Raw genomic sequence first — 102758 nt, 5'->3', positions numbered from 1 at the left:
CGCTGCTTTGTTAGGAGATTTTACGTTAGGGCACCTCCGCTAGTCTTTTCTCCTCCGTGGTTAGATACAATTAGATATTTCAGTTTGATAAAAATGAATCATGAAATTCTGTTAGTAATGGGTATGATCTATCACTATTAATCGATAATGACAAAACTTTAAAATCGCTTAAATTAAAAATTAGATAGAGAAATAAAATCGCAATTTTTTATCGACATACGAGACGAACTACTTAACTGTAGAGATACCAAAACAAAAGCTGGTCAGTTCAGTGCTCGACATAAAATTACAGTCACAGGACGTGCGCGGGAACAGAGCGTGTAGCCAACGCGAATAACATAATTGTAGTCGAATAATAGACCAGTGCATTATAACGAAATCACGCGACAACATTGCAACAAGTGCAACATCCTGCATTTGAACTAAATTATCTAACAAACGAGCACCTACTCTAAAATGCTGGCACAATATCTCTTTTATTTCTTTTTAATAAAATTCTCTTTTGCCCAAATTAACGGGGAGTTCTGGTGGTTAAACGATAAACTGGCTAGCTTTCAGAGTGTGCGACCACCGCCACCTAAGTTTGAAAATTTGAGTGAATTTGATACAGATGAAAGTGCAAGAATTGTGTTTAGAGATAACAAACCAGACAGTGAAGTAGAATCTTCAGAAAGTATAAGTATTAGTAATGGTGAACCGGAAAGAGTTTCTAAAGAAATAGTTAATCACAACATTATAAAGTGGCCAGAAGAAGAAAAGAAAGTTTATTTTACTAACGTAAACAGTAACAGTATTACAGAATCTGGAGAGGAACGAACTGATTCCCCAGAGATTGGTGACAAATTCACGTTTCGATTTCCTGATGGCGATAATTTTATATGGAAAGATTTATTTAATACTACAACTGTTTCACCCACTACTATGAGTGCAAACAATACTGAAAATATAAATAATGGAAGCATTTTGTACAATGATAAAATATCATTCAATATGAATTACCGAGAGAAACAGTCTGAAAGTATTTGCACATTTATAAAAAGAGCTGAATGTAGCCAGCGTAACGGAGTGGTCTTAGATATCAAGTAGGTTCGCCAATCAATATAAATATAATTCTCGAAGTTTTCATTTCTCAATAAAATTTCATTTTTTTATATTTTTTAATTTTCAGAGCAGCAAGCAAAACCAACAATAACCAGTACAAAATATGTTGTGTGCTTCCGTTAGAAAATAAAAACCAGGAACAATCGAAAATAATATTCCCGGACACCGCAAGAAAAATAAAGCGACCCAAAAGATCGAACAAGGAAAATTATGCTCAAAAGCAAAGAGACATTTTGCTTCAACGTAGATATGCACAACAAAGCCACAAATCAAAGCCTACACAGACAAAGATTTCTACTCCTGACTACGATTACGACGACCCATATTGGAATGTAAAAAATTTGAAGCACCAAAACAATCAGAAACAAGAACCGAACACAAGATATGATTATATAGATGATTATGTAGACGATTATGTAGTAGAAGTACCAAAACCAGGGCTCACTGGATTGTATTCGGATCATGGACAAAGTCGTCCTGATTGGACTTTCTTCAATAAAAATAAAGGTTCATATGGAAGCGACGACGATTACGATGATAATGATAGTGGCCAGTTCGGATACTCTACTATTGATCCTAGACTCGGTAAGTCTTCTAACTAGACTTGAAAAAAATCTAACAGACCACACATCTAAACAATTAATGACTTTGTTACAGGCAGTGACAAGAAATCAAAACGCGGGAAGCCATTAAAATTATCGACCGCATCAGACGAATCGAACTACAAAGCAGAAAGTCAAACTATTAGCTATCAGTCTAACCCAGACTTCAATGTTTTACAAGATTTTAAACTCCTTAATTTAATGAGAAACAAAAGTAAGCCGCGACCTTTTGTAGCGAGAACAACAACAACGGAAAGCTTTGCAGAGGATGATAGCAAGGAATCATTAGTTAATGGACCCTTTGAAGCGAGTTCTGAAATTAATAATAGTGATTTTGAAGACCTTCAAGTATTTAATGGTTGTGGAAAGACATCAAAGACTTTGAATTCAAAAAATAAAGGTGAGCATTTTTAACAACTTTATTATATTAAATCTAGGTATTTAATATAATAAAGTTGTCTTCATTTATCTTTGTTTAATCAACTTCTATGAAATGAAATTGCCGTCTGCATTAATAACTTTGGATTGTTAAAATATCTTCGGACATATTTAACGAGGTCGAAATTAGGAATGCATTTATAAATGTGTGTGTGGTTTTGTAAGTATTTAGGGACGATAATTTCTTGGACTTTCTTAACACTACATTAATTTATCGGAACTTAACTTTCATCCTCTATCTTACTAGGCAAGCAGATAGGTGACACAGAGAACGGGTCGCACCCCTGGCTGGCTCTAGTGGTGCCGACACATAAGCTGAACGTTGTGCAATGCTACGCCACGCTCATCCATCCCCGAGCTGCCGTCACTGCTGCAGATTGCGTGCATAGGTGAGCTTGTCCACTCAAGTTTCCTTTTAAGATATCATCGTCTCCTAGTGAAGCAGTCAGCTGTCATTGAATATCTCTGGCAGTCGTTACGCGTTGTCAGAAGCCAGTAAGTTTGATAACCAGTCTTACCAAGGGATTTACCCGGGTAACTGGGTTGAGGAGGTCAAACTAAGTATGATTTCTCAATCCTATATCAGTATAGGTAAGGTTCCTCTATCACATATAAATTCGCCTTCGTAAAATCCACGCTTACGTTATACAAATAATTCGTGGAAGTTTGATATCTCTGTCAAAGAGATCAAAGTCCAAAGACCTTTCGGTATTTAGTAGGAATTTGGATTTATACCTTTGTAGCCGCACGTTGTACTTAAGTATATAGATAATCGTTTTTCCTTATTAGGTAAAAATATAAATTGATGCTATACGTAGGCTTACAAAGGTACCTAGTTATTTATTACGAAATGATGTTTAGTCATGCCCCTGTACTAATTATAGCAATCGCTATAATTATAGTCAGGGGTCATGAGTAACCCTTGTATTGACGTTACCAGGAGCTCCCCCGGGGACGTGACACTAATCGTCGGACTTTGGAACCTCAATGAGAGATCGCGGTCAAGAAGCCGAGTCATTTCCTACCGCTTGCATCCCCAATATAAGCATGGGGGGTTGAACAACAACTTGGCGATTTTGGTGAGTCACTTTTGCTGTCGGGGTCTCTGATTTAGTCAAAATGACGTCCTAAAATCGTTGCCAGTAAATTATATTATAAGCCAAACTCTGTGTGAGTCGTTTCGATTACCACCACTCATCTGGCTATCGTTTGCTTCTTGATTGTCGAGTAGAAAGGCGGTTGGCAACGGTATAGGGTTGTAAACTGACGGTCACATACGATAAGTGACCGTCAATTACTATTAAATGACCGGTCACATTGGACATTTATTGTCAGACTGGTCAGATATATTAAATAAGTATTTTTTACTTGGTACAATTATTATTTTCGTCTCAAGCAAATTAAAAACATTATGAATGTGAAATAATACCTATAATTGCCTTTCTAAACCAACATAGTGCATAGATACCCTTTTAAAAAGATAGACTCTCAACTACGTATTTATTTTTATTGATGTATACTGACAAATCATTAATCATAGAGTGTCGGCGAAATCTTTTTTTTTTATCGACGTTAAAAATCATCAAATGACCCCTCCTGCTGTGGGTTAGCAGCGGTAAGGGAGTGTCAGACTCTTACTGACTAAAAACCGTCATGTTCCGTCGTAGGCCTTTTATGTACCAGAGCCGCGGTAACTCTTTCGAACAACCCGCAGCCCCGGCAGGCCTTGGCCCAACTGGGCCCCTCTGGGGTTGCTGACATCTCTTTGAGGAGCGCGTGTCGACACGGGTCTGTCGTCTAAGTAGACAGAGGGACGATGAGCCACCGGAACTCACCGCCCACAGACCCACGCCTACGGTGGCCGGGAGTCATCTCGCGACACCCGGCGCCCGTGGTGTCTACCTGGTCCAGCACGGCGGCTGGGATGAGAGGTGCGAACTCTCTGGCGTTCCGCCTCCTCCTTCTCGAGCATGATTGCTTCGCAGAAGGAGGCGACGGCATCCCATTCCCTCTCGCCCCGGACCATGGCCTGGATCAGGGCCGGACGAGAGAGGTCGCCGCCGCCTAAAGCCTCGACGAGGACCCAGCGGTGCCCCCCATGCGGGCACACCTGGACTGTGTGGTCCACCGTGTCCTCGGGGCTGTCCGCACAGTGGTGACACCCGGGTGCCTCCTCACGACCGATTCGGTACAGGTACCTCCCGAAACAACCGTGTCCGGTGAGGACCTGCGTCATGCGGTATGTGAGGGCGCCATGACTCCTCCCGAGCCACTCCTCAAAGAGTGGACTTACCGCCACGATGGTGGCGTGCCCTGCACTGGGTTGCGACAGTCGCTCCCTCCAGGCCACCATGAGATCGCGCCGGAGCTCCGCCCGCTGCGCGACAACTTGCCGCGGCAGCGGAGTTTCCCCCCGGCGCAGTGTCTCCTCGCGCCAGTCGTACAGGCGCAAGAAGACTCTCGCCTCGAGATCCCACGGTGGCAGTCCAGCAAGTAGGCCAGCTGCTTCGCGGGAGATCGTACGGTACCCCCGGATTAGCCTAATGGCTATCACCTTTTAGGGCACGTTCAGGTAGTGTACAGCACGCGGCCGTACCGAACGTGCCCATACCGGGGCCCCGTAAAGGGCCATGGACCGCATGACCCCCGCGTAGAGTTTACGGCAGGGCGCGTTTGGGCCTCCCAGATTGGGCAGGAGCCGTTTGAAGGCAGCACCTGCCTTCTCCAGTTGTGGGCCCAAACGTCGGAAATGCTCAACGAAGTTCCACCGGCTGTCGAGGACGAGTCCTAGGTACTTCATCGCCCTCTCGACGCCGATGTGAAGTGTGTGTGCCCCCTCCCCCCCCACCGTGACTTGGGAGCCTGAAGGTGGCGCGTTCCGAAGCCCATGAATGCACATGGCCTCGGATTTGTGCAAGGTCACCTCCAGGCCCAGCAGCTAGATCCTCTCGATGATCGTCGCAACCCCGCGCGTTATTATCTCGGCCGCCTCCTGGTGCGACCTCCCTTGTGCCAGAACCAACACCTGACGCCGCTAGGGAGGTCGGCGCGCAGCACCTAGTCGTAGCCGATGTTCCACAAGAGCGGCCCAGAACCGACCCCTGCGGAACACCGCACGACATCTCCCGCCGGGCGAAATCTTATCTTAAAGATCGATAAATGACATTTGGTTACCTTCGATGATTCTAAAACTTCCGTAGTTTTATAAAATAAAGAAAGAAAAAACGTTTATTTCTAATAAATTCTATTTTTAAACAAAAAAAACGATTCTGACGTTGCTGACAATAAATGACAATAAGTGACCGGTCAAATTGGATAAATGTCCAATATGCTCGGTCAGATTAATCGGTCACATATAACGTGACGGTCACTTTACATCTCTACAACGGTATTACTGCTGGTTCCTAAAATATTAAAGGTTAACTGTAAAATTCTACTGTACTACTATTGTTATAGCTAAACTAATGTCACGTTCATCCCCCATCTCCCTTAAAACCACTGGTCACTGTTTTGACTTTGAAAACTTCATCCATTCAATACTCTTTTTGTTAATTCACAAAACAAACTTAATTTTAGCTTACTTACACGTATTTATTTTCAGCACTGGAAGCGACCGTTTAGACTTGGGACCAATATTCATCCGGCGTGTTTAGCTGATCCGCGATTGGGAGATGAATGCCTGTTCATTGGATGGGGAGGATTTGATCAAGGTTGGTAATACCGATTGTTTTTTTTTCGTGTGATAATAATCGCCCCTTTGAATAATAAAAAATGACCAAGCACTGAAGATCAATTTAGTGAGAGCGAGTTTTCCATGTAGGCGTATCGTGTTGTATGGGTTTAAGAGGTCAGAACACATCTGAAAAATGCTGAAAAACACAGCTGCATCCGGTATCCGACCCCAATATATGTAGTTGTGAACAGGCTAAACAAATGAAATGATGATCAAGTTAAATATTGTGATACACGATAATGAGAACTATCATTTATCTTAGCCATGCGTCCCAAGTCTCGGTGGCAGCGTGCATCACTTCATACGTGCAACGGACGACTCTCGCTCAATGGGATCAACGTGCCGAAAGAAGCATTGTGCGCATCTGTGCAGGCTCGCAGTACTGTGGTAAGTCACAACACATACCAAGCATTTGCATGTCCAAAAAAGTAATAAACCCTTAAGTAGTTAAGTAACCAATGACTGTGTTTCGGATGGCACGTTAAACTGTAGGTCCCGGCTGTCATTGAACATCCTTGGCAGTCGGAAGCCAGTGAGTCTGACACCAGTCTAACCAAGGGGTATTAGGTTGCCCGGGTAACTGGGTTGAGGGGGTCAGATAGGGCAGTCGCTCCTTGTAAAGCACTGGTACTCAGCTACATTCGGTTAGACTGGAAGCCGACCCCAACATAGTTGCGGAAAATGCTCGGAGGATGATGACCTCCCAAGCAATTGAATGAATAGCACAGGAATTTCATAGCTATTCGTTTCCCAGACTGGTATAGGCGGTTCGTTGATCTGCAACATGCACGGACGTCAAGCAGCAGTGGCGGTCGCCGTGTCTCGAGACAGTACGCTCGTTCTACTGCCCATACATGAGTGGGCCATGCGGGCCATTGCAGTATTAAAGGACTAATATAAGGTAAAGGAAAATAAAACAATACCGGACTTTTAAACATTTATTATCTTTAAATGTTCACAGTTTACATAATACATGAGCCCAGCCATATAACGATAACTTAACAATTTCACAAGACTGGTCAATAAGATGACGCGGCACTAAACTTGTATAGGAACTAAAGTAAAAAACATTACACAAACACATTGGGAATGTCGAGATCCACGATAATGTAACAACAGTTCAGCATAGATGTTAATATCTCTTTATGTTGTACTTCTATTCTTTGGTGCCGATTATATGAAATGAGAATTGTTCATGTCGCCTACGATTCCGTATCTCCGGAAACTTATAACTTATGTCTTTACGTAGATTATAAACATAATTTAACAAGTCTTACCATTTACAGCCCGTCGGTTACGCTGCGGACATTCCGCCACACTTTGTCATTGACACTAATTCGGCTAAAATAGTGTTCAAGGAATGTTCGCAGCTACTTTAAAACTAAAATAATATAAATTGCTTCTGAATAACATAATAATACTCGGGGCGTTATGAAGTAAAAAAATTAAAAATATACATATCGATGTGTTAGATCGATGTTTCTATGCACTGCAGTTGTAATATAACGATAATAAAATAAATTCGACTATTGTAACTAATTCAATTTTACAACCACAAGCAGACTACAATTTGTCTTAAGATGTGAGTTTTTTTTTATGAAAAAATAAATACTATGTTTTAGACAAGATCACGGTTACATCACAAGTTGGGAGCTCACGCGATCACGAGCGGCTCGTCGTCTGAGAACCCGTGGATCGGAGGCACGTCGTCGTCATCTGAAGCAGATAATGGGTATTTTTAGCACTTTTATATAGATGTAAGTTTGATTTAAATAATAAAGTTTTATATTCACTATATAAATAGTATTTGTTTTAAATATTATGAGATTTTGACAGACTGCATACTTAAGTAATTTAATTAATAATTTTTCGATTTCGAAGACGCGGTTGACGTCATTTGTCTCATTATGGAATTAAAAAGGGTGACACCAATATCATCTGTCGAACATTTAGTAGAATTTATTTACACTAATGCATATTTCATATAAATAACTTAAAACGAATGCACACGAAGTGTCGGCGTTGTGTTACGCTGCGAGGTGTCGCGTAGCCATCCTAGGAACCTCAGATAGACGACACTCGTCGGCAAAAAACTCTTCCTTGAGGAAGGTCTCGATGTGATGAGTCGGAACTCGCACCATGAACGAATTGGAGTTCTTAATGGGGCCTCAAGGTGACAACTATAGTCTGTTTTTTAATCTCGTAGACTAAACTGACATTACGAGTGTTGTCCGTTTATTGCAATTCTTAAATAGTGATGTGGCACAACCGAAACTTAAGCGGTAATAAAATCAAGTATCGTTTTTTTAGAATAAATATCCTGAAATAATGTGCTTATCCTTGATGGTTAAGCATTGCATTGCGTGATCAGATGTCCCTGGTAGTTTGTAGCACGTCGTGCAGCCGTGTGGTACGTACGTGAATTTTAAATATAAAACTTTGAATTAAAATTAAATTCGTCTACCATAGATAAAAAGTTACGATTCAACAAACCGGTATCATAAGTATAACACTGTACAAAAGAGCTGGCAACATTATTTGTAAATTTGACATTTGCAAGTGTCAATTTAGTCTACGAGATTAAAAAACAGAGTATAGAAGTATGTGTACATACCGTGGTCGCCAATAATGGCCTGTCCGCGGCGGCTGTCGTAGCGCGGCGTGTGCGCCGTGAAGCGCAGGAACGAGCGCGCCAGGCGCCGGTGCCGCAGCAGCACGTGCAGCAGGGCTCCGCCCAGCACTGCACACGCTAGCAGGGCTCCGCCCCAGCCCCACCACATCGCGCGCAGCGGGGACGGACCCTCCAGCTCCGACGCTGCACATATTGGGGAAATAGGTTTATCATTAGCTGCGTATAATCATCGGCAAGGATATTGAGCCCTGACCTTCACCTGCGCAGAAGTGATTTATTGGTTTATTGCCTTAAGTGTACAGTGCGCAAAGCGATCCCCACTCTTCCGCCGAGCTCATTATCCGTGCCGATAACTGTAATGATTGATCGAGCAGCCTCGCGAGGCAAATCCTCGGTCGGTCAAGACGTGCCTCGCCAGAGGCAAACGCACGCGCTGACTCGCCCGAGGATGCCGCGGTCCGAGCCGAGCGTTGTCGGTTTTTGTCGATGCTCAATGGCGCCTCAGTACGTTTACAGCGCTCACTCAAGACGGTAGTGTTTTGCCTCAAGTTAAACTGATGCTCACGATGGCTCGGCCTTGCCGGGTGAGGCAGCCTCGAATTAGAAAACTTATAGACCGAGGCCGCTTCGCGCGGCATGCGTGCTACAGCAAATGTAAAAAGCCGCTCGCTTGGTCAGTACGCGGCTATTTACACAAACAATGTAGTAGCTGATCATTTATCAGCTACTATACCTGGAAGCCGCCCCAAATTTAGTTGGAAAAAGGCTCGGAAGATGATGATGAAATGGCCTAGAAAAGTTGGCTCTTGTACAATAACAAAAAAGCATGCGAGAAAAACAATCAAAGAATTCATTTCCTTTCCAGCTACCTACACACTTTTACCTACACATTTTTATAAGTTAAATATGAATGAGTCATAGTCACCCGAAATAAAAAAGACAGTCACACTGCTACAACTAATAGTAAGTAGCACAATGCACAACTTAGTTTTTCAAAACCTGATCTACTTTCTTTTTGAACATTAATGCTGCTTACCTTCCATAGTCAAAGTATGCACTTCACTAAGATCGCTGTAGTACCCCTCCGGGGTGACAGTCCTGACGCCGACGTACAGCGGCCCCGTCACCCCCTCGGGCGACGCCATGAGGCAGGGTGACATCTCCGCCTTCATCGTGCGCATATCTTCAGTGGGGTGAAGCAAGTCTTCTGGGATCTCCTTCTCAGAGACTATCACTTCGTATTCGTTCCTGGCGGATTAAATAATAATTTTAAAATAAATTAGTAGTAATTTTTGGGCTAGAAAATGTTGAAATAACACTCAAAGACAAATAATGGCGTGAAGACTTTCATTGACTCCTACGTCCTATGGGTTACACAACTGCTCCCGCTGTCACAACCAATTCCTTAAACCTATCTTACGTTCCCCGGGTTGCAATATATAATGACTCTTTTAGACAACCTTGGCAACATCAAAAAGCCACCGATTATTGACGTAAATGATTTAAATCCTATTCGATATTTATATGGATTTTTATATTCGATTTTATTCGATTCGATATTTGTATAGTATAAGATTTCGATATTGATATTTGAAATTGCTATTTTCCAGGAGCAAACCATAGATAATATAAAGGCAAGGGTATTTGTTTCATATTATTACAATTATTTATTTTCGTTTTCATGTTAACGCATTGGGCTTAAATGAAAAAAATATGATAAAAAAACTATATAAAATGAAGCATATTTATGTACTAACTTGTGCGGTGCCCCGGCGTCCCAGCTGACCATGACGTGTCCGTTGGGCGACAGCCACGCCAGCACGCCGCTGGGCGGCTGCAGGCGCTGACCTCGCACCTGGGTACACTGCAGCGCTGCGTCTTCTACATTCACCTGTCACCACAAATATTTACATAAGTTCGTGCCAAACTTAATAGCAGCCAAATAAAACTATATACTTCTACGGATTCCCAACGTTTCGGATCCTTTACAGCATCCAAGATTCGCTCTGCTGAAAAAGTACACAACTTTTTCGAAGATGGTTACGAATTGCTATTCAATTTGACAAGAACGACATACATGAAGATCTATATTATTCAGGTGTCATATTGTTTATTAAGCCGTAAGTTCTCCGAAAAATGAAAACACAAGGAAATCTGGTAATTACAACGAGATACCTACATGCAGAATTAAAAGACGGTTATTCAAGATCCTTTGATTTGATACAATAAAGGAAAAATAAATGCGTGCCAATAATTCTAATTTTTCCCATAACTTAGACAGATTTATTCAGACACGAAACACGACGAGACACGAATGAAACCCCTAAGAACAGTAAGTACATAATAAAGAAACACACAACTCACATGGACACAAATATTGTATCGTCCACCGACGGGTACATTGACAATGACGTGTGAATAGCTTGACGACTTCGACGGCACCAATTCGTAGTGGCTCTCCTTGTTATTCGTCAGTTCGGTTATGTCGAGCTAGAAAGAGAATAAATATTCTCTGTTAGATGACGATATGAATTTCATTCTGGGGATACGTGATTAATTAGGGGTATATATTGATAGTACGTAAGGATAGTGAGGAGTATAATATAATGAATTATATAGGGGAGTTCATATGGCAGTGCACAGGGAGAGTACATAAGGGACAAGGGAGTATATAAGGGGGTTAATAGAGGTAGATAGATATACTTTATTAGGTACACCAATTTTACATTTTTGATCTTAACCTAGTAGGCGGTCTTATCGCTAAGAGCGATCTCTTCCAGACAACCTTAGGATGGATTGAAACGAGAAGGAAAAGATTACACGGTAGGCAGTTAGGCAAAGTGTACATCGTATAAGGAAGTATTGAGAGTTAGAACATAACGTAGGACATAAGAAGACATGACAGGGTAGTACATAAGAGGAGTATAATATAAAGAGCTGTAGTTAAGGGAGAACACATAAGGCCATAGTATAAATGTGTAACGTGACAAATAAATTGAGTTATTGTTATGCCTGCAGGGCCCACAACAGTAGATCGTCCACTATTTAGAACTTCAAAGAAATAATATTTAAATCTTACCAAATACGTGGCTGCTTTACTCAGAGCGTTGCAGTTGGCGTCCCATAGGATCTTCATTTCAGCTTTGTCCTCGTCATATTCAACGCGCAAGTTCTTCACTGGAGCCCTGAAATAACATAACGTTAGTTTTTACAACGGACACAAACACATGTTTAATAATCTCATGTGGCAGTATGTAACAATTTGGCTCTATGTATTATAAAAAATAAATGTTTTGCAGACGTACAGTAGACTGCACATCAGTGGTAACTGTCATGCACCTTAACTCGATAGTAATAAGTACGATATTCCTATAAAACTGTTACCATTGACCTGAAGTTGACTTGGCTGTACTTTTTAGGAAAAAACCAGTATGTGTACTTTTGAAAAAAAATCTTCAAACATTATGTGAAACTATGCTATAATTTCTTGAGATTAAAAATGGTCGAAAATCGTAATTATTTTCCTTTTTTTGCGTTCACCGTTCATGTTATAGACATTTTTAATGTAAATCTATTATCTGTACTCACTTATCATTCTCCCTGGTAATGATCTCGACGAACTTGGCGAGCGGTCCGCCTCGCAGCCCCACGGTGAACACGTAGCTCTCACACGCGTGCAAGCCTTCTATTAGCACACTCGTGTTCTTTGTTATAATGCGGGTGTCTGTACAAGAGAAATATTTCGTTTATAGTCTATCTAAAGAGATGGAATTACTGCGGCCCTGGTAAATAATATTATGATTTCACATAAAAAAGAGTAATTAAGGATAAATAACATGTTCTATAGCCTAAGCAATTTTTATTAAGACAAAAAAAAACTTTAAAATTTATAGATATAATATACCCTCATTTTAACCGACATCAATCCCTAATTCGTGCTTACAAATATGTCAACTTTATAGAATCTCCAAAAACTAGCATTTAAACTACTGAGACTATCGCTGTAACCACCTTTAAACTATAAATAGTCACTACACTAAGCTACAAACATCTAAAAATTGTTTTTTTTTTTCTTCATTTTCACGTCACCACTACATATTCAACACAGTTCACCTCGAGAAAAATGAGACAATTATTACATATAATTCAAGTTTCCAAATATCACAAACACAAAAGAACTTACCATTCGACATTTCCCCAGGATTAGTTCTATGTATCATATTAGTGTAATGCACTTCGTATTCTAACTCCTTATTTTTGTACCGATCACCAGCGGGCGGTCCCCATACAACTTGTACAGACGTTTTCTTCTCTTTGGACAAAATGGCGGTAAAGTTAAGCGTCTCGTCTTTGGTTCCCGCCGTTCGTAACGGGATGGTGAATGGATCGCCAAATACGTTGTTCTTGTAAGCCTTTATGTCGATGTATGTTAATACGCCAGGGGGTAGGTTGGTAACTGAAAGAAAAAGTGAAGTTATTTAAGTTTATAAGCAAGTTTGATATTTTTTTTATACCATGTCTGTTCGATATTACATAATTAAAGTTTCTGCTAAAAAACGCTTTTTAACAACTGATCGATTAAAATAATGTTTAGTTTAAATAAATCTGTGCTTATTTTCAAATGTGGCATGTATTCAAAAAAACAGTCTTTCATTATTTGACGAAATTCAACTTCAAGTTACTCAATTTCCTACTATCTTTATTGTCATTATTTTTACTGACATACCATCCTCTTTCTTTAGCAAAATTTTAATTTAAAAAAACACAACTTACGCGTAATATTAGTAGCTTTAGTAGTAACAGGTTCGCGAATAGCATATTCGGGGGGCAATCTCATCCTCACGATGTACCCATCGACATTGCGTATCTGATGCCACTCGAGCCTGACCGCGCTGGCATTCAGTGTCGTCATACTGGCATTCACTAGGTCATCCACATCGTTAGCCGGGTCAAACGTTATGTTCATGACTTGAGATGATTTCGATGTGAAAGCGCCGTTTGAAGCTGTCACCTGTGAACGTGAAATGGTAAGTTTTTATAAATATTTTTTCTTCTAAAGGGCTTTTCTCTAATAGGGTTTAGTAATCTGTGAAAAAGGTACGAAATGAATATGAAGTAGTAGAGAGCTAGTATGACGGTATGGAGCCTCATGCAATTTTCTAACACAGCACAAATTGACAGCAAAACTGGTCAAATACATAGTGTTTATTCAGTTATACATATAAATAGTAAGTTATATGTATAAACTGATGATTAAGAATAGGAAGCGTAGTCGCTTATTACCTATATTAATCTTATAACTGGTTGTTTCTTGCGGTTTCATCCGCGTCCCGGGGAACTTCTTCCCGTACCCGAATAAAATGAAGACAATACCAGGGAATAGTTTACACTATTCCCTGGTATCCCAGTAGTGAAAGTATTTTTGAAATCGGTTCAGTAGTTTCTGCACTGGAGTCTTTTAAGTTTAGAGACTTACCCAGAAGGAATAGTTATTGAAGGGTTCGAAGAATCCAGTGACATCGACGGACAAGGTCTTATTACCGTTGGCCGGTATGATCTTGTCGACTGGGGGGAGTGGTGGGGCGTAGTACAGAGTGTAGTAGCGAATGTTTCCGCGCGGTTGTTCCGGACGGTCCCACACTATGTTGATGCGGCGACCGATTAGCTGTCTCACACTTAGACGAATGGGTGGGGACGGTTCTAGAGAAAAATATTACAGTTTGAATGTAAGTAAATATAACAAGTGGTTATAAGTGTTATGAGAGGTAAGTGGTTAAAGAAATTACTGAGGAGTACTGGAAAAATATTAAAAAAGAAAATGTTACAGATATTTTGTATAACACCATCAGCTGGCCAGCTTATAAGGCTGGTTAAGACTTGGAAGTATTATTTCTCAAGTATTCTCTTTAAAAATCATTTTTTATCTTAAAATAACACAACTACTAGAAAGATGTTGTAACTTACCTCCTTCCCCAGTGGTAGTGTTAACATATTTCAAAGAGGGATAAGTTTTATTCGACTTGCTGTCTCTTATGTAGAAGGTAACGTTGTAATTCGTGTATGGCTCCAAATCCGTAAACCTATCAACAAAAATAAAAACAATATTACCAAAAGTTCAGTTCATGGGTAACTTTGCCTCACTAAGATAGACAAGTGCAGTACAGTATTTGAGTAGGTACTTATCTAAAAATATAGTCCTGATATGACATTATACACAACAAACGTAACTTTTACAACTCAGTTTAAAAATTAAATATTTTAAAAATATATGTTAATTAAACATTACAACAATTCTTAAATTAATAAAATCAATATCATCGTTACAACAAAAAAACTTTAACATCTGTTGAACACTTGTCTTATAAAATTGTGGCTGCGAAACGAACCTTATTTCAACTTCATAATCTGAATATTTTTTAGACAAGTGTTCAACAGATTAAAGTTTTTGTGGTATGTATTTAAAACAGTAGTTTAGGTAGTTGTTTGATATGTACTTGTATAAAAAATCCTTTAGTGAATTGCCTAGTCAAATGGAGTATAGTAATAAGTATTATCTTACCTATAAATACTGTCGTTAGTCCAAGTCTTGTTGGACCAGACTCCATCGCTGACTTTAGCTATGGACGGCAAGAAGCTATAGAGTACCGTCTTCTGTTGAGCCATCCAGCATGATATGAGGAAACTCGTCGAGTTTATCGAAGACTGGTCTACGCCGATGCTTAGGAACTAGAAGACAAAGTTAATAATAATAATATTAGAAGTTATTCAATTAGGTATATTAACTAGAACACAAAGTTAATAATAAAGTTAATAATAATGGAACGCAATGGAATATCAGTCATACCAAAACTATCCCCATCATAATATCCAGCACGGGAGTTATCCCAAAGACCTTGCACAATAGCCTAAATACATTAAAAATTAGTCCATCTACGTATCTACTACTGCAAAAAGCAGTAATCCTGAATACATGTAGATTAACAAGAAAATTTCTAAACTCATAATTTTTTAAAGCACTTGGCTTCGGCCCGTGCCATCAAATAACCACACATAGATGTGAGATATTGTAATAATAACGAGGAATAATAATAATAATATTAGAAGTTAATAAACCAGGTATATTGCAAAATAGTTTGTAACACAAAGATGCTGTTATATTTTATTTAGCAAGGCGATTTCTGTAAGACGACGTACCCTGAAGTATATTTGCAACACACATCTACTTAAAGCAAATCATCACAGTCGATTTTGAACCATATCCCAAGCACATAAGGCACATTTCCGTAACACAAGTTTGACTCACTCGACTCACTTGATACATGTGGGTGTTTTCAGTAGCCGCGTTGGTGCAGTTGAGCTCATCAGTACCATCGTAACAGTCTTGTCGGCCATTGCAGACGCCTAACAGTGATACGCAGTTCGTACCATCGTCACACATGAGGTAGCTTCGAGGACATTCGACTGTTGGTTTGTGACTCTGTAAAAAGGTTTGTAGTATTCAGAGATATTTAACAGCGCGTTAAAAAGGGGCAAAACATTTTTACCCCCTTCATGTTTGCATGCCAAAATGGTAGAATGTACTAGGATTCTTCAACATTTCTGTAACCACCTTATTGTAAATACCTACATTCTGAACAAATAAATAAATACTATCTACATATATACATTAGAGAAAAGAAAGTTAGAAGAACCGAAAGTTAGAGGTAGCTTAGACCCGGGAGAAGGACATAAGAGTTTTTGTCACCATCCGGGACGCGGGTCAAACCGCGGGCAGAAGCTAGTTATTATTATATTAACAAGGGGCATATTTTTTTAAAAAGTTATTGTTTATGATTAGTGGCTATTTACCGAGGTCCCAGGACAGTTCATCTCATCGCTCTTGTCCTCGCAGTCGAAGTGTCCGTCGCAGATCTGTTCGGTACGCACGCAGGCGCTGCCGTCGCGGCACGGCGTCTCCACCAGCCCGCAGCGCGGGGGGATGGCGCCGCGAGCCGGGCAGTCCCGCTCGTCAGACCCGTCCAGGCAGTCTACTGCGCCGTCGCAGGCCCATTGCAGTGGTATGCAAAGACCTAAAGGACGTATTTTAGTTGAGAAGTTGGTACTTAAGGATGTTTTTGTAATGTGTTTGTATTTTTTTTTTAATGAGTAATAATAGTCTTATAGCTATAGAAGTAGATTGATATAAAGAAGTTAATGACATTCACAGTTTATGACTTTTAGCATGTAAGTAGGACCACTGGAACACCTATAATGAGACTGACCCCGGGTCTCGGAGATATTTAACGGTTACTTAAGCCTAAAGAAATCCTTCACTAAGGAGTGACTTTAATCATCATAAAATGTCGCTGGGTTAGACATCATTAACACATGGATAGTATTACTTACCAGGGGCACAAGTGAAATCGTTCTTCCCACACTTTCTGGTAATAGGCGTATGATGTTCGGGCGTGACCGGTCTGAGTTCGGGCATTCCACACCCGATCTCATCGGACCGGTCGTCTTCTCCGCAATCGTTGACGCCGTCGCATCTCCACCAGTCGGGCAAACACTGGCCATTGTCACATTTGAACATCCAATCCAAACAGGCCCCGTTGCTAGGGAAATTAGGCTTATCTGTGCCGGGAATAGGGAGCAATTTCGAATGATTGGTGTTGGTGCAATTTTTCTCATCTGAATGGTGATCATCGCCACAGTCGTTCTCGCCGTCGCATACCTAAGAAGGAAAATGCTTTTAAAATTTTACAAATATTTTTACTTTTAACTTGCAGGACTACTGGAATAACATGAGTACCAGATACCAAAAAATTCATAAACAAAAGACTGCAACTTACCCAAGACTTGAAGATACATTTGCCACTGGGACACCTAAACATGGTCGGCGCACAAGTGGAGTCCTTACAATGTTCCTCGCTCTCATCTTCTCCGTTGTCACAATCTTTCTCCCCGTCACAGACCCAGGAGTTGGGGATGCAAGGGTGAGCGTCGTGAGTACTATCGTTGGTGCAAGCGAAACCGTTGCCGGAACAACTTTCTATAATGTCTGGACGCTTTGTTTGAACCTGTCGAATTTTGATTTTGCTTTACATTTTTTTGAAGGGGTGTGCCAATCATGAAGCGTAGTGTGAACACTAATAATGCGAATGATAGTATTGTCCAGGTCATGTTTTAACGTCGCGTCAGGTCGGTCGCTCTTCGTAAAAATATTGCAATGAAATGAAATTAAACATGATAAGAAATGAAATGAAAAATGATAAGCAATGAAATAATGAATTCGTTTATTATATGCAAGTTTGACATTACATATCGTCATCACATAACGACTGTACGCGTTCCAGAAACAGAAATACCTTTTTTGTAGATACAAAAAAAATACCGATTAAAAACACTGAAACGCGCCACACAGTACATATGTCATAACTTACTACTAGCGAACATGAAAATGAATTATATCAACATAAAATAATATGCTTATTACTAAAAAATAAATGCACAAGTGAAAATACAGAGACCTAAAAACTACAATAATCAAAGTACCTATAAAAAGACTTAAGTACTGCTAAGTTATCTTAATTTCACATATACCAAAATTAAATTTAAATTTTCACCAAAAAACTTACAATCATATCCAAAAAGTTTGTCAGAAGTGGGATTCGAACCCACGCCCTCAGAGAGGACCAGAACAACTCGCACTCACGTTCAATGAGCAAGGTGTACCTTGAGTCTGGCGCCTTAGACCGCTCGGCCATCCTGACATGTACGTTATTCGGCGAAATTACGATACACTAGCTCTCTGTTGATTTTTTTTTTAATAACACGACTGAACAGAGAATTGAACAGTATTTTTAAATGCACTATGTTGGATAAATAACATAACGTTCAAAAGATATTTAGAACAAAATTATAAATCCACTGTTTATTTTAGTACAAGCATGAAGAGTGTGATAATGATGATTATAATGATTGACTTATTTAGAAATTCTACTTAAGTTTTTTGCCAACTTTTTGTCGTCGTTTGTTTTGAACAACGTACAAGACACTGCGACAAAACCATTATTCTATAGCTGGTAGCAAAGGTATGCGAAGGCTTTGAGCCTCATGCGCGTCCCTGTGCTCGGAATTTGACTGCGAGCCGTCATTAAGTTTGGCGACAGCCAAACTCTTGTTGACAAAAGCACTTACCGTGCAATTCCTCTCATCGGATCCGTCTCTACAATCGTCGTCTCCGTCGCAAACCCATCGCTTCTCGATACAATGTCCGTTGTCGCATTGGAACTTATTCTCTGTGCAGTTACGGGGCCCACAATCTGAAAGACATTTGACGTTTATTCATAAAATTGCTCGCTTCAGTAGTTTCACTTACTTTTACAGGGAATTATTCCAGAAAAAAAATATATATGTACTAGCTTGTAGACTTCCTGTTAAATAGGCTATCTAACATTATAAGAATTTTAGTAATCGGGCCACTTGTGCCAACTCTTGAGCCTTAAAATAAGTATAGGTAATATTGCGGGGGTTAATATGGGTATGATTATAGATAATGTTAGAGTATACCTATTTAATTGGTATTTTATGTTTTATCATAAAAAATGTATCTACGTCACGTACCTGAATTACAGGCTTGATATTAGAGTGTAGCGTAGCGTGACTTATTATGTACTAGTGTCAATATACTTAGAATTGTGATTTTTTTATTGCACCGTGAGTTACTTAAAACATTTCTGGTATCGTTAATTTTTTTAGATCCACTTTAGCAGTTCTTAATTTAAAAGACATACTATTCGGACTCACCACACAAGATGTCATAAGGAAAAATATACTATGCTGAAAACCGGTTAATCCAAGCCAAACGCGAGATAATAGCTTACAAAAAAGTTATCATAGAGGTCAAACTGAGAACCTCCTTTTATATAAAAAAAGAAACAAAAAGCAATACGAACCTTTTTCGTCGCTCTTGTCAGCGCAATCTATATCGTCGTCGCATCTCCAATGAGGTAGGTAGCACCGCGAGTTGTCGCACATAATCATGGGAGGTACGCACATACAGCCGACCTCATCGGACGTATCACCACAGTCGTTGTTGCCGTCGCATCGGGAAAATGATGATACGCATTTACCGTTCTTGCACATGAATTGGTCCTGAAGAATTTAAATAAAATTCATCATCATCTGGCTAGCCTTTTCCTAAATATGTTGGTTTAGATTTCCAGTCTAAGGCGGCTTAACCTTATAATCAAACAGGTGTTACATAACCATAAAAAACTATACTACTAAAAAGTTAGATACAATTTAGCTTGGTCGACGTTAAATTGCTTAGATAAAGGAACATGACCATCAACGGTAGGTACTGGTTTTTCTCATGCATCAAGTTAAAAATTCTTTATTTTTGAAGTCATTCTGCAATTAGAATGTCAATTTTGTATGGGGGTTTATTTTGTAAACTTAATAAGTTATAAAATTGTTTTGATAAAATGAATTACCTTCTGCCGGCTATTCTTACATTAAAGTGTTGCCATAATCAAAATAAGTAAATATATTGACAACTCTAATCGATTTTTTTTTCTTATACGATTACAAATTAATATAAATGTAAGGTCAATGGAAAAGCAAATCGCGGGTTTTTTTTTAAATAATAAAGCGAGATAATACTACTATGTGTGTGAAATAATTAGCAGTCGTAGTCGTATAATTTTCTTTCAAAACTTTTTAAAGCAATTTCACTTTGTTGGCTAACGATACATATGAATAATTGCATAGCTTTTTTTTTATCTTGCTTCGGTTTGATATAAATCGAACCTCTTTAATAAATTAATGTTTATAGAACTAAATCGTCGAGTGTATTTATTCGAGTAATCGATTTTCATTTAAAATCTAGTGGCAACATTGGTATTAGTATCTGTCAAAAAGTCCAATGTCAATAAATTGCGAATCTTCTTCGAATCTTGCGAATCTTGCAATCTCTTTGAATTCTATTGTTTTGTTATAGCCCTCCTTTTTTTGTATTTGTAACTGTTTTCCCAGGAAATATAAAGGCAGGACTTATTTATTTAAGTCTCTATCCCATCAGATATGCTAATTAATCTGCTCTGCAAACTATGACCTATAAACTTACCTCTATACACGACGAAAATTTATATTTTGAGGTTAAGTTTTCAAAAAAAACTTGGAAATGCGGGTTTTGATTCCAAAATGGCAATTGTAGATGGTTATTTGGTTGATATACACACTAGCTTCCGCCCGCGGAGTTCGGTTATATCGCGTTTCCAAGAGAATTCTTCAAAAGTCCGGGATAAAAACTATCCTATGTGTGAGAAAGATCTCAAGGTCAACTCTATCTCTGTACCAAATTTTATTTAAATCAGTTCAGTGGTTTAGACGTGAAAGCGTAACAAACAGAGTTACTTTTGCATTTATAATATTAGTAGGGATCTAAAACAACTTTGGAATTGACGTAACTCTGTACCGTGGTCCATATTGTCGTGGTCATTCTCCTTTCGATGTAGTTTGCAGATCACGAAAAATAATGTCTTATTTAGCTTGCAACTGAGCTCAGTTGGGTTAATTGACATTTTTATTTAATTTTAGTTTTGATAAAATATTTGTTAAGTTGGTAAATCAAATTTAAGCCGACCCCAACATGGTTGGAAAAACGGCTCGGAGGATGAGGATTGTAAATCAAATATGTATAAGGTAAATGTTACTAAAAATACTTTCTATTTTTATTATTCGCATTTTCTTTTGTTTACAAATGATAAATCACGTTAATCCTTATTTAGATATCAGTTTACTAGACCACGTAATCGCCTTACGTATGACGTGGGACATTGATAGCAAAGATAACACATTCATAACAAAGGCATACTCATAAAGTATGTAAATTAACTGAAATAATAGAAAGTTGGGAGAACTCTTAAATAAGCAAATCTCCTCGAACACTATACAACAACTACCTACAGTTAAGAGCAATCAATTGCTACTGGCCTTATGGTATTTCATTGTTTTTTAAGAGGATCTTTTGCTAAAGTTTTTTTTTTCAGATAAAATGATAAAAAAATATAATATTAAGGTGATACACTACTTACCAGTCCACAAGTAGACACTGCAGTTTCCGGGCAGGTCATGTTAGCGTACGGCTCGGTGTTGTTACTGCACATACATTTCCCATGATTCATGACCAAGCCATCAGGACACAGGCAGCTGAACGTATTGCCCGGCCCTCCCAAACATATCGCATCGCAACTCGTATTCTTATACGAGCACGCATTACTGCCGTGCTGAACAAAATGTGCGAACACTTTCAAGTCCATTAAACCGACGAATGAGTCATTAATCGTCATTACATTCGATCCAGAATCTTTGTCGGCCACAAATATCGATTTAACCTTCCAATCGTCCCAATACATCTTGTCTTTCAATACTGCGACGGCGAAGGGATGCGTCACTCTGCCATCATTCCACATGATTCTCCTGAAGTATCTGCCGTTTAAGTCTGAGCTGGCGATGTAATCCTCCATGGCGTCCACCCAGTATATTCTCTCGGCCATTTGATCGATCGTTATCCCATTAGGCCACTTAACGATTGGTTTACCGAACAATTTCTTCACGTCCGTACCGTCAAGATTTGACCTCGATACTGAGGGATTGTTCCTGTCCCAGTCGGTCCAGAACAGGTAACCTGCTTTAGGATGTACTGCAATACCTCGTGGTCTCGATAGAACAGTCGAGTCTAGAATCGTGACCCTCATTCTGATATCTCCTGTCATATCAGTTCTGACCGCTTCAATCTTTCTCCTCAATCCATCAACGAAGAATAGAACGTTAGAAATCCAATCAAACGCCATACCTTCTATGCTTGCCAGGTCTCTGTCAACAATCACTTCTTCAGCTGTCCCATTGTTAAAGCATTGACGACTGATCTTGTCTAATTCTATGTCAGCCCAATATATGCAGTTGTTCTTCATGTCAAATTCGATGGCTACTATATTCCTTTCATTTACTACGGGGTAAATTGTGGTATTATCGAACAAATCTATGCGGGCGATCTTAGTGCCCAAAGCTACCAATAAGAACTCAGTTGGCTCTTCAATAGGGCAAGGAATCATATCTGGAACATAAGATAAGTACCCGGAGACCGTGCACACATCGCCGTCAATTTTCCTATAACCCTTAGTGCGCTTGTAGAAGTGTCCCGGTTGGCAATCAGCGGGAATGGCGTAGGGGTCATATTTGGATGATTTATTATGAATGCATTCGTTGCCGGCTAGCATGAATCCGAAATCACATTCAAAATCTCGGCGACTACATTCGCAAGTCTCTTTCTTGAAGGGTCTGTCGTAATCTATTCCATTGTAACAGTTAGTATGGGCTACGCGTCGCTGGAATGTATTCCTAGTGCCGAGTACACAAGACACTGAAGAGTTGGGAGGCGACGGCGACCAGTACTTGTAGTCTTCGTCACCACAGTTACGAGCAAAAGTGTTTCTCAGGTCTATCGTGATTATAATCCACTGATGCTGCTCATTCGCCGACCCAAACATAGTAAACGTTGTGGTATTCTCTCCAGGCTCGGTCATCAGCCCGTAGATCCGCAGGTCATCGGCATTGAACCTACAAATTATCATTGTTAGTAACGGCAAATAAATTAATTAAATAATGATAACATAAAATGCAACAAATGACTCACTGATAAGAGTTCCATTCGATGCCTTCGTTTGTGGAATATAATATCTTTCTGGTTTCGCCGCGAGATTTGAAATACTTGACGGCTACGAGGACGCCGCCGTGGTCTCCGTAGTTGAAGAAGTAATAGTCTTTGAGTATCCTCTTCCACGTGAGGCCGGCGTCCCTACTGATGTACACTCCGGGAATGCCTTTGAGAGATTTGCCAACAACGCCGGTTGCCATTATGATGCCTGGAGCCGATTTCGAGCTCATAATACTTGCTGACCTAGAATAGAAAATGTTTTATGACACCTTCCGTTCTATTCCACTCTAAAGGAGGGACTTTAGTACTATCAAAGATAAAACAATGATCTAACACCAATACCCCACAAATCTAACACCATGCTAAAAAAACAAAAACGTCGTTCATTTAAACTAGTTCTACGGTGCTCTACTGACACACTAATAAACATTAAACTGACATATTTTATTGTTATTGACAAATGGGTGAAGAAAATCTTAATGAATTCAACATAATATCACAACAATATAAATCATATATAAAAATGATGTTTAAATACGAGTAACTTAATATAATATCCGTGCAGTGCAAAATAAAATAAAAGCAATGTTAAAGTAGTATAATTCACTCGTATTTTCATGAGAGTTTACCTCACACCATTCGCAACCACATTTCCTGGTGGGCTGCAAGTAATTTAAACTTTATCAGCATTTATTATTAAAAAACACAACTATTAATTGGTTAATTTGATACTTCATGACCATCAAATTAATCCATTCCCCATACAATTCGTTTAACACAATTATGTTTATCAATTTCTATAGTGACCTTGTAACAGTATCAATTAGTCATGTATGTTTTATTTTTTAGTTAATCTGGGTTTTGTTAGCAACAAAGTACATTACTAACAGTTGAATTTCAATTTTGTTATGACTAATACAACACTGTCTGATAGATTAAAAAGCCAAGTGTTTTCAAATAAGTAGTTAAGTCTTTGTAATGTAGGTATTATTCGATTTATCATTGTTTATGCATTAAACAATAAACTTATAGGGCCTTACTACAAAAACTTTAAACCCTGTTTTACACTTGTCTAATAAAATTTTGGCTGCAAAATGAACCATATGTCAACGTCATAATTTGACATTTTTTTAGACAAGGCATAAACTGACGTTTAAAAGTTTTTGTGGTAAGACGGAAAGTAACTAAACAGTTGTTTATGTGTTATTTTCCTATTAAACTAATTTGCTATGCAGCTATATAAAGTAATTTGTGGTATTTAACAAAGCAATCGAACTGTGTAGATAATGAATCATCCAGTCCAATGTCCTAACAGGGCATAGTTTTAAACTAAACACATCTTTCCAAGAAATATGAGAGACTACAAAAGTTTGTGTTGTCAACTCGTGACCATATGTGTGTATTATAAATAAATCATGATTAGTATGAATAACGTAGGTTAAGGAAATATCTTCCATAATGAAACCTCTTTCGAAATTAGAATTTAACGTACGTTGATATTTTTTCTTATACAATAATAAAACGGTCCGTGGGTGCATTCGTGCATATATTTCACAAGCATTATCATCATCTCTGTAGCCGTCCACTGCTGAAAATAGGACTCCCTCAGTGAGAGCCAATAATCTCGTTTTGGGCAGCTCGCATACATTCAATCCCCGCCACTTTCATCACAGACTAAACTCGGAACAATTTAACTGTGCCCGGGGAAGAACCCGAAACATGCAGCCAATTATCCTGGCACTATGCGGTCAATCGACAAACACTAGAGTCCGGTTTCTGAACCATGAACATTTTTGTTTATAAAATTATAATCAATCATGGACAAGCATTTGACTGCATCAATAACAAAAGAGTAGGTGTATAAATAACTTCTTCCTATATAAAATAGTTCAACAAACTATGCAGTAAACAGATATGTTATATCGTCAGAAGGGGCATGTCAATTGAATTATCGACCGGCATAGAGTTCAAGGTGACTTTGCTGCTAAGAAGATAAAGGTATAATACGATATGTTGTTTATAATTTCTTTTGTATATTTTGACCGACGATAAAAGTTAATTGTTTCCGTAGAGAGATCATACTGTAAACAAATGTCTTGGGACTTGGTCCCAGATTACAAAATTATTGGCTGTTATGAGTGGAAATTTTGAAGTTTGATCATAGAAGATAATTTTAGCATCTCATAGCAAAACGAGTTTGGTTTTGAGCTTAAACGTCGAATCTAAGAAAAAACTATCGAAGAAATCATTCAGAACGTTAATAAGGAGGACCAATATAACAAAATATGATGCAATATTTATCAAATAAGATAGACAGTACAAATACAATCAGTTATGTACCTACCTCACATTAACAAAAAACTGTTAGAATTAACTAGGAATGGTTGACTAATGCTTGCGATAACGAATGATAACTCCACAGTTATTAGAAGTGTTTCTATAGGAAAACCCATGATATTGTAGATGTAACTCACTAACACTAATTTACTTTCCTAAATAAAAACCTGTTCATTCTATAAAGATAAAAACGATTGATGACCGATTGTTTTCGGTCGTAACTAATAATATTGAGCAACAATAAAATTAATTAACAATAATAATTAAGAAAAACTTAAATTAGTTACGGACAAAGCAATCGTCAATCAAAAATTGACCCAGGAAAATTCATTATCATCAACATTTATCGAATATGCACTGTATATCACAAGGTTAAGGTTTATTTTTGACCAGTAGCTTTAGTAAATTATAAAGTATGTATAGTATAAAATGCGCTGTCTTACCTTGTAACCGGGTACAGCTGACTGAACTTCTGACATAAATGAAGACTGCATGAGTTCCCGATATGACAGTTCAATGGTTTACCTGAAAACAAAAGAAACACTCTTTAAGTACCCAAGTACCTACAGCGTCAATATAAACGCCCGCTTTTTTTTAAATAACTACTTTGAAAAACGAAAGTGTCTTTTATATTTATATACCAGGCCTTTTGCTTAAAATAACTATTTCGAATATTCTGGAAACTGACAGGCAGTTTGAGAGAAAACATGAAGACTGCATTGGAGAAACGATGATGATTTTTCTGAGGTAAAATCAATAAGGTGGAGACTAGACATATTTTTCTTGTAGCAAAACCAATATTAAGTCGATTTATACAGCGATATGTATACTTTCAGGGACACATTTCCTAACAAGAAACAATAAGCAATTAGCCTGGCAATTTTCAAATAATCCTATTAACACATTAAATGCTTCACTGTTACTCTGTTTTCCTCATTGCCTCAGACTTGAGCGTACCTAAACATGGCTTTACTTATTATGATGTAGATAGAAACACTCGTGAAGCATTACGGAATTTTCTCGAAATAAGGTTTAACCTTATTATTTCTAACCAAAAACGTTCGCACTAATTTTAACATTAAAATATCTAGAATACTTAAATAGGTATATGAAATCATAAGGAAATAAGGAAACAATAATTAATTAGTGACCTTTGCAAATGAACAGGAAATACAATTAGAATTCGTTACCAAGGCAAAGGCATTTTAACTAATGTATGTATGTACAAACTAATGCATTTTCAATGCACTTGACATCATTATTTCTTTAATTCATATTATGATTGGTTCATGTTTAATAACCACCACTATCAGAAATGCATTTGTGAGAGTGTTTAACACAGCCAGCCTGCATGAAGTTCTAACACTTTTTCAACAAGGCCGTTTGTACTTATGTAACATGTAGGTACTTGATATAGCAGACCGATTTAAGTACTTTGACGAATAATGTCGTGGTGTCTAAGTAAATGTAGTAAAGTAGATTATATTATCTGTTAGATAATCTACACTTTCACTAACCTTAAAATATACGCAATAGTTTTTTACTTATTCTGCATACAAATTTAGCATATTTCATCACGTAGTTCCATCAATCGGAATGTTTTTTTTTTTCGATTCTCTTCCACAGTAAATATTGCTGCATTATACTAGCTTTGATTGTAATTTGCTGCTTCAGTGCATGAGACAAAAACAAAAATCTAGCAAACCATAAAGTTCAAAGAATGTTATTCAATCACGGAAGCAGAATGATTTTACAGGCCTTGAGGGTCAATAAAAGAGATCTTCCAATAAGAGAAAGAGTATAACTATATTAGATACCACATACCATTCTCATCTTCAGTGGGCGGATTGATAGGTGACCACGTGACTCCATGGTCGAAAGTTATCAACGAGATCAGATGTTCCGGCCCAAGTGTTGAAACGGGCGCCTTTGAATCAACCCTCGACGCTATGTAAATGCCTTTCAACCCTTCAACGCGGTACAAATCCGTAAATGGGTCTTCTGTCACGTCCCTGAAAATAACATGATATTAAAACAAAGCAAGTACCTGTATTACGTAGTGAAATGTTGTTGATTGGTTCGTACATAAAAATATGTCACCTCAAACCGACATTCCTGAGATGGATATAAATAAATTCAGCCAACAAATTACTCTTTGTGCAGGCAGTCAAGGTCTTTTTAATGATAATATCTCAATGTCGTTCCCTTCAATTTTAACTCTCACGTACATAAATAAACATTGATGGAAAGTTTCAAAATATTTTCTGATACTTTAACTTGATGACTTTTTAGTAGCTTCATACTCTTAAGTAAATTCTGAACCACTTTAATGGTGACTCTATGTGTTGTCTACCCAGTGGCTAATATTATTAAAATAAAAGAATAATGTTCTATTTTTAAAATATCACTACTTACTCTAGCCAGCTATCCTTCCAATTAGCATCAGGGAAGTAGCACAATATCTGCTCCAAGCTCAATACAAAGTTGTACTGTGTGAAATTGTTGCTTATCTCTGACACATACAGGTTAGCCAGAGAATCAGTGTGCATGACAGAGACGAATATACGTTTGTCAGTAACGTCTGCGATGTGGAACCTTTTCAGGTCTAACTCTGTTTGGAACTCGGCCTTGTAGAATGGTCCTCTTTGGTGTGAAATGTAAAGATGTAGGGTGTTTCTCTGGAAAAGTAAAAAAAAAACCATTTTTTAAATATATTTGAACTGCTTACATATATTATAAAAAGAGGTAGAACATAATCATCCTTTCGTTATACATTCTAAAAAAATTGATGGTTGAGTATATAGAATGAGCATTTTGTTTTACGTGCCCTTACGAAATCAAGGTATAAAGGAATAAATACTAAAAAATACGCAAAGTTACGGAGAATCCTTATAAAATTGAACTGCGTCGTTGAGGTACTTCTCAATCCCAATTATGCTGGGGTCAGAATATCAGTGTTTTACATAAACAGATTGTCTTTTTGCAGGCTTTGTGAGAAGTAATAGTCATTACCACTCATGCAAGTAACAAAGAACATTATGCCCTGACCTCACATAATATTTTTACTTCTGTCATAACATAGGCAATAAAAAACTAGATTTACATCATTGTTGCTTTGTTTATGTCTAATAATATTAACGGACAATAACAAAGCTCAGTATAAAATGTTCGTTAAAACCAAATCAGCATTTATACAATACTAGCATCGGCTAGAATAAATCGTTATTCTTTTGTTTTTAAAGTGTCAAGTCTGAATAATAAGTTAATGTACAAAAACAGTCTAGATGTTAATTCTAGCTATTTTCAACCGGTTGCTATTAAATATGGCCTCGTAACGCTTATGCATATGGCAAATGGTTTTTTTACGAAACTCTAATCACCAATAAGATAGTCTACTCTAACCACAACACATGCAAATAAATGAATTAATTGAGCATCGATGATTTCAACAAGAGTTTTTATTCGTGCATATTTCATGAAAAAGTATTGCTTGAAACTAGCATGAACTGTTTTAGTGCAGCGTTGAGGTTCACTTTATACGATTTTGATGTTTGTAGAATGCACCTTTAATCTCGTTTAGTTGATTAAGCAGTATAATAAATTATCTATAAGTAATACGGTTTGGTTATACTTATTTGAAGTGCGGACGTATTAAAATAGATGTTCATTATTGGTAGCAAAATAAATAGTCTCTAAGCAATGCTGTAATCTGCAACAATGTAGTAGATTAGAAAGAGAAAATTAATCTAGCAGCATTTGGCAACGAACGAAGGTAATTCTTTAGAACTAAGTATCAAAGCTATTACAATTTAGCCAAAAGATCAAGTAAATAAGTTTAATATTCCATTATTTTATTATTGCTGTTTATATTCTTCTTTCTCAGTTTCGTTGCAAAACATTTAAGGAGTGTGTTTGTACCTCTAAACTTTTGCGCTAAAATAGCTGAAATTATTGAAGTGATTTCTTCTATGGAGATTCGGGATGGATGAGGCCACAAAGTGAGACCCTGGTCAGTTGTTATAAGCACATAGGCCTATCGAGACAGGTGATTTTTTTTTGTGAAGTAAGCGTGTTAAAAAAGCCGGTTTTTCGACCTTTTCGACACCAACAACTAATTAAAGTGCCTTATCTCATGTCAGGTTACTTAGTGCACAGAGGCACCTAACAAAAAAGCTTTGAACCAAACAGTGCCGTTTGTCACAATGTCGAAACAACCGTTTTCTATACCAATAAGAGACCGTTGTTTACGTGACCTTAAATACACTCACTTCGAATTACTAAAACAATAACAGACTTGAAGCTCTCATATCGGTCTCAAGTAAACAGAACCTTCTACAAATTAATAGTTTTGTTTGTTCCATTTCTACTTGATATGTGCTCTTTACGGGTTTAGCTATCCATTTGGAATGACTAAGAGCCACTTGAGATAGGATTTAAAGCTCAGCCTACACTCAAGTTGTGCAGATAAAAAATAAGTCGTTAGCAGAAGAGTCAACACTTGATAACAATTTTGGAGACCAGAATTTAATGGATACTTTAATTTGGAGTGTAAGAAACTGGTGTGCTTTTACTAATGATAAGGGATATTTTGCGACATGAACAATAACATCCGTACAATATGTTTAATCGCACATTAACCATATACCTACGCAGTATCAGGGTCTAGGTAGTTTTTATCTGAAAAGGGCATGTTGACACCAATGAAGGCCATCGTAGTGTGACCAGTTTATTTTGATATTTTGGTCCAATAAAATAGTAAGTATCCCTTTCTCGTTTTGAAGTTTATATAGACTTTACGTGTGTTTAAAAAATCCTTTCATTATTTCTAGACACACGCTATGTAAGTACATATGCGTGCTTCACAGCATTTTAGTTTACACCGCAATGTGATCATGAAAAACACGCAATTATCCTAGACAAAATGTATAAATTACAACGATGGAACATATAATTACGTAAAACTAAAGTTCAAGAACAATATTTGCATATTCACATTATTGTAATTACCTCTGCATATCTAACAACAGCAGTGACCTACTTTGGCAACGAATACCTCTCTACTAATAACCTCCATGGTTGCATTTTTTAATTTTCGTATTTCGATTAACGCATACTTGGTTAATTTAGGTATTCCTATATGAAAACGTACTAAGTTTAAAGTATAAAAATAATACATTAATGTTTTTGTAAGTCATAAATTCCATCCTACTTTTCTTTAAACAAAAGTGCATCTCATTCTGACGTCAAAAGTGCGACACTACACGTGCAGTCTCGAAAGGTGTCATCGCCAAAAACACCCACTTAGATACATGTATAAAGTATAATAAAGTCTACACTGTACATTTATATAAATATAGACTGATAACGATCATTCACCTACGAATAAAATATGATTATGAAGCCTGTTAAACACCTGTAAAAAATAACATCACGTTTAGGAAAATCCCAATCATTTCAAAATAACACCTATTAGTTTACTTTTTCCTTCACAAGGAAAATCAATGTTACCTTGACTATCCAATCATTTGAAATCTTAAAAGTTGTTACCACAAAAAATAGGTACCTAAGTAATTTATGAACCACCATTTTGATTCAAGTTAGTTTAAAATTGCAGGTCATTATTATGTCGGTATTTTTAACCGCGTCAATCGATTCCATTTTTGTATTGGATTTTAGTGCTAAAATTGTAACACTGTTGACCTATTTACCTAGCTTCCAATTTAAACCTAGTGTCGCAGACAGAAGACTGTTCTTATAAAACTTTCTATTATTACGACTACGATGGCGTAGAGCACTTAATCTGTATTTCTTTAAGAAGAATGATTAAAATGAGTGTGATTAATATTATTTTGTCGTAGTTAATTATGCAGAATTAAGGTACAATTGTAATTTGCAGGGAACTTTCTATTGAATTTACTGAAGAGCAAACGTAGTAGTCAGGCGAGTAGTTTCATCTTCTACGTGAACAAGAAGTTTTTAATATTGTTCTGGCAAATGTAATTAATGTTAGTACATACATTGCACGCCTTATTTAAAATAAAAAATAGATCGTCTAAGATTGCGCTGACGAACGTTGAACCCGACGCCAACACGTTTCAAAACAAACATCAGTGTCGTATGTCAATAAAACGTAATGTGATAAATGTATATCTTGTTCCATACTCATAATAAAGCCGTAAGTAGTCCTAGTGCATACATTATCGTATCAACAGAGGTGATTTGGGTAATTCATACCAACGCTGCAGACTATCAAGGAGTCGCCTGAAGGCCCAAGAAGGACAATTTGCCGTATTATTCGCTTGACAAGGCACTTCCTCGCGCCGTGAACATTGTACAACATTATCTATACCAGTAGGTACACAGCTGGAGGGGTGAGCTAACAAGACGGTAGACCACAATATCACTGGATTACACTTAATTGATGACTCAATTGAATCCATGATGTAAACCAAGTTAGCAGTATGGCGCGTTTACTCATAATTTTGTGAAAACGGCAATTTACTGAAAACTTTGTTGTTACGAGTATATAGTTCTATTGACCTTTAAAAGTTCATCCGTAAACTGTAACAACCTTATCATGTTGTAAACTTATGATTGTTTAAACTAACCGACATCACTGTGCGTTCAGTAAAACTATAACACGGAAGGTTATTGATTATAATCTCTGAGCATTTTTATATTGACTTTGCGCAAAATTATTATATAGTCAGAAAAGCAATGGACGCTTTTAAAGGACGCTAATATGTACAAGCACAAAACTATTCATAACTATTTAGTATTGATCGAAGTCAATAGTCGAGGAATAATGTCTGCATTCATGTTGACTTAAATGATACAATGCCTTATCAAATAATTCAAATGTCGATGCAGCAATTAGATACAGAACAGAACTAATGAGTAAGCAGTTGACAGATCTTATTGAGCTAAGCAATATGCTTCCACTATGCGTCATATTGATGAATCACACATTACGGTCGTTTAATGCCTAAAGTCCGACTTCATATTGGAAACACGGCTACTCATAAAATAATGTCTAGCTCCCAACTTGTTTTGTTATAACAACAAACATTTGCGAATGTGTGCAAAACAATCGATACAGTGATGTCGTTGTACATAAATTATACAGTCACATGTTACTTTCGCATGAGTAAGCGACTGATGATAACAAAATAATCGGATACAATGACAGTGTGGCCAGAACATTAAAGAAAAAAAATATGTTTACTAACAAAGAGTTCCTATATGTAGTCAGTTGATAGAGAAATTGGTTGTTGTGCCACTAACGGTTCACGTTTGGATAGGTCGCAGGAGCAAGTTTATCGGTTATTATACCTTGTTTATTAAATGTTTCCTGTGTCGGGTAGAGAGCAAGCTTTTGTTGGGGCTTCGAATATAATATTAAATATTTAGTTCTCTCAGCGTGCAGTGAAAGACGTCACGGTCTAGATTTTAATTATAAATGCAATAAAGTGAGCTCTTTGGAGAGATTCTGCACGAAATTAATTTCAGACAACATTTTCTGTAATCTAAGACAGCTGTTCCCAAATGGGGTTCCGCGGAACCCTGAGGTTCCGTGACAGGCCCTCAGGGGTTCCGTGGAAAATTCAAGATTTCCATATGGTAAATCGTTTCACTTTTGACAATATTGCATGAAATATTGCATTCCAAAATTCCATTTAGGCACCATGTGACAAGTGGCGGGGGAAGGCAACGGCAGCAGATAATTTAATTCCGTTTTTTACAAATTGTAGATTAACTTAATACCTCCAGGTCTTCGGCAATCGACAAAAGTAGGTAGCGAGTCGGACAAAAATCACCGCATTTTTTGGACTTATTTCATCGCCAGGATTATACGTTTTCAAACATTTGACAGGACGTGAAATGACACGGCATACGAGTATTTCCAGTGGCTATTTTTACCATGAATCAAAGTGTGACATTATTTCAAATTTTTGCACCTCCGCGAATCCGAAAATTTCGCGCTCGCTTCGCTCGCGACTCCATGTTACGTGTGATGCTTTTAGTGTTCGTTTAATTGCTCAAGTATCCATCACCGAAAAATTACGCGCTCTTCCATCGAGGATTCCTTTGATGTTAATTTTTTATTACTCTGGTTCAAAAGCAATAGCGCTTTCTTCGCTAGTTGCTTATTCATTTGCATTTGCTTTTTTGTGTGGATATTGTACTTTTTGAGACCTTATTAAGTAAATTAAGGTCTTAAGTGGTTTTGTTTATTTTGTGCAGGTACTTAAACTAAAAAAAAATTCGCGCTCGCTTCGCTCGCGATACCGGGTACCACTGAATGTCTTTCAGTGCTAGCGGGTGCTTGGAACTTCTTCTTTTAGTTAAAAAAAATCACGCTCGCTCGCCTCGCACCTGTACAAACCCAATCTATTTCTTTTTGGGTTTACTTTGTCAGTCTTCAAACTGAAAACTATTCACATAATACACAAAGTCAAGGGCGGCTGAATTGTTTTCTGGCCCGTGTGGCAGATAGCCATGCTACGCCTGAGTATAATGAATATGTCTCTTACCATGTAACCATTTGGTGCGCTACCACGCGCCACGAGCCGTACCTAAGTGTATTTACGTCTTTAGTTTACTTCTTACTTAAGCTAAGGTTCCGCCGAAAAATGGTTAGACGAAAAGGGTTCCGAAGACAAAAGAATTCGGGAACCGCTGATCTAAGAGACAGGAATGACTTCAACACCTTTAATTTTAGACACGAGGGAAGGACACAGACACAGGTCATTGTATTTTGTAAAACAAAAATAGTCAGACACCTTTACTTGCTCTGCTTCCTCGCATTTTCGCGTACACTATATTATCAGTTGATAACTAGAGCAAATATTATAAGCAAATAAATTACTTTGCCTTAACAATGCTTTGACCGAGCGAATGACTTGTGGTGTGTGTGATTGATTGATGCATGTACGTACATAATTATTATTTTCACTCAAGTCATGCATACTATAGTAGGCCTGTTGTGTTTGTTTTACAAAACACACGGTTATTTATAGCCAGATTCACGACCTCCGGGGAAATACCGGTTTAACATAAGCAGAAGCAACTTGTGGCATTATTCTGAAGTCCTAATAACAGATATTTTAACTTGCAATAGCATATGTGAGACATTGCTAAGAACCCCTATTTTTTTTCTTGAAATAGTCATAAGAAACTCAAGTGGCGACTCTTTTTTTTAACCATAAAAAATGAAGTGACAAAACTTACATCTTTGGATTGCTTCGTGGCGAACATGTAGTCTCCTTTGATCTGGAAATCTTTGGCTTCTTCGAACAGCACCTCAGCGTTGACCAGGTCAGTCGGGTCGCTGGCACTGAACACGGTACTCGTGCCGTCTGGCTTCCATCGCTCCATGTAGAATATCTTCGGGAAACCAGGCCCCGAAGACCAGAAGAAGGTCTTCACGTAGCTTTGGATCATCTTGAATGTCTTACCGCCGTCTAGTGTCAGGTACAGCTAAGGAAACATCAAATCACCTATTACTACAAGATCTTTTCAATAAACTTAAGCCACTTAAGGCAAGATTTATAGCCAGACATCGAAATAACTACACGCATACATGCATTCAACCATTAAAGATTGTCCTAACAGCATGACGGTCAAACTGGCGGTGTATAACCGTATGATTGGTGATATCCCTTCGGGCAAGTCCCCAGTTATTGTACCACTCGCAGCCAGACACAACTGCCTCACTCTGAATATTCCGATCACGAATTAATTAAAAAATATCGCTAACAATTCAATTGGTATACGAGCTGTAGGTTTAAATTATTTGCTATCGCTATTTCCGATTCGATATTAATTTGCTGGAAATTGTATAATCAAACTAGTAGTTGTAAATTAAATATATTGCTGTTTGTTATCAAATCTAACTACTGATTATATTATTCACAAAGTTAAAGTCATGAAAACATTATTTTACAATGACGAAGTAGAAGTACACTTACTTTTCTATTGATGTCGACTTTGTCCAAAATGACGTATTTGTCAGGAAACTCTTCATCAAAAGAGAGCTCGCTGGGATGGAAGACCAGATCAGATCGATGGATATTGCGTCCATTGTCGCTCGTGTAGAACAACTTCTTATTCGTCGAGTCAACGAATACGCACTGCGAACAAAAATGCAACATGAATTTACCTGCACTTTCTTTAGTTTATTTAATGTTCAGATTGTCAAAAGAAAGTATAATAGCTAGTGTTTTTTATTTGTGTCTACAACGACTATAATAATCTTGTGACGTACTGTAAACATCAGCTAAAACAACATTTTTAAGCGATTCCAAAGTTTTTCTCTATTGTCCAACATGACCTACTCCATTATATTTTTTCAGTTTATCTCCGGAAGTAGGTGGCTGGGGGTAACTTATGTAATTAAAAATACTCTATCGAGGAAACCGGCATGACGTCATGATGACTAACCGGATCTTTTTATTATAGTAAAGCGATACTTTTCATAAATGAACTAACACCGTAATATGATTAAACTAATTTGATTAGGAATGATAAAAAATTGTGTCAAATCAAGATAAACCCTAAAATGAAGGTCGAATAATAATTCGAAGGTTACATTCATGAAGAAAATTTATTGCTATCGGGATATTATGCCCGGGTAGATCTATAAGATCAAGCTAGCATTCTATAACTGTTTTAGATAACGCTAAGCACGATTAAACTAGCATAAGACAAAAAACCTGCTTGTTTCGCCCGCACACGTACCATAACTGTAAATTTCATATGGGTGGAGAGAGAAAAAAGTAACGACTTCCAAAATATGGTGCACAGTTAGTAATCGCCATAATTTAAGGAAAAAAAATACTGTAATAGTGATAATGTATATTCAAGAATTTACACATCAACTTTAATTTAATGTGGCGTGTTGGTAAATTACTGTTTTATTACTAGGGGTGAATGACCCCTAGTTCTGTCACCTTTACTAGGCCAGTATTGGCCGCTTATTATTGTCATCTCGAAGTATTGACTACTGTAAGTTGTTATATTTTGCGGTTTCAGCGGACTAGATATTGCACATAATGCAGGTACAAATAAAAATTATAGTCTTTCTTTTTGGCATTATTCTGCTGTTTTTTTTTCATTCCAATTTTTATTGGGGCCACCCGGTGCAGCGTGATGAGTTCTATACTGTTTTATATGACAAGTAACATTATTTAGTAGTCTTTCCGATACTTATTTAAGCAGACATAAGTTTCCTTATTTTACTTGTCTTTGTTTGTTTATAAACACTTCGTACTGATTGGTATAACTCGATATCTACGCAGGTAAAGTTCATTGAACTCGGAACGTGATACGAATGCGAACATCATTCCTTTAAAGGATAAACCTTCCTGTTGAGATTACAAGCTTATGGGACTCCTTTCTAATATCGTAACATGTTACTTTAACCCTAGTATAGAGCACGGCCTAACACGGCTGCTGCCTGGGCAAAACTTTTTTTTCACACGGAGAGTTATCGTCTTTTAACCATAATAATCTTAACGCTGTTAAGCGATTTTAGACCTTTTTTTATTAGTCCTTCACGGATATTTTTTACATTTTTGTAGATGGGCAATCCTGAATAAGTCGCCACATTATTGTATCTACTTGTGCACCTAGCATGCACAATTTACTGTATGGTGTTCCTCTTAACTAAATTATTTTGATAGTCACACACAGGCCTCCTCTCACATGACACAATCCTCCAGTATTTTTTATTATCATCAACAATAGATATGCATGGTTCATCTGGCGATTTTTCTGTTATCAACAAAAATACATGTGGAAATCCCTAATGTTAATTGACACTGGTATTATTGCCCATTGATAGCAAGTAACTAAACTCTTTAACCATTCACTACTCCTATATCATTTTAATTTGTTATCTTTATCATTGTTTGTTGTGAACACATTTGAACTGGCAATGTTCTTGTACTCAGAAAATAATTAATTATGGTGAGGTAACTAATACTTTTTTAAAATTAATTTCTCTTTGTTTCTGAAACACAATGGGCTTATCAAATTAAGAACATATTTTATTTTATTAATTTGTTAAGCATTCAATGATTAAAGAATTGGTTTTTAAGGAAGGAAAATTATACAAATTGTGTTTAGCTGTACTGTAGCCTACGTTGGATGTTTTTGTTTAAATTGTACGGCATGGATAAATTTTAATAAATCTGGGACAATCGCCTGCACTATGCAGTGTTAGGGTAATTAAACTTAAAGACATTCACAGACGAACTTCTGAAAGACTAGAATGTTATTGTGTAGAACCAGCTGTACTTGTCTTAACTTAACAATTGGATGTTGGCTGATATGTAGTACAGGGAAACATAATATAAGACACAATAAAATTAAGATACCTATGATATGGAAGATTTCATGAGATTTTTACATACCTATACTTTTATCATCAGTATGATATTTTATGTAAACAAATAAAGATAACTTGATATTAGGGCCTGCACTGATTATGTCAATCTATAATTCTAAAACAATTCTAATTATAAGAAATGGCTAGCCACATAATAGTCTATCTATACTTCAAACAAGTTATTTTTAATCTTAGGGGAAATCCCCAATGAATAAATTACTAGGCAAGCTGTTTTTTATGCTGATTACTTCCTGCAGAATCTATCTACCTTCAAGGCATCCCTTTTTCTTCACTAGCTAGAAAGACATCCTAACTCCTTTCATATCCGTATTGAACTTTTTTCAAGTACCCTTCAAACAAGTAAAGTAATACTCACAAACTCTGGATATTTAGGGTGATTGAAGAATTTATCCAGCTGTGCATATCCACTGTCAGGTCCAGGGCCCAATCTGAACTCCTCTGTCTTATTGGTAAAGTTCTTGCCATAGTCATAGGAAATGAAGAGAGCTGATGGTGACAAAACTCCTTTGTTCCTTGGACTGGAGTCTCTGGCCAGGCAGATGATGACATTAGACCCCTCACCAACCCAATGGACCATCAACTGCTGGTGACTGTCATTGAGGTGTGTAGTCTGTAAAACAAATGAGGTCTTAATTGCTAAAGCCAAATTCCACATTTAAATGAAAAAAAGTGAAAGTGGGTTGTTGCTGCTCAGTGCTCATAAAAATATCACTGAATTACATTGTGGTAACAATAGAAAGTGTTATTTTTCAAACTTATAATGGGAATATATTATTTTCTGAATCCAATGTTATTATTACAAAAATAACTTCAAAACATAGACATGTTATTTTATTTACTTTGAAAACATATTAATACATCACTAAAGTGTCCCCTAATCAATTTTATCAGACTGTTATTACCTTCATAATTTGATAATAGAAAATAGTAAGCATACCTCCACTAGACAATCAAATAGCAAATATTTAAAAACAACCGTAAAAGTGCTTCGTCATTAAACAATTTACGCCTCATTTAACATTAGATTGTTTACTACTTATAAAATGTCTCCTGAAAAACAGTCTCAGACAAAAGACTTTTTCATAAAGACAAGTGATAAAAATAGTAGAAATTGAGCATCTATAATATTGATAAGTAAACAATAGGACAAATCATAAACAGTGCTAAGAATAATACGGGTTCTAGAAACATAAATCAGAGCGGGTAACAAAGGAACAATCAAATAAGGATATAGACCATTACCCATGTACTTATGTTTTTCTGTACTGTGGGAGTTGATAGCGTTGTCGCTTCACGTTTTCTCCTTTCCAAACGGGAACTGTCTTCATTCTCGGCGAATCTATTGATAACTTGCAATTTGCCACGGCTCTGGTCCGCATCTTCAGTTACGTATAAAGTGTTACCCGGCGTCCCATACTGACGCAAAGAAACAACGCACGTTAACAAGCACAGTAAAACGGTAAAGCCGATACCACGTCCAAATGCCAACAACATTTTGTAATCACTGCATCTCCAAACACAACCGAGCGAATTCAATATTTCAATGAAACTAAATATAAAGACTAACTGCGCTGAAGTTAGGACGAAGCAGCAGATAATTTTGACATTTTATTGACGTTTATCAAGGGGTTGTGTTGCTATTCATAAAAAATATGTTTACCTTGCAATATTCTTAATCATCGACACCTTACATTTTTATACAAAATTTTAATGCAATAATTAATATTATAAGATGCTTCTACACGGTGCATGTAGCTGCTGGAGCAAGTTAATATGCGCAGATGACCCGCGCGAACAGAGCATTCGGGCGACCTGCTTTGGTACATGCTCGAGTCGCTCCTCGCAGAATCTGCACATGTTCTTAAAATGCATATGCCTCAACATGCGTAATCTATTTGAATCAATCAAATGAGATAAGAAAATCAGGTTTCTTATTAGGAACGTTCAAGCTTGTGTCAATACTCGACACACTGTTCGATCGATTACAATGTTAAGCAAAGCTAAGCGCGGTCGTTCCGTGGATGGGTGACCACTTAGCTACAGAGTTACTCCCGAAACTTTAAACCTTGAAAGAACTAGGTATCTTTGTATCTTTTTATGGGTAGTCAGAAACTTACCAGAGAAAAGGGTTGGAGTTCGGTAGATAGGCAGTCGTTTCTTGTAAAACAGCTGCAGGCTGGAAGCAGACCCCAACATAGTTTGAAAAAGGCTGGGCATCTGAGTGTTACTCGTATTTATTAGTGCACATTCATATCTCTGAATAGGAAAACGTTTATCGACTACTCCCTACCCAATTCGTAGTCTTTTCATGCATACGTCCATCAAGTGCCCTTGGACTTGATGTCACTTAGTTTTGCACGGCAAGTGCCGACAATTCTCAAATCTTTCGACATTTTCTTTATCATTCCTTCAATTCAATTCAATTGCGGTTGTGGGGACAACCGCAATTGAATCACAAAAATCCTAATTCATTAATTGTCGTTTCTTTCGTCTACCTCCCCCCACTTTTCTGTCCAGTGTCCATAATTATAGATGGGCGAATTAATTTGTGATGTGACACTAGACTTCAGTCAAAGGTAGAACAAACACTATTACACTGGTGCTACTCTCAACAAAAGCAATGAAACTTGCTTTTCTATGAACTTTTGATAATGAAAAAAAGTAGTAAGATTTTATAATTTTTTTATTAGTCATAAAATTACAGAACGATGACTTGCTGCTTAGCGGCCTGCTTAGCCTTTAGGCGGACTTGAGCGGCGATTCTGTCAAGATCACGCCTGCCCTGAACAGTGAGGATGCGGCCACCATCTTGGACCTTCTCAACCATCTTCAGGGCCTCAAGGGCTTGAAGGGCTTTGCGGGCGATGCTGCCTGATGACCTGAAAAACACAAAAAATATAATTAGATTAATAATTAGAAGTATTTATAGGTCTTTTGATAAAAAATTATAGTATGTATAATGAAAACTAGCCTCCTATTAGTCTCACCATAATAAGGCAGTTTTCATTATTGAATATTCACTTTGCAATAATTTGAGTAAGTATGCAATAAAAATTTCATGGTGTGATTTATTAAAAATGTATTTCAGAGATAAAAAACATTGAGAAGTTTTCTGGGCCTGGGTAAGCTCTTTGTTTACCATTAACCCATTGTATGGCACAGATAAACATGAGAAACAATTGATTTTCTATTGTTCTAAAATTAGTGGAATGCAAGCAGTGAAGGAAGTAAGTCAAACATTAATCGCTTCACCCGTCACCCACCACCCATAACAAAGTATGTAAAACTGGGGCCATTTTACAACAAATACTACAAAAAGTAAATGACAGCACCTGTAAGTAAAACCTACATCATTAGATGAAGAACAATTAAATTACCTGCAGAAATGTGAGGGTGTGACTCCATTGCGTTTGCGACCACCGAAGATCTTGGTGACAGTCTTGACTCCAACTGGGGAACGGATGTAGATGTGACGGAGGATGGCAGCACACCTAACGTAGAACCAGTCGGGGTCGTAGGGAGCCAGTTCCTTGAAGCGACCGGTCTTCACCAGGTCCATGTGTTCTGGTACCTTGACCTTGCCCGTCCTGGAAAGGTAGGAATTTATAAAGTTATTATTTGGGTCATAATTTACAATTCCATTATCATAGTAATTTATTATGAACATCCTATCTAACTCACACATAATTAGAATAGAAAGAATTTTTGGATGTGATAAAAATTATATCACAGGCTTCAAACCATAGGTATATGCAAAAATATTAGCTTTGATAGGTACTTATTCTTACAATGGCAATATTTGATCGCCACAGTTATCTAAGTACTAAAACATAATAAACTGGCTCACACAATAAAAAAAACTTTTTTTCTTTCCTGAAGATTCTGAAGGAAACTCCACTATAGTACAAAGCTTGGGATATGAGAACACAAGGTTTTCCCTTAGATTGCTTGGGTAAATGATTTGCGGTCAGATGATGAGGCAGTCACTCTATGTAAACCAGTAGTTGCATGCACATAATCTGCAAGCCAACCCGAACATAGTTGAAAATATTCCAGGCAATAGGCATAAGATTCTAAACACTATCCTTACAAATAAAGGCATCATAATTACTTTTTCAGATGGGCAGCGACGGTCTTGACGACCTTGTCCTGTTCAACATCCTTCAATGTGACGGAACGCATCTGAAATTAACAAAATAACAACCATTTAATAGTAATACAAGATTGATGTTAATGGTAACAATCAACCTTACAAGCACAACTTATAAAGATACTGGAATATCAAATGGCTGAAAAATAAATATCTGAAACTCCCATGCCTGAATACATTACTGTGCCAGAACAAACAATAATAGTATCTTATAAAATTGGTTTCTGTTCGTAAGCAATAACATCACCAAATAGGATTTTTTTTTTAATTTTAGGCTCTACAGTGTTTACTCCAATGCCGACATCATTAAAAAGTGAGGTTATGATCTAGCCACTAGCACCATCACAATTTTCTCTAATGCTTGTAAAGTTTAATAACAGAAAAATAAATAAATTGATCGTGGAATAGGACACGCAGAGATCACATTTTCACTGATTCTAATTTTCTTTCAGTTAAACTTTTACGAATACAACATGACACTTCTCGGGGCGCATTGTGGAGCACTTTTCATGGAGTTTTTTCGATGGCCGTAGGTTAAGACTGGTACATAATTTTACGAATCTCACCTTGGGCAACCAACTTTATCAATTATAACACTTTATTCTACAATCATATAAATAATTCACAAATAAACCATGTGGCTTTTCCTAAAAACCCACCTTGCCTTGTGTTGGCAACCGGAAGAAAGAATTAAAAAAAATATTACAGTGTTGACATCACAAATTAGGAAATGGTACCAACAATAGTTAAAGTATAGTAGAAAATACATTTCTGGACATCTCTGTACTTGAAAGTAGGTATTCCATTGCTTTTAATTATACTGATTATATACTTTTTATTTTATTTATTTATTATACTTTCTGCAGAATTATCTTTCTCAACTATATTAACATTTTTGAATAGCTTTACTTTTGAGAACTATGATTACTAAATAGTAGATTTCTGTATATTCCTGAGTCTTGGCACACCAGGGATAAAAAAAAACACTAAGGCCAAGACTGCATGCTATGAGAGTCGTAATGGACATACTAAAGACTACGGTAAAGACTGATTGGAAAGTTTTTAATACGTACGCTTATTAATTATTTTGATATATATTGATTACGATAATGGTCGTACTGAAATATTAACTAAAGCTAAATAGTAATAGGAACAACCTTTCTTAAGAACACTGTTTTCCGATCAATTTATTCTTTAAAATAAATTATATTTTTACGAGAATGAGTAAAATAAACCATTTTAATATTTTAGTTGTTTTTTGTCTATTTTGGAATTGGAATGATCAATACATGCCAGAGGCACACAGACAAAAATGACATACTTAGTTGCATGTCCATATACTTACAGATTTTGGAAAGCTAAAGTAAATAAAAAAAATTGGTTGCCTGTAAAGTCGGTATACGGGCGAAAGTTTTACGTGACAACGACGTCTGTCTCTCTCGCTCTTAGGCGGGCTATCCATGCCCGAGTGGAAGGGACGCGTGCCTCTCACTCGCTCTCATTGTGAGCGCATAACGTGAGCGGAGCGTAACGCACTTTCTTGAAGTGTCACCCGGCAAACCAATTTATAAGACGTTGTCACGTCAAAAATATTCCTTAATTTATCTCTTGCAAACATTCAGCGATTTGCTTTCACGTACAGCATGAGAAACTGAAATTCCATAGTATCACAACGCAAGTGGTGACTGAACCATCATAACGAACAACTGCGAACGACAGAAGATAAAAGTTAGGATAGAATAACTACTTAAGTAAACTTACTTAAGAGGGTGTCAAAATCAACTGAGTCTAAAGCACCGTTAGAGCCTTGCAGTACCTGTAAGAACTGTTAAGAGCCTGTTCTTTATAGCCGGTCGCATGTCGTCAGTTATTTTAAAGGCTCGAGCAGACCGGATGCGTATGCGTAACCACGCGCGTAGTCACGCGCGTAGTTACGGCGTAACCATGAGTTGTAATGTATGGAAATGTATGAGACACAACTGCTTGCGTAACGTAGACACGCGCGTCGTTACGCAAGCGGTGTGGCCTGTCTCATACATTTCCATACATTACAACTCATGGTTACGCCGTAACTACGCGCGTGACTACGCGCGTGGTTACGCATACGCATCCGGTCTGCTCGAGCCTTAACCAACACCGAAACTAGGCTATGCTCAGGATGGAAACCAGATTGATACGGACTTAGCAGGCTTTTATAGGAAAGAATCTATTCAGTTAAGATGATTTTAAGAAGCAACGAAATCGGCAAAGCAAGCAAATTTAGTCGATTTACTTAAATAATACGGCATGTACTACACCTTATAGACGTAATTTGTCTATGGACTTCTTCATTTTATTCGATTTTGCTAATGGCAAAGTCTATGATTACGAATTGTCAAAGATTGGAAAATGGCCGCGAAACAAAATCCTATTGTTCAAGAAGGTTAATTTTCGATATTATAAGTTTCATTCTGCTATATGTGCCTTAATTCTACTCTCGGCTAATGCCTCATCAAATATTCTAGCAGATACGCTGCTTTTAATCCCACCAATTCTAGGTTTTATTGTTATTTACGGTTGTGTTGTTTCAGAACAAGCAGCATCTGATGATATTCCATTGACGTCGTTAGAAGAAAGCTTGTTTAGTGCGGAGAAACTTGATCGTGCTTCTCCTGAATTGTGGCCTGAGCAAAGTAAGATAGAATTTGTTGAGTGCAACTTGAAAAACGTGCGATTTTTGGAAAAATAATCAACAAAGTTTTCAAAAATCGCGCGAAATCGATTTACGTTCCTAATGTTGTCATTCTGTTCTTTTAGCATGATTTCATTTTATTCTGGCGTTTCGGTTATAAACGACCAGTTTTTGAACTCAATCAGCAATGAGTGACGATAATATTAATGTAGTGAATTCTGACGAAGGATCCCAATGTTCAACTTCATCATTTGCAGTTCCAGGCGTGTCGGAATTTGCTCCTTTGCCGAGCGCTAATCAATCACCTCCGTCATGGAGCAAAGGTGCTGCCACTAAAGAGGATTACACTTATATGCAGCGTAAGTTTGATCTTATTAGAATAACATAAAATGCAACAGTGTTCTAGAAATGAAAATCTGTAATATAGCCTAGGGCATCGTGACTGTCGAGTGCTCATATGATTTCGTTAGTGTGATGTGTTTTGGTTTTCTTAGAGCGCACATTTTCTGTCCCCTGATAGTGATCTCTATCTAGATCAGGATTTCAATATTCTCAGAGTTCTATTATTTACAGAATTGGGATCACTGTCCACAAGTGGTCTTATCATGGAAGTGAAGAAGCTACATGACCTTGCTTACCAGTTGGGGCTTGAAGAGGCTAAGGAGATGACCAGAGGAAAGTACTTGAATATCTTCTCTTCAAGGCGACATCGATAGTCACTATGTAACATACAGATAGGTAATTTTAAGGACTATTATATAAATATTATAATGCATTCTTTTTAAAACTAACATATTATTGGGAACTAGAAATGAAACGCTAATAATTTTTTAAACTTTTTATTATATAAATTTGTTTAAGAACACCTACAATGTAAATTAGTAGACGCTAATAAACTATTTAAGTTTACAAGGTATTTTAACTGAAATGTTACCACTGGCGACTGGATATTGTTATAATGGAATGAGCCACTATGGAGATGGCAAAATTTGGGTCATCATTGTTTTAGTGAAAAGGTTTACAATCTGTCCACAAATCTCACTTTCAGGGCCTTATTGGGTCTGGATATAAAACTTCTTGTTGATCCAACATCTCCATAATGATATTCAAGTTTATATTTTTGGATAATCTGAAAGTACAACACACAGTAATGAAAGATTCAATCATAATTCACACATTCGCTTTCAGTGAACCTGCTTAGCAGGATCCTCAAAATTGTTATGTTATGGATTTGCCTAAAAATTACTTGGTATTCAACTTACTCTGAGGGTAAGCAGTGACATCATGGTTTCTGCAATGTTTTGACCCAAACACTTCCGGGCTCCAAAACCAAATGGGATAGAGGCAAATGCATGGTATTCTTTTGCATCTCCCTTCAACCATCTCTCGGGGTAGAATACAGATGCATCATCATAGTTGCCTTCTTTCAGCGAAGCATCTTGAGTAGACATTATTATGAGAGTGCCACGAGGGATACTGTGAATATAAATGTAAAACTTAATTTAAGGTTGTTTTTGAATCTAATGAGCAGTCAACAGTGTGCAGGCCTAATTTCAACCATGCCGACTTAAGGAAAATCTGCTAGCTGCATAAGGCATTAGTGTGTAGTTAGTGTACAAGTTGTTTGCTCAGACAATAGATGATATCAAGCTTGTATGACGTAGGTATTTCATTTGTACTCACTTATATCTGTCTATAGTTATATTTTTCGGCAGAATCCGAGTCAGCACTGGAATAGGAGGAACTAATCTGTAAGACAAAATGGAAGCATATTAAAATGAGGCCAATTAGTTAGAAGTTTCTCTAGTATTATGCTGCTGCTAACCGTAAGGACTCCTTTATGCACGCTTGAAGATAAGGCGTTAGTTCCGTAATCTTCGACAAGTCGTTAATGCTCAAATTGGCGCCAACTTTGTCTATTTCATCGTAAAGTATCCTTTGCGCTCTTTGATACTTAGCTATGTAATACAAAAGGAATGACATAGAAGAAGTAATCTGCAAAAAAATTGTCTCAATTTATTAGTATATATTTTTTTCACGACTTATTATTTAGTCATTTACTTTAGCGCACGACTACGTTAAAATATAGTCTAGACTTAATGTTTAATGAGCAAATAGCTTTCTAATGTACTATGATCTTACAGTGTTTACTCCAATAAGAAGCATGTCCATTATAATAGTAGAAATATCTTCAGCATTCATTTTGTCTTCGCCCATCAGCATAGCATTGATCACACAGTTCTTATCTGTAGGAAAGGCTAATCTTAAAGTTAGGCATTACTGCTTACTGGCTGTATTAAGATATAGTATTGACCGTCGAGATATAATACTTACTGAAATCAGTATTTGCATCTTTTGATGCTTGAAAAGAGAGAGCTTGTTCCGCTTCTATAACATGTTTTCCAATTAGGCTGTAAACGAAACTAAATTGTTATCTTGCGTACTTAATCTATACTTAATTATTGTATAGCTGATGAGTTTGCTTTAAATCGATGATAGCTGATACGTATGTAGGGGACCCTCAAAAAATATTGTACATACTTGTCTAAGCTGTCGCAGTATTTGACGAGAGAGTTCCATGCGGGCGTCGGGAACAGCTTCCAGAAGTGGAGGCCGGACTCGCATTTGATGATGGCGTCAGTCGCCTTCTCCAAGCTGTGGTAGAGCCACGACATATCGCACTGACTGTACACCAGCTCTGTGTCTAGCATCGTGAACCTTTTCGAGAAAAGCACTAATCCTGCAAGTATGAAAATATGTAAGTACTTATATGAGGAGGTTGAACTAAAAACTGACTTTCAAAAGGCTGCCGGCGAAAGGTCTATGTAACCCAAAATCTTACCCATACAATCGAAGGCCCACTTGTGGAGCTCCTTATACAGATCCTTTGAAATCTCGTCTTGATAGTTTCGAATATTGTATATCTTTGTCGTGAAATTTTCGCATACGTCGTTGATCCCACTAATGTGGTGTGAGATCGAGTTGTTCAGTGGTGCGAGCACAACTGCCCTTTGACGATTCCATTCTTCCCCTTGACTGTAACGGTAGAAATGTAGAATTAAAAGTATACACTATCCTAGGATGGTGCTGCATTGCATTATATTAGCTACTTTGTAGAATATTTCATTCCATAACCTGCCTAGCCTTTTTTCAAACTATGTTGGTCGTTGAGGTCGGTTTCCGGTCTAACCGGATGGATCGGTGTAGTAGTACCTAGGTAAGCAACCCGGTAGGCTTCCGAAAAAAAGTTACGAAACGCGGGAAATAATAGTTTATGACTATTACTACATTTCAAAAATGGTCCACGTTAAACGGACCGACTGCGGCGTCAAGCGATGCTCAAGTTCACTATCTCCTTAGTTATACTTATTGCAAGGAAACTTACACGGAATACAGTCCACCATAAACGAGGCTCCTGTGCTCCGATCTATATTTCTCCAGAGAGTCCAAGGTTGACCTTATAGGATACTCCCCCTCCATAGTATAAACTTTCTGGATATGCTCGGGGTGATTTATCAAGACTATGTCCCCTCCCACGGGACTAACAAACCGAACCACAGGCCCGTACTCGTCGAAAAGGGCGGAAAGATTCTTCAGCGGTTTCTTGGTGTTTAAATATGTGCCTGTAAGTATACTTATTTGTGAGTATCTATATACTTAGTTATAAAATTACACTATAGAAACATGGCTCATTAAGTACAAAAACTACTTACTCATGTTAAGTGCTATAGTGAGCACGCCCACTGTGAGTTGGGTACCAATTTCTGAAAGGTAGTGACGAAAATTTGATATGTATTTCAAAGCTCTGGGTCCAGGTACGTCATCGAATGAAAGCACAATAGGTTCCTTATTCGTAAGCACCATAGGCATCACCCTAGTTGCTGGGAATATTTCGTTCATTAGAGGATCTTTGTCGGATAAACCAACAGAAGCTGAGCATGCCTTATTGGTATTCACTTCTTGACTTTGAAGCTTTTGAGTCTGCAATATTGCCTTTTCATAACATCTTTTTTGGATATTAGCCAATCCTAATCTGACGTACGGTTGAACATTTCGCAATTGATTTAGATACATTTTTGTAACTTTTATCTTACTCCCTTTCCTGAAATTATTCACCGTTACAGGGTGTCGGTATTTTGACAAACAAAAACAATCGAAAGCCGAATTTATTTGAATTTGGCGCCTCAGCCTCATACCTTCATACTTTTGTTGTCTATGAGTGAATAATAAATACTGAGAAGTAATAAGATTTGATTATGTGGAAAATGTTAGCAGCAAAAGAATCTTAATGTTTTTTCATGGATTTAATCCAATGAAATCGTGAAAAATAACAAACCCACAAATGAAATGGATTGTAAATGGTTTTGCAATATGTTTCTGGACGAAAAGGTGGTGTTACCCTGCGAAAGTATTGTTTTAACGTTTGGTAGATTTTAAATGCAGATAAGGTTTCTCCTTGCAAAATAATTGTATTTAAAACTGACTGTGGAGAAGGAATATGAAAAAAGATCAAAACGTATTGAATGTTTAATAAATCAAAATATAACTAGTAATATTCCATCATTATTCCTGATATAAATTGTAATTTGAAATCTTAAGAATAAAATTCTACTAAACTGTCAAATCTCGATTGAATAAATTGTCGCTTGAGCGAAGATTAGCGAAGCGAAAGAGCGAGCGAGCGAGCTAAACTAGTAGATGGCGGGAGTGATCTCGTGTGATATAACTGTGTTAGATTAGTTTTTAAATTGTAGTGTTTAATTTCTAGTATAGTTATTAAAATGACTAGGTAAGCTATTTGTCAATTATATTGTTCTCCATCGCGTTCCTAAAAATAACCTGCGTCGTAATAAATGGTACCAGAATGAAGCACAATGTCCGTCCCGTATATCAAGCGATTTTAGATAAATTTTAACACATTTCCCTTTTCAGAGCTAAAATAGAACTGGGCGACGTAACCCCACATAATATAAAGCAACTGAAGAAGTTGAACACAGTCGTATTTCCAGTGTCTTACAACGACAAATTCTACAAAGATGTATTAGAAGCAGGTGAACTGGCCAAGTTAGCATATTACAATGATATCGTGGTGGGAGCAGTGTGCTGCAGAATAGACACGTCGGAGAACTCGCGGCGGCTTTATATTATGACACTGGGGTGCTTGTACCCATACAGAAGATTGGGCATTGGAACTCTTATGGTGGAACATGTGCTCAAGTATGTGGAACAGGACGGCAATTTCGACAGCATTTTCTTGTAAGTACAGATTATTATACATCTCATGGTTCACAAAGTCTTATTTTTCATGCGTTTTATATGATTTTAGCATGTATATTAATAGATTGAAGGTTATGAATCTTTATGAGTAGGTACTGCTAACCAAGTCACTGTCACATTTTATTATGTTTATCAGTATATGTATAAACAGGGCCAGTACAGTTAAATAGGATTTCACTTATCAGTAAATCGATTCTTGAAGTAACAATCTAAATAGGCTGGTATTTATAGACCAATATTGTTAAACAATATGCCATTAGGCCATTTACCAACAAATCATGTCAAGGACATGCAGTACAAGAAATGAAAAAGTTAAGCCTACATCAATCATTCATATACATCCCATACAAGGTATTCTGACCAAGAAACTGGTCATATCATAAAAAGGTTGACACTAATAATTAGCTTCAAACATTAATTAGTAGCTGATAAGAAACAGAAAAATATTAATTTGTGGTTTCATATTGTAGCAAAGTGGATTATTTTGTTAGCTAAAGATCCACTCAAAATAAAAAGATTTCCCTTATATTATAATTTGATAAATTAATATAACAATAGTTTGTAGAAAATACAGATGTAACATATTACATTCGGTTAAAATTGGATAATAATTTTATTGAATCTTAGTATTCAAGTTAAGGATGAATTTTGAAGCTGCTTGATTGTAAAATCTCTTGCTCGATTTACTCAATTTACTTGTTGATCTAATTCACTATAAATTGATCAAAACTATTAAACTAATATTAATATATGTTATTTTCATGCTGAGTTATATTACTGGCAATCATCATTGTCTATTCAGCTTCTGCAGCATGATTGAGGAACAATCATCCAAACCCACACGCTTTCACATTTCAAATACATATTAGTTGGAATAATTGGTTGATTGTAGCTAACCAGCTGTTTCTCGTAGCTGGATAAAATATAGCCTTCGGAGCAGCTGATGATTCCTACTCTTTATAATACAAGTATGAAATGACTATGTCTCGTTGTTAAGAACCAATAAATAGCCTATATTTCTACAAACATGTTGCAAATGGAGTAATGAACACAATGATCTAAATTCAATTAACTTTGTCGCTCTACTAGAGGATATAAACAGCTTTTGCACTTAGATCGACAGCAGCAAAGAACAAAAAGACATCTGCATTTTGCCCAAATTAACTTTTTTGCATATCTGAATTCAGAATTCTTTATTTTATCTGGTGAAATTTTTTTTCATTTAAGTCATTTTTTATGTGTATTTTGTCGCATAAGTAAATAAAGACATTTACACAATTTTTTACAAAGTAACGAAGTACACCCGCACATCTACAATGTCCATATGCGCGTCGTACAATTCAGCAAGCCACTTACTATAAACCAAGATATCAGTAACGTGGCCGTTTCATCACTGGGCTGTTGACTTTTTTAAACTTACAACTAATACGTCAACAAATCATTCTTCTACCTTTCATAATAATATTCCAAAATTGTGTTTAAAATAGTGTTCGAAAATGAATAGTAATTAAAAAGTCCTACGTAGGGGCGAATACATGGCAGTTCACTCAAGTTATTTATTTATTTGAAAAAAAAAAGTTAAATGGATGTCACTATCTGCTGCGAAATATTATCTTAATTACTTAATCCAAATTTGAAGAACCTAGCATTCTTAAAGTAAAAGTTATCAAACTTTCTCCTTAAAAACGCTCTCCTGGGAACTAATGATTTTGTAGATATCTGTTTGTTCTTTGCTGGCGTCGAGATATTGAAGAGCAAAACTAATTGTTTCAAGAGCTTATAACACATTCTATTCATATTTCTTCAAAGAAATACAATTTTACAATGCTGATGGTCTTATTATCCGTTTTGCCGTTTTCCATAGAGTAAAATGAGGTGTAGTTTTGCTTCGGGTCCACAGTCATAGTTACAAAATATGTTTAAAAAAAATAAAAACATAAGTATATAAGGCATACCTACTCTGATTATGATATTATTCTTTCACACATTGCCAGTACAACAGCAATATCTGTCTCACTTAAGCATATAATAGGCCACATTTTATTTACACTTTTAAATCTTCATTCTTTAACTTACATAAGGAACAGCTTAACTTGAAATCTCATCAACATTCATCAATTAATAAATGAGTTTTCTTCATATTCATGTGTTTCTGGTTGTTTTTCTCACAGTTTCAATGTTTAGTTTGCCTTTTTATCAATCTTTAATTTCCACAATGGAGAACTCTCCATTGCTAATAAACAATCGTCACATGTAATTTCGTGGTAAATTCTACGATTATTTGAACGTCATGTCGTCCAACATATGTATCATAAAACATTATTTTCCTTTTTTCAGGCATGTTCAAGTGAACAATGAGGGTGCAATAGATTTTTATAAGAAGTTTGGATTCGAGATTGTGGAGACTAAGGAGCACTATTACAAGAGGATAGAGCCAGCCGATGCCCATGTACTACAGAAGACGATCAGACAGCCACAACCCCCCGTACCTTTACTAAATGGCACAGTACCACATGCAAAGACCAACGGACATGATTGAATACACAGCTACACCCTAAACTTGTACTTGTAAAGCCTCAGCTCGGTTGTTAACGTGAACCAAGTGATAACATAAATGTGTAAGAATCATAATAAAAACACTGTGTGCACAGGATTGATTACATTAAGATATATGTATTGTAAAGGATGGGTTAATCAGTAAGTTGTGGTTGTGGACGCATGAGGCCATAAATATAGTACTAGAAATGACTGATATTCCATTCAGTATCATATATGTTGTACAGAATATGTTCATAATAAAACATATTTAATAAATGTATTGACTACATTTCAATATGCATTACTGTCTAGTACTCTTTACAAGTATCTCTATGACTTTTTAAACTAGCATTCAACTTGTAAATTGACCCTTTTCATCATTTATATAAGTGTATGTAAAGTAATGGATAATGCTTAGCTCTAGACATTCTTTTAACTATATCAGACATAAAAATTCTGTCAGTTTTTGTATATTGCGTATTGTCAACTTCTTGTATATTGTGGTATTTAATAATGTAGTCATGAACTCCTTGTTTTTAAATTATTGTTCTCGAATCCAGGACGGAAATGTGTTAATAATCACCTCGCAATTAATTGGTATTTCATATCAATGCATTTGTTTTTCAAGCTATGAGGAAAGTGAGGGTTTTGATAAACTGTACTATTGAACCAAACATTTTTTATCGAATGCTTATTCTTCGCACGACAAAAATAAATTTTATTTAATTAATGTTGAGTTGTACTGAAATTTTTGTTTTGTTAAGATTTTACATGGTCTAATAGCTAAATAAAGTTTTATTTCTAAAGGACATCTGTAAGTAGTCATTGTATCATATTGTTGTTACCAAAAAGTCAATTGTCGACCCCTTTCAAGTCTTCTCTGTAAACGATAATGTTTGTTAAACATCATGTTCACTACAACCTTAGCATTATTAGTATAATAAACATGATTAACATTTTATGGTGTTTCCATTTAACCAGAATGCGTTTTTGCGAATTTTGTCATTGAGTAGGTACCTAATGAAAGTAGCCGTGCAAACGGGAACTGAACTGTCGTTGCTTGCTGTGCCAGACATGTTTTGAGTACCATGTACTATGTCCAACAAAAGATTGTGCTTTCAACACTGTCTAGACCAAAATCACCAAAATGGCACGCAAACCAATCGAATGTCGTTGAAATGCGATTGGTCTTGTATAGGTAGCAGAATGCCCGATATGGTTAACTGCTATTGCGATTCAATTTCTATTCAATTATGACATTATTAACTTAGGAGAATCAGACCCCAGTTCACGCAGATTTCGATGTTCGGTTACCGAAATAGGTAATGACAATTGATTCCATGTATAAAACGTGCATGTAGAACGCTCCTTTTTTCATAAACATTTTTGTAGGAACGTTCATTTTCAGTCTCGTAACGAATTCATGAACGTTACAAATAAGTGGGTCATCGAATGACAAATAGTCGTAAGATTTTATGAGCAACAAATATCAAGATAAAATGAAATGGTGATTCATTTTTTTTAAGCAGTCACAATCTGAAAATTGTACAGTCAGCATTAGAAGTACTATTAAAAATGAGTGGGTATGTACTTTGTTATGATTAAGTATAAGGTAATAATACCAGCATAATTATGACCGCAGTCCATTCAGTTTATTCTGGTATTTCTAGTTTGCATTTTCCATTAGGCATAAACAGAAGGTAAATAGATTTCCGATACTGCGCTGCTGACCCTACCATTCGACGATACATGGTTCCTATAATTATCAATATCATCATTATAATTAAAGATTCACTGTTTGAGATAAATATATTCATGGGAAGTTTTGGAAAAAAAGATCATATAATTGCATTCATTTATTGAAATAACTGACATTGTACAATATTGTCATTATTGACTAGCTGGTATATTTTCACTATGGACGATAGACCTATTTCGTTTGTGATTATAATTTTAACATCTATATCCATTTCCATAAGGCCTAAATTTCATGTGTCCGTCTATTAAAATCACCCATAAATTTATACAGAGATTAACAATGAAATGTTGCAAGTTTTAGATATTTTAAAATCTATATGGATATTTTTATTTCTATAAAAAATATTGTTAAATACATTTTTATTTTTTTACATTTTCATACACAAACAGACAACATTATTTTACATGATGTACTTATTATTCGTGTTTTAGAATACTGTTAGTTATGCTTTCGAAAAGCTTCAATTCGCTATCACAGACACAGTTTAACTTTGCATTCTTATAGCATCTAAGTTTGTAGCTCGGTTCTTGACACCTTGACAATTAATTCGAAGCCAGATAGTCAATTTCGATTAACAACATCAATGCGATAGAATTTCAATACGAAAGTTGTAGACGAAGGCGTGCGTCAAATGCAAAGAAACCATTAATCATCTAAACATTGACTAATATGGATAATTTTATATTTAAAAGTGGAACATATAAACATTTACAGCAAGTCGGTACACTTCTAAAGATTATTCAGATTCCGAAAGACTTTCTCTAGTATGCCGTAGTATTAAGATGAATTGTTTTTCGCGTGGATCCGCGTTTTCGGCATACAACGAGTTAAAGAAAACATTTAGTATCTTATACCATAACAAAATATTAGGCATATTCTAAAGCTATGCGTTTTCTAGGACTAATCACTATTGAATCTTGAGATTTAAAATATTTGCAGTTTATATACACTAAGACACTATGTCAGAGAAAATGATATAATTGAACACAGCTGTGGAAAAATGCTATATATTGCTGATATTGAAAGTTTCTAATTAATTCTGTCTGCTATATCTTCCTTTAATTTAGATTTAAGCACAGACTATTTTAGAAGATTTAATTCATGTTTTGATATTTTTCTTCTCGATTCTTATAACCAAGTGTGATCTCTTGAAATTTAAATATTACTCATACAAAATAGGTTGTATTCGCTTCACAAAATAAATTTATCAAAAATATACAACGAAGAATTGAGCATTCAATGTTTCGAAAATTTCTATAATGTGATGTAAGGACATGATATACCAGTATGGTCCATGGTTTACGAAAAGAATGATTAAGAAAATAATTTAAAATGAAAATAAAATTAACTTTGGTAATTGTTACTAAAAAAAACTCATTTATGTATCAAATGAATCCAAGTGATATTATTTTATATTATATTCGATATATAAACAAATTATACAATTCCGTTCGTAGTGGAATAAAAAAATACGTGGATCGTGAAGTGACCTATATTCTTTTGTTTCGGCATCAATACAGGTACACGCAAGGACGAATAATCACGCGATATTTGAATCTTTAGCATGCGTTGCCCTGTATGGCCTGTTAAAGTACCCGCGATTTCTTAAACAAAAAAGATTTTAACCTCATCATACAGTTAATAAACACCAAATTAAAGTATTTTTTTATTAAAACACAATCACTGCCACTCCTACACAATTAATATATAAAGCTTTTTTACAACACACGATTGATCAATTAAATAAATTTCACAACACTAGCAAGGGAAATGTTGAGATGTACAACAATTATTTGTTAAATATTATATACAATAAATAATTTTAACTAAATGCATTTCCCGTGATGTTTGGTTCTATCACCATTGCCAACAACGTGACAAAATATAACAAGTACAAACCATAACGTTAACTTAGAAACATGATGAAAATTTAATAAATTAAAATAACATTACAAAAAGAAAAGAATAAATTACACAACTTCACAAGTTTACAAAGATTTTCCTTTATAAGGTTAGTGGGTGAAATTGTACATTTCAGCCGATCTATTTGTGATTGCCGTAGCTTATAATACGTACCTACAATAGCTTTTATGTAAATACTGAACTACATACATATTGCACATACAATACTGCCCCGTGGAAACAACACAGCTCAATAAACAGGACGAAGTTTACTCTAACGCGTGTTTTAACATAACAATATACTTAAAACATTATCTTACTTTTATATTGACAGTACCATTAAGGAATTTGGCATTGTTTAATACATTGAGAATTTTCATTTTGATGCAATATCGTTATTTTATAAAACTGCTAAGTTACTGCAGTACTTAATTTTAATTTAATTCTCGATTTAGTGCGCTTTTCCTCATATTGTTTAGCGAATATTCGCTTACTTAAACGCCGATGACGGACGAATTTACATTATATTCCCAAGTGAAAAGTTTCTACCTGCGAACTTTTTCGATATTAGTGAGACTAATTCTTTACAAATTGGTCAGTGCGAAACTTTACGCGAATCTTAATTCAACTCGGAAAACAGTGTTACACAATTTGTCATAAGCTTTTACAAATTCAACTACCGTACGCGTTATAGGTAACATCAACTCGCCTAGCAAGGCTTATAGTAATAATCGATTTAATCGCATCAAGTTCATACGTTAAATAGTTAAGTAGTCGAATCCGCTTACATTTAATTGCCAATTAATGAATTGATTAGCATATTAAGTGGTTTAAGACACTGAATATATTCACCACTTCACACGACTCGATAATCGAGATTCTCGTATCGATTATAATCGATTGTCGTAGAGTCCGTTTGTACATAGGTCACGAGTGATTACTACGTACGGCAGCAGAGGCCGCACATTCATAACTGTTCGTTCTCCCTGCCGCCTCCCACATTGTTCTCGAGGTCGAGTAGCTGTTTGATGCGCTCGATGCACAGTTTTGAGCCTTCATTCGCTTCTTTGGCCATCTGAGGAATAAAAATCATTCTTAGATCGATTGATTTCACCTGCTTGGTTACTTCTAAGCAACACCAAAGGTAAAAAAACACGAAGTCATTGCTCATTAAAGGAAAATTAATAAAAAACACCTATGTTGCCCGAACTCGAAATTATTCATTTTATTACTGATATTTCCAGTACTGTGACTACAATTATCTACCAGGGTTTTATATAGAACTTTATTTTATTGAAAAAATCGCTCTTAGGCGATTAACACACGGCACGGTGAAGCGGATCTCATGTCGCATCGACCTGTATTCAATCCGTTGATGCTTAACACACGTACACCGCCTGACCGCGTGTTCGAGGGGTGTTCTTTTGTTCCTCCGTGGCGGTGCGCGGTGCCGTGTGTTAATCGCCTTAAACTGATCTGACACTTACAAGTGAAAAGTTAAGGAATCCATGTGGCAGTCCTTCTAACACTTCAATGCCGACTGTGTTGCCAAGCTTCTTCAACTTCTTAGCGAACATCACACAGTCGTCTAAACACGGATCTAGGTGCACCGTCTGAAAAAAAAAAAACATACAAGCATAAAAATAGGGTAAATAGGAACAAGCTAATAATCATGTAAAAACACAAAAACATTGATCACCACATAGGTAGGAACTTTCACAATATATTGAATGGCTGAGAAAGCGCCATTTCTCAAATCCGAGGTATGCGGCGACAGTGTTAGTCTATTGGTAATACCCTCAAAAATACATAAATAGTTCCAAAACATATTCATTCAATAGTCAAACAAAAAATGCACTTTTATTATACTTCTATTATTGTATGTACAATACAGACAAACTGTAATATCATATATTTTTTTTAAATGTAACTATGGAGTTTCTTGCCCGTTCATCTCCGTAGATAGCTACTTTTGGAATGGGCAACTATAATCAGACTTACTTACATTAATGACGTTCATAAGCTTGTAAAGGTAAATTAAATAAATGATTTGACTTTGATACTAGACTAATAAGTTTCTTACCAGTATTCTGACAGGCGGGAACTTGGTGAGCAGATGATCTTCGGCCCAATACGGCGACAAGAGCGGATCCCTCGGCACTGAGAATATAAACTCATCGGACGGACTGCGAGCTATCAATGCGTCTAGATTTGTGCGGGCTGCTAGACTGTCAAATATACAAAGCAATCATTTTACAAAACAACATTTAAAAGGTCATTCAAAATTAATGAATAGTCTCTAAACAGACTCCGAACACAGGTAGGCCGGAGCAAAGATAATCGATCCAGGTGGGGTTTCGCGGGCGGGGCGGACCTTGGGTGCGAGTGCGGGGCTGCCGTGCAGACGATGTCCCACCTAATCGCATGTCCACTGTGCCCTGAAACCTGCTCGCGGGAGGACTTAATGAGCGCATCCGGCCGTGCTCTCGCTGTGGCGGCATATTGGGCTGACATAGTGTAGTCTCAACATATGACATGTCATCGACTCGAAAGAAGAAGAAGAATGAATAGTTCTAGAACTCGATGTTTCAAAAAAAAAATAGCAAATCTTAATCGATTTAAATAGACCCCCGTCGGGCTTTATTTCTAAGAAAAAGATAATCCTCCCCTTTTTTGAAGTCCGTTAGTTAGTAAAATAACTCCGGTGTTAATTTTTGCTTAGGTACTAAAAAAAGCCTTTACAAGTGCTATATTTTTGATACCACCATAATGACAACAAAATAGTATTCAACACATATCATTGGGTTATTTTTATCATAATTATGTATATGGGGCGGGTTTTTTTATTATATTTGTGTAAAAACTTACTCATCTTGCGTCGGTTTAGTGATCGCGTTTGAGCCCGTGATGTAGGCTAGTCGGGACGACATTGCACCCATGAAGCCTGTGGCAGCTTCGCTTATCCTGGAAGATATTATACAAATTAATAGTATAACATACTACCCCCTTATATACTCCTTCATGTACTACCCTATGTACTCTACCTATAGTACATACTTCCGCATATGTATATTTCTTTATTTACTCCCCTACAAACTAACTTGTGCACTCCCTTTTGTTCTACCCCTATGTACACTCCCTACAAAGTCCCTCATGTTCTACCCCTATTTATGCCCTTAAATTTCCCCCTGTTTTCTCTTATAAGCTCCCTTTTGTACACCCCTATATACTCGCCCTCATATACTCTTACATCTACCTGCATTTCAAAATATGTTAGGTAATTTTCAAATATTTAATGTATGAATTTATGTGCCTACAACATTTTTGAGGGCAATAAATGCATATAGATAGGTGTAAATCATAGCAAGATTAGTGATGGATACATACCTCGTCTTAATTCTCTTCTTGTTTTCTTTACTGAGATCATTATCGTCCACTAGCGGCGGTTCACCTACTAATGTGCTGGAATTTTCAGATTCTGGCTCTCTGTTGCAAAGCATGCGTTAGTCATTACATTGTATGAGTATGACACAAGGGCGGCACACATTTTTTAGTACAGAGTTCGTTGGCCCAAGAAATTATGTACAGACAAAAAAATCAATCTGTCAAATTCCTTCAATAGATTTTCCACCTTTTCACAATAGTGGAAGGTTAATATTCGATTGTTAAAATTTGACAGATTCGGGTAGGTTGGCTTGCTGGCGTCTGTACATACATTACTACGAAAATATTTAATTCTACAACATTTTCATGCAGTGTTACCAGTTGAAAAAAAAATAACAAACGAAGTCTTTACACTAAAACTATGATAGTACGAAATTAAAACATGATACAAACTGCTACATACCTACGCTGAATTCATGAACTACATAATATTTTATGAACATTAATGGCCAGTTTCACCGGTTACTGATAAAATCTCTGAAAGGTTTCACAAGTCTCGGGTAGGAATATTTGGTAGAAATTGTAAGCAACTTTATCTGGCAGACAACATTAATTAATGCATAACCAGTGAAACTGGCCTAAACATAATAACAGTCTTAGTATTTTGCAGTAATAAAACTCCACATAAAACTTTTAAATAATGATTAGTTTACCTGTGAGATTCATCTAAGGCGTTGGGCGAAGGCTTGATGACAGGAATCCTGCGTCCTTCCGAGTCCGTATCGCTATCCAACACGTACCTCTCTAGGAAGTCTGACACGTACTTCTGAGATTTGTCCTCCGGTGGAGTGGCGCCTGTGTAACAGAAAATTGATTGTGAGTCAACAATACCAAACATTAATAAGTATAAATATGAGATATTTATTTTATCCTGCCGGGACTGCGGGTTGTTCGAAAGAGATACCGCGGCCCTGGTACATAAAAGCCCTATGACGGAACACGATGGTTTTTAGTCAGTAAGAGTCTGACACTCCCTCACCGCTGCTAACCCGCAGCGGAAGGGGTCATTTGATGATTTTTGAAGTCGTTAAAAAAAAAAGATTTTTTTTTTATTCAAAAGCTTAAAATCCCTAACTAAAGGCCCTTAAGCTCCGCCAGGTACGACGGAGACACCTCCTCGCATGACGACGTATACTGGCAGTGTATAGTACTAGGATACGTGACCTGTGGCGGTATGCTCGCTCTGCAGCGAGGCGGCGCTGATGGTGGTGTCGGAGGACTGGCGCCGCTCGCTGCCCGACTTGTGCGCCTGCAGCTCCGCCAGGTCCGACGGAGACACCTCCTCGCATGACGACGTATACTGGCAGTGTATAGTACTAGGATACGTGACCTGTGGCGGTATGCTCGCTCTGCAGCGAGGCGGCGCTGATGGTGGTGTCGGAGGACTGGCGCCGCTCGCTGCCCGACTTGTGCGCCTGCAGCTCCGCCAGGTCCGACGGAGACACCTCCTCGCATGACGACGTATACTGGCAGTGTATAGTACTAGGATACGTGACCTGTGGCGGTATGCTCGCTCTGCAGCGAGGCGGCGCTGATGGTGGTGTCGGAGGACTGGCGCCGCTCGCTGCCCGACTTGTGCGCCTGCAGCTCCGCCAGGTCCGACGGAGACACCTCCTCGAATGACGACGGCCCGGAGCTTATGCCCTCTGAACACAGGTATCGATTGTTAATCGATTACATTAATACTGTATAAAAATAATTTTTAGATGGTCAAGAATCAAACTAATTCTTTCTTTACTTTTCTAATATAAATTGCCGATATGTTTTCGACGATTGTTTTCGATCGTACAATTATCGACTGGTTATTCTGACCAAACCTATTTTTTTTTACATAGAAACATTCATATACGGTATAGAATTCACTTAAATAATGTTCTTACCTTGTGAAGGGCTAACTCTAAGGAAGCCATTGCTGTCAAGTGGCGTAGTTGCATTTGAAACAACTATCTGATTGTTGCCGCCATTTTGTTTGTCACCTTTACCTTTCCCGCCATCCGACTTTGAGTTCGGACTGGCGTACGCTGAAAGCAAAAGCATTAAATGAATTAGAATTATGTATAAAGTTTCCAAGTGAATATAATGTGAAAAGCAACATTACAGTTCGAGAATTTAAAAAATAAGACGTTCTCAATTTGACCTGTAAGTATGTATGCTTGTGTGCGATTATCTCGCATCGTTTTTCAAGCGGGTTTCCAGCCTAGTGTGTGTGACTTAAGAGATTTTTTTTGTTATTAAATTGTAGTTTTATTAGTTTTATATTTAAAAAAACACTGCAAAAATCAAAGACATACCTTTAAGGCACCTCATCATGAATCCAAAAGGCAGTACCGGGTCCATTAAGCACAGAAGCCTGGCTGGACTGGGTACGAAGCTGATCATCAGTGGAGCGTACGCTAGGAACATGCCTTCAGGCCGGCGCAGACCAGAGGTCAGTATTTTAAGAGTACAGGCCGCTACTAAGTTCGCGCCGGCCGAATCGCCCGCGAAAACGATGCGTTTGCCTAAAGAAATAAATAACAAAAATAGTAAGGATAAGGTTATTTTGCAGAAATCCATAACATTAAATAGTAAGGAAGTAAGGATATAAAGAGGTGTTTATTTAGGTGATTTAAATTAAAAATTCAGGTCTATAGATTTTAGTGGAATGATTGGACCTAGAAAACTAAAAAGTTTGACTTCTAATTCTCAAATCATAAAGTACCTGAGAAGAAATTATTAGAATAATTTGACAACAAATGTGACTTTCATATGCAAAATGACATGTGAAACAAGGTACATTATATAGTTCAATTTATTTTCAATCAGGGATTGGCTAAACCAAAAAAAAGCTATTCGCTAGAAAAAAGTCATTGCGGTATCAAAGGGATTCAATACTTCTACAACAGAAAAAAAAACTCACCAGTAGTACCAATCTCCTTAAAATTGGACAGCATCCAACAATAAGCGTAGAAGACTTCCTCCAATGCTCTCGGGAAAGGGGCTTGGGGTGCTAAACTGTAGTCTACCGACAGTATCGGCACGTTCAACTTCGTAGCCCAGTCTCGGAGGTACGTCTCATGAGACTTGGAACTTTGTGCCACGAAACCTCCCCCGTGGCAGTGGAACAAGACGCCTTCGGCTGGAGGGAGAGAGGACGAACCTTCCCCTGCCTGGATTTGTTTCAAAAATAGAAGTTTTAAGAATCATGTTAGAATTAACATATTATTATATTTGGTCACTATGACTATGTCTTTACTTATAAGGTTGTGGCACACATGAACGGCACATCGCAGTTCCTTCTTAGCGCTTCGCTTGACATTTTTATTTGACACTTAGTAATTCGTATGTCATAAAAAACATAATATTATAATGTCAATTTAAAAGCCAACGGCCAGGGTGATAGCGAACTTACTACCTTAAAACTGCTGCGCTGTGCCGTTTATGTTTGCCAGCCTTTGAGTAGTTAAGAAGAAGAGGTTTTTGGCTACATCCTAATGTTATGGTATACATGTTACTTCTACTTACAAAACTTTATAGACATGTCATGTTTGTACTAAAATGACTAAATAAGTTATGACTTAAAAGCTAGAATACTGATATGTTGAATCAAATTCTATCAAATAGAACAAGTTGATAGAAATAGATGTATGAGTATTTGTATTCTAAAGTATGGAGTATAATTTAATTAGAGTTGACCCTAAACGGTCAGGTTCTAGTGTAATCTAGAGTCTAGGTTAATCACACTATAATGACAGAAACATGTAATGTATAATACATCTATTTGTACCTACAATGTAAACTAAATGTATGCGTGGATTGATACATTACCTAGATTCTAATATTATATGTTCACATTACATCAGTACAATAAATACCTTTATCTCTGGGAAAAGCTGTGGTAGTCATTAAAAACTTTTAGATAAAAATTAAATAGCCTCAACATTTGCGTTAATAATAAACAAAACAACATTATTTGAATTTATTTGATAACTATTATGAGACAGTATATCTAATAGGGTCTGATTGGGTTACATAAAATAACAGCTCATTATATTAAAAAATATGCTATATTCTTAAGAAAACTTGAAAATAGCAATTTCATCAAACGTTTGTTCCATATTTTTATACGAAAGTTTTTTTTATAACATATTTTCGTTTAAAACTCCATTCGTAGATGCGTCTAAACCACATACTTAACTCCACCTACCAATTTGTGAGCAAGTCTCTAGTTTTTTTTGTCTTTTTCGTGTAAAGTCATCTTTAGTATAACCTAGTGTGACAAATTGAATCGTTCAAATAAAGAACATTTACTCACCATGCCAATTCTTTTGTTAGCACTTATAAGTCTGACATTCAAGCCTTGTAGTCCTATATGCACGGAAGGAGGCAGCACGGTGATCTCTTTGCCCTCTATGGTCGTAACCACTATGGGCTCAGGAGGTATAGTTATAAGCTTATTCACTGCTACCGGCGATGACATAAGACTGGGAACCCTTTTCATTATCTCTGAAACAATTTGAAAAGAGTTAAAAGGAGGACTTTATTGTTATGGTGATCGACGATTACAAAGAGCAGGCTCAATTAAATTATTTATTTTTACTATTTTACCAACAGTCGTTAACCCTGATATGGACAAAAAAAACTTAAAGCAGATAAAGAATATGCAAAATCAGTTACAGGTAATTCTCAGCATACAAATTATCAGATTTTCGCATCATGTTATCTTGGTGGGTCGATAACCATAAAATTATGATTTCAATTGTCTGATCTTGATTTTCGGCGTCTAAACTAAAAAGATGTTAATCAATTTAATCAAAAAGTATAATTTTTGAATAAAATAAAAATGTTGCAATTGAAGCATTGTAACTTCTTGTACTTCGACCCGGATCAAGACAGTACCTATGTATATTTTAACACGCTTATATTAGCCTTACTTGTAAACTTGTAACTATGTAGTTAGTATGTAAGAAAATCTTAGAATTTTAATTTGACGCACTTCCCGGCTCCCGGTCTTCGATTAAGATGAAATTTTGCGCACGCTCTGAGTTCTGATGACAATACATGACTAGAGTGTTTTTAGTTTTTTTTTTTAACTATTTTTATTTACTGGAATAATATCTGTAGATTAAACAAAAATTACAATATTCTTAAAAGAATTCTACAGAAGAATTCAAATAGCCTCATATACCGAGCGATAGCTAGCTCTCTATTATATGACCCTTCTATTACGGGAACGCCTTATCCGGACACGCGTGACATGAATTGATTAATTTTAATCTCGTAATCTGTCGTGTCGTGAGCTAAAAAGATTACTCATTCGACACAAGTGGATCTTGGTAAAAAAGGAACCTTATTTATGAGAAGGTATTTTTGTTGCTATATTTAAATTGGTGATTTTTTATCGAATTTGTAAGTTGGTGATGAATTTTGCAATAACGATGCGGTCTCGTCTGACAGAGAAAAATACACATTCCGCCGTCTCCAAATGACTGGGAAATAGGGCAGGAAAAAGAAGAATATTGATGAATTTTGGAAGATAATTTAATCGAATTTATTCTTTATATTTATTTTGCCAAATCCGGAAGCCTGGAAAATAACATTCAGAACCGAATATCAGCCGCCTGGCTTAAGTGGCGCGAGCTTACAGGAGTTACCTGCGACAGTCGAATGCCCATTAAACTGAAAGGGATTATTTACAAGTCTGTCATAAGACCAGTTCTCATTTATGGAAGCGAGACGTGGGCCGTAACAAAAAAGCATGTCAGTACCATCCAAGTTGCCGAGATGAAGATGTTGCGGTGGATGTGCGGAGTAACGAGGCTCGATAAGATCCGTAACGAGTACGTACGCGGTAGCCTTGGAGTACGCGATGTCGCCGATAAAATACAAGAAAAACGGCTGCGATGGTACGGACATGTTAAAAGGAGACCACCTGAGTACATCGGCAATGTGACACTCAATCTCGATATACCCGGTCAAAGGCGCAGAGGCAGGCCAAAACTGCGGTGGTTGAGTGTCGTAAAGAAAGACATGGAAATCTGCGAACTCAAAGAGGAAGATGTCCAGGATAGAGCGAAGTGGAAGAAGAAGATCCGGAAAGCGGACCCCGTCACAAGACGGGATAAACGCTAAGAAGAAGAAGATATAAATGGCAATAAGATCCTTGAAATTGTTGTTTTGTTTATTATTGTGTAGCGCCTTATATGTAGGTTATTATGAAAGTGCACTTATTTTGTACTTGCCTTTAATATCACATGTTATTATTCCAAGGTTGAATTTATTTATACTTTATTTGTTATGAAACATTACGCTTAGCTATGTATGTATATTTTCCTCATAGCGTGGTAAGATTGACGTTTGTAACACGTTCGCAAAACTCGGCGATTACCGCGGAAAATCACGTTTGATACGAGTCAAACGTATAAACAAATATTTTATTTACTTATGTTTAAACGAACACAATATACGTAAAAGTATATGTATATTTACGTATTTAGATGAAATAACGCATGATTATTCGTGATTATAATTTTTCTGCTTAGGACTTTGAAATAAATAAACACATAGAACCAATGTGTATTTTTTTAAATCTTTGAATAGTAAAAATAAGAAATTATAAAATACTTGAAACAGTCTTCAGACTGTCATAACATTGTTTTTTTTGGCCTATCGAACAGCGTGAGATATCAGATGAACCTACATGTACCTACTAACATACCTAAAAGTGTAGCTATGTGTAAATCTTAGTTTATTATTATTAGCCAAAGTCTAAATTATCATATTTACTTATATGATAACGCGTGAATTTGTAATATTATGTAGCAACATCCGTGTCACGTCGATATGATAAGTACCTACTACAAAGTGTAATTAGTATCCGGTACTCAATTATTTTTTATCTCCAAGAAGATATTTTGTGATGAAACGATTTGAACTTCAACCTTTTTATGCACGTGCTTCGTATTACTCAAACTCAGAACTTGATAAACGTGTATTGAAATATAGTTTTTATTATCAACGCCGTTGAGTCTATTTTACATTGTGAATGTAGGAAATAGTTCAATCAACCTAGTTAATTATGTAGTTCAGTCCCTTTTAATGTTTACTTAACAACAATATCAAAAGTATTACAAAACCAATGAGATAAACAATCGGATTGCCTTAAATGGTTATTATGTCGATAATTCCGGTTGACCTAGTTTCAATCTTATTCCGAATACATACGGTTGAAAACGCGAAATGCAAGTCTTCGTCATCTGTTGTGCAAAAACATTACTTCTGTACAATGGCGAAGGCCATTTGCTAAAAATAAACAAGTTGTTACCATAACTGACAGTCTTGCGAAACAAGACAATAATCCCCACATCTTAGGTTCAAGTTCATAGACCACATAGGTATTTAAATGAACTCAAAAACAGCTGTTTCCTTGTAACTATGAATTGTCACGTTGAATTTTTAAAACAAGCAGTTCACAGTTGTTTTAAGAAAAACTGACGATTATATTGTCGGTAAAACTTGGGCCATAGACCGATATGAATGAAGCACATGAATAGCAATCAATGTGTTTAGTGACCGTCGAGACCTGAATTGGCGAAAGTCATTACAATCAATTGAGGAAAACGGTTTGTATGAGTAGGCGAGGCCAAAGTTCTCAGTGTTTTGTGTCATCATAGGTAGGTAATGTTCTCTATCAATTCATTTATCGATGCCTATATTGAAGCTCTTTAGATTTTAAACTGAATTACGGATGTTGATATAAATATTCAACAGCTAAGCAAGCAGTTTGAAATTGAATATTATACAATGTCTAGAAATCTTTTTTATCCACATTGTACTTGTAGGTTAATTGAGCGATGGATGCTACATTTTGCTGTTTTATTTTCATTGGATGAATCAGAGACCATCACAATATTGACAATCTAAATACGAAAGGGAGTTTGTTGTCAGGCTTTCGCGCTAAAGCGGCTAATATGGGATGTAGAAAGGAAGTAGCTTCCTTGCAACTAGTGGGAAATCTTGAAAAACAGCCAGTAGTACAATAAATTAAAAACAAACATACCACTTTCAGCCAGAAACCAGAACGCCTTGCAGAACTCGATGCTGGCCGACTGCGAAATATTAACGATCCTCCTTGCTCTCAACTCAGGGTCGATTAGATACTGGCCACCAGTCCATACTGAGCTGATGAGGTTGCCATGGCAATAGTACGCCTCGGAGAAGCCCGCCATACATATTGATATGCCTTTCAGTATGCCTCGCATTGACGGTAAGAACTGCAATAGAATTTTAAGATTTGGGTAAAGGTTGGTATGAAGGTGTCCTTTTAGTCTAGGACTTATATTTTTTTTAGGACTTATAGGATTTATATTTTTTTTCTTTGAATTGTATAAATTATTTTTCTAGTAACGATTGCACTAAAATTATTTTGTATAATTTACTAATACATTTTTAGCTCAATTTGGATTGTATAACATTCTCAGGACTAGATAGAAAACTGTATGTTTGTAATTATTTTTATTTTCTTTTAAAAAGAGTGTCCATGGAGTTTCTTGCCGGTTCTTCTCCATGAGACCAACTCTTTGGAACCGTGCACCTAGCTTTGACGTTTCGAAAGAGCTTTCATAGGCCTATTTGAAATAAAAAATTTTGAGTTTGAGTTTGACTATTCGAACAAAATTGTCATGTTCAGATAGAAAGATTGTTGGCGATATTAAAAACGTCACTAACGTAAAAGAATGCACCTTGAGATTTGAGAGATGAGATTCCTTCATTACGTTCAATTTTCTTTTGCTAACCTACAACATGATCATAAAACTAACATACCTACACGTTCTATGTATTTACGCATGCGAACACATCATTTTACAGTCAGTGCACATATTAAGTAAATGTCTCTACACTATGGTGAAAGATATGCAAATTACACTGTCAGTTTCATATGCAATAAAGGCCAACCAAGACTTTGATTGAACTGGGAATGTTCATTATAAACGTGTATCAAATACATGAAACAAAAGAATATGACGTATTCACGCTCGCGTTCCCCGTTGGCTTGGGAACGAGTATTTTCGACAGCCCAAATCTTGCCAGCAGTACTATGAATTTGAATTGCCATGAATGTCAGGAAAAATGAGGTGCTACTGAGACATTCATAATAGAATATTCAAGTAATTGATACCAACTACAACTACGACGGTTTCGACTAGAATAGGTACCAATACAGTTTAAATTCCCATAATAAGAATTCTGACATCAGAGGCAAACACTACGCTCAAATATTTACGACTAAAAGTAGACGTTCAATAAATGGGATGCCTTTCGAATATCCTTATAGTCTTAATTAACAATCAACTTTTTTGCAATTCATTTTTTCACTAATTGGACTCGATACCCGCTCATTCACGATTGGCACTCAACCAACGCGAACGTTCTGAAAAAGGGCACATTTTGCAATCTTCAAATACTCTTTGGTCTTAGAATTTTCATCCGATCTATATTTATTGCCGTAGATATTATTTTTAACTAAATGTAAGTACATGTAAACTAATATTGTAAGCCGAAAAGGTCTTTTTCGCGCACTAATTTCAGGGTCCTACTCAGGGTCTAATTGGATCATTGATCAAGGAAGGCTGTGTGCTCTTTATATGGGACCGTGAAGTAGTTTCAGTTGGGCGAAATCACGGCACACATAATATTAATAAATAGCTAGACATGTATTGTAATAATAAACAACTAACATGTATTATACAACTGGTGTTAGATACATTAAGACATAACACCAGTATATTAATAACATCAATAAACTGTTACTTCTAAAATTTCAAATGGCCAATTCTGTAACTGAATAAGACATCCAAGTAAAATTAAGAATAAGTTTCAACTTACTTGAAATCCAAGACACCTTCCATAGAAACAATACTGATTAATGGTGTCTGCTTGAGCGAACAACTCTTCGGGAGTATGGGGTTCCGTCGGGAACAATTCACCAGTCGGGGCCCAGGATAACAGCGTATGTAGGTGGTGGAGACAAGTGCCTAATGATGCTAGGAGCTGACCACAGGACTCTATCTCCCTAGAACAATATTGTTTTGTTAGTAAAAGGATTTAGGTATAGGTAGTTTGTATTGGCCTTATTTAGTGTGTTGATATTCATAACGTGCAAAGGAAAATACAAGGCTGATTGAAGTAAGCATATATTATATTCGACACATTCAATGCCTGTATGCGTTAATGTATTATTTTCCAGAGGTATTTATAACACCCTTAAATTACAGATCTTATAAGCAGGGCTCATTCATAGTTAGGATAAAAGCCCATGGCAGGGAGACAGGTTTTCAGTATTCATACGAAAACATTTTTTTTAACAACTTTCTTAATCATATAAGAACCAATTGTTTGATTACGGTAGGAGCCTCTCACAATATGGTGTCATGCTAATTATTTGTCCCAATTATCTACCCATTGTTTGAGCATCGAACTCGATTTCTGCAGACTTCAAGAGCATTTGTTTGCTTACACATCAGCAGTACCTACCTATTGTTTATTTCTCCTTGCATCGAAAATACAGTCATGACGTAATACCTATCTGATGGATTATTCTCGTGGAAAATTGAGTAGCGGAATGCATTTGCAAGATAATAACATGTGGAAAACACTAATCTGGTTATGAATCGTTTGAACAGCTACGTCAACATGTCCATCAAAATATAATAATTATGGCTTACGCGCACGATCGTACTATAAACAAATATCTAGTTTCAGACATGGACTGTGGTAATTTGTTTTTAGTTGTGCAAATAAGATGATAGGTATAAACAAGCGGTCTTTAGCGGTCTGTTTTTCCTGTAGAATGTAGATGTAGAGGTTTTCATTTTCAGTGCACATAAAATCATCAGTGCATTGATAACGTAATGAGATAAATGTGTATCAAAATTCAAATGAATATAATAATGGTAATTGAAATAGGACAAAAAATAGAGATGATTATATTGTTAGGTACTGTAAATAATGTTTACTTTCTAAACTCGACTAGATGTTTGTAAAGAAAAGCAGAAGCGTCATCAATGCTATTAAGATTTTATTCTTAAAATGCAATTAAGCGACTGAAAGTTGGCATCAGTTTTTATGCGCTATATAACATGAAGTGGAATGGATGGGACATGGACGCCAAATCTATTGAGTCATTTCGAAGTAGGTACATAGATAAAATCGACATGTCTTGAGAATATACATCTAGACACACGGCAGTGTGTCCGCCAAGTTCGAGCAAAAAAGGCGACACACCGGCCGTGGGTTATATTACACGAACCATTTCGGGCCAAATTCGACCCCCCTGTAACTCAAAATCTATTTTATTTACGCATATCAAATTTCTCGTATCTGTTGAGACCCCCTCACTTATCTAAAATACAAAATTTCATTAATATACCTATTGTAGGTCTTGAGATATTGACGTCAGAAAATCGCTATCTAGACACACGGCAGTGTGTCCGCCAAGTTCGAGCAAAAAAAGCGACACACCGGCCGTGGGTTATATTACACGAACCATTTCGGGCCAAATTCGACCCCCCTGTAACTCAAAATCTATTTTATTTACGCATATCAAATTTCTAGTATCTGTTGAGACCCCCTCACTTATCTAAAATACAAAATTTCATTAATGTACCTATTGTAGGTCTTGAGATATTGACGTCAGAAAATCGCTATTTTTACTATACACTCACTGACTGACTCACTCATCAAAAACCTAGACCACTTCCAATGGTCGTATTGACTTGAAATTTGGCATGGAGGTAGGTCTTTATGTCAAGGTAAAGGGAAAAATCTGAAAATGGCCAAGTGTGAGTCGGTTTCAAAATAATGAAGGTGTTTTATACCCGGTGTAAATTTATACCCTAAGGAACTAAAACGAACTAAATTTATCTATATTTATATAATATATCTTCGAATGGTACAAAGGTTTGTATTTAGTCAAAGTAAAGTAAAATCTGAAAACGGCCAAGTGTGAATCACTTTCGAAAATAACGAATGTGTAACTTTGATCCACGAACATAATATATGATAACATGTCATGTCAGTCAGTTGGTAAATCTAGTACATTTAGTTAATCTAGTTCATTTCTTTGTAAGAAACATAGTGCATATTAAAAAATCTAAAAGATAGTATAAATGAGACATTTCTTTAACTAACTTCATCATAAGAAAAAAATAAAATGAACAACCTTACAAAATAAATGAAATCCCACCCAAAACAAAATGTGAAAGACTGCCAAGTTCGATAATATGGGAATGCTTCGCCTATAAAAGAAGTGAGATCTGAATAAGTACCAAGTTCCATACACATACCTCAGTTAAAAATAGTTACTTTTTAATGATGTTACTTGGCAAGTTTTAATAGAAAATTAAATACTTGATTCATTGCGTTTAGTAGATTTATAACAAGGTGTATGAAAACTTGCCAAGTAACATCATTAAATAGTAACTATTTTTAGCTGAGGTATGTGTATGGAACTTGGTACTTATTCAGATCTCACTTCTTTTATAGGCGAAGCATTCCCATATTATCGAACTTGGCAGTCTTTCACATTTTTGTTTTGGGTGGGATTTTTACTATACACTGATTCACTGAGTCACTCATCAAAAATCTAGACCACTTCCAATGGTCGTATTGACTTGAAATTTGGCATGGAGGCAGGTCTTTATGTCAAGGTAAAGGGAAAAATCTGAAAATGGCCAAGTGTGAGTCGGTTTCAAAATAATGAAGGTGTTTTATACCCGGTGTAAATTTATACCCCTAAGGAACTAAAACGAACTAAATTTATCTATATTTATATAATATATCTTCGAATGGTACAAAGGTTTGTATTTAGTCAAAGTAAAGTAAAAATCTGAAAACGGCCAAGTGTGAATCACTTTCGAAAATAACGAATGTGTAACTTTGATCCACGAACATAATATATGATAACATGTCATGTCAGTCAGTTGGTAAATCTAGTCATAGTTAATCTAGTTCATTTCTTTGTAAGAAACATAGTGCATATAAAAAATCTAAAAGATAGTATAAATGAGACATTTCTTTAACTAACTTCATCATAAGAAAAAAATAAAATAAACAACCTTACAAAAATAAATGAAATCCCACCCAAAACAAAAATGTGAAACACTGCCAAGTTCGATAATATGGGAATGCTTCGCCTATAAAAGAAGTGAGATCTGAATAAGTACCAAGTTCCATACACACACCTCAGTTAAAAATAGTTACTTTTTAATGATGATTACTTGGCAAGTTTTAATAGAAAATTAAATACTTGATTCATTGCGTTTAGTAGGTTTATAACAAGGTGTATGAAAACTTGCCAAGTAACATCATTAAAAAGTAACTATTTTTAACTGAGGTGTGTGTATGGAACTTGGTACTTATTCAGATCTCACTTCTTTTATAGGCGAAGCATTCCCATATTATCGAACTTGGCAGTGTTTCACATTTTTGTTTTGGGTGGGTACTTCTTACAGGCAAGTATTACTTTTTTAAAACCATTACTGTTTAAACATTGACACGACTTTTTTCTCAGGTCAAGTGTTTGTTGTATGCAAACAAAAAGCGACAAAGCTATAAACAAAAAACAACTAAGGAATAGTAATTTATGTCCACAGGATTTCAGCCTTGATCTCCTTGAATCCACAATTGGCAACAATAAACAAGAAATAACTAGTCAGTCATGTTTGTGGTTTACTACTATTGTGTTCTACCAACCAGTATTCATTTCATTATTGGTTTTAACATAGAGGGATATTGAACCTTTACGTATTAGATTTAAGGTGCATTTTAGATGTGTCTATTAGTGTGGTTACTTTAAATAATAGAATAAAACCTTGAAATCGAAGATTGATCTTACTATTCAAGCCTTAACAGTGAATTGCATCATTAAACTTTAACAATAACCATTTTCTCTTCACGTTGTCAAATCAAATGAGCGGCAAGTATATGGCTGGTTTTGATTTGGTACCAAACTGTGTATATATGTATATACTTACTTAACAAAGTGTCCTTTACGGAATAGCAGGGCATCCCTGCTGGTATTCACTTGTCTGCTGAGTTTCAAACCGTGCAGCACGCAGGAATCAACTACTGAGACGAAACTGCGGTACCCATTGCCGGGAGACTTCGCATCAAAATCATATAGTGGGGCCACCTGGAACAAAAAATCTAATAAGTCACTATTCATACCATAACTTGAAATTTTCTTCAGCCTGTCTTCTTATTAAGCTTCTATTTAAAAAAGAAGAAACAAAAATATTCATACATTTATATTCTGCAAACCTATAAGCATGTTATTTAGTAAATTATGTTGTATTAAGTAACTAATTAATGCAAATTAAATTAACATTGTATGCAAAACAGCAACAATATTTATTTACTACTTAATTTCCATAATCTTAGCTAATGCATTACTCAGTGATGAAATAACATAACTTACCTACTTAATTTTAATGCCAGTTTATTTTTATTTGTGTACTGATTTACAAAGTGTATAAAAGGTAAAGCATTTGTAGATGTTAGTGTATGAAAAACTAAATTTTTTTGTGTATATGATGTGACCTCATACAATAACATCATAAAAAATTACAATCTAGCTGTAATGCTAATAAGTAATTCAATGTTGTCTTAATTTGCTAGGAAAGTATGAAACTAAAAATGAAAAAAAAAAAAAATATACAAATATCCTCATCACCATCATCATCTTTTTGGGAAGTTGGTTAAAAACACATAAAGTACATTGCACACAACAGCATTAATTGATTAAGCGTGTATTTTCCCAGTTGAATCACCGATGAGTAAGATAATGTACAAAGTTCAAATACACATTGTCTGGCAATGTTACGATAAGATTTTTACAAAACCCTATAAATACATAGTATAGTACAGTTTGAAATAAAGTGTATGTTAGACTTATCAGACATGTGATCATAATGTGATTGACCATCTGTTTAGAACACATGTTTTCCATGATAATAGACATTGTATGAAACACTTTGTATTAGTTGTAGATTTACTTTAATAATATACTAAACACCTTCCTCTCTTCTATTTTGCTGTCCCCATCAGGGTGCATAATTGTGAATACCTCTATTATTTTATATTTTCTACCAAATGTACATTATGGAATGCAATAAATGACATGATATGATATTTTGTTTTGAAGTTAAGTAATTTTACATCATATTATTAAATTACCTAGTTCAAGATCAAAAATGTAACATTAGTGTACCAAATAAAGAATATCTATCTATTAGTATTATGCAGTTAATTTTGTTGAAATTACAGACTTAACTTTATTTAATTTTTAATTCATTTAATTTATCTACTTACTGATCTTTACTTTTATATTTCCTAGGGATATCCTGAATAATGTGTTAGCCGAAAACCCAAAATGATTGATAACTGAACTGATAAGATAAAAAACATTTGAATTTTCAATTTATAATTCCACCTAATTCTCAGATAAATGAAAGGTGTGATAATTATTGATTTCAGAGCCTAGTTCTTTTGATATTAGTTCATAAATTAAAACTTAAAGAATATTCATTTAATATTGAAAGGTAATGTTTATAACACAATAATAAATTGTATTGGGATTGTATAGTATTGCCTACACTAATTTCTTTTGGATCCAAAATACCAATTTTAATAAGAATTAGAGCAGAGGCTATCCGAAAATCTTATATAAATCACCTTCAAAACATTTATGAAGTAAACATCATGTGTTTTATGTAAGCAAATTGTTAAGATACATACCTTTCTCACATGATCCACCAAAGGCCACACAGTGTCTACATGGTCCATGAGAGTCATGAAGCCCTGGTACAGTCTCTGGCCATTCTCACTGTCATCCGGTTGGAAATAAGTCGCGTTGTTTTGGCAGGAATCTTTCAACGCCTCGTACATAGCATACGTCGGCGGCGCACCGTCCTGAGACCCTTCACAGCACAGAGAGGCCTTAGCCGGCGACTCCGGAAAAGCCATTTTCGACCAACTGCCTTTCGCAAAACGCAAACCGCGTTGAAAGAACTTAATCCTCATCTGCAACGATTTTATTATAAACATCTGACGCACTTATTTGTTATGCAAAGGGAAAAAAATCATACCAATCTAAAATATATTTACAAAATAGTTCGCGGGACAATTTTGCTATCATTGTATCATTATTATTTTATTACTTCATTCATCCGCTGATTTTATTAACACTGAATTTATTAACTGTTAAATTACCGTTCCTCTACGATCGAGTATTGAATACAGTTTGACAAATTGACGAATGCGAACAGCGAAGTCGCTGTCAGCTGTCATTTTGACGACATTCAGTGACATTGGACAGCTGTTTTGATTCAGTAAATACGGAACAAAATTGATCTCCTTAATTTTATTTTATTACCATAAAAATTTTAACAAATAAAATATCGTAAAAAAGAGAATAGTAAAGAAGTAAAAGAAAATTAAAAAAGTTTGTCCCTGTAAAAATGCCGTAACTGCATGTTTTAAACTGGTGGTTGTGTCCACAAACTCAAAGTTGTCAATTTCAAAGTCACTCAAATAAGGAGCTGTCAAAAGATAAAATTTGTTTGTTTTACGGGAAAATAAATACGTGCCGGCCGACGGCTATTTATAGATAATATGATATAAAATTACCTTTCTCTATTAAAATGGGGGAAATATCGATGGAAATTCAGTCAGTCGATGCTGGCGAACCCTTAAGCCATGATGAAGCGGCCTCCGCTGTCGTAGAAAATGCTGAAGCCTTAGTGACTGACGAACAGAATTTTTACCAATATCCCAGTTTATTTACGAGTAAAACTTTGATAGAACTTTCCAATTCGTCTTGGTCGCGTTCTGCCAAAGCTAAGAATGATGTGCAGCCTTATTTGCGGGGTTGTAAGTGGTCTCCGGACGGTACGTGTTGCCTGACAGTGGTAAACAATGACGGTGTGCATGTGACGGAGTTATCCCGGGATCTGTACACAGGCAACGTCGCAGCAAACCGGATCATAGATGTCATGGACTCTGTAATCCATGTTAAAGAAGCTGGCTTGGTTTACGACTTCTGCTGGTTTCCTCTCATGAACAGTCAAGTACCGGAAAGTTGTTGGTTAGTTTACAACACATTTAGTATGAACACTAAGATAATAGATAATTATAACAAGAGTATATTGTCTTGGTAACTAGTTTAATTTAGTATCTAGTAGGCTACATGCAAAGAGAATGTCAACTATTATTTAAAATACAGCAATAAATATTTCAGAATAATGTGACATGTACTTATTTAATATTTAACTACTTACAGCTGGCTGACAACCAGACAGAATGCACCCATACAGATGTGGGATGCCTTTGATGGTTCACTGCGATGTTCCTACAGGGGGTTCAATGCCGTCGACCAAATGGAACCAGCCATATCTGTCACCTTCACTAAAGATGGCAGCAAAATTATAGCAGGATACAAAAAATTCTTGCGGACTTTTGATGTGGATCGGTATGTATTCATAAAATTATTTTCTATTTATATAATTTTATTAATTATAGCTATTGAACTTCAGGATGAAGTATGTATTTTTTTTTAATTTAACTGAATAAATACCAACCTATCCTTAATTAAATGAACTTGAAATCCGCAGGCCCGGGCGAGACTTTGCAGAACATAAAATAGGAAGTCCTGCAGCATGTTTTGACACTTGTGACAATCTTCTAGCTGTTGGCTCCTGGAACACAAGTATTAGTTTGTACAATGTCAATGAGATGGGCACTTACAAGAGTATTGGGAAAATGCATGGCCATGGGGGTAAGAAAGTATTACATATTGTATTTACAGACAATATTAAAGTGTAAGCTTGTAAATTAAAATAGGACTTACTGTGATATTCAGCACAATGAATATTTCTACACTAAGCCATTAATGAGACTGGCATAAATAGCTACATAGAGAGTAAGGGTGTCACCTGACTAATCTACCCACCAATGAATACTGCTTGATTGTGTTTAGGAATACTACTATTCAGTAGTTGGATTGATGATCAATTAAAAGGTCAAGTAACATCCTAATGATTATTTCTGAAGGATCAGAGGAGCCTTTTATCTGCATGGGTGATCTTAAAAATGTTGTCCATCTTTGGCACTAAATTGGTACTTAATAAACAAGTTTCCGAGTTCTATGTTTATGTTCTAGGTGGAGTAACACAAGTTAAATTCGCGCCGGACGGTCTTCGCCTAGTTTCAGGCGCGCGAAAAGACCACAGACTTTTAGTATGGGACATCAGATACTACCGCAGACCACTGAACATATTGACTCGAGTAGTGGATACTAATCAAAGGGTTTACTTCGATATCTCGCCTTGTGGGAAGTACTTGGTAACGGGTGGCACGGATGGCGTACTTAAAGTATGGGATGAGGATCAAGTGCATTGGAAATCCAGTTTAGATACTACTGATGATCAAGTAGATAATGCTACCTATAAGGTTAGTCAGTGATATTTCAAGGAATTTGTTGATGAAAATGTATCTGATGTTGTTAACATACTTCTACGCTTTATTCACTTGTATTAAAGAAATGGTTATTTATAATTAGCCCAGAGGCGTATAGTCGCGTTTGTAACTACATAGCATATTATTAATTTGATCTCCTTTTCAGTTCCCTCTCCACCAAGATTGTTGCAACAGCATTTCAATACATCCGCTGCGACCTATCTTAGCGACTGGTTCAGGACAGTATCATATAGTTGACCCACTGCATTCTCCTCAAAAGAAGTGTACTAGTGGGGTCATGAAAGTCGAAAATGGAGCAGCAATGAAAAACACTGCAAGCAATGACGAGTCTGAAAAATTAAATATTGATACAAATAATACTACAAATGAAATGGAAGTAGATGATAGTGACAAAGATTCAGAATCTAATGTAGACATGAAATATTCAGACGTCAGTGAGAATAGTTTAGTATTTTGGTGGATTGGTGAAGTTTCAGATTTGACGTAAGCCTTCTAATGACCTTAAGAGGAATAAAGATATGTTTTTCATATCAATTGTATCTAGTCTTTAAATAATTGTAAGTTTTTAACCTTCTGATACATATTGTACCTACATTTAATTTTATTGTTGGTTTTATTTGAGACCCCTGTTCCATGTTTTTTGTAGCGCGAATGCACATCAAACTTTTGCTTTAATTCTCTGTTGAGTGGGTCTATTTGTTAAAAGTATTCCGATAGTCCAGTTAGGTGTCCCCCAAGGTTCAATAGTGGGACTGATGTTATTTTTAATCATTAAAACTGAGTTAGAAAACTCCCAGTTACAAATTATTTTCTTACATCAACCATAGGTGACACGCAGTACGTGTAGTATATAACACCAGACGTTGGTGATTGGAGACAAAATACTTCTATAACAAATATACTACACGTACTGCGTGTCACCTATGGAAAGAAAGAAAGAGAAAGAAAACTTATTTATTGACACAAACCATACATACACACAGAAACAACAAAACTGTCCTGAGATGTCCTGTCCTATGGTTGATGTAAGAAAATAATTTGTAACTGGGAGTTTTCTAACTCAGTTGTAATGATTAAAAATAACATCAGTCCCACTATTGAACCTTTTAATAAATTAAAATAACATAGTTTTACTACACTACCTTTTTACTTAGTAGTAATCTTTCAGGAATTACATCGAAAAATGATTACAGTAAACAGGCTAAACTTTTTGTTTTATTATCGACCAGTAGGCGAAACAATGGTCAGTATTAAAACAACTCTTTTCAAACAGATATTATCATTTGATTTAAAGCTACGTTACAAATTCATTTTTGAAATATTTCGCCAATTTTACTTTATGACCTTTGTGGGCTTTATTACTTTAGTTTTGTGGCAACGGAAGTTTCGAGGATACTTTAATAACTGAAACAGTATGCTAATGTTTTATATTTCAAGCATATTTTATGTTAAATGAGATTCTGGAGACCATAAATTTTGCACAAAATTTTCTCTAATTTCCATGGAGCCACAAGTGTGACAGATTTTTACGCGATAAAAATATTCACTGTTTTTCGTCGTTCTTTTTTTTACGAAGAATGACATGAGTACCTACAATGTGTTATATCGTAGGTACTAATATCCTACTAGTCCTACTAATATCCTACTAATATTATAAACTACTTAATAATATAAATGTGAAAGTAATATAAATGAGAATATATGGATGTATGTTTGTTATTCAATCTCGAAAAAACGATGATACCCCGGATTAACACATAGGCTTCTTTTTATGAACATACGTCGCCAAAATCCAAGACTAGCAACTGTAATCTACCCTCAGGACAATTTCGAACTAGGTCCATAAGTATGAAGGCAGACAAAACGTCCTCATAGACATCCCTATTCCCTAGAGATAAGACATTATATCAAGATAATCTTGCTCGGGTCATTAGGCCTTCGAAGTTGAGCGTGATCTGAACCACAATCTCCTAAAGAACTGAGCACCTTGCAATTAGTGTCTTCAGCAACCATTACGTACAATAATTACTGCTTAGCGATAAAGTCGCCGATATTATCGTGACTAACGATAACTTGCCAGATAATAGAATAGAATGGTCGATTTTTTGCAGACGATAAAATTTTATTGGCTATTAGGTAGCGTTCGGGAAAATAATGGTGGTTTTTATATAATCGGTTTTAAAATATTTTTTTAATAATCTAATCGAGAATGATCTTAAAACTTATTTTTGGTATTGCCAATGCATATTGTACCTAATATTGATTAGCAGCTGATGAATAGATCCAAGTTTGCATTCAATATAATTTATCATTAAAAAATCGTAGAAACTTACCTATTTTTAACGTAACTTACAAAATTACAAACAAACATCGCTTCTTACGAAGATTCCTTAGCTCGTCCGCGATACGTATCTACGCCGTAGCCGTAACCTTATCTCCGACACTCGTAGCTACAACGCTACGGGCGTAGCCTTCGTAGCAGAAATATGACTGCAGAAGGCTTACTTGATAAGAAACTAGCGAACCAAGTCTAGCCACTACTGTATGTAGGTACCTAGATAACTAAGATTTATGGAAATTAGAACAGCACTAAGCAGGATAGTGCACTTTGCTTTAGCACGCTGTTAAGCGATATTTTAAGTGCATTTTGTACTTTGTACATCAATACATATCTATCACTACAAGAGACCTCCTTCGCTACGTCTGTGTTGTCTGTTGCTATAAACTCAAAAACTAATACTGAACGGATTTTTATACAGTTTTACCAGAGGGAGACTGATTTATAAGCAACTTATTTGTGTATAATATTTATACCTCGTGTGAAGCGAGTATTGTATTTGGCGTTAAAGGTATTGCTCTTTTGAGTGTTTACTGTGTCAAGATGGATACGCAGAGAAAATATATATCCCGAGTTTACGGCCCTAGAGTGATGTTTTGTTTGCTCAGCCATACTGGTTATTTATTGCTTCGATACGAATACTGTATACAGACCAAGTTTCTAATGTCGGTCAGCCAGATTGAGAAACAAGTTTGTTCTTCGGCTTTACTCTTGCTTTTATCAATTTTAATGGGTAATCCAAGAGCAAGCAAGTATAATTAGCAAGTATATTGTATAAAAAGCAAGCTCTATTATGGTAATAAGCTACTCTTTTACTCAAATCTGAGGGTGGGTTGCACTATTTCACTATAACGATAAAAAGGCATGAAATCACCGCCCATTTGCTAAATCGGCGATTTGACGGCTGTTTATGTTAATTATGTCGTTATAGTTAAATAGTGCTACAACTTCCAAAAAAATAAAAATAAGAAATATTGTACACATAACTACTATTCACACAAAACCTCAATTAGGCAAGATGTGTTCTTTCTTTCTTCAGATAATTTACCTTCCATTTAGCTTCCTCGATTGACCTATTTTGTATATAGTGAAAAGGTTACGTGACAGAAAGATTTACGAGGTTAAAAGCAAACGAGCATCCGTTTCATGTCCCACGTCGACTTCGGATTGCTAAATAATAGATTCATGCAAAACGTGTTGTCTATACTTCCTCTATAGGTACCTACTAATATTTAAAGGAGGTAAAGTTTGTGAGTTTGTAACGTTGCATGTATGTCAATAAAAATATTTTAACGAGGTAGGTAAAGTTTGTAAAAAAAAAATCTGAACCGATTTTGATAATTTCTCTTACCAGTACTTAGATCTTAGTGATTCCCGGGACGCGGATGGCATTGCGGTAATCAGCGAAATTGAAATCGAAATTGACAAATACATCATTTGAATTATTCTGTCTTAAATTATACTCACAACTCACAAGTAGTGAAAACGTTATCATGACAAATGACCAAATAAGAAACAATAGCTAATCATAATTGTTACCTACCTAATGGATATTGCTACGGACATGGACAGTCTTCATGTAGGGACATTAAGTATGATGCTTACCCGGGATCCTTACTTAATTTAATGAGCCCATTTGTTGATTGTATCTTAAGAACAGTAGAAGCATCATCTGTGCGGTATGATATTAAACATCCATTACTTTCCTAGTTAGGTTTATGTTATTTTTCTTTTTTTGGCCGACAACAGGCCGAAAAATAAGAGCTATGTTTTTTTAAATTAAACACTTTGCGAGGGCTTTTATTAAGACCAGTAGAGTCATAACTTTTATGTGCCTTAGATGCCTTATTGCGTTTTAGACGCCTTAGTCTCAGCTTCAGATGTTTCCTTCTCCTGGAAAGTTCATTGGTTAAGTGGTAAGCATTTTATTAAATAAATTACATTAAAACTTCAGAAAACAAATCCTTAACCTATTTAATTAACGCGCAAACACATAAACAAAAGAATAATTAAAATTTGAACAGAAGAGCTAAACTTTTTGATGTATGTACCTACTTTGAAAGTTGCAAGTTCACTCGCTATTAACTTGTTTTCCGTCTCGTTTCGTCGAAGTTAGCCGATGTTGCCAAAACTTCGTTTGCAAACGTAGCCTAAGTTTCTCATTGACGAGTTCTCCAGTTTCCCTGCTCAATAATATTTATTGTGTCTTCGGGGTACAAAACTGAATTATAACAAGACTGACTTGCTTAACTTAAGTTCGGGATCTGGCAACTACGAACTACCTGTAAATGTTTGTTTGTTGTTTGTTGCTAATGTGTTCATCATGGGTAAACAAAACAGGTTATATTATCCTATTTAGATCATCGACTTATAATAGAGATAGTATATTTCCACAAATATGAATTAATGAGGCTATTTTTAAAGAGCACGTGTGTTTACAAGTTTTTTTTTTAACCTTCCATGTATTTCAAAACAATTGCTGGTGGTACAAGCAGTAAAAGGATGGTTTAGAATATTTATGTTTTGAAATGTGGATTTTTCAAACATAAAAGTCTGTCGAAGTTAAATTGTCAGTACACAATGAGAACAAAGCGAGGCATTTGTGTAGGTACTAAATTCTGGTTAATGTTTATTTTTTTACTTTTTGCATAGCTGTAGAACATGTGTTCTTCTAAAGCCTGACAAGATAAAGAGATACACAGTGTGATATCTTAGCTAACATGTAACTTTTTCTTCTACTAGATATTTATCATTCTGTCAAATAATTTATCCGCTAAGTTGTTCACAAGCTTTCCAAGAAAAGCGTAATATGGGAAATTTCCTCATTTTATTTTGTGAACCAAGTCCCTGAGCCAAAATATTATGTGGAATAATTTATAGGCCTTAAAAGATTGGCTAGTTACATTTAAAAAGAAAAGTCAGCGATTTATTTATTTCAGAAAACTATAATGTTTCTGGATAGAGACTGGTGTTGTCTAACTTTCAGTCTAGTTTCCAGATTTATCTCTGTTGGTTCAGACATTTTTTCATAAAATGTAAGTCCAAACAAACTCACATTCGTTTAAGGATTTTAATCGCTGCAGACATCGTGTGTTAAAACTGTACCATTGCAGTCTAATCTATAAAGTCCTTGCTTCTGTGGATAACATAGAAGCCATACACAATTATACCTACAAACATAAAAGGCAAATACAAAAAGTTTTTTATTATTGGTTCGACAGGCTGATTTCAAAGATAAACAAAAGCCACCGCCATTTAAAATGAAAAAAAAGCAAATAAAAAATAAACATTTTATGGCATTGCATTTTTTTTATAATGAATTGGCCAGCACGTTGTGTTTATTTAAAAAAAGAGGTTAGTCGCAAATAGTTTGTCTGTGTCATATGGTTTGTGTATTTCATTGTTTTTTTTTATTCCGTTTGATTCAACTGATCTGTGTGATCAATCAGGTCTGTGAATGACACAGCGAAAATAATTGATAAGGAGATTGGATTACGATTGGCAGGCTTTTAACGTTTCTCTCGGAAAATCAATACTCTTAAAATATCTTATTGATTTGTACCCACCTACCGTGTAATTTTAAGATTATTTTAGCGCTAACTAAGAATAAATACCATCATTCTTTTATGCCGTTTATAGCGCAATATTTAGTGTTAATTAATTACTCTATTATCCCTTTTGTGTACCTAGATAGAGTACCTAAGTACCTAAATAAGTATTTCTGTTGAATAATCCTATTTTTATTAATCTGGAGATGTAAACCAATAACATAGTCTACCAGACATAACTTAAAACAAATCATATAAGGCTTCTTAGAATCAAATTAATATTGTTGGATAAAATAATGATTAATATTCATAAATTCTAGGTGGATATCTTATTTGGAAACTCAATTTAGGCTTCAATTACTTAGATCGCTGAAATCAAAATTGGTTGTGATAAAGCTAGTAAACCAACTAGATAGGAATTTACCTTTAGAATACATAAAGTCCAGAATACCTTTATAAAAAAATACGTTTTTACCGTGACAACGTTACAGACTAGAGGACTTATCCTTGCAGCGTAATAATCCTTATAATAATTAGGTACCTATTACCTAAGAGAATGAGATTACCAAGGATAATCTAGCCTACATATACATAGGTATAACTTATGTTAGTACTTAATGTATTTTAACACAAAGTTTACTCTAGTAAGACTTTAATCCAAAGGCTGAAGAGGCAAATAGATAAATGATGCGACTGGTGAGCAAGCTTAGCGGGATTAAACTGCTCCGAGCTTCAGCATATTTTATCTCCTATATTTTGCCATGTGCTTTATTCATTTCAATTTGAAAAAAATATATGTTCAAAGTGTTACGTATTATATAGCACTTATTTAAATAATATTCTCTTTTTCGCGCTCTAAGTATCTATACATTGTATGAAGTTTTTATACTGGACTGGACCACAGATTGCTAAATAGAGACTGGCATTATCACAACGGAGCAAAGAAATGTAGGTTTGTAGTATTGTAGTTGCTTTCCCACGGGAAGACGAAGGGATAACGACACGTCACGTAAACCCGCGGTTCTAAGCTCAAAATCCTCAGTGTCTCCACGCGAAGTCTTAGAAACTTTGCATGTGTGCGTGTTTATATATCATAGGTACAAAAGGTGTGTATGTGATACAGAAGGACCAAGTAGATAAGTATGTACCTATCAACCCGGATAGGAACTTAAGCTGAAGGGTTGACGAGGGTTAACTGCAGTACCTATGGGTGAAGCAATTTTGTATGTAGGTATTTGCTATGAGAAATTAACAAGAATACATATGCCAAGATATCATGCAAACGATATCAAATTATCGTTGAATTTAGTACGTCGAGTCTATTGGCAGCGCATTGGGTATAAGGCCAGCCACGCGCACGAAAACAGTGATTTTCAAATATAGGCGTAACTCACACATATGACTGTATGTCGATTTACCAAAACGAGTACCTAATCAAAGTACAAACGCCAAACAAATACCATCACGCAAAGAAAATTGAACAAGTAAATAAAAAAATCTCTTTGGAAATCTTCGTCAAAGCAAGTTGACGGTGGAAGAGGGAAATATTGATAAACTGACATAAAACAAGATGAACTATAGGCAGGTATATTAGGTAGTCGAAAGTAAATAGAATATGTAAGGCTTGTCACAGTCGGGTGAATTGTTTCTGTGATCCACGGACGAAAGCTGTGCCCTCTACCGCTTTGAAGAATGGAAGAAAGAAACTTTTTTTACATTACGACAATGACTTTTCAGGGCAGATGTGTTTATTATAGCATACAGCTGTGTGTTATACAAATTGATTAATATTTTCCCCATACATATTTATTTATACGAACTGGTATTATTTAGCTATATCTTATAGTACCTACCTAGTATTTGTTTCTCTTTATCTACATTCGAACATTGCACCTCAGCGCCATTGGTATGAAAATAAAAACTAATAAATAATATGATGAAAAAATTGAACGAGCAAATTGGCAATTCAAATTGTATTGTTGCTTTGTGTTTTCATTTGCATACACTACCTATTGTTAAAAATAAAAAGCTCATCACAAAATGTTTACGCGAAACTTTCAATCCCATTCAATGGCTGCTGCATTTTATTACCTGACTGAAAAAAGAGAAATGTAACATTTTATGTATTTTGAGGTCGTATACCTGTAGGTACTCTAGATAAAAAAGGCCATAAACATAAAACTTATCATTCTGTCTGTTGCACATAGAGGGCGATAGTGGACCATTCCGCAGCCCATTTGACATCTATGACAGTTATAGGGCCGCCATTTTATTATCCCTAGGGAGCTATTCAACGGATTTTATTGCTGTAACAAGCCAAAATGGCTAAATTATTCTAGTTAACACCAACGAATGGCTATTTAGTTAGTTCAGGTCGACGTCTAATGAAAATTTTATTTAAATTACCTAAGAGGCTCACGCTGGTGTCAGAGTCGATTCGCAATTTTAATTGTAAAATACATAGATAGTTGTGTTGTTATTACAATAATAACTGTGGTATGGTATTCGGCTTTTCGTAATGCAAAATGTAAGTGAATAATGTTAACATTATTAGGAATGCATATAAACGCTTTAGTCCACGATTTATTTTAGTTCCACATGACATTTCAGAATGTTGCTGTTTTGGAATTTATAAAAATACCGAGGTAGGTAATAAATTCGGTAAATTCAGTGCCACATAGGAATATGTACCAAATTCAATGAATAAAAACGAATAAACCGTTTGGAATAATTAAACATAAATATGTGAGGAAAATGAAAGGAGTATTGTTGAGTAACCGCAATGCCAAAAACACAATAGCGTTGAACATGACGAAAAATGTACGTTCAACTAAGTGGGCCTTGTGTGAGAATTATTGTGTACCGCCATATTATATTCGCGCGTAAAATATAATAATAAAATTCTGTGTACCAAGTCCTCACAAAGCTTTCACGAATTCTCGCTCCACTTGCAAAAAGAAAAAGAAGTGTTGCGTAAAGACTTTATTGTAGAGGATCACAGATTTTTCTATTGAATTCTTTTGGTTTAGAAATTTTCGCTTTTTTGCTCCATTTTTCTTAGGTGGACCGAAAATATGCGATTCCAATGAAGCAACCTTCTGTTGAGTGATTTAGTATACTATGAATAGACACGGCTACCTAAATTCAATCAAATAATTTCTCATAGACATGTTTTGATCCCAAAGACCTCTTTTCTTAAAGTTGGCTGCGCAGATACAGGCTATGATACAAAGTTCCAGCTTCAAAAACATATGAGACCAAATTACATAAAAAGGCATCGTACGTATCAATCAACGTCTCTGTGGTGACATTTCATCGTGGATAACGTAACGTTACACTGTAAGCCAAAAGGATCTTGTTGTAACAACTAAACCTTTTCGTCTCCGTCTCGCGAAACTTTTGTAACCCAACACTCGTTACGAACTTGGTCTCGTTCAAGACAAAGTTAGGGTGCGTCTCCGGACGAATCCCGAGATAACGACTACGTGTGGAGCCGGGTTATGTTGGACTGGCGATCCATCAGTGTTGCCTGTAAGTGGAGACATTACTTATACCAAGTTTGGGAGTTATATCTTAGCAAAAGCTGTTAATAATTATAAAAAATGTTGTAGGCTTGTTATTAGATAGCCGGCAGTAATTTGTTTTACGAACCTCCATAAAAATTGCTTTTGGCATCATGACTTGTTCGGGAAATCGTTTTTTCAAACCCAACAATTTGAAGCTTTTTGATAATCTGTTTTGAAAGTCGTCGATATGTGGTAGACACTATCATTCAGCTGCAGATCTGTGATGACAACATAAGCCTTGATTTGATGGAAGGCAGGCTTACCGCATACTGTTGTGGCTTTCGCTAACAACTAATCACTCTGGCCCAAGTCCTTGGAGATTTAGCTCTGCTTTCAATAGATGTAGATAGATAGAAAGCTTCTCGCAATTTTTTAGTAAAACTGGATTTGTTTATAGATTTATTATGTTTTTATTTGTTCCCTTACGGTGGGTTGCATCTTGCATTCCATTTAAAAACAAAAACTACTCGTTAAATAATCGATGTTATCGATAGCCGAACCATTTTAGTTGTGCGGCATTTTTTGCACCATTTAACTTTATAGTTACTCACCGTAAAACAACGTAAAATGGAAATAATAGATTTAACATTTAGCACAGACAATTTATTTGAAAAATTGCTTCTTTTCAAAATAACTCATACCTAAGTACTTTAACGAAAAAAAAGTCCAATGGTGCAAAAATAATCATTCTGTTTATTAAACCCCGATCAATGTCTATTAACCCGGTAAAGAATTAATAAAACGGTATTTACAAATGCTTGTTTGTAGAACATTTTTTCCTTTGATGCCCCTTTCAAAGGGTATTTATTGACAGGTCAGCTATAAGAAAGGGAAAAGTCATTGCTTGTTTGATCTAATTTGAGGTCTATTCAAGTAGAACAGAATACCTACTTATGTAGAAATCTTTGACATTTTTATTTTCCTTTGAACTTTGGGAAAATGACAGATTTTCATTTCCTGCTGCCATTAATGTCACTGAGTTACCGTTAGCCGGTTAGGGATATCAGAAGCATGATTGACAGTCCTATTTGAACTTAGGAAATAAAAAAACACCCCGTCGTATAAATTTTCAAATATTCTTCAATGTACAGTTCAAGTGTTTTTCATTGTATCTACAAAATATATTTAACCGACAATGGCTGCATACATTGAAATGCCTTTTCGCATCGAGAATCGAGATATACAGGCCCAATTCATTATCACAGTGCGCTATCTCAATGAAAAATACCAGGTACCTAGTGTACTCTTTTTTAATTAAATGACCCTCCTGCTGTGGGTGCAGTGTGAGGAAGTGTCAGACAATACTGACTGCAACCTACCATGTTCATTATTAAGCTCTTTATGTGCCTACCAGGGCCGCGGGAACTCACCTAGTGTAGTCTTTGCAACTATACAATATGGAAGTATCTGCAAAACACTATAAAATGCATACCCTAGTTGTCAGCTTCGTTTAACTACAATATGTAGTCACAAGCATGCACCTAATCTCATTATACTGAGATGCAATTCCCAGACTGATCAAGAAACTCGTTGAGATAAACTAGGACATGGACAATATTATGGAAGTAGGTTTTTCATACAGTTTCGAAAAGGTAGCCATTTTTATTTTGGTTTGTTGAAACTATTGTGTTTTAATCCTTACTAATACAATAAATGCGAAAATGCGGCTTTGTGCTATGAAATCATGTTGAAACTTACCCTTTGTAGTTATACGATTTGACTACTTTGGTAGGCAACCAATTCCTGGTATCCGAAGTTACCTGAGACACGTTTATTTAGCACTTAAGAGCTTAACGTTTGTTTATAGGAGCCACTTTTAAAACCTAATCCGTATTTACGACTTGTAGTCTAAATGTGGAACGCCAATGTACTGAAACATGTGTAGGCATTATCTATCTTTTGCCTGGTCGTAAATCCGAAACGGACCGCTTTACTTAGTAATTGTTCTTGTTATTCGTGCCATTTACTTCGTTAGTGTTTATTGACTTTGTTTTTCTACTACTAATGTAGAAACATCAGTATTGTGGAGTTTCAGCTTATTTTTATTGAAGTTACAAACTAGTTCAATCTTGATGTCAGGATTTCAGGCTGTAGGTTTATTGGAATATTTATTGTGAAGTAGATAAGCTGTCAGACGTCAGACGCTGTCAGACGTCGTTTCTGTTACTGGCATTTTACTCGGTATACGTGTTGAATATTGGCTCTATTCACTATTCGCAATTCAATACACCTTCACTCAATTCTCCAATCTACTTAATGTCTTTGAATTTCATGTTCACTATAGTGCTGTTATGTAGTTAATGTAGGTTTACGCGAATATCAATAAACGATAAGTAATATGTAGGTATAATATATAGGTACCTTTGAAATTATATGTTCCATGTTTCATGTCAAAGCTCAAAATTGGTGTCGTCGAAATCCGAAACAGTCGTGTACCTACATAATGCATAAATCAAGCTTTGCCTAGGATAGTTTGAATAATGTACATATTTTATGCGATCCTTCCCTCGGGACTTTTTTGTCTGTGCCGCCAATATTGAAATTATCATAACGTCATATCATTTTGTACAGGTAATACCCATGTATGTGAAGTGGGCACGAATGAGAGCACCTCGTGTTTTTTGATTTTACAAATTGCCCTTTTTTGGCCGAGCCTTTTTTGTTTTGTTCAATAGACATTTCGTGGATCTGCCTTTTGTGTAGGATTACGCTTTGTACCCTATTAGACGGTGTTTGAATAACCGTGAAAAAAATATTTTTGAGCGACTTAACTAAAAAATAACTGTTCTAACTAGTCCGTGATTATGTATGGTCATGATATACCCAAAGGTAGGTAATATATCTTCATACTAAAAGGCAACGCAGAATTTGGGTTGATATCAATAATGTGCCGTAACCAATCCCTTGGCTGTGATAAATCTATCAATTTCTCGCGGATATACCGACGATTTCTCATACCGTTCTCATAAATGCTTTTCCAATTTCATTTATTTATATTCAGGGTGTTGTTTGAATTCCGAATTGGAATTGGTCATTTCGGGATGGAAATCAAACACGATTTTGACTGAAAGGACATTGTTCAATTTTGGCCTAAGAACCGATGTGAATATAAATTATACTATAATTTTCATTTAATTTTTTATTGTTTGAAACATATTTTAGTTTTCCACGGACACTTCAAATAAATAAATTCCAAATAAAAAGTTGGGTCACAATTATTGATGCCTTATAAAATGTTTCCGTCAGCCAGTGCTGCCAGTTTCGGAAGTTTTCGCGATTTCGGTAAATACGGACCGAATTGAGAACCTCCTTTCCGAAGTCGGTTATTAAAATTAGTTGCTAACACTTTATTCATTTAAATATCTAAATTGACTAGCTAGAAAAAAACTAGTATTCTATATGTTTTAAGCGAAATCGCGAATTTTTAGCTTGGCATTCGAGTAGGATTATAGTTTTCGTAATTGGCAACACTGGTGTACTTCAGTCAGTTTGCTAGAAGTCAGTTTGATTGCTTTGCGACTATCGTTTCTTTTGTGATTTTTTATGCGTTTCATCGTTTTATTCTAACAACTTTGGCTTGATTACGGACTCCGATTAGATTGCGTACTTGGTAGACTCGGCTGTGTGTAAAGGACTGGATTTTCCTGGCATTTTCGGATATCGCTCTGTCTGTGATCGAATTTAGTTGTATTATAATTACAACAATGGATGCAGAATATAGTATATTGTATAAATTGTGGATCTGCTAGAGGTTCTTTGGTATTAGAAAACGAAGATATACTTCGTTGCATACAACAATGGACTGTTCCCCGTATGGTAAGTGGTCTACGAAAGTGATTTTCTAATTTTGATAAGAATGTTACTACCTACTTATGTTTTCATAAGCACACAATTTCTCGGTTTCCAAATTAATTGCCACAATTGCAAGTTACTTGACATTTACTAATGTTTTATTGTATTTATTTATTACAGGTTGAAGCTCATGACCTTATATGTACGACGTGTTGGTCTGAAGCAGTCGAGCATAATAAAATGCAATGCACTGTTGGACGCAATTGTGTACTTTGTAAGAAGCTCCTACCATCAGGCATTACTGTTGCAATTGTATCGTTGGGCGTAGAACAGTGGGCTGTTGTGCCCACATAATGACTATAATTTGGTATTTAAGCTGGGCGAGATACCAAAATTCAATTGAACCCCCTGCTCAGTTCTTAGATAATATATTATTGAGAAATATTGATGATTAAAAACCTTTAATTGAATATAAATATTGTTTTTATTGCACATCCTCGAAAACCTCTTTCATTGTTATTGGTAAACCTTACTTTAACTGTTAAATTATTTTGTGTGGTAATGACATTTTTAGTTTGGTCTGTGCCTTCTTGGTAATAGACCGCGGGTTCGATTCCCGCCTTATGGCATGTATATAGCTAGGTAACTGTATAATATAAAAGTAGTAACAATCATTTAAATAAGTAATTCTCCATCGTAATAACATCGATATTTTATGAATTGTGGTGAAAGGAACTCTTCCATTTTGGATACTTATGCGTTTTATCACAAATCCAAAGTGGATTCACTATATATTAAGAAACGTAACGTTGAAAGCAAAAGCGTTTAGGTAGTTGTTTTTCATACAAATTCTAAGCATTTATGAAAACTAGTCACACGCCCCGTCTTCGGACGGTGGCAATGTAAAACCTTGGTGTAAACCTTCCTCTTGACCTACTCTATCTATTAAAAAAAATCGCACCCAAATCCATTGCGTAGTTTTAAAGATCTAAAGCATTCATAGGGACAGACAGAAAATGCAACTTTATAAAATAATCATTGTCAAAGAATTATCTTAAACTTGACTAGGTACTATCTCTTTTCCTAGTATCTAGTAGAGTAGTCTTTCCCTAGATCTAGAAGAGAACATATAGAGCTGTACATAGTGTTGTTGATATTTTGAATAGTGTAGTTTGATTTTTAATTAATACTACTCTGATATTTCACGCAAGCTTGGTTATTTTTTATTTATAACCTCAAAATATTAACTTTTTTCGTAATTATTTTAGTTTCCTGAAGTGTCCGTTCGTGAAAACTTATTTCATAGGATTCCATATAATTTAAAGAGTTCATAGAAGTCACTTTCCATTCGAACGGTTCTTAGGCAGAACATGTATGGAGCCGGAACAATGTCCTTCGTGAATTCGTTCTACGAATGTTGTTTTCCAGTTTCGGGTTTCAAGCTATGTAGAGTTATCAGAATTTGCACACAGTTCCAACCTCTATTTTTCTCTTACTTTACTATAATCTGTTATTAGTGATCCGCTCTAGCAGATAACTATCACATTTTGATACCCAAATAAGCAGTTTATTATTTATGCAAATTCGAATAAAAAACCACAAGCAAAAGGAAAACTTTTTATGATTCTATGTTATGTCAATTCCATTCAATGTTTTTATATTTATTTTAGCACATACGGGCCTATGTGGACTCAATATCGGTACCCAAAGCGTTTTCAATTTCCATTGTGGTGTCCTTTCAGAGCTCAATAAAAGGCTATACCTACATGTCAGAGCGATGAGTGCCAAATTGGCTATTGTTATGTTTGGCCTTCAATATTTACGTATGAATATTTATATTGGTACAACAAAATTGTGACTTTTGGTGAAAATAGAAGAACTTTGTAAGAACCTGGCAAGTATAACGCGCAGGGTTAATTAAACAGTCGACTTTTTATATCTATGATTAATATGATTATAGATAAGACTCAAAACCTACCGACTATAAGTCAAGAAACTGTTTATTGTATTTGTTTCTCATTGAACAGGCTTTGGGATATTTCCTTTCACCTCTCTATTTTACGTCATCATCCAAAAAATCGAGCACCACCACCATCTCTAGCGCCACCTCTCGACATCAAGCAAACAACTTTAGTTCGAATCTCAACAATGGCCGGCCGGCATCAATAACTGCGCGCGCGGTGAAAAACCTAAAGGTGCGTACGGATTGCGCGTACCCTGGTACGCGTACTCAGTTTACGCGTATCCGGAACGCCTAGTCCATACCTGCAGCTACGCGTTCACTCTTGGGGTCAGTCGGTTTTTTGGTCGCGCGTCAAAGAGGACGCACGCGGCCGGCTACGCTATATTTGGACGGCAAAATGAATAAACACGCGTGTTCTTGTCGGAGTCATGGCGAATGACTGGGGCTCGCGGAGCGCTCTGGATCGATTGACCTCGCGTACAGGTTCGCGGCGGTCCGTACAGGAGCTGTACGCGTATCCAATGTACGCGTGGACAGTGTTTCCCAACTACGCGTAACACAGGAACGCGCTATCCGTACGCACCTTAAGAAAACCATGAATTTCGACGAAAAGTGAGATGGTGAAGTGGTGAAGTGTTGTGAATCCCTTGTTCCTGATAATCCAGTAAGTACCTAGCAATTAATCCTTTTTATCTCATAGCCTGTAACTAGAATTACATCTTATCGACGCGTCACCGGCTGGACGCTAAAATTCAATGACTCATTATATACATACCTATAGAAAAAATTAACGAAATAATTATAAGTAGGAACGTAATATAAGATATATATAGAAATATTGAACCTTTACCCATATCAAAACAATGTAATGATACCTGCCTCATAGTTGAGAACCCTCACTATATTCTTGAGAACACACAACTGAGGGTATTTGAACAATTGTGAACTTTGAGTGTTGTTTCCGCGGTTTCACATAACATGAACCCATAAGTAATTAGATCTTTCATCTGTATTATGTTTTACACACTAGTCTTCCCATCTATCCAAGTACCTTTCAGCAGTTGATTCAGCACTTTTGACGTACAAAGGAGGTTCATATGGCATCTGTAACATTAGAAAAAATCAAGATGATGGTTACCGATGAGAATTAGTGGGTTTTTTTTGTAGTTTCGTGATTTATTTAGGAGAGTACACACTTTAACGATGTTCCTTTTCCTCTCCATCACCAAACGTATTTGGGAGGCGTTCCGCAGGTGTAAACAGATCAATATTGATAAGTCTTACTACTCGTCTTACTTCCCTCCTTCCAATTTAATGGTACAATACCCTCAAAAGATGTATTGAAGGCTTTTACTACTCGTAAGCTGAATAGTTTTGTATAGGCCACTGTGTAAACTGTTCGAATACGAATCTACTGCTTACCTTTGAAGTGTTAACATTTATAGAACAAGCGATCAGACTTTAGTAGGGTAAAATGTATTGGAGGAATTTACTGCCTTTTGTATCGTGATGCAAATGTAACAAGTAGCCTTGTTTCTTACTAATCCTTATCTATTCAATACAAAAGGTTAGGAAGTATAACGTATTAAGGGCGTGGAGAATTAATTAATGAGGAGCGGGAATGTGTGAGAACCAGTATCATCTAGGGTGCTAGGTTGCCCCAGTAACTGCGTAGAGGCGATCGGAGAATTCGGAGAGACAATCTTCTTCTTCCTCCTGCCTTGTTCCCATCGATGCGATCGGAGTCACAATCGCTCCATGTAAAACTCAGCTGTATCCGATTAGACTGGAAGCCAACCCCAAGATAATTGGAAAAAGGCTCGCCAGGTTATGAATTACTTACATGAAACACCTATTTCATCCCAAAACTTGGTCATCATTGTTTGAATAAATTAAATTAAGCAAAGTTTTCATGTCTTTAGAGGTTTTACACGGCAACTTTATTTCTGGTACCTGTGAAGTTCGTAACCTTTTTGCGTTATAAATTATCTTTATTCTTCTCGTTAGCATTGGGTTCTTAAAATATATCAAGTTTAATGTCACACACTTGAGATTCAGGTTTATCGCTTGAATAAGGATATGAAAATTTACGCATAAGTAACCTAGTTTATCTTAATTTACAAAATACGTTGTAACAATGCTGATAAATGTCAAGGGCTGTCTTATGCTCACGTTTATTTTTAATATTTTTAACGAAAATGACAAAAAAATATGGGCTAGAAAATATTTATTACAATCAAAAGTTAATATGTAGATACAAACACACATGTCTACAAACGGAAAATTCATATTTCCACGTGGTTCAACATAAAAAATAAAACTTACAAAAATTCGTCCTTCGCTATGTTTGGCTATCAATTTCCAATACATTGATTTTCTGTGTTTATTTTCCTACATATTTCTTCACGCCCCTATTATTCGCAGACACTTATTATATTTACGAAAAAATGGAAATTATCTTCGAAGCAAACATGTCTAAATAATTTAGGTGGAACGAAATAAAAGGTTCGCTCTGAAAACCTATTTATTCTCGATATGATCGATTTAAATGGGATATGCAAACATTTGCTATCGATTCTGAAATTCATAAGACGACCTACTTGTATTTTGTTTTGAAATATGTCGAATGACGAATATGGAATGAGATTTCGATTGAATAATAGGGGAAGAAATGCAGTCGATATCTTTGGGCATCTTACAGATTGCATGTCGGGTATTCGATAATCTCACAAATGTCATTATTATTATGGTATTTTTCCATTTATCTGATGGCTCTCCTAAATATTTACGAAGGTAAATAAGAAACAGGTCAAAAGAAACCACCCTTTTTCCAGTTTCAGTGGCAAAGTAATATGAGTTATTCGTGTAACATAACATTTATATTTCTCACTAAAGTAACCATATAAAACAATGAATGAGGACCATTAATAACCCCGTATAAATAATTAATTCATTTAATTTGATACCTGTTGAAGCAGTATTATAAACGAGGCGATTGGGGTCACCTTACCTTTTAGTGACAAGCGTTAATTTGATCAATTAGCTATTAATAAAATATTTATTGGGGCAATTTTCGAGCGCTCATTTCAGGAGGTAAAATCTCTTTACCGTACGTAATCGGTTTTTAAATGAACATTTATTTTAGTTTATTTACCTTCAACAGGTACTGCACGAATGTGTACTTTTGAAAAACCTTTTTTTGTGATCTAAAACAGAACCATACCATTCATACTTATACTAATAGTAGGTACGCTATTAGTATAAGTATGATATGGTATGAAATCAACCGTTTGGACGTTCAAACGGACATCAAACGTATTAGGTTCACATCAGAATTGGTTCTACGAAATTTCGTGCTCATGGTTTATTTGATGAACCTAATGCTCTTTTTCAGTGTTTGGAAACCGATGGCAGCCAATAAAATGATCTTTTTCAGGTTTCGGAAACCAATAAATTTGTATGGACCGGTCCATTCAGAATTATGTGTGCGATTGGGGCCGTGATAAAGCGAAATGCTTTAATGTGAATGTAGGAATGATGATGTAGGTACCTAGTTATTAGTTAAGAGGTATAATTATTTGTAAAAGAGATGATAATTGGGGTTTGTGTATATGTTTTGTACCTTTCCATATCGATGTCATATGTATGCATCTTTACCTTCCTTGCGAACCATTCACTATTATGACAATAGACATTCAGACATTCATACATTCATATATGTATAAAGACAATAGTTGGTGTACTACAGGTAGCAAGTATTTAACATACAATGCGGCAATCGTTCACCATTAGCCAATAGGTACGAAAATAATCTTCGCTCTATGAATCTACAAAGTAACATAACTTGTAGTTCCAAAGTAGGTGAAAGCGAATATGTTTGTAACTAAACTTAAGTACTTAATGGAGTTTTGAGCTGTAACTACAAGCAAGAACGCGTAATAATAGCACATAAAAAATGTTATTTATAACTTTCAAACTCGGATGAATATATTTTGATTACACAATTTATTGAAGGTTCATTTAGTCACGAACGAAAACAGATTCTTCATAAAAAATATTTCATTAAAGCAAGGAAAAAATGCAAAATAGTCTCCCTTATTTTTGGAAGTATTACAATAACAGAACAATTATTAAACTTTGATGTTTTTTCGCCATTGGGAAATTCGAAAAGGTAACGAAAATTCTACTTTACAATTCGCATACCAGATTTCCCAAAACAGCAATAGCCTAACGAAACAGACATTTAACTTCCTGAAATTACCTGTAATCCCCTTTAAACACCACGTTAATAACTGGGAAGTATCTGTGAAACCGAGCAGTGGGCTTTCAGGTGTTCCCATTTCGGTCTAAATGTAAATAGCCTTATTAAAGCAAGAATAAATTTCAAAACTTACTTAGTACTTATACAGGTTGTCCGCCTACACTGAAATAGTAGCGAAATTATGCCAGGCCTTTCTGCCTTGAATAAATCATTTAAGCTGTTAATAGCATTAACTATTTAAACACTCGAAAATTCTCTTAATTAACCCTATTATAGTCATCAAGTATTGTTTAAATGGTAACGCGAACGTGTGGTTAATTTTCATAAAGCGTATATGAATTATTATCATTTTATAGGACCAATATAAACAGGTGCTACCTGTATGTGGCTTATTAAGCAAAATGATAATATGTTTTTGCTTTTTCCAGTCCAAATATTATACCTGCGCAAACAATGTAGCCACATCGTTGTACCTAAGGATACTTGAGCCTGTTTATCGAAAGTACCCTAATTCAATAATTATTGATTTTTATTTCGTAATAAAGACTTAATTATTATGGCAAAGGCATGAATCAATAAAATTCCTTGAGGGACATTTTGAAGGAAAAGACTCAACCATTGCTTTTCACTTTCCTTTTCAGCAACAAAATGTCAGTATTACATAAACGAAACTCATTCAAAGTACTTTTATTTGTCACACAACGTGATAGGCAGAAGTGGCAATAGATATTCCCAAAGAAAATTGGACGACAGCCGCTTGGTTTGCTCACCATACTATAATACTCTCCAAAATACAATACAAATATTTTTTTGTTTACCGAGAATATTGCTTTTTATTTAGGTACCTATATTTGTCGTCTCGATCACTTCTTGTCTTCTGTACACATTATGATTCTAACTGCCTCGTTGGTCTAGTGGTCGCAACAGCGTCTGCTGTGCATGAAGACTCTAGTTCGATTTCGTTTTGTGCGTTTTAGAAACTTACACAAGGCAGCCGGGAGTCTGGAAGTTAGTGGTACGTAAATGTAGTTCCTGCATCTGATCTCTCTCCGGTCGTGCTAGATTGCCGTCTCAATTGGCTATGAGAGTGAAGGACCAGTGAGTGCACCTGTGTACAAATGCTTGTGCACCGTAATATAATATGTCCAGCACAGGCTGATCTCCTTATGCGAACAGCTTAGGACAGCTGTTGTAGTCGCAATCGGCTTGGACGCCATTATTATTATTATTCCTCTTCATGAAAACATTAAGAAAGGTCATTGGTATCCCAGTTCTTTTTGGCGCCTAGCCTTTGCGAATTGGGGTCGTGCTCAATTTCGTTATGAAATATTATCTCTTTGTGTCTAACCAAATATGAAGTGGTAATATTTTTGTAAATAAAAGAAATGTAGGCTAAACTATTCTCTCAATAAGTAGGTATCAAACAACTGACGAGAATTTAATGTTACAAAAGGTGAGTAAGAAGGAAAAATCTATGGATTATGTTTATGATGAAAGATTCATAAACGTTTCGCTCTGTTTCTAGGTGAAAGAATAGTATCAGGTACTTATATGAGCAACTAGGGATGATTTTCATCAAAATGTTGATTCCTATCTGTGTGTGACGGTTTCAATAATTAGCATCCAAACTCAAACATTCGGAACCGGCTTTCATTAAGTCAAACTTCTGATTGGTAAATAGCAAAAGCAAACTAGACGCGGTAATTGCATTTAGTTTGATCTTTATCACGATTTTCTTAAATTGATTGCTTCCTCTATAGCCACGCGCCACGTTTGCACTTAGTATTTATACTTACTTATGTATTTTAACTTAAACATTTAGATACTAATAAAATACATAATATTTTACTGCAAAAGAAAATCTGCAATAAATATAGCCTACACATCTCCAACATTATTCATTGTCCCTAATCACGAACGAATCATGTTTCTTTCCGTGCTCGCTAGCCACGCGATAGATCAATCTAGCATCCTTTCATGTCATGTAATCCAATGAGTACATCTCTTATATTGATTACTCGTTACAGTTAATTGATTATCTGTATTCGAAGGATAGACGTTTTTGGACAACCATATATAAGGGAGGAAATAGAGCGCGGCTGAAGGATATAAGGGTTGGCGAACTGTGCAACCTACTTGCCAATCATTGCGTGTTTTCAAGATGTTGGGTTGTTTTATTGCGTATTTCGTTTTCCTGCAGTGTCAATCGCATCTTGAAGGAACTATTTCTCACACCCGGATAAAATCTATAATACACTTTCATCCACCTCCTTGTCTTACAAGTTATTAGGTTCTGCTATTTATCGTACAAAAAAAACTTCCTCGCATTTATCATACAGTTTTCGCCTAACAATGTAGACCTTGATCTCTTGAAAGTTTGTCTACAAAATATGTAGAATGTAGACATTTTCTGGCGAGTCACCAAGCCTCATAAGTCCCATAGATCATAAGTTTTGTCCCAGAGCGTTTGTGATGAACAAAAACATTTTCGAAACAAGAATATTCTATGTTATTAGTTTTGTTTTACTGTTTATCCGTAGTACCTAAATATATTAGTTATATAGTATGTTGTATATTACCGTCTAGAAGCTAGACAAATTGTGATAATCCTGCTGTTAACATGTACAATATGGCAAAAACAAATAATGAAAGTCTTCGACACGTCTCGGTCGCATAATACTTTTGGCCACTACGGGATTTGGGACTCAAACGAGGAATATTGCGCTATATTATTGCCCTAAGTGCACACTATACGGTTATGAATCAGACGATATTGCTTCAACGGCGAGGCTTATAATTAGTACTTACTTATTTGAATTCTGAAGAATTTTGCTGATATTTCTTTGACGTTGACAGATATTTAATAAAGATTAAAAATATTTTTAGCGGTAATTTTGGTGAATCTGCAATGGAAGCTGCCCGAAGCTGTTCCTAGAAGACCTTTAGAAGTTTCGTTTGCTTTCAGAACTTTTGAAATTTTCGTAATAATTTGAATTTTTTCGCCATCATTTTATCTAAATGGCCTGTGTGTTAACGTTCATTAGGTCTCTTTGTTACCCTCAAAATTAATGGCCTGTGACTTCAGGTTTCCGTAGGTGAAAAGGAATTCCGTATCAATAAGCACGTTGTTTATTTTGTAACGCATGGTAAGCAGTAATGGCTTATATCATCAATATTTCCTTCCTATCTCTCACGGTGTATAATTCTGAAGAAAATAAAAGCTCATATAAATCAATTTTAATGTGTAAGCCTAAGATGTATTGTGAACCTAACCGCCTATGTCTGGTTTTATCATATGTGCTAGATTAATTATTTCGAAATACATACACTGTTTTTCTTATATGACTGGGAATTATAATAGTAAATTAAGTTTTTTGTAAATAAAAAAAAAAGTTTATTTAAATTGTGTTTCATTTTAATATTCATAAAAATATTTTGTGGAGTTTTCATTAGTATCTATTTACGTTAACTAATCCGATTATTCGGGATAAATTCGTTATATCATGTTTGTGTTTGGATACACAAACATACAAAAAAAACTTTTCAGAAATGATTAAATGAAACTACTGTATAGATACCTTATGTATCTCTCACTGAATTATTAAAAGCTATGAATATACTACGAATACTATCGTCGTATAAGAGGCGCATACGCTCTCACGTGACATTACCTCATTCATTGCATCAGTAGAAGTTTAGCGGAGACAACTAACTTAATTAACTCACTAACTTTCGGAGATTGAGTTTCTTAGACGCGATTAACCTACTTTAGAAACATTAGAAGTCGACTCTCATTTAATAGGTAATCAGAAAAAATAAATCTGCCATTAGGTTTGTTTTCAAAATATTACGATGGAAATAAAGTTGAATGTAACTTGAGCTTGACGTATTGTAATACTGCTAAATGTTCAACCTGGAAAAGTTAAAATAGGCTGCAGAAGCGCGCCGCCCACTTATTACGAAAATAGGTCGAATGACCTAATTGAACATTGTTCGTCAGTTTTGTGTTTCGTATGAATTACGAGGAAACCTTTTCTGTTATTACGTTTCATGAAAACATTAATTTGTTTATGAAAAAAGTTTTGCTCATTTTTAGGACACCGATTTGTGGAATACATTGTTTAATAGCAACAACTTGAAGAGCTCTTAAACGTTGTTTACTGAACGCCTTTTGTTTAAGTTAATCGCCCTCTTTAGCATTTTAGTTCAGCGACGTAAGATCTTGATGAAAGGGAATTTGTTAACAATTTGAACTTAATTATGAATAAACAAAACGTTTCGCTGAGTTTGAATTTAACTTTACAAACAACATGTACTGTTATTTAAGTAGGTACATATTAGGTAGGTACGATGAAACCGCAACGTTGATTTATTTCTTTAGTATTCATAAGTTTTGTTTATGTGTAAGTTAAAACAAACATTTTTGCATTATGGAATATTTTATCAGAAATGTGTTGGAGATAGAGAAATGATACAAAAGTAAAGATTTTTCAAAGGGACAGCGACACATCTTTTTACTTAGTAAACAATTTTGGGACAAGTCAGACTTGTACCGAATATAAACTAGGTCGGATTAGGGTTCATTGATACATCCCAAGCTTTATTTGTGACATCTGAAGGGTCTGTGATATCCATAAATATAATAAATCTGCGCAAGGGTCGATGTGAACTTTGATTTATTTTCGCGGTCCACTTTCGGGTGTTGGTTTGTTTTTTTTTGCTGATAAAAACAGAACAAAGTTTTGGGGACATATTTTGTTTTGCCATTTCATTTTGCAGCGCTAAAATTAAATACTGCGTTTTTTTTATTCTCGTGAATAATGTATTAAAGTTATAACCAGATCAAATGATCTCGAATTAGCTAACAAACTGAAGAGTATTTTTATTAAATCATCATAAGCCTAAAAACCCAAGTGGCTATCCATTACATTTATCTGCAGCGAAACATTGCCAGAAAAAAGGGACAGATATGATTTGTAACGGCGTGCTCAAGCCAGCTGAAATATCCATCATTGCCTTTGAAATTCTCGTCTAAAAGTCAAAGAGATATCCTTTAACCCTCAAAAGCCATGACAAAGAA

The 102758-nt window shown here is 36.0% G+C and overlaps 7 protein-coding genes and 1 non-coding gene across 10 annotated transcripts; 4 read left to right on the top strand and 4 right to left on the bottom strand.

The window, feature by feature from the left end:
• Positions 1–249: 249 nt before the first annotated feature.
• On the top strand, positions 250–7332 carry LOC110384472 (uncharacterized). Its single transcript, XM_021345765.3, has 8 exons — positions 250–1082; positions 1169–1686; positions 1759–2103; positions 2389–2530; positions 3082–3220; positions 5743–5851; positions 6137–6261; positions 6629–7332. Exons 1-8 carry the CDS (start codon positions 457–459, stop codon positions 6767–6769), a joined length of 2145 nt encoding a protein of 714 aa, XP_021201440.3. The 5' UTR covers positions 250–456; the 3' UTR covers positions 6770–7332.
• Positions 6800–42855, bottom strand: LOC110384471 (small ribosomal subunit protein eS19A). 2 transcript variants are annotated; one of them, XM_049844567.2, is made up of 32 exons: positions 42766–42855; positions 42068–42138; positions 41334–41543; positions 40659–40835; positions 39199–39505; positions 38312–38566; positions 35516–35677; positions 34776–35024; positions 27960–28222; positions 27369–27556; positions 25988–26069; positions 23837–23869; positions 23187–23450; positions 21586–23110; positions 19444–19642; positions 18686–18810; positions 17338–17565; positions 16892–17219; positions 16355–16575; positions 15810–15983; positions 15066–15232; positions 14471–14586; positions 13983–14206; positions 13280–13517; positions 12690–12962; positions 12095–12230; positions 11586–11691; positions 10871–10996; positions 10264–10397; positions 9543–9754; positions 8489–8689; positions 6800–7590 (listed from the first exon to the last, which is right to left on the bottom strand). In XM_049844567.2, the coding sequence occupies exons 2-32, from the start codon at positions 42136–42138 to the stop codon at positions 7529–7531; spliced, it is 7056 nt and encodes a 2351-aa protein (XP_049700524.2). In that variant the 5' UTR covers positions 42766–42855; the 3' UTR covers positions 6800–7528. The 2 variants fall into 2 exon arrangements, with proteins under 2 accessions (XP_049700524.2, XP_021201438.1); XM_021345763.3 differs by lacking the exons at positions 6800–7590; positions 8489–8689; positions 9543–9754; ... (23 more) ...; positions 38312–38566; positions 39199–39505 and having other exon boundaries at positions 40622–40835; positions 42673–42819.
• On the bottom strand, positions 18142–18258 carry Trnal-caa (transfer RNA leucine (anticodon CAA)). The gene is made up of 2 exons: positions 18221–18258; positions 18142–18186 (listed from the first exon to the last, which is right to left on the bottom strand). It is a non-coding gene; the product is annotated as a tRNA-Leu (tRNA).
• Positions 42856–44389: 1534 nt separating the features above from the next.
• Positions 44390–45689, top strand: LOC110384516 (protein lin-52 homolog). The gene is made up of 4 exons (XM_021345823.3): positions 44390–44528; positions 44677–44778; positions 45035–45136; positions 45351–45689. The coding sequence occupies exons 1-4, from the start codon at positions 44495–44497 to the stop codon at positions 45491–45493; spliced, it is 381 nt and encodes a 126-aa protein (XP_021201498.3). The 5' UTR covers positions 44390–44494; the 3' UTR covers positions 45494–45689.
• On the bottom strand, positions 45601–48938 carry LOC110384517 (probable cytochrome P450 301a1, mitochondrial). Of its 2 annotated transcripts, none has more exons than XM_021345824.3 (10): positions 48491–48938; positions 48163–48400; positions 47620–47813; positions 47319–47517; positions 47112–47188; positions 46920–47023; positions 46603–46772; positions 46461–46526; positions 46040–46253; positions 45601–45906 (listed from the first exon to the last, which is right to left on the bottom strand). In XM_021345824.3, the coding sequence occupies exons 1-10, from the start codon at positions 48849–48851 to the stop codon at positions 45796–45798; spliced, it is 1734 nt and encodes a 577-aa protein (XP_021201499.2). In that variant the 5' UTR covers positions 48852–48938; the 3' UTR covers positions 45601–45795. The 2 variants fall into 2 exon arrangements, with proteins under 2 accessions (XP_021201499.2, XP_049700547.1); XM_049844590.2 differs by having other exon boundaries at positions 46920–47035; positions 48491–48937.
• A 490-nt stretch (positions 48939–49428) lies between these two features.
• Positions 49429–53012, top strand: LOC110384515 (probable N-acetyltransferase san). The gene is made up of 3 exons (XM_021345822.3): positions 49429–49566; positions 49710–50033; positions 52392–53012. Exons 1-3 carry the CDS (start codon positions 49559–49561, stop codon positions 52591–52593), a joined length of 534 nt encoding a protein of 177 aa, XP_021201497.1. The 5' UTR covers positions 49429–49558; the 3' UTR covers positions 52594–53012.
• A 1423-nt stretch (positions 53013–54435) lies between these two features.
• LOC110384566 (hormone-sensitive lipase) lies at positions 54436–76071 on the bottom strand. The gene is made up of 16 exons (XM_049844582.2): positions 75946–76071; positions 75472–75756; positions 73710–73867; positions 69562–69748; positions 67736–67949; positions 63992–64182; positions 62597–62846; positions 61989–62198; positions 61578–61718; positions 61194–61343; positions 60351–60492; positions 59641–59739; positions 59122–59217; positions 58337–58481; positions 57741–57866; positions 54436–57328 (listed from the first exon to the last, which is right to left on the bottom strand). Exons 1-16 carry the CDS (start codon positions 76042–76044, stop codon positions 57221–57223), a joined length of 2601 nt encoding a protein of 866 aa, XP_049700539.1. The 5' UTR covers positions 76045–76071; the 3' UTR covers positions 54436–57220.
• Positions 76072–76262: 191 nt separating this feature from the next.
• LOC110384567 (telomerase Cajal body protein 1 homolog) lies at positions 76263–78813 on the top strand. The gene is made up of 5 exons (XM_021345884.3): positions 76263–76819; positions 77015–77203; positions 77346–77509; positions 77894–78183; positions 78356–78813. The coding sequence occupies exons 1-5, from the start codon at positions 76377–76379 to the stop codon at positions 78695–78697; spliced, it is 1428 nt and encodes a 475-aa protein (XP_021201559.3). The 5' UTR covers positions 76263–76376; the 3' UTR covers positions 78698–78813.
• Positions 78814–102758: the final 23945 nt, after the last annotated feature.

The sequence above is a fragment of the Helicoverpa armigera genome, chromosome 16 (genome assembly GCF_030705265.1).
Source record: "Helicoverpa armigera isolate CAAS_96S chromosome 16, ASM3070526v1, whole genome shotgun sequence".
Lineage (NCBI taxonomy): Eukaryota > Metazoa > Arthropoda > Insecta > Lepidoptera > Noctuidae > Helicoverpa > Helicoverpa armigera.
Note: the sequence above shows the minus strand (reverse complement) of the source record. Positions and strands in the feature narration are given on the sequence as shown.

Coding starts and splice junctions, on each gene's coding strand:
- LOC110384516 (XM_021345823.3), top strand. CDS start 44,495: ATGGCCGCGAAACAAAATCCTATTGTTCAAGAAG. Junction 44,779..45,034: donor TGAATTGTGGCCTGAGCAAA/GTAAGATAGAAT, acceptor CATCATTTGCAG/TTCCAGGCGTGTCGGAATTT. Junction 45,137..45,350: donor GGATTACACTTATATGCAGC/GTAAGTTTGATC, acceptor TATTATTTACAG/AATTGGGATCACTGTCCACA.
- LOC110384517 (XM_049844590.2), bottom strand. CDS start 48,851: ATGTATCTAAATCAATTGCGAAATGTTCAACCGTACGTCAGATTAGGA. Junction 48,401..48,490: donor CACTATAGCACTTAACATGA/GTAAGTAGTTTT, acceptor GTATACTTACAG/GCACATATTTAAACACCAAG. Junction 45,907..46,039: donor TGTCACTGCTTACCCTCAGA/GTAAGTTGAATA, acceptor TTGTACTTTCAG/ATTATCCAAAAATATAAACT.
- LOC110384472 (XM_021345765.3), top strand. CDS start 457: ATGCTGGCACAATATCTCTTTTATTTCTTTTTAATAAAATTCTCTTTT. Junction 1,083..1,168: donor GGAGTGGTCTTAGATATCAA/GTAGGTTCGCCA, acceptor TTTAATTTTCAG/AGCAGCAAGCAAAACCAACA. Junction 6,262..6,628: donor TGCAGGCTCGCAGTACTGTG/GTAAGTCACAAC, acceptor TTCGTTTCCCAG/ACTGGTATAGGCGGTTCGTT.
- LOC110384515 (XM_021345822.3), top strand. Junction 50,034..52,391: donor AATTTCGACAGCATTTTCTT/GTAAGTACAGAT, acceptor TCCTTTTTTCAG/GCATGTTCAAGTGAACAATG.
- LOC110384566 (XM_049844582.2), bottom strand. CDS start 76,044: ATGTCACTGAATGTCGTCAAAATGACAGCTGACAGCGACTTCGCTGTT. Junction 62,199..62,596: donor TAAGGAGATTGGTACTACTG/GTGAGTTTTTTT, acceptor TTATTTCTTTAG/GCAAACGCATCGTTTTCGCG. Junction 61,344..61,577: donor TAGAGTTAGCCCTTCACAAG/GTAAGAACATTA, acceptor ACCTGTGTTCAG/AGGGCATAAGCTCCGGGCCG.
- LOC110384471 (XM_049844567.2), bottom strand. CDS start 42,138: ATGCGTTCCGTCACATTGAAGGATGTTGAACAGGACAAGGTCGTCAAG. Junction 41,544..42,067: donor GTCGCTGCCCATCTGAAAAA/GTAATTATGATG, acceptor CTACCTTTCCAG/GACGGGCAAGGTCAAGGTAC. Junction 11,692..12,094: donor ATTACCAGGGAGAATGATAA/GTGAGTACAGAT, acceptor ATGTTATTTCAG/GGCTCCAGTGAAGAACTTGC.
- LOC110384567 (XM_021345884.3), top strand. CDS start 76,377: ATGGGGGAAATATCGATGGAAATTCAGTCAGTCGATGCTGGCGAACCC. Junction 76,820..77,014: donor CAAGTACCGGAAAGTTGTTG/GTTAGTTTACAA, acceptor AACTACTTACAG/CTGGCTGACAACCAGACAGA. Junction 77,510..77,893: donor GAAAATGCATGGCCATGGGG/GTAAGAAAGTAT, acceptor TTTATGTTCTAG/GTGGAGTAACACAAGTTAAA.